The sequence below is a fragment of the Simochromis diagramma genome, unplaced genomic scaffold, assembly GCF_900408965.1.
Source record: "Simochromis diagramma unplaced genomic scaffold, fSimDia1.1 OVJJ01000216.1, whole genome shotgun sequence".
Classification (NCBI taxonomy): Eukaryota; Metazoa; Chordata; class Actinopteri; order Cichliformes; family Cichlidae; genus Simochromis; species Simochromis diagramma.
The window spans coordinates 10,843,246-10,962,704 of NW_024386883.1; the positions used below are offsets into that span (position 1 = coordinate 10,843,246).

The window sequence follows — 119,459 nt, forward strand, 5'->3', positions numbered from 1 at the left end:
GTACTGTAGTCATTATCGGGTCAAATACTAGGCTGCATGTAGTATTCAGAAACAATAGGTATATATACTATGCTACCACCAGTACCTTTGGCAAATGCTTTTATTAAAAGCACAGCCTTTTCCTTTTTTTGTATTCTTTTCCATCAAACCAAGAAGAAGAGCTAAAATATTCCAAACTACAGGCAGATTAGAATTAGAAGCTGGAAAACACAAATATCCAGATGGCATAGTAAGATATGGTTGATATGTATATCAAAGATACATACTCTTGTACATGGTTGTATTCTACTGGGCATTCAACATAAAATGTTTGCAGAGTGGCCGATACTAAATGACGCACATAGCCATAAATAGCAAGATTTAACTTTAGATTAAAAAGATAATTTAGTAAACCTGTGCTGTCTTTTGCATTATTTCTTATTATCTCTTCTGTTTTGGATCATTTTAAAATTAAAAGTATAGTAGCTGTTGTGCATTTTTTAAAATCATAAGCGTAGCATTACTCACATGCACCTTCCTCTTAGTGGCAGCAGGATAGTTTGGGCAATCCACTCTATTTGTCTTGTGGTTTTCTTAGAATGTAGGAAGTATGTAGAATCATTGAACTACTCAGAAACTTGGGGCGTTATTTTATTTGTTCTCATTTTAACGACAATACAAGTTGCCAACTAATTATGTCATATATTAGTTGGATAAAGACTGCTGATGTAAGTTAGAATAATTTTTCAAACTGTGTAGATGTTTGAGTTTAAAGTTCTAAGTATAAATTATGTGAGCTGTAATGTCCTTAATTTAATTCTACTATTGACTTTTCAGTTGCACTAACAACTTAAATTATAACAAAGAAAATGATCTGAGATGATTAAACTGAAGTGGAAAAGACTTTTTCTGTCAGGGAACCCATTCTCTTGAATAATTTCCCTGAGGAGATCAGATTGGTGAGCTCACGTTTATCCTTTCAATCACTCTTAAAGGCATGTGTGTGTAGCCTTTTTCTTTGTCTCCATTATAGTTATTTCTCTTTCAAAAGTGTTTCACCACCTTCTCCAATAACTAACATTGTTTCACCTTTATCTCCTCCAAAATGTTTCTTTTGGGGTTTTTTCTATCTTATCTTGAAAGGACTTTTTAACTTCAATAGCCCGTCTTTTAAAAGTGCTACATAAATAAGTATTATTATTGTTAGTGTTGTTGCTGTTTTTGTTAAAGTATTTAGTTGAATCATAATTGCATTTATTGGCCAAGTAAACGATAGTGTCTCTCAAGCACAACGATGTAAAACACGCAATATATAAGTGAGACAATGAACAATATACATAAACCACAATAAAAACAAACAATCGAAATCCTTATATAGAAAAAATACAGGATTACAAATATGAATACCACAGAATGTACATAAAGTGCAGTTGCAGTTTGGCAGTGTGAAGCAATGTGACAGTTCAACTATTCAGGTGGGAAATAGCAAGGTGTTTAGTATTTAAATTATTTAGTAGTATGCTCCACAGAATATGAAAGATTATTCATATTAAACTATTCATCCTTCATTTATGGAAAGTGTCCCAGGCGATCACTGTGTGAATGTGGAGAAGAGGAAGACAGGACCCAAATGCAGGACTCGCAGGCTGGTGAAGGATGTGGACAGGCAGGGTGACCAGAATATAAAAGATAGACTAATGCTGACTGAAACACTAAATTGCTGGCTAACTGAACTGAAAAACACAAACGCGGATTAGGCGATGACAAGACAAGGAACTGAGGGAAACTGAGGGCTTAAATACAATGGATAACAATGATGATTAGACACAGGTAAGAACACAGCTGAACTGAATCCAACTAAAGACACACAGGAAATAGAACGGAACATAAGGCACGGAGACAGATGACAAACACAATAAAACTGGAAACATGAACATGTGGAACAATTCAATTCAATTCAATTTTATTTATATAGCGCCAAATCACAACAAAAGTCGCCTCAAGGCGCTTCATAGATACAGAGAAAAACCCAAAAATCATACGACCCCCTGTGAGCAAGCACTTTGGCGACAGTGGGAAGGAAAAACTCCCTTTTAACAGGAAGAAACCTCCGGCAGAACCAGGCTCAGGGAGGGGCGGCCATCTGCTGCGACCGGTTGGGGTGAGAGAAGGAACATAAACAGAGAATGTGAACAAACTGAAAACATTGGGTCAACGACCCAGGAGCCCTGCCACCCAGCGCTGGATAATTCAGCTCTCTAGAGTGAGATAGTACCTGACACAGCAAGCAAGGGTTAAGATCACCAGTGGTGTACAGCGGTCATATAAAGATTTTGTCTTTTTTTTTTTTTACATACAGAACCTGTAGTATGCACATGGTGAGGGATTACTAAATATAAACATAAAGTTATAGTGCCATTTAAAGTTTTATTTTACAGGCTTTTAAAACAACAGTAATTCAGACAATAAGTCTGATTTCTACAGTGCCAAATGGGACAGTCATAATATTAATAATAATAATAATAATAATAATAATAATAATAAATACATTTATTATAAATAAAAAAAGCTTGAAAAAGACTTTCATTAATTAAAGGCAATCTGTAATGTCATCAAGTGTGGACTGTATTTTTAAAACCTACATTAATGGTACAATCATGTATTTACTATTCAGACCAAAGTAGCAGTATAAATAACAGAATCTCAAAATATTGCAATGAAGTATCTGCCCTCTGCCATGCAATCAGACCTCTTTTCATGGTATTGATTTTTTTTTTCATGCCCTGCATAGGACACTCAGCAACATAGTGTGAATTATCAAAGCTTGTTCGATGAAGCTAACAGGAAGTCTCACATTAGATATGAAAACCAAATGAACAATAGAGTGTATTTACACCACAAGTTGTTCCATTCTCACTGTCTCACTGTCACACTAGGTTGATTATTTTTATCTACAAAGATAAAATACAACACAGAGATACACTGATAAAATGGAAGAAAAACAAATGTAGTTACGGTACCTTCAGTTTGATTGAATTATTCCCCCAAAAAGTTTCAATACATATGTAGTGTTACACTATATTTTTGAACACTTACATATAGGACCGAAAACAGTGCTGTATGTATAACTGAAAACTAATTTAGTTTACTATATATGTATATTCCCTGAAATAAAATATGCAGTTATATGTCAGAAAACATTATTAATCTAGTAAACAAAATCTTGTAAAAACGTTACCTCTGCAGCCAGGTGCCAAAATTAGTACATAAAATTTGAAGTTAGCTTATGTTTATGGGAACATTTGAAACACTGGATTTCTCCACTGTCCAGTTGCTCGATGATTGGTTGTGATCTTTGCTTTGTATGAGAATTGAAACAAAATTAAATGATCTTTTACAGAATAAAATGCTATCATTTTGATTTTTGTATCATTATTATTGAGTTTTGATTTCATCATGGGTGACACCCAATTAAAGTAAAAGATGCAGTTCCTAACCCTACTCAAGTAAATTTAAATAAAGTAAGTATTTTTTTTAAATTTACTTCTAAAAGTACTTTTATTGCACCATGTTCATTCACTCATGAGCTGCTGTAACATGGAGCAACTGGCTGAATTGCCACCTCAACATGCAGTCAAGTTCTATTGAGTCTAGCTAATGGCCTACTAATTTTATTCAGGTGTGTTGCAGCACGGACACATTTAAAAGTTTCAGTAAACCAGCCCTTGAGGACTGTAGTTTGACATCCCTGATGTAGAATCACCTTATTGCATGTGATCAGGTGGTTAAGACATTTAGACCTTCCAATAACCACTTTATTTCCCATTCCTGACATTTTCTTGCCAGTTATGATCCCACTGACAGTAGTTAAACACATGTTGGTGGTGAGGCTCATCTCTCAGGCCCTTGGTTATATAACGTGTGCGAGTAGCACCTGCAGTATGTCCATGGTGAGGAATTCCTAAATTAAACGAAACCATATACTTATCGGGTCTTTACAGACCTTTACACTGACAGTCATCTCATTAACTGTGAATTATATTTTTAAAGCATATGTTCATGCACTGTGATACATTTATTGGTGATAGCAAAATCATGAAATTATAGTAACAGAACATGAGATACAGTTGGGCAAAAAAGTATTTAGTCAGCCACCGATTGTGCAAGTTCCCCCACCTAAAATGATGACAGAGGTCAGTAATTTGCACCAGAGGTACACTTCAACTGTGAGAGACAGAATGTGAAAAAAAAATCCATGAATCCACATGGTAGGATTTGTAAAGAATTTATTCGTAAATTAGGGTGGAAAATAAGTATTTGGTCAATAACAAAAATACAACTCAATACTTTGTAACATAACCTTTGTTGGCAATAACAGAGGTCAAACGTTTACTATAGGTCTTTACCAGGTTTGCACACACAGTAGCTGGTATTTTGGCCCATTCCTCCATGCAGATCTTCTCGAGAGCAGTGATGTTTTGGGGCTGTTGCCGAGCAACACGGACTTTCAACTCCCGCCACAGATTTTCTATGGGGTTGAGGTCTGGAGACTGGCTAGGCCACTCCAGGACTTTCAAATGCTTCTTACGGAGCCACTCCTTTGTTGCCCGGGCGGTGTATTTTGGATCATTGTCATGTTGGAAGACCCAGCCTCGTCTCATCTTCAAAGTTCTCACTGATGGAAGGAGGTTTTGGCTCAAAATCTCACGATACATGGCCCCATTCATTCTGTCCTTAACACGGATCAGTCGTCCTGTCCCCTTGGCAGAAAAACAGCCCCATAGCATGATGTTTCCACCCCCATGCTTCACAGTAGGTATGGTGTTCTTGGGATGCAACTCAGTATTCTTCTTCCTCCAAACACGACGAGTTGAGTTTATACCAAAAAGTTCTACTTTGGTTTCATCTGACCACATGACATTCTCCCAATCCTCTGCTGTATCATCCATGTGCTCTCTGGCAAACTTCAGACGGGCCTGGACATGCACTGGCTTCAGCAGCGGTACACGTCTGGCACTGCGGGATTTGATTCCCTGCCGTTGTAGTGTGTTACTGATGGTGACCTTTGTTACTTTGGTCCCAGCTCTCTGCAGGTCATTCACCAGGTCCCCCCGTGTGGTTCTGGGATCTTTGCTCACCGTTCTCATGATCATTTTGACCCCACGGGATGAGATCTTGCGTGGAGCCCCAGATCGAGGGAGATTATCAGTGGTCTTGTATGTCTTCCATTTTCTGATGATTGCTCCCACAGTTGATTTTTTCACACCAAGCTGCTTGCCTATTGTAGATTCACTCTTCCCAGTCTGGTGCAGGTCTACAATACTTTTCCTGGTGTCCTTCGAAAGCTCTTTGGTCTTGGCCATGGCGGAGTTTGGAGTCTGACTGTTTGAGGCTGTGGACAGGTGTCTTTTATACAGATGATGAGTTCAAACAGGTGCCATTCAGACAGGTAACGAGTGGGGGACAGAAAAGCTTCTTACAGAAGACGTTACAGGTCTGTGAGAGCCAGAGATTTTCCTTGTTTGAGGTGACCAAATACTTATTTTCCACCCTGATTTACGAATAAATTCTTTACAAATCCTACCATGTGAATTCATGGATTTTTTTTCACATTCTGTCTCTCACAGTTGAAGTGTACCTCTGGTGCAAATTACTGACCTCTGTCATCATTTTAAGTGGGGGAACTTGCACAATCGGTGGCTGACTAAATACTTTTTTGCCCCACTGTATGTAGGGTGCAGTAAGAGCTCATTTCCTGTTATTGAACTGTGCTTCTCAGAATTGTGGTGGACATACGACTGAAGCACTTTTTTTTCCATGACTTGTATGGTATACCAAACTTTGTTAAGACGCTAACAGGAAGTTTCAAATAAGACATAAGAATCAAACATGCGCTAGTGTGTTTAGACCACAACTTTTTCCATTCTAACAGTCTCTGCTTCAGACAAGTAACGACTAGGGTGTTTATTTTTATCTACAAAGATACAATAAAACAGTGAGACAGTAATCTAATGAAAGAGAAAGAGATGTGGTTACAGTACACGAAATTAGACTAATTAAAAAAAAAAGTAGAGTTTACTTTTGAATATTACTTCCTTATGTGATGGACAGAAGCATTTTTTGAATGTATTTTTGAAGCATTTTTTGAATATATATACATATATACACACACACACACACACACACATACAACCCTTGTGCGTGTTTTTTATTTTGACAGCGAATGCGCACCTGCGGACCACTTATGTGCAGCCCTGGTTATTTAGCTCATCATATTGCAGCCACAGAAATTCTTTTGTCCATGAAACCATAAAGCTGCACTTTCTTTTTGCCTTATAGTCTGATTTGTCATAATTTCTCCGTTTGTGGTAAGCTTTTCTTTGGCTGTCACTTCTTCACCCTGACCTGTCTTATTTGGCTCAGCAGAACTGAAATGCTTTTACACGCTCACTCACATAAGCTCAGCGATTCTCTGCGCGATCAACCTCTCACATGTTTAAGCTTGCTGCGGGAGATTTCACTTGTCATGTTTGCATAGTAAGCTAACGATTAATAAGACGATGTCAGAGGAATTGGTGCACAAATTATCATCACTCACAGATCAGTGCTGTTGCTCTCTATACACAGTTCGCACGATTGCAAAGTGAAAGCAAAAAAACAAGCGCAAATTCAAACGCGACTTCAATATGTCACATATTGACAGTGGCTCACCGATGCCAATGACATAATTACCCAGCTACATTTCTGAAAGAATGCAAAAGCATTGACATATATTTTTCCTACAATAGCCCGACGGGCAGGGAAGAGATAGATTTTGGTAGCCCGACTGAAAAAATCGCTAGCTCCGGGACGTCGGGCTAGCGATATTGCAAGCCCTGTATCTGATTGAGGAATCACTCATCTTTGGAAAAGAGAGTTTATTACAGAGAAATGGCTCTTTCCAAAATAAAAGCTATACTATCCGCTTCTTCTGGGCTATATTCTCAGCAGCATAAGGAGAATCATGTGCTAACAGCTGTCTAAATGACTCGGCTAAAGTTAGTAGCATGCTTGCTTTTTTTTGTCTGCTTCCACTTGTCTTTGCACTAGGATGATGTCGGCGTAAATGTGCAGTCATATTCGTTGTGTTCCCACTAGTGCTTTCAGGTTAATCTCGTTGAAATGACCTTAACGCCACAACACGGCAAATCTCCGTTAACGAGCTACCGGCGATCGCTCCGTGCATGGGGCTAGACGGCAAACACGTTAACGAGCTAACTGCGCTAACACACTAGTTCACACCAATGTAATTGAGCATTGCATGGCACATCCAACATACTGTTTTACTTTAGTCCATGACTCGCTTACCTTCAGGGTCATACATCACATGAAAACCAAAATAATTCCAAACGCCAGATCTGAATGTTGCAAGTAGAGCTTAACTTCTGTCTCGCTAGCTTGCCCTGCGCTCTTCCTTCTGACTATGCTGTCTGTGTTGAGCGCTCAGTGGATCTGCGCTCGACAGTGCAGCCTAGGCGGAGTAGTCGAACACAGATTCACTGAGCGCTCAACACAGACAGCATCGTCAGAAGGAAAATTGATAAAATAAATTACAAATGTTGTATTGTTCGATACATATGCGTACCGAACCGAAAGCACTGTATCGAACGGTTCAATATCGATACGAATATCGTTGCACCCCTAATATATATGTATATATATATATAAGGGGTGCAACGATACTCGTATCGATATTGAACCGTTCGATACAGTGCTTTCGGTTCGGTACGCATATGTATCGAACAATACAAAATTTTTAATTTATTTTATCAACTTTTCTTCTGACGATGCTTTCTGTGTTGAGCACTCAGTGGATCTGCGCTCGACAGTGCAGCCTAGGCGGAGTAGTCGAACGCAGATTTACTGAGTGCAGGGCAAGCTAGAGAGACAGAAGTTAAGCTCTCCTTGCAACATGGCAAATTGAACCTCCCCACCCTAATTCAGATGTGGCGTTTGGAACTATTTTGGTTTTCATGTGAAGTATGACACTGAAGGTAAGCGCGTCATGGACAAAAGTAAAACAGTATGTCAGATGTGCCACGCAATGCTCAATTGCATTGGTGGGAACTAGTGTGTTAGCGCAGTTTGCTCGTTAGCGTGTTGGCCGGCACTAGTGGGAACACAACGAATATGACTGCACATTCACTCTGACATCATCCTAGTGCAAAGACAAGTGGAAGCAGACAAAAACAACAAGCACGCATGCTACAAACTTTACCCGAGTCATTTAGACAGCCGTTAGCACATGATTCTCCTTATGGGGACCTGATATGTTTAATATGCTGCTGAGAATATAGCCCAGAAGAAGCGTATAGTATAGCTTTTATTTTGGAAAGAGCCATTTCTCTGTAATAAACTCTCTTTTACAAAGATGAGTGATTCCTCAATCAGATACAGGGCTTGCAAAATTTTTCCAGTCGGCTACCAAAATCTATCTCTGCCCTGCCCGTCGGCCTATCGTAGGAAGGAAAAATATATGTCAATGCTTTTGCATTCTTTTGGAAATGTAGCTGGGTAATTATGTCATTGGCATCAGTGAGCCACTGTCAATATGTGACATATTGAAATCGCGTTTGAATTTGCGCTTGTTTTTTGCTTTCACTTTGCAATCGCACGAACTGTGTATAGAGAGCGACAGTACTGATTGGTGAGTGATGATAATTTGCGCACCAATTCCTCTGACATCATCTTATCAATCGTTAGCTTACTATGCAAGCATGACAAGTGAAATCTCCCGCAGCAAGCTTAAACATATGAGAGGTTGATCGCGCAGAGAATCGCTGAGCGTTATGTGAGTGCGTGTGTAAAAGCAGCAGGATATATATTTTAGTTCTGCTGAGCCAAATAAGACAGGTCAGGGTGAAGAAGTGACAGCCAAAGAAAAGCTTACCACAAAACGGAAAAGTTATGACAAATCAGACTATAAGGCAAAAAGAAAGTGCAGCTTTATGGTTTCATGGACAAAAGAATTTCTGTGGCTGCAATATGACGAGCTATATAACCACGGCTGCACATAAGTGGTCCGCAGGTGCGCATTCGCTGTCAAAATACAAAAAGCGCACAAGATAAGAAGTTGAAACGTACGGAGCCCCCCAGGGGACATGGGAGAAAAAAAAATTAGGGAGGAAAAAAAAAAAATTAGGGAGGAAAAAAAAAATTAGGGAGAAAAAAAAAAATTAAGATGGACTTTTGCGAGATCTCGCAAAAGTATTGCGAGCGCTCGCAAAAGTATTGCGAGATCTCGCAAAAGTATTGCGAGATCTCGCAAAAGTATTGCGAGCGCTCGCAAAAGTATTGCGAGATCTCGCAAAACTCCAACAATGGTGGCAGCTACTTAGTTGTAATATTACTCTTTCTGGGTCACAAAATACACTTTTAAGATATTTTGAGGCGTGAATGTAGTTGTGTAACGTCAGATACCTGCTCGGTTTACAAGACATCACATATTTGCAAAAGAGCTCCGACGTTTTTGGAGATCTGACACCCACTAGCTCGAAGCTAACGGGCGGTCGAGACCTACTACAGCCGGGAGGAACACCGCTTTCCCGGCACATCGTGCCTCGACCTCCCGGTCGGCTTCGAGCTGGCGGCCACTAGCTCGAAGCTAACGGCGGTCGAGACCTACTACAGCCGGGAGGACACCGCTTTCCCGGCACATCGTGCCTCGACCTCCCGGTCGGCTTCGAGCTGGCGGCCACTAGCTCGAAGCTAACGGGCGGTCGAGACCTACTACAGCCGGGAGGAACACCGCTTTCCCGGCACATCGTGCCTCGACCTCCCGGTCGGCTTCGAGCTGGCGGCCTCCGAAGAATGCGGCTAAAACTTTTGCGAGATCTCGCAATACTTTTGCGAGCGCTCGCAATACTTATTGCGAGATCTCGCAATACTTTTGCGAGCACTCGCAAAAGTCCGTCTTAATTTTTTTTTTCCTCCCTAATTTTTTTTTTTTCCTCCCTAATTTTTTTTTTCTCCCATGTCCCCTGGGGGGCTCCGTATTTTTCCTCCCTAATTTTTTTTTTTCCTCCCTAATTTTTTTTTCTCCCATGTCCCCTGGGGGGCTCCGTACCGTAGAAACGCGTGTTTGTGTACATAAGATTTTCTGGAGGAGGACAGACATTTGTTTAGAACTCTTAAAGATGTCGAAGAAGCTCCTTTAAGCAATTACTGTGATGTTCCTCCACCTCCAAAGAAATGTCAGGAGTCCGAACCACAAAAGAAGCACGTATTCTCGGAAAAGTAGTTGCAGGAGGTGAGCTGGCTTCAAACAAATGATGAACGCACAGAGATGTGGTGCAGAATGTGCCGTGAAAATTTAATAAATGACAAATTAAAAAGGCATGAACATTTTTTTTGTATCGAAAAAATATCGAACCGTGACACCAAAGTATCGAACCGAACCGTGAAGTTTGTGTATCGTTGCACCCCTAATATATATATACATGTATATTAGGGGTGCAACGATATTCGTATCGATATTGAACCATTCGATACAGTGCTTTCGGTTCGGTACGCATATGTATCGAACAATACAACATTTGTAATTTATTTGATCAATTTTCCTTCTGACGATGCTGTCTGTGTTGAGCGCTCAGTGAATCTGTGTTCGACTACTCCGCCTAGGCTGCACTGTCGAGCGCAGATCCACTGAGCGCTCAACACAGACAGCATAGTCAAAAGGAAGAGCGCAGGGCACCTCCCCCACCCTCATTCAGATCTGGCGTTTGGAATTATTTTGGTTTTCATGTGACGTATGACCCTGAAGGTAAGCGCGTCATGGACTAAAGTAAAACAGTATGTTGGATGTGCCATGCAATGCTCAATTACATGGGCGTGAACTAGTGTGTTAGCGCAGTTAGCTCGTTAAAGTGTTTGCCGTCTAGCCCCATGCACGGAGCGATCGGCGGTAGCTCGTTAACGGAGATTTGCCGTGTTGTGGCGTTAAGGTCATTTCAACGAGATTAACCTGAAAGCACTAGTGGGAACACAACGAATATGACTGCACATTTACGCCGACATCATCCTAGTGCAAAGACAAGTGGAAGCAGACAAAAAAAAGCAAGCATGCTACTAACTTTAGCCGAGTCATTTAGACAGCTGTTAGCACATGATTCTCCTTATGCTGCTGAGAATATAGCCCAGAAGAAGCGGATAGTATAGCTTTTATTTTGGAAAGAGCCATTTCTCTGTAATAAACTCTCTTTTCCAAAGATGAGTGATTCCTCAATCAGATACAGGGCTTGCAATATCGCTAGCCCGACGTCCCGGAGCTAGCGATTTTTTCAGTCGGGCTACCAAAATCTATCTCTTCCCTGCCCGTCGGGCTATTGTAGGAAAAATATATGTCAGTGCTTTTGCATTCTTTCAGAAATGTAGCTGGGTAATTATGTCATTGGCATCGGTGAGCCACTGTCAATATGTGACATATTGAAGTCACGTTTGAATTTGCGCTTGTTTTTTGCTTTCACTTTGCAATCGTGCGAACTGTGTATAGAGAGCGACAGCACTGATCTGTGAGTGATGATAATTTGTGCACCAATTCCTCTGACATCGTCTTATTAATCGTTAGCTTACTATGCAAACATGACAAGTGAAATCTCCCGCAGCAAGCTTAAACATGTGAGAGGTTGATCGCGCAGAGAATCGCTGAGCTTATGTGAGTGAGCGTGTAAAAGCATTTCAGTTCTGCTGAGCCAAATAAGACAGGTCAGGGTGAAGAAGTGACAGCCAAAGAAAAGCTTACCACAAAACGGAGAAGTTATGACAAATCAGACTATAAGGCAAAAAGAAAGTGCAGCTTTATGGTTTCATGGACAAAAGAATTTCTGTGGCTGCAATATGATGAGCTAAATAACCAGGGCTACACATAAGTGGTCCGCAGGTGCGCATTCGCTGTCAAAATAAAAAACACGCACAAGGGTTAGGGTTAAATTTAAAAACTGTACTTTTGAGTTAAAATATATATTTATAATTTTAATAAATGACAAATTAAAAATGCATGAACATTTTTTTGTATCGAAAAAATATCGAACCGTGACACCAAAGTATCGAACCGAACCGTGAATTTTGTGTATCGTTGCACCCCTAATATATATATATATGTATATATATACAGTATATATATATACACACACACATATATATATATATATCAGAGATGTGCAAAGCAGCCAGTATTTGTATGTGTATTTGTTGATGGGGGGAAAGTATTTGTATTTGTGTTCGAGTAAAATTCAAAATAGGCGTAAAAATCCAGTTTTTTGCATTACACTCCTAATTAATGTTATAGTGTAAGTATTCTTTAATTATATCCATTATATTAATTATGGATATGCTATATTAGCTGATGTTTTTGCATAAATCCAGCAATGAACATGTAACAAGGAACGTCATTGAAAAGAAAATAACACCAGCCATTGACTCATCCATGGTTAAACCAACAACTAATAAAAAACCATTGTGAACATCATGAACCCCAACCACCGACTGTCCTTGTTGGAGGATGCTGAACAGACAGTGAAACTGACTCGCAGGGGCAGAACATGGCTGTGATGATGAATTGGTGCTGGTGGGGGTTGTTGGCAGACAGTACCAGGAATAAAATGCTTTAAGTGCATATGATTATGCATAACAGATGTTGACAGATGTTTGATATCTCTGCCTCTGCTGATCTGACTTTTGCACACATTACATATCAGTTTGGTTTCTTCTGCAGCGCTGAGTGTAAAATGCTTTCACACAGAACTTGATCAAGTTGTTTTGGCTGGGGGAGGACCAAGAGGTTGCAGCAGGAGCACTCTTTTCCATTTGGTTGGCCAAATCCATGTGGGGAGTTTCAGCTAAGCTAATGATTAAATGGACAACGGGAAGCTCTGCTAAGGTTAACTAGCCTATAGCCTATATCTTGCTGTCTGCAAAAGACAGAGCAACCTATATGTACCGTATAACTCCCACAAAGGCATACAATTCGACACAACTACACAAGCATTGTTTTATCCTTTTGAACCGAACTTTAACGTTAGTCTGTCAACAGCCTATTGTCTAAATCCGGTCCCCAATCTTTTTTGCGCCACGGACCGGTTTATGTCAGACAATATTTTTACAGACCGGCCTTTAAGCTGTCGCGGATAAATACAACAAAATAAAACCAGTACCAGTACCAAAAAAAATAAAATAAAATTTATTCATAACACACAGGAAAAGACACAGGGAAACTGAGGTAACGATAAAAACAATAAATATTAACAATAAAAACGAATAAAAACCCTGAAAACCATAAATTTCACACCCGAACCTCAACACTCGCGGCCCGGTACCAAACAACTCACAGACCAGTACCGGTCCATGGCCCCGGGGGTTGGGAACCGCTGGTCTAAATTACAGAGCTAACAGAGCTACGTAAACAGAGCGAACATGAGAGCACCCGACTGCAGACGTCAAAAATGCAGCGTAATTGATTAATCTCCCTATCCTCGCGAAAATTATAAACTGCCTTCGGAACCCAGTTACAAAAAAATCTATTCAACAAAAATAGTGATGCAGATAGGTCTCCATCTTGTGTTTAAAAATGATCAGGGGCTTTCAGTTTGTCCTCTGTTAACATGTTACTCACAGCAATAACAAAATAGTTTTGCTTGTCATTCATGTTAGTCCTTTTGATTGCTGAATCATTGAGTAATTAGGATAACTCGACAGTGAAAAACATAATAACAAATAATCAATAACAAACATTTTTGGAATACAAGCAAAAAAATTCATCAATCCATCTTCTTCATGGCTGATCCACTTCATAGACAACATTAGTGCTGTAACCTATCCCAGCTGATTCTCTTGAGTTAATTATGTTTAATTTGTTATCATTTGTCACTTTAACATCTGTGTAGATAATGTCACTGTCGACATCATCTGAGGGGGAAAATTAAACAAAAAAGTGTATTGCGTTTTAGAGGAAGGTATATTGTTTTAAAAGTCTTTTTTCCCAAGTAATGTTTAAGTATTTCACTTACCCTCATCAACAGTTGTTGGTGTTGTTTTTTTACAAAACTGTTTTACAGCCAAACTCAAAGCCACAACGATAAAGAGCGTGATGACAGTTGCTATCACTGTCAAGGTTTTAACAGAATCTGAAATTGAAAAGCAAATGTTAGACAATATTGAATATCTTGACAAAATGAAAGATACCAAAATGCTTCTCAGATATTTATTTATATTTTGTTCCATTGTTCCATCCACCTGATGTTGAACATACAGTAAGATCATAGGGTATGTATAATAACTTGTACCCACAAGAATTCACAAGTGACATCCAATACCGCAATTTGAAGACACTGAGGCTGAAACTGTTTTTGTCATAACCGTCTGCGTGGCAGGGAGAGGTTGGGACACCAATTGCAGGAATCAAATACTTAAGGATGAACTAAAGGGGGCGGCTTTTTTGCTGTAACACCAAAAACTCAGGAACACTAAATACAAGAAAACGAAACCGAAGCAGGAAACTAAGAACTTGGAACTGGGAGCTAACCAGGAATAACGAAGTACCTCAGGGAAACACACAGCAACCAGGACGACGCAACAATGAGCAGAGGAAGACAGTGGGCCTAAATACTCACCGGATGATGATGCCATGGGAAACACTAGGGAACACAGCTGGAACTAATACAGAAAAGCGAGACTAAAAAGGAAAACTGAATGCGATTTACGCACAAACAGAGACTGTCAGAATCCAACAGGAAGCGCACACTGACACGTACACTGACTTAATATCGGGAAGAGAATGACCGAGGGACACGACTTGGAAACAGATGAATAAACATGGAGACAGAACTATACATGATAGAAGACACAGAGAAGCAAAAATCAGTAACACAGGAGATACAAAGTCAAGACCAGGCAACTGGGTGTGAAAGGGAACTTACTAAAAGAACAAGTGACTAAGAACCAGAAATTATAGTGATTAAACGAGGAAATTAAACAATAACAGAAAAAGACTAAGAAACAATTACTACCATCATAAGAACACAAAGTCAAAAAGCCCAAAAACATAAACGCTGGGTTACAGACCCAGCACAATGACAATTTTATCACATATATACTTAAATTCCTTTAAAGTAAAATATGTAATGATATACAGTACTGCACGGCTATTCAATTAAAAAGTTAGTTGGGCCAGATTTTCAAACTGAGGAATTTATCTGGGCCAGGTATGTTTTTGCAGCCAGCAAGCAGCAGATCATGATATATTCTTTTTTCCCTGTAAATCTGGTGACTTCTCACAAATGCACACCAAATGGTCCATTTTAAAAAAGGTAGCTATAACTAAACTTTTTAGCACATTTAAAATAATAAACGTTTTCATAATTCCTTTTCAAAACGAAATAAATATTTTGCTCACCCAGACACATTTTAAAGGACAATGGTCACATCTGCTGTTTCTGGAGGTTTTTTGCCTGCTGTTGCAGAGGAAAATTGTGATCTCCTCTTTGAGATCACAGAAATGCTCCAGTGTCCTGCCTTTGGACAGCCACCTGACACTGTGCAATAGCAGGTCATGGTGCTCAGCAGACTTTTCTGAGAGCAGCATGCAGAATAAGCGGTGCTGGAGGCTTGATGTGGAGCGAATAAAATTAATTGTAGTCATGACGCTGTCCATTGTCGTTTTGAGCTCTGTACTTAGTTTTGCGCACAACACCGTCTGATGCACAATGAAGTGTAAGGTTCTCAACTGAGGTGCAACAGCCAACCACCGCGCTGCCAAACCATTCACTTTACCTGCCATGGATGGAGCCCCATCCGTCACATGCATACAGACACGCTTCATATGCAGACCACTTTCCTCAAAAAAGCTGAAATCTTCTCTAACATTATTTCGCCAGCTGTGTGTCGGTAGTAAGCCGAACAATTTGCCATCGAAAAACGATATTTGCACAATTTAATTTTTTTCTTTTTTAAAATTTATTTATTTATTTATGTATTGCGTTTTCTCTGCGTTTCTACCATGACCACAGGCAGGGCCACTCGCAGGTTACTTCTGGGAACATGTGGCCCGCGGGCCACCATTTGAATAGGTTTACAGTACTGTATCAGATAATGTTATTGAACTGTTAAACAATAGTTTTTAAATACTCTACCTTTGCAGGCTGCCAGGTGAATAACTGTTTCATTTCTGCTAATATTATTCCAAACTTGGCAACTAAGGTTTCCATTCAGCTTCCCATGTAAGTCGACAGTAAGATATGAAAACTGGGATGTACTGATGTTTAGAGACTGGTTGTGATTGTTGCTTTGTGTAAGTATCTGACCATCCAAAGTCAAAATAAATTGTACTCCATCTCCTTCAGAGAAGCAGCTGACCTCCATCTGTTCTGATGACAAGCATTTCTGAGACAGTCCTGGCTTTGACACTCGAGCTAGAAGAGACAATGAAAAGGACAAAGAAAAAAAAAGAAAAGAAACATAGACGTGACAAATTTCAGAGCAATGAGAAAACACATTTTGTTAGCTTGACTAAAAAATAAACCTGTTTTAATTTTCTTGACTGAGATAAAATACCATTAGTGTTTATGCATGTACATGTTTTCCTTATCAGAAAGTAATTCAAAGTTCGTGTCAATTAAATTACTGAAAGAAAAATAAGATTTCAAAGATGAACCTTCCGTGCTTGCATGAATTGAATGAATCAAGGCTTTATTGGCCACATGCAGGATGCCCCGCAGTGGAATAGAACCCCCCCCCCCGACTTACACACACAACATAGACATCACATGGGAATACAGGTCGGAGATCGGCAGCGTTACAGAAAAACACTGAAAAAGTACACAACAATGGGAAAGTAGAAGAGGAAAAAGAGATCTCTACTCATGCTGGGCTCCTATGGCAGGACAGCATGAGAACAGGAAACAAAAAAACTCCTCTGCACGGAGAGCACAACACAACATTATGGAGCACGTGACAAGCCACAGGGTTGGGTAGGGGGTGAGGAGTAATCTGAAGGAAGCACAGCAGTCATCCTGCCCTGCGCTATTATTCCATCGTGGGCCCAGACCCGCCGTGGTCTCCAGGAGGGGACAAGCATCGAAGGCGTTTGGAGAGGGAGGGGGGATGAGTGAGTGCGTATCAGTGTATGTGTATGTGTGTGCGTATCCTTAGTTCAGCTAAGACAGTGTCCTCTGCCCTATCAGGCTAAGTAAACAGTCTGCCAGCCAACCCAGGTGGCCTTGCATGGAATGGGAAGAACTGTAAACACACAGTCTTTATCAGGGAGTTTTCGTTCGGCTCCAGCCTTGAGCCCACAGCTGGCGCCGAGGAGGTATCCGCATTATGATGTTGATGATATTCAGTGTAACTGACAATTCTCAAACTTCAATTCAGTTTTTAGCTTTTCCCTTAAATATCTGTTTAACTGTACACTGCATATGTGCATAATTTTAAATCTGCAAAGCAAACATACTAAAAGTATACTTGCATTTGCAGATTTGAAGGTTAAAAATTAAAATCAATTATTAGCCCATCAAGCCTAACACTCAATGAGCTTATGGTACGGCTAGGTGCCCATCATCCTTCTACAATATTAGTGAGAATTGAATCAAACTTGCACATAATGGTTTGCATTTATATAGCGCTTTTCGAGACCCTCAAAGCGCTTTACATTACAATTCCACTATTCATTCACTCTCACATTCACACACTGGTGGAGGCAAGCTACAGTTGTAGCCACAGCTGCCCTGGGGCAGACTGACAGAAGCGAGGCTGCCATATCTCGCCATCGGCCCCTCTGGCCAACACCAGTAGGCGGTAGGTGAAGTGTCTTGCCCAAGGACACAAGGACCAGGACAGACAGAGCTGGGGATCGAACCGGCAACCTTCCGATTACAAGATGAGCTTCCCAACCCCCTGAACCACGATCGCCACATAGTGATTACCTAATCAGCCTTTAAGTGAAATTTGCAAAAAAAAAAAAAAATAAAATAAAAAATCATCTAAGTTGACACCAAATTGTGCTCTATGTCAAGATCAGATTTGTCATTTTACAGATAATAACATGAATTGTGATGGACTGTGAGCTACTCCATCACTGGTGTTCTGGTTCTAAATTGTTATTCAGTGTTAACTTTCCAATTTACAGTCCACTAGCATACACAAGCACGTTGCTGCAGTTCCTGATATTAACAAAAATTCATACAACTTATGATAGATTTATTGTTAAGTCTGAAATATTGTCTATTACATGTCTAACATTTATTGACTTTTTAACATTTATTAGGTTTTCAACGTGTGCATTTATTAATCTTTTAATAAAACATAAAAGTTTGTATATCTTAACAAAAACAACAAAATTTGAGTTTAAAACAAAACAAACAAACAAACGAACAAACTTACCTTGTATTTTTAGATATACATTCATTTTTTTCAGTAACTTTCCATCATGATCATGTTCTTCCACCTGGTAATGTCCAGAATGTTTCTTCGAGGCTTCACCTACTTTGAGTATTACAGTGTCTATGCTGTCTGACTGATTTACATATTCCTTATCTAATGTAACTTTCCCTTGATTGCTTATTTTCAAAATCCTGTGTTTGTCATCTTTCGTGGTTACAATCGAAGTACCACGTTTATATGACAGATGAAAAATTACCGGCTGTCCTGTAGCGCCAAAACAAGTTGCAGATGATTCAGAGAAAATGCATTCACCTGAACCTAAAAGAAAAAACAAACAAACATATCATGTAAAATATATATTGAAATGAAACCAAATATATAAATAAAATAAAACTGACAAATTATATATTTAAATTTTAGGCTAATCCAGTATAATTGCTACCTGCACTGTAAGTACTATAAGTAATCCTCAAATGTAAATCTTTAACTATAATAAATAATTTTTTAATTATAGGTCATTCAATCAGTATTTTTGTATTGAAAGCTGAGTACAACATACTATTAAAATGAGTACCTTTTGCCAGGGCTGTTGTTGCCAGAACTGCAATGCTAATGTAGATGATAATCATTGTTTCTGTAACACAGACGTCAACATTTTGAAACATGTCACACTATATTTAAAGTTGTGCTCGCCCTAGTTTATTCAAACATTTACAAGGTTACATACAAAGTTGTTTCCGTATAAATGAAAAAAAGGTTAAATAATATCTAAAGAATAGCATACATGTGTGATTATTAATACTTTTGTGAAATAAAACTTTAAAGGCTCTATCTTGTTTTAATCAGTATCAACCTGCATAAATTCAAATTAAAAGCTTTCACTCACCATTTAAGGAGGGCATGTGTTCTATGTGGTAGCGTGAGACTGCACTGTGAATTTTTAATAGACTGAAGGTTGTCTTATGGTCATCCTCTTTGCTTCTAAAGAAAGCAGCTATTGACCCACAGATGTACAAATTGGTCTAGCTAGCAAGCTAGCAATTTATTTATATAGCACTTTCAGACAACTCACAGCTGAAAACAAAGTGCTGTACACTTGACATGAGAAAAAACCAATACATTAAATTACATTTTAAAAATAAACTAATAATTGAAATTAAATTAAAACAATAAAATCAGTTAATTAAAACCTAAGTTAGTAACAACAAGTTTGAAATACTCTGCTGGGTTCCTAAATCAATAGAGGCAGAATCACAAGGTCTGCTTGGACTAAACACGATCACCTTTGTTTTGCTTGAATTACATTTTAAAAGGTTTTGGGCACATCCAAGTTTCAATATTTTCTAGACATGACAGAAGCGATTTAATACAGAAGGCATCTTTCTGCTTCAGAGGCAGATAAATCTGGCAGTTGTCGGCATAACAGTGGAAGGATATTCCATGCCTTCTAAGGATGGTTCCCAAGGGCCATAAATATAATAAAAAAAGAATCCTACAATCGAGGCCTGAGCAGGTCCTGAGGGCGGCCGTGTGGAAGACTCCTCCAGTGGAGGCAGAAGGCTGAACGGGCCCCTCGGACCATCCAGCAGATTTAGACAAAGGCTGGCACGGTTCTCCAGAACCCCCAGCAGGAACAGACGAAGGCTGATGCGGTTCTCCAGAACACCCAGCGGGAACAAACGAAGGCTGGACGGGCCCCTCGGACCCTCCAGCAGAAGTAGACACAGGGTCAGCACATATGGAGACCCTTGACTGAACAGATAAGTGAGCTGCGGGCAGAGCTAATGGCTGAGCTGGTGAGTGGGCTACAGGCTGAGCCAGTGAGTGGGCTAACGGTTGAGCTGCAGGCTGCGCCACGAGCTGAGCTGAGCTGAGCTGCTGACAGGGTAGGTGACCAAACTGCAGGCTGAGCAGATAACTGAACAGATAACAAAATGGATGACTGAGTCAGAGGAGCCGGTGACTCAGCAACAATAACGATAACACTGAACCAAAGGCAACACAGCAGGTAACTGAACTGCAGACTGTGCAGAAAACTGGGCCGGTGACTGAGCCACTTTTTTAATGTTCACAAAACTCACTAAACAGGGAGTGCAGGACAGGAAGCTGTCAAAGAGCACCACCTGTATGTGCTGCTTGCAATTGTCTGCGGCATGGATTATGCTCCTGCAGTAGTCCCATAGCTGCGCAACCTATTCCTCCTCCGAGGCAAACCGTGAGTCTGCTGGGTCCATGTTGTGGTCATGTCGTTCTGTCCTGGTCTGTGTGCAGGCGGGCAGGAAATGGACCCAATGTGCAGATTCACAGAGGCACAGATATTTAAAGGGATATTGTTAGGGTGTATGTTTTCTTCTATTTAAGGTTTGGTATTTGTATATGATAACCATGTTATTCTTGGTGAATAGCTTGCCTCTTGATGCCACTGTTCTGACCATTATTTTATTAAAACTCCCCATGGAATTCCTAATGGTTGATAAAAATTTATGGCTTGTAGGCATGACATTTTTCACCTTCTACTATAAAGGGGCAGTAAGAATGTTTGGGGCATCATACAGTTGCTTGCCTTTCTTACAAACAACTAATATAATAACGAATTAAGCCAAGAGTGAGATTGACAGTTAAAAACCAAAGTTTCTTTCTTTTTCTGCCACTGTCTCATCTGCAGCATTAATGTGAAACTAACAGGCCCATAAGAAACTTGTCTAACCTCTGGCTTAAAATCAGTTAGACAGACCTTTGAAGACTTTAACCAAGTACTTCAAAGTTCTTACAGGTAAGAGGAAGACAGCTTCAACCGTCTGTGTGTTGAAAAATAGTAACACACCCGCACCATATTTTCTTGTTAGTAATGTTAACAGCATTGTAACAATAGAAATAGTAATTAGTTAGATTACTCGATACTAAAAAAAAGTAAAGCCTTTAGTAACATTGTTACTCTTAATCACCATTACTTTTAACTGTTACTTTTTGTCACCTCATATCCTGAATGTGGGTTAGTCCTGTATATTAATGCTCAGTAAAATCTTGATCCTGAATAGAGGATAAAAGGTGCAGCTGTGGGAGCAGCAGGCAGTCAGACAAAAGTAAATGGAGTCATTCTCCAAATCAAGGCCAACTCATTGGTCTGCTGCAGTTGTAACCCAATTATTCCCAGGCCACATGTTTGCAAAGAAGGGGTGTAAGGCAGAGGGGAAAGCCCTCCTTTTTTCTCCTGCAGTCACCCCATAAAACACAGAGGGTAGAGAAGCAAGGAGAGAAAGTTGGGACATCTTAAACATTATTCCGCATGACCTAAGGAAAAAGTCGGTATCCGATATTGTCTGTGGGTAAATGCTGGCATGTAGTCATTTTTTCCCATCTGTGCACTCCACTAATGCTTGCTTTATTTAAGTGGTTCATGTTGAGGTAACTTGTTAATGAGTATCTGGTGGAAATTAATTTATTCCTTGTTCAGATGTAGCTATATACTCTACTGAGAATAAGCATATTTAATAATAATGTGAGTGGATCTTCAAAATAGACATCTAAATAGCTCATGGGGAAAATGAGTAGAAAAAGTTTATCAGCAATAATGCTGTTTGAATAATTATAACCATCATAAGTAACCAAATCATCTCAACATGTATTTGCTCAAAAATTATTTTATTACAACAAACACATCTTTAATCATCCAGACAAAGGAAAGCAACAGTAGATAAGTTGAGGCATCTCTTCTCTGAAAGGTCTGGAAATTCATAAAGTGGACGTGGTGAAACATCAAGAGCGGTTACACCAGGAGGCTTTTCTGTGGGACACATGAAAAAGGCCACTTCATCATCCAGGGAAGAACGGTCATATTTTAGATCTGGATGAAGGACCTTATGAGTATCCTTGGACTGAGGCCAGGCATCAGCAGGTGGAGGACTTGGTGGCAGTGGAATCTCATGAGGCAGTGGGCTGATACACCTTGAATCAGTGTATTCAGCAAACACAGGGAACGGTGGAGGACTTGGTGGCAGTGGAACCTCATGAGGCAGTGGGCTGATACACCTTGAATCAGTGTATTCAGCAAACACAGGGGACGGTGGAGGACTTGGAGGCAGTGGAATATTAGCCAGGAGGCTGAGAGGCATCAAATCAGACCTCTTGTGTTTTAGAGAATGAGGTGAAGTGTATTTCTTTTCAAACGGTGGAGGACATGGAGGCAGTGGAACATCATGAAGCGTCAGCCTAATGAGCTTAAGCATTAACTCTTCCTCTTCATCACCTACAGACCACACTGTTGAACTTGGATTCTTTCCACAGGGACCAAATGCTTCAACAGGTGGAGGACTTGGAGGGAGTGGAACCTCATGAGGCAGAGGGCTGACACACTTTGGATTCGTGTATTCAGCACACACAGGGGATGGTGGAGGACTTGGAGGCAGTGGAATATTAGCCAGGACACTGAGAGGCATCAAGTAAGACATCTCATGTTCAAGGAAACGAAGGGAAGCATACTTCTTTTCAGAAGGTGGAGGACGTGGAGGGAGTGGAACATCATAAGGCAGCCCGCTGATACACTTTTGATCAGTATCGTCATCATTCACAGGGGATGATGGAGGACTTGGAGGCAGGGGAAGATCCCACGTCATCAGCCTCATACGTTTAGGAGGCGGTAAGATCCCCACATCCTGGAAGCAGTACTTGCTGCACACATAACAAGAAAAATCAGCAGCTGATTATTTTTGCAACATATGATGGAAACAGATGTTTTAATGTCCTTTTTTTTTTTTTTTAAATTGAAAAGCAAACATACCTGTCACTGCTGACATCTGAGCTGCTTTGTGAGTTAAACCTCTTAAGATGTGGATTTTCCTTTAAAAAGTTACATATTATTATTGTTGTTGTATTTTTCATTAAGAATTCACATGATTTAATGTTTAGAAACAGACACAGTGAAGAGTAACTTACCACAGCTCGAGCCATTTTAGGCGTCTGTCAGGAGAAAGATCCACGCAGGATTTGGTTTCTCTGTGTAACATTACAGGACAGTTGTCATACACTTTCAAGTCAGTTTCAACAATGTATATCCAATCAAACTGTATCATTACAGCATTGTTTAGGTGATTAAATACGAAAGAAATGAAGATAAAAACAGTAACAGCTGGCAATCAAGGTAAAACAACCTTATGAGAAAGGTCTTAATCATTATTGTTTAAAAGTAAATCTTTCAATCCTTACTTCAGTGACTTGTTTGTCTGTGCTTGCTGTCAGTCGTGGTTTTGTGTCAAATAGTTGTAGTTTTTGAGCAAAGTTTGCAAAGACTCCAATGTTGTGTCTGTTCAGAACCAGTGTAATGAGGAGACTGAGTGCAGGTTTGGAATTGTCAGTAACAGAAGAATGCAGCAATGTTTGAATTTGAATTTGTTATTCTTATTGTTTTAACAACAATAACTACCAGGATCATGCCATAGCAACACAGTGATGCCCAATCAAATGTCAGATACAAGGGATCTGACATTACACATCCAACAGGACAGTAAAGCAATGGGCATCAATGCAACAAGTCAGGCCTTAAAAAATACCTGAGTTATATAACAGCACACTGACAGTGTCTCATATAAATGATACTCTGATTAGGAAGTGATTTTTTTTTTCTTTTTTAAATGAAATAATCTTTCATTTAAAAACATAATAATTTTTGAGTAGTGTATTTAAATTTCTAATGATAATGTAATTTTTAAAATTACATTATTATTTTAATTTTTGCATTTTTGATTATTTTTTCTCCTTCAGTAGTTTTTTCATATTTCACTTTGCTCTCACTCATGCTTGGTTATATTAATGTGCATGTCATCTGTATATGGTAAAGTGCTTTGTTACGTCCTACAGAGCAGGAGCTTTTCTGGGGGCCTGTCTTCTCCTGTTTTTTTGCTTATTTGTTGGCTTGTTTTGTTTTTTCCTATAAGCTACAGTCCAATTAGCCCGTCTTGAATCAGTGGAAGCTTGAGAAGTGACAAAAAACCCATCCTTCACCTCTGTCTCAGCCGGTGGAAGCTGGTAGAAATCATGCTGGACGTTAGAGAGAACGAGAAACCCCCCAATGCATTGCAATGTTTTGCTTATCCTCAGAAAATGTCTTTGGAAAAATTTAATAAAAATTATTTTAATTATATCTTCTAATCCTTTTCCATGGCAGATAGGTTGAATTCTCAGTCAACAGGTACAAAGAATTTAAGGGAGATGCGGATTTTTTGCAGACTAGGTCACTTCATGGAATGTACAGATGAGTGTGAATGAAATATAATAGTTTTATAAATTGTTGCCGGCGGAGCTCACGGGCGCGTCACTGCAACTCCCCCTGGCTTCTGCTCCGCGGCTGCTGGGTGAGCCCTCATCTGGGACTCTCCTCAGCTCTTTCTGGGACAGTTGCGCGGCTGCCCCTCTGTTGGTCTTCCTTGGTCTCTTGTGTTCTGGGGGCCTCTGGATGTCTGGAGTTTTGATCTCCTCCATACCTGCTTCATGCCCTGGAGGACGGGGCTGTGGCCCCCCCACACCCTCTAGCAGATCATTACATGAAGGAACCTTTTAAAAAAACAAGCGTGTCCATGCTCACAGGTGTACACACGGGTGCTCACACACACAAACTACACCCTTTTTGGCTCCTACCTCAAAGCACACTGTGTTCTGTTGATCTTATGTGCTGCACAATAATGTTTAATATTTAGTATTTACTGTCATATTCCCATTTATCATTGTGATGTTGTTTATTCTATTACTCTTGTTTTCTTCTGCTTGTTTTCTTTTTTCTTTCTCAACAGGTGATCCAGGTGATCGATATATGCATTTTTTTTTCTGCCCATTCTGTTGGTTTTTGTTTTTTGCCCTTCTCCCCCGTCCCTCTTCTCAGCTGTTTCTCTTTCCCTCTTTCTTTCTCCCCTTCTTTCCCCCAGTCAAGTCTGTCCCGTATTCAACAAGTGAAAATAAAATAAACAATAAAAGGTGAATCAAATGGACCATTATGGCAAGGCTGGGATGGTCAATTTGGTAAAGTAAATCCGTTGGGCATCTTTCTTTGCCTTTAGACAATAATTCTGATGGCAAAAGAGCCAAACGGGACAGGCAAAAAAAAAAAAAAAAAAAAGAAAACCTGGACAAAACAAAGAAATGAACAACTAAAAAGAAGAGTGCAGGCTCAATATAGATGAGATTACATAACTTCTGGGGAATAAAAGGATGTGGTTTCAACTACAGTGTTCTGTGGTCTAAGTAATGTTGTGAGAGTGAGTTTGAAGAAATTATGTGCAAGTAAAATCTTCACCCATTAAACTCTGCTGTTCTATTTATTTTCTTTCTCAGTTACTTCCTTCAACCCAACAAGTGACAGATGACAGTTTTCCTTCATGAACTTGAAAGAAAAAAAATGTGGTAATTTTTTTATTCCACTGATAAACAAAAACTAACATGAAGAGCTGTCACTGATGGTTGATGCCATTTAAGTCTTTAAAGAATTAGTTATCAACTGGAATATATATTTTTATACAGGAAAAGCACACTTTACCAAAATGTACTTAAGGCCATGTTGCACTAAAGATGGAAAAAACAGGCAAATGTAAAACACACTGTCAGTTGATCATTACTGTTTGTATCTAATATGAAACCTTCACACTGTTAGTTAATAGAAATGCCTTTGGCCCCATCATGTGGCCAGTGCTGATCACTGCATTAAATGCAAATCAAGCTTCATTCTTGTCTCAAATTGTTCTTTCCCTGTACTAGCCAACATTATAGATGTCGACATATTGACACAGAGAAATTGATAATAATAAAGTAATACAAATAAAGAAAATGTTTAAAAAAAAAGAAGAAGAAGACGAAAAAATCAACTTGTGTATTAAGGAAAAGGCAGCATTATTCTGTTTATCTCTTGCGCTTGCTTTTGTTGTAATGTTTTTTATGGTAAAACACACAAACGCAGCATGAGGAAAACAAAATCTTTATTGTACTTCAAAAATGGGACATAATGACAAATGTCACTTTTCAAATGTCTTTTTTATACATATCAACAAATATTCTTATTACTGCTGCATTTGTGTCACATAAAATATTTTAAAATGTCACCTGGTTAATTAGAGCTGTTTCCACAATGAAACAGGCTAATGTGTAAAGTCATTACAAGCTGCCTCATGTGCCCTTCATGTTTTTTGTATTGTTGCTTGATAAGAATATGTGAGCATTTACTATTATCGATCATCTACTATGATTCGTAATAGTGAACAAACAAGCCATTGTTATGCATGGTACCGATACTGTAGTTGCACGCTGACCTCTGTGCAACGGCAGCAGTTGTTTAGCAGTTTAGCAGCTCAGTGACCACACGACCTTGTGGTTTCTAAGGTTGTGACAATCAACGCAGTGAAGACCAGCTATGATGCTTGAGGCACAGCTCACATCTTCTCAACAAAACACAATGTAAGCAAAGCACCAACACTATTGAAAAAAGGCTTTGTTTAATCCCCGGGGGTAAAATTTTGATTGGGGCTTTTACAATATTGTCAATATTGTTGTTGTTATTTATTTGATATATGTCAGTATGCTTAAAAAAGGTGAATGAAGATGAGCCCAGAGAAAAGAAGGAAATACCTTTCTTATTACATGAAGAATACCTCTTCATGTAATAAGAAAGTAACATCAATTGCAGATGTCTTACTTTCATAGGAATCATCATTGTAGAGTTTCAGCTAAGTTGAGGTCAGATATAATATAATCTGTATATAATATAATGTTTTGCGCAAAAGTTAAAGTTTTCCTGTGACTTGAGTGATGTTTTCTTTGTATAGAAGTTTAGAGTTAAAAATGTTATCTGCAGCAACCCCTGAGAGAAGTAACACAAGGAATGTAAATGTGGTGTAGTCACATACTGTTACTATTGCATTTATCTGGGACTCTCCACCATTTGTCCTTAGAAATGAAGAAGCTTCTCGAATGCGAGGTGAAACGTCTTCAAGCAACTTACAGAAGTCCAGAAGCTTTTCTTTCCAAGCTCCTTAGACTATCTATCACTATAGCTGACTGCTAGATACTGAATCCAGACGCTCCTGTTCCAGTTGTGTTAAGAATGTTATTTTGAGGACTTTTTATTTGTTTGTTTGTTTTTTTAAACAAAGATATACCACTGGATACTTATGAACACACCTAAAAATTGAATACCATATGATTTATCCCATGTAGCATGTCTGTCTGTGTCTGCCTGACACCAACTGCACTGGGTAGTGGATGTCTTAAAATAGGCTTAAGTAGGGATGGGTATCGTTTAGGTTTTATCCGATACCGGTGCCAAATAGGTACTTTTGAAACGGTGCCGGTGCTTAAACGGTGCTCGAACCGGTGCTTAAAGAATGGAGAACACAAAATTGGTCCATAAACCTCTCATGTTCAGCTGGTTTTTGTAAAAAGATAACAATGTTAGCCTTTTCTGCAGCTATGGGGCATATATGGTATCACTCTTGGCTGGAAGCAGTGCTTAAACAATGGAAAAAACACAAACTTTGTCCAAAAACCTCTCATGTTTAACTGTTTTCCACTTTTTCTTTGGTCATTTTAGCCTTTTTGGCCAGGGTGAAGGGAGTATCTGCCATCAAACAAGAAGACAGCCGCATGTAGCTATGATGATGTTTGCTAGTTCACCTTACCTGCATTAATGTAATAACGTGTTTAGCCTACTCAACCTAAATTACACACGAACATTAAGCTACTCACGCAGAGAAGAACGGCTGCTGCTGCATCATCATCCTCATCATTTCTGCTACACTGGCAGGGCTAGGGGCCAGGACTCTATTCTTCGGGTTTGGGGGGATGTTGCTCCGGGTCCGATAACTGGCAACCCACCCGACGTGCACGGTGTGAGGTCTCGCAGCAAGCTATCAAATACGGCGCATTTCTCGGCTTTTAAAAAAAACGCTATGCGTCGCCAGCTGTTTAATCGGATTTGAGGTGTTACCTCCTTTGACAGTATCACAGTATCAGCTTAAAGCACTTGTTGCAGGCTGCTGAGTTTGCATATTTTGCTGTGAAGTACAGCCAGACTTTTGACCGCTTTGCCTTGGACATTTTTAATCTGTAGCTCTGCTCTAACAGAACGTACGTACCTGGCCCCGCCTACTATCCTCGGAAACGTAAAATGATTGGCTAGAAGTGTATCACAGCTCAGGAAAAAAAAGCACCGAAATAAAGCACCGAAATGTGCGCTGCTTTTCGGTCTGGTTACTACCGTTTATGTCAGAACCGGTGCCATCATGGCACCGGACACCGGTACCCATCCCTAGGCTTAAGTTACTGTTACTCGACCTGGTGATATATACTGAAGAACAGCGTGGCAGACAGCCTGAACCTGTGCTCTTCATCACAGGATTAAATTCAACTGTTTATTTTGCTTTTTTATGTCCTGCAATGTACATTTGTCAATATAATCTGCATCACAAAAGTTTGTGAAAAGAAGCAAAAGGAAGTATCAGTTAACAGCCTGGTGTGAAAACCACATTAGATTAAAGTCACAACTCTTTCTTTTTTTAGTGTGTCTGCTAAAGACACACTGACATGTATGTTCTGAAGTACTGCGTGGGAGACAGCACGAACCTGTGATCTTCATCTCAGGATTTAGGTCAAAAGATAGAGAAAAGTCTGTTCACACACATTTATGTATAAACATTTGCTACCACAGGAGTGAAACAAAAATCACATGTAAAATGTGACAGCTGCAACTGATGGCTTGTCTTTTTTCTCAGCAGCTTCAGAAAATCAGCCATTTCTGTGCACATAGTTACAGATTTGTCTCCACATTTACAAATCATTTACTTTTAAATCTGAGTGAATTTCACAAGATCTTGCAGATCACTTGCTCTGCATTTTACTGCTTTTAGTTAACTGTAAAAACGTTGGCTCCACCATGTGATGAGTGCTGATACTATGCGTTTTTACATTTACTACTAAAGGTTACAGCTTTTACTAGATCATCACAGAATTATCACTAATCACCAACTAATACACGTAAAGGAAAACACCAATTCTTTTTTAATGTAAGGGTTATTATAGTGTTGTCCCTTTCTACATTATGCTTGACTTAAATGTAATGGTTTGTATGACTGAGATACATACAGAGAATAAATGTAACACTTTGAGACAGATTCATGTAAAACATGAGAAGAGCACAGATTTTATTGTAGTTAAAAATTGGCATGGGATCACAAAACCTGACAAATATTATTGGAAATCTAAATGTTGGTCAACAAGCTTCAAAGCATTTATTATCATTGCATTTGAAAATACAACGAAATTTTAATTGCATCACCAGGTTGCCGACCAAACGCACACAGTTATACGTGTCTCACAAAGTCCACTTACTGACTTTTTCACACATGTCAAGCATATAACATAAATTATTGATGGATTTATGTCACCTTACACAAGATATTCATATCAATCACACTTTTCATTAAAATACTGCTTAGAAGAACTGCCCGCAGGGGAGTTTGTGCCCTTCATGTTTTTGTATTGTTGCTTGATGTCTCTGTTGGTTCTCAGTCATCCAAAACACAAGCCGAGCAACAAAGCATATGCTGTGCAGTGCAGAGAGCTCTACACTGGAGAAACCGCATAGCCACTCGACAAATACGTGACACAACATAGAAGAGCCTCCTCGACAGGACAAGACTCAGCTGTACCTCTGCACCTAAAGGACAAAGTCACTCTTTCAGGGATGCCAATGTTCACATTTTGGACTGAAAAGACAGATGGTTGGTTTGAAAGAGGAGCAAAAGAGACCATCTATGTCCACTGTGAACAGCCACCTTTGAACAGAGCGAGCAGCTTATGACACCAACTGTCAGCTACCCACAATGCAGTCCTGAGATCCCTCAATAGGTCACATGATAGGGTAAAGGTCTTACAGTGGTTTCATCCAAAACCTCTGATGGTAATGGCCCACGCCTTTTTACACACTATGGCTAATGTCATGTCGCAGATGATTAATAGTGGGTCAATGATCACCTCCTAGGGGTTAGATAATTGGGAATTTCCACCTGATGAGAGGTAAAACGTCTTCAAAAAAATTTAAAGCTTCTTTTCATGATCTTAGATCTCTTAAGTCTCTACTATGATTAACAGCTGTGAACAAACAAGCCAGTGTTTTATGCATTATACAGTTTTCCTTTCTCGATGACGTCTGTGCAGCTTAGGTAATGTCACATGGTTTAGAGGTTTAGCAGCTCAGTGAATACAGGATGTAGTTTGTGGTTTTAATGTCATGACAACACAGAAAAAAGTAACCATGATGCTTCACTGTGTTTTTATCTCAAACAAAAGGCACAGCCCACGTCTGCTAAACACAACACAAGGAAAGCACCATCACTGACCAAAGCCTTTTATTCAATCTCCAAGGTTAAATGTTAAATGTTGGTTGGAACTTTTACAGGGTTGTTGTAGTTTATTTAAATTATGTGAAATAAAATGTAGTTCGAATATTAAGTATTAAGTATTTAATTTAATTTAATTTAATTTAATATCTCATTATATTAAATGCCTTCTAAATACCTTTTTTATCCCTTTATGTTTTCTTCAAAATTAAAGTAATCCAGTGAGTACTTGTAAAATATGTTTACCTTTACATTAACTGCACAGCTGGAACTGCTAAACTGGCATAGTTTTATTAGCTACTTGACCAAAAGTCAACGTTAACTTTCATCTTGATTTGAAATAGGTGGTGTTTCTCTTGTTTCTCTTCCATCCTGGTTCAGTCTAACCTCTGAGTAGACAACATCCTCTTCAGCATCATCTGAAAGAAGTAGAAAGAGAAATCTGTGTCTTGTGTAATCAAAGGAGATTAATATTGTACATCAAAAACTTGTAGCAAGAAAGTTTTCACAAACATTCACCATGACACAATATTTGTAGCTTTGGCTCTGTACATTACCACAGTGGATTTTAAATCAAATAAAAAACTGTGATTGAAATAAAGCATTTAGTTTTAATTACCTTTAATTTAAGGCATTAGGCCCAAAATTGGATAATTATTAGGGGTGGCAATTTAACGCGATAATTGTGATTAATTAATTAGAAAAAAAAAGGGGGAAAACGTATTTATTCACACTTTGCATTTCAAGCAAAGAGGAACTTTTGTCAATGTTGGATTTCCTGGTATACCAATTACACTGATGCACACATCAGAGCTACGAGGAATCAGAAGAAAGCATGTTGCTAGGACTGATCGGAGGCAAATTTCATTTCAAAAGACTACCTGACAGAAGCCTTGAAAAAAGCGTGGTTTTGTGCAAACTGTGCAAAAACCTTATGGTACCATCTAGATGCAAAATATGTTGAAGCGAGCACAGAAACTGTGGGAGCTGCTAGCTCCAGCAGTGTCAGTTTGAGTATCAACAATTTAACCTTAACTTGATGAAATGACTGGCTTCAGGACCAAAATTAGCAAGTCAACATCAGACAAACTTACAAGTTCTTTCGCAAAATGGATTGCTCTGGACTGTAGACCAATATCAGTGGTAGAAGATAGGGGGTTAGAAAATTTGCTACAGTTAGCATCAGGTGATCTAACTTTCCAGCTACTTTTACTTGAAGACTATTTCAAGTAAAATTCAACAGCTTCATGACACTGAAAATCAAACAAAATTAGATGCATTACAGACAGCCCTGCTAATGTGGAAGAACTACACCAGGAGCAAACAAGACTGGGGCAACAGAAAGAGCCACTTATACAGGATGTTTCCACACGGTGGAATTCAACAGTGGATATGGTTTCTTGTCTACTAAAAAATCAAGAGGCTGTTTTTGCTGCTTTGGACAAACAAAAGCACAAGCTAGTGATTTTAACTCCATCAGAGCTGGTAAACCACAGTCCTTGAGCCATGCAGGTAAATAAAACTATTTTTTAACTTATTGTTACTGTTTCTTCAAAAAGATCCATAGTTAACAGTTATTGTGTAGATTAATAATTACTTTCTTGAGCTGTCTACTACAGATTTGTGACTGAGCTTCTTGGAGGTGAGACATATGTCTCATGTTCAGTGGTTTTACCTGCTTTCTGCCACCTGCATCACACCATGGAGGTCTCCAATTATGACTCAAACTACATGGTACAAGACTGACTTCACAAAGGACCTATCCCAACGTGTAGCTACACTCAACCATCAGTGGCTCAAGATAGCTACTGTGCTTGACCCACGCTTTAAGGATTTCAAGTGTGTTGCGAGGGGAGAGTGAGAAGAGGTTTGAACCAGCCTTGAGGCCCTGCTGCAGGAATAGTGTAAAGATGCCACCACAAAGGAGCCAACAAAGACAAAGTGCCTCCTCCTCTCTTCATTGTCTTTAGACTCTGATTCAGATGAAGAAGCCCTGAGTAACAGGGCCCTGAGTCTGTACAGAGCAGAATCCACCATCAGCGACAGAAAGACTGCCTGCTGCAGTGGTGGTCAGTCAAGCAGGGACCCACCCACAGCTGTCTGTCCTGGCCCACAAGGATCCTGCCACTTCTGTCCCATGTGAGAGACTGTTCTCACTTGCAGGTCACATGTTTCTACCTTATTTTTTTAAGAAGAAAAACTGCACTTTATGTTGAAATTTTTATTATTATTATTATTTAAAGACAATACCACTTTGAAAATGTACGTAAAGGACTTAAAATAGCACTTTCTTTTTAAGTCTGCCCAATTTTGGCCAGGGATATTATTTTTTGTTTCTCTGTTTTGAATTTAAATGCAGTTTAAACCCTATTTTTTCTTTCCAGAAATTAAAAGAGGTGGAGTTTACAATATTAATGTCCATGTCTATTATTTGATTCGGTCACCTAATAAAACCCCTTTAAATGAAAAAGAATGGCGCCTTGGGGCAAATTTTCTTGTGCGATTAAATGCGATTAATCAAGATTAATCACAAAGCCTCTAATCAATGAATTACACAATAGATGGAAAAGTAGCATCATGACCAAGTTCTGTTTCTATTTTATTTCTGGAAAAATGAAGCAGACATCATATCTAAAGTCATAACAAAGCTCTAAATTTGTATTTTATAGCTTTTTGATGTCATTTTAAATATAATGCTCAAGTAGATGTCAGTATAAGTAAAGGAGGCCATCATTCTGTGGAAAAAGCACAGAAATAAACCAGAGAGATGGCAAAACATTTAGGAGTGGCCAAACAACTTTGTACATTCTTAAAAATGTACAAGGTTGAGCTGCAGTGCCATCTCAAATACACCATTCTTCTTCTATCCAAGAGATATTCTCTGACACCCACCTTGATCCCATCTGTGATGTGTCACTCCAAAGAACACGTCCCTGCTCTAGAGTTCAATGGTGGTGTGCTTTACACAACTGCTTGCAACACTTTGCATCAACACTTTGCACTGGGGCTTGGAAACCCATTCCATGAAGCTCTCTATGCACTTTTCCTGAGCTAAGCTAAAGGCCATGGGTTGAAGGCAGTCTTACTGCAAGACTGAAGTATAAAACTGATCCTTACACTTTAAATCATTTTAGTTTTCTAGTAAATTTTGGTTCTCTGAAAACGAGAGACTGGAAAAAAAAAAAAAAACCTCCACTGGCCAGTGGTACCCTCAGCGTCAAGGTAGATAGACCTATGTTCTAACTTTCGAAATCCCACATCACTTTGTTCTCAAAAGTTATGATTTTTTTTGTAGATACACGAAAGATATCAATTTGAAACTCCTACATTGCTTTATTCTCGAGTTATCACAATGATAAACCCACCTGCCCACTGCTTGTCAGGATGACAACAATAACCCATCAGCCTTTTACAGCTGAGGAGAAAATGACTGTAATTACTAAACATTTAATAAAAAGTTTTGTAAAACTCATTGAATTAAAGGTGAAAATCAGCATTTCAATCACATATTGATTATTTTACAAAAATTTTACTAAAATCCCTTGTGGTCCTGTACAGAAGCAATACAAATAATGGCGCTTACTGTAAAGGTTTTATAACAATTTGACATACATTCATGTGTGGTACTCACTGAGATAAAATTGATAGCAGCAATATAGTTAATTTAAAATATTACCTTCATTAACAGTCATAGTGCCAGTCTTTTGGAATTTCCGGACACCAAGAAACACAGCCAGAATGAGTAGAATGGCAATGCTTCCTACCACAGCCACAGTCACGACACAGTGGTCAGAAACATTACCTAGAAATTGAATACATTAAGAAGAATGTACTGAGATAATGGGGATATAATGGCCTCAAGTCACTTGCAATTTATGCTTCAGTATCTATAAGGTAATTGGTCTATAGACCTATAAGATTGATTTTTTTTAACTCAAATAAATAACTTAATTAGAACAATGCCTATGAATACATAAACTAAACAAAATAATTAAAAATATAGAAAAAATGAATATCTAACTAGAACATTTTTTTATATTACCTGTACATCTTATAAGGTGGATGATGGTTTGTTGTCTGCTTATATTGTTTTTGACAATACACATTAGCTTTCCCAGCAGTTGATCATCTAAGCTGATGGTAACATTTGAAATGTTGTGGTTTTCTGAAATGTTGGGTTGGGTTTTTATCAACAAGTTATCATCTAATAAGAAGATGAACTCTACGTCATCTCCTTCAGAGGAGCAGCTGACTTTCCTTTGTTCTGGTGACAAACACACCTGAGATACAGCTGGTTTTGACACAGGAGCTGAAAGACAAACATGTGGTCACATATGTATGCAGTACGAATTGCAATTTAACATCCACTGCCAGCTCTGCAAACTATCATATATGTCTTCAGAAACTCTGTTTTTAGTGGTACCTGGTAAGTTATTCTAGTTTTTACAAAACAGAATTTTGCAAAAAAAAAAATTATCTTTGGGAGACTTTGTCAGCATAGATAACTTTTAAAAACAGATCTATGCTACTTTTGAAAAATGTTACAGGTTATTAATGTCTTTGATTATCCAAAGATATATTTTAGCTTTACAACACATTTAACATGTTCATTTCTATTACATATATTTTACATTACCTGTACAGCTTGTAAGGTGGGTGATATTTTGTTTTCTGCTGACATTGTTTTGAGCAACACATGTCAGGTTTTCCATCAGTTGACCAGGTAAGTTAATGGTAACATTTGAAACGCTGTTGTTTTCTGTACCGTTGGCTGTAGTCTGTATCAACAACTTATCATCCAAAGACAAAATGAACTCTACTTCATCTCCTTCAGAGAAACAGCTGACTGTCATCTGGTTTGGTGATAAACACATCTGCGTAACAGCTGGTTCTGACACAGGAGCTGGAAAAACAAACGCATAGTCACATATAGACACAGTATCAACTGCAATATGACATTCACTGCTACTCTAAGGAGTGTAAATACATATCAATACAGGCTTTATGTAAGTGCTTACTCATAGCTTATTTATATAAAATGTGTGCATAAAATGAATGATAATTTTATAACTCACTTACTAATATATAACCAGCAATAAGAACAACGATAAATGCAATCTATAAACTGTTCATGTAACTACCTGCTTTTTAAATTTCTGGTTTTAGCTCTAAACCGTATTTTGACAGGTACATTGTTATTACACAGATGTTATTCAATAAGTCAATAAGTTGTTGGTCTTACCGAGTATATGTAGATGGATGTTAACTGTGTGCAATAACACACCGTCAGTAGAACTGTGTGTTTCCATGTTGTACTCTCCAGAGTCATGTTTTGTTGCTTTGTTGAGCTTCAATGTTCCATTTGTGGAGACTGTAGTACGATTCTTGTATTTTTCATTGAGACTAATTAATGTATCATTTATTAAGGTTAAAATGTTATCTGTACCCTTTTTCAAGCTTGTCTTCATATGTGGATTAGTAGGTATGTAAAAAACGAGTGGTTCTCCTAAAACTCCAAAACACGTCTGGGGTCCAGGTTCAGTTAGATTGCATTCTGAAGACCCTGGTAAGAAAATAAATAAACAAATGTATACAAAGAGGGAAATGAATAACTATCATGTAATTGTACTAAACAGAAATCCATAAACTTTGTATCTATGTAACCGATTAATAGTTACTGACAAAATCCATGTGTATGGAATTTGAGCAATAGTATTAATGACACTGTTGTCTGATGTACTGTTGTACAGCACTATATCAAAGAGAAATGTTCTCTCATCAGACAAAACATTTAAATGCTTTAACCTCGTAGGACCTGGTCCACATATGTGGACATCATTCAACATTTGGGTTGTCTAGACCAAAATGCTGAATTTTACTCTACAAGGCCTGATATCCACTTACGAGGACATTAGACTGCCACTGAACTTTTAAAATTTAAAACGAATGTCCTCATCTGTGGATCTCATTTTTGTCAAAAAAAAAAAAATCAGGTAAAAAATAAAAATCTGGTAATTCTTTGTTTTTACATTCATCAGGTCCCAATCAGCCCAAATAGCAAAGAGAAATTAAAAATGCATGCCATGAAAGAGTTCTTAGGAGGTTAATAATGACTTAACATTGTAGATTTGTTTTGTTCTTCTATGTACTGTTTAATAGTTGAAGCGTACCTTGTGCCACAGCGGTCATTGCTGGAGTTGCGATGATGATGTAGATCAAAATCATCTTCTGTTTGGACAGAATCAGATTATTTTGCATGTGTAGTGTACTATCAAACGTGTGGATTATCTACATAATGGATAAATAGAAACTATTCTTACTTTGGAAAATAATGCAACAACTATTGACATACTAGACATTTGCATGCTTTTTAACTAATGTCGCCATAACAACAGTCACTCACCACATTTAAAAGAAGATCACTTCTTACTCTTTGGCATGTGAATTCACCACTGGCACCTGGATGGTATATTTCTGGTCTTTTTTCCCTTTCATGAAGAAAATCGAGGAAGACATTATTTGCCTTAAGCACAACCAGAGCACTAGACTCAACGTAAATATTAAATAAACTTGTTTTTATATAGCACTTTTCCACTTGAGCACTCAAAGAACTTTACAACATGTTTCATACACACACAATTTTTTGATCTTACTATCTTACAGTTGCACACACATTCCAACTCTGACAAACACACTGGGAGAAACTTGGGGTTCGGTATCTTGTCCAAGGATACTCTGCAGACTGGAGCATTCACCAATGTTCCAATTAGGAGATGACCTGTGCTACAGCTAATCCCGTGAGAGCAGTTACCAAGCTTTATGTCACATTCAATGGGTGTTCATGTTAGCCCACAATGAATTAACAGGAGTCACTCTCTGACATTAATCAACAATGCTGCTTCTTGCTTTTGTTTGTGCACTTTTTATTTGCATGTACCAAGACAAGAATGCACATGAACATGATGATGAGAACTGGATGATTAAAAATGCAAATATCCAAATTAGATTATAAGATATAGTTGACATGTTCATCAAAGATCTTCCTGAAACATTTCCACAACATAAAGTAATTTAGCAAATATGTAGTTACAAAACAGAAGGATAAGAACAACATGACATGTTTAGAATCAAGTGCTAACTGTAAATACCCAGCGGTACAACAGTACAATGTTTAGTTAAAGTTCTGTGTGCATATGTGTGGGTTGTACCTGTATGTCAGACACCCACAGTATAAAACTTCCTGTTATTTTAATAAGTCAACAACTATAATTGTTATATTAATTGTTATATGGCTGATAATTATAAATATCTAGCTTAGAAAAACATTTTTATTCTTTACTTTGGTTTTTTTCTGTGCTCGCTGGTAGAGGCCACATTTCTTTTTTTGAACACCATATTAGGGCTATCCTATCAAACAAAATATTACTATTTTTAAAATTTTAGTCTGTTTTCAAATCGCTACTTTAAGCTTAAATTTTGTAGTTCTGGTCAACAGATTTATGACATATTGTTTGAACTGTGGACACCAAAGCTATGGTGACCAATCAAAAGGGTTTCGTAACATTTCTTCTTCTATTATCTAGTATTTTTTACAATCATAATCAATGGATCTTTGAAATCTTTTTAAAATTGTTTTTATAGTACAGTAATTTCACCGATGAGAATTAAGTTTAGCATTACTTACCAGCACCTGGAGTTCTTCTCTGTGGCGGCAGGCATGACGGGCTTTGGGCTGCTGTTTTTGTCTTGTGGTTTGGACAGAAATGAGTAAGCATGTATTTAAAGTCATGTTAGTCTTACTCAAGCATTTAGTGTCTCAACATACTTGTCTTTACTTATGCAAACATGTCAATATAGTAATTAGACAAATTAGAGTATTACTTTTGATGATATTCAGACATTTTATTTCTCATGTTCTTAATATCAAGCATTTTTGAGCTGCTATATGGATGGAATTTAAAAAGAGTAACTTTAAGTGTAGCCCAGAAAATCATCTCAAGGTTAAACTGTTGGTAACAGAAGAGAATGCTTTAAGGTGTGCTTTAAAATATATGCAAAAAGACAGCATTGAGGGTTCATTTAAATCATGGAAAATCATGGAATATGTCCCAGATAATCCCATATTATATTCTCACTAGACAGACTGTGATACCGCATGCTTCTCTGAATCTCTGTAAACATACCAATAAAGCACTATATGCCTTTAAAGGGATTTTATTCTCACGTCCTGCAATTTGAACTCATCAACATGGTCTACAGCAAGTATCGGTTGACACCCTAATGTGGGATGCTAAAACTATGTTAGGTTAAAACCACAGCTCTTTCCATTTTATATTTGTTGCAGATTCACTGACTGATTGAAGTTTATGTTTAAAAATACAAAGAAAATCTACTAGTACACCCACACAGAGTGAGAAAGAGAGGGGTACAATATCATATAAACTACAAGGAGAGAGATCTGATTATAATATATTAAGGTTAGTTAAATGAGCGGGTATAAAAGTAATAGAATAATGTTAGTGTAGTTAGAGTTGTTTATACTTTTTGGGAAATTACTTCACAAAGACACAGTGAAGCTCCTTCCGATCGTCTCTATACTTTTACATCAACTCCCTGAATGCAAACTGTATCTGTAGTGCTCTTTCTTGGCATTACGCTTAACTGTTGCTCACTCGTCATTTTCTCTCTTATTAACCTAGCTGCAAAACTTTCCTTTATCATCATGGTATGGCTCATCCACTTCATCCTTCTGTACGTTACTAGATTTATTAAAAAACGGTACCAGTGCAATTCTCCATTCCTCAGCCATCCTCTCACTCTACAAGATTGAGTTAAAAAAAAAAAAAAAAAACTAGTTAAAAAGTCTATTTTTTTCTATCTGTCTTACACGGATAGAATCAAATTATCTGCAACACACTGCTGTAATGTTTTACTATCAGTTTCAGGTGCATCACTCTGGTGCTGAACCTACCAGTTAGCTCATTTCTGTCACTTTGTATATGTGTTTGATAGCTGAAGCATAAACTGAGCTAGCAGTTGTTGCATTAACAATAAGAGTCCAGTTTTTACAAAGCTACACTATACTTAGACTAAAAAATGACATAAACATGTACTTACAGCATACATGTGTAGTCTCTCCATGTAAGTCTGCTTTGTATGTATGCAACTAGCACTTGCAGTATACTAGGCAGCTGGTGGCTAAAGTCACTGGTACTGGCGCCACCTGGTGGTGAGCCTGTAATGCTTCATCCCAGGGTTAATATTAACAGACAGTCTGTTGAAAGAAGCTGTAACTCAGGAGTTTTCATGTGTTTTCAGTGCTTTGATGTCATGTCAGCTAGTAAATTATTAATTTCCATTTTATTTTATTGCTTCCAGTTATTTGTACATAACACTGGATTCATGAGGTGAGTGCTGATCTCTGCATTTCTTGCAGCTCAAACTTCTCAAACTGTTTTTACATTTACTACTAAAGTTTACAGATTGTTCCAGAATATGACAGAACTACTAATCAGAAACTAATATAAGTAAAGGAAAACAATCATTCTTATTCACAAGTTGCAGGTTGATACATACAATACTGAGACTCTAAGCTGCAGGCAAAAAGCTGTATGCACTGAAAATACATGACTTAAATAACAAACTGTAATAGAAGCACAATTACAGCTATTTCTAGAGTAAATCTTTCATGTTTTTTGTATTGTTAGATATAATAAGTGGGCATTTTGTCATCTGCTGTGATTCTTAATAGTAAAAAAAAAACAAGCCAGTGTTATGCAAGACACATGTATAGTATGCACTTTCTCACCGTGTGCAACTAAGTTAGTATCACATGGTTTCATTGTTTTACGGTCATGACAGACACAGTGAATATTAGCTAAAATGCTCAAGCTATGAGATGATGGTTGATGCTTGACTCAGCTGTTGTCTTAGAGAGGCACAGCTCACCTTTGCTGTTATTTGCTATATATACAAAGAAGAGCACAAGAAACGCACAAACACTAATGACCACAGCTTTTTAAATCTCCAGTGTTATATGTAAGATGTTGGTGAGAGCTTCTAACTGAAACTTCTAACTTGGCATGAACAGGTTTAAGACTGGTGCTAGGTCAGAATGTATTAGGGGCAAGCTAACTTGCATCTTGATTTGAACGTGGTGTTGCTTTTCTTGTACGCTGTTTCACTTTAACATCTGAGTAGATGATGTCATCTTCAGCATCATCTGAAAGACATAGAAACAGAAATTGATTTTTTAGGTAGTCAAAAGATTTTACAATTATATATGAAAGACTTAACAATAATGTTAAGATACTGTCAGATTCAAAATCTTTTGGACAAACAGTTTGTGCTATGTGCACCACCACAATGGATTCTAACAAAACAATCAAAATATGACTGAAGTCTAGATTTAAACTCAAGGAATTTAACAAAAGTGTTGCATCAACTTTTTTATGAGTTGGATCTATTTAACCCTGATGTTAGATGGCATCCCAAAGACCCTGATGACAGTATAAGTGATGCATACCTCCACCTCAGAGGCTCAGAGAGATCCCTCATGTAATCCCACCCCCACTTTGACCTCCTTCCTCACACTGCACTACTGTCTCACTGTCTTCGTCTTCGTACATGTCCTGCACCACCATCATATAGTTCTTGGGCACTCTTCTTCCTCATACAGGGCCCTGTTTTCTCTTGATCCACCAAGGTGCAGTGAACCACCTTCTGGCCATCTCTATACTTCTCCATCAATATTGTCTCATTGGCTGTATCCCAATTCAGGGTCTGCAGCCTGAAGTACGCAGCCTCAACGGTCCTCAAGGGCCGTGTACTCAAGGACCTCTAACGCCGGAAGTGTGAGGCTTGTGAAATGGGACGGTCTAGCCTCCGTCTCGCTGCCCAGGTTGCCTAGCAACCATGATAGCGGGAAACGTGTGGTTGACAGAAATGAAGGAGAACATATTTTGTTCGTTTGTTTCTACATGAGCTTTGTGTGATTCAATAAGTATCTGAGGCTGAGACCACAGGACTGTAAAACATGATTGTTGGGCTTCATTTCTGTACTAGTAAATAACAAATAGTTAATGTTTTTCATGAGACTAAAGTCAGTGTAAATATGATATGGCCAATATTATAGTTATTATATTAATCATTATTAGTTATTACAGCAGTGAGTTTGAACTCTCAAATCAAATCACTTCTATTGTCACATCACATGTGCAGGTACACTGGTACAGCACATGTGAGTGAAATTCATGTGAGTGAACTCTGTGTCAAATACTGAGCTTCAGTAAAGATTCAAGTTGCAGCTATTCATATGTCCTATCACCTTAAATCTTCACTCAAAGACACTCAAGCATCTTTGACAGTGTATATATAGATGTATTATATATGAGACAAATGTTCCTTCAATATGTTGGCATTACTAAATTTGGCTCAATGCTTACATATATGTGTAAAAAGCAAATGTACAAGCTGTGATAACTGTGTCTGATAGAATGAAGAGTAGACTGATATATGAAATATTCCTTTATTGGGTGAGAAAATCAGACCATGTCATAACTGCTTTAAGTCACACAGAATAGATATCAGAGCCTTAAACAGGCTGGCTTCTGCTAAATGGGTCAAACTGGGCAGAAAGTATACAAACACATAACATCCTTATAGAATATGATGTAACACTATAGATCAACTTACCTCAGAATATATAAAGCAAATAAACAATTACAGCAATATGATGCAACAAACACAGCAGTGCTACTAATCCAAAATACTCAAAGCTTCATAGAACTGAAACAAACATTTATTTTTAGCTCCATTCTGCTGCTGATACATACTTTAGGTTTCTGAATATTAAACTTGTTGCTGCCTTTCATAGTGTGTAACTTGAAGGCCCTGAGTACTTTCTCCCACACTGAAAACACTGGGAGGATAAAATTATTTGAACATTACCTAATAAGACTAATTCAGGACAGACAGTTAGTTATGTTAAACTTTTCTAGCAGTCCTTCACAAACAGGGAACAGTCTGTCTATTCTCTCCATCTGTCAGCTGCTGCTGGCTCTTCCTCCTCCTCTTCCTCACACACTGCTGAGTTTGTCCTGGTGGATCATCAGGGGTGCAAAGCCTCACAGATGATGTGCAGCAGTGGGTCCCTCAGTCTGTCCTCACTCTGGACACTTGCAGTTGTCACACATGGAAATCAAATGTGTGATAAGCTGCAGGATTCAAACACAAGTGTGACTTATAAATACATGTTCATACTTTTATTTTACAATCAGAGAGAAAGAAACAGAGAGATTTTACCTTTTAACTTTTTCTTCTTCCTTTTTTTTTTTTTTTTTTTTTTTTACAAAGTTCAAGCTCTCATTACAGATGCAATAAAAATATTGCATAAACATGTGAGGAACTAAAGGGCCTCAAAAGCAACTGCAAAAATTAAGTAACTGAAAAAAAAAGTTAATTTCTAATACTTGCTGAAAACCCTTTGCTGGCAATGACTGCCTGAAGTCTTGAACTCGTGGACGTCACCAGATGCTCGGTTCCCTCGTTTTTAACGCTCTGCCTGGTCTTTCAGCAGCTGCTTTCAGTTGCTGTTTGTTTGTGGGCCTTTCTTTCTGAAGTTTCATCATCAACAAGTGACATGTATGCTCAACTGAGTTAAGGTCAGGTGACTGACTTGGCTATACAAGAATATTCTACTTCGTTGCTTTAATAAGGGCCTGGGTTGCATTGACTATATGTTTTGAGTCATTGTTCATCTGTATTATGAAACGCTGCCGAATCGATTTGATTGCATTTATCTGGATTTGAGCAGACAGGACATATATGGGTGTTGCAGTCATGGTGCTCTCTGTCTGACTTGCCCTTTTGTATCTCGTTTTAAATACACTGTTCTCTGACAGGAACAACCGATAATCATTTTGTGTTTAAATTTCAATTTTGAATTTAAAAAAACACATTGCAGTGCCATCCTTTCATGTTCAGAAACACATTCTGCAGTAACCACAGAATTCAAGTGTCACTTGTTTCCTGCCGTATCTTGCTTGTGCAGTGTGCGCAACCTCTGTTATATTTATAGAAACCCTGGTTAATGCAAAAACATGCATGGATATATGTGTAGAAAGGTGTAAGTGAATGAACTTCCATTAGCACTGCGTCCCCTGTGTATATATATATAAATATAAAGCAGAAAGTTTTTGTTACAAAAAACAGAAAAAATGTCCTGTGTTATTTATTTATTTATTCACTTTACTGTGGACGCATTGGGGTTTTGTTTTTTTTTTTTGGGGGGGGGGGGTTATTTTTTTTTTAAAAGACATTTCTATTGTAGATAAGGTAAAATAGTAAAAAAAAAACAATAAACAAAAACAAGGTAAATGTGCTGGTTCTTATATAGCACTTTTCTACTCTATCACATCACTTTATACAAGTTGCCTCATTCACACACAGCCCTTTTCATTCACAAGATTCACACTACGATGCATCACAGAGCAACTTGGGGTTAGTATTTCACCCAGCGATATTTTGCATGGAAAAGAGAGAAGCCAGGGTTTAACCTTAAGCATTTGCTATGTACAGAGAAAATATATGTAATTTAATTTTCTCATGTTTCATTAGAAAATTAATTTGCATTTTGATGTGAAGTGGTTGTTGTTTTCTTTGTCTGTTGCTTAACTCTGACATCTGAGTAGACTACCTCCTCTTCTGCATCAACTGAAAGAAGTAAAAAAAAAAATAAGACATTTTAACTGTGCATAGTTAAAGAATAATAATATTGTTTTGTTGTTTTTTACATTATACAGAATGGTAAAATAAGGTACATATTCCCAATACATAAATGCACACTTTCCAATTTCTATTTTTTTTTTTCAAATATTTGTATTAATTATTATTGTTTTCAGAAGTGTCCAGGTTTTTATACTAGTTTATAAAGACAAGAACGTTAAGTGAACATGTATATTTTACCTTCATTAACGGTGATGGGGTTAGTTGTCTTATTGAAACATTTCATACCAAGAAATAGGGCCAAAACCAGAAGTAGAATGGAAATGCTTGTCACCACAACCACATTCACAATAGAGAGGTGAGAAACTGTATCTAGAAGATATAAAAAACAACATTAATACGGAACTGAGATAATGCACTCTCATTTAGAGGGCTACACGACTTCAAGCCCAAGATGCATACTTGAATTTGGTGCATAATACTGTAAACATCTATAAACTAAAAATGCAAGCTATCCATGGAGTTGCAAGATCATTTTCTTTCTTTTTTTCTGTAAAATGAATCAAAGCACACACTTATACCAAATAGCTACAACAAAATACACAAACCAAAAAAATATATATTTTAAAAGATATTCAGATCAATAAAATGTCATGACTCTACCTGTACAGCTTCTAAGGCGGATGACTCTTTGTTCTCTGCTGACATTGTTTTGAACAATACATGTCAAGTTTCCCATCAGCTGACCATGTAAGCTGATGGCAATGTTTAAAACGTTGTGTTTGTCTGTTTTCTTGGGTCTGGTCTGTATCAATGAGTTATCATGCAACGACAACGTGAACTCTACTTCATCTCCTTCAGAGAAGCAGCTCACTGTCTTCTGTTCTGGTGACAAACATGTCTGTGATATAACTGGTTCTGACACAGGGGCTGAAAAACAGATATATAGTCACTTAAAAATGTGATGCCAACTGGAAACTGTTGCCCATATATTCATTTCAGTTTTTATTTAAATTCCAGTAAAAGAAACTATTAAACAAATTACTTCTTTAGAGACATTAGCTGATAAATGTCCCGCATAACTGCGGTTCACAAAGTATGTTTAAGAGCTGTCTACAGTAAAAGATGCAAAAAAGCAGTTGTATATGTCATCTATGCAACTAGTTATTAAGTGTATAAAAAAAAATAAAGAGTAGTATTACATCAAAATAATTAATATAAAAATACAATAGAAACTCTGCTTCCAGGGACTCACTAAAGAAAATGCAGCTGGCAAATTTTGACTCTTAGACAAACTGCTTGAAAACAAACATTTTTAATCTAGGCACGAAACATTTAAAACGATTTGTTATGTACCCCAAAGGGTTGATTCTGTTCATCTGGACGGAGCGTTTTCGAATGTTTCTCCCATTGAAAACGGTGAGCATGCATAAAGACATTTGTAATGTAATTTATTTGTTTTCTCCTTTACAGTAAATCCATATCATATGCATTATTGCTGTTACACATATATTATATGAAGAAAATAGGAATTGTTGTCTTACCTAGTATGTCCAATTCTATGATTATTGTGTGCAGTAACACACCGTCGGATGAGTGTATTTCCATCTTGTACTCTCCAGAATCATTTTTAGTTGCACTGCTGAGCATAAATGTTCCATTTGTGAAGAATGTAGAACGACTCCTGTATTTTTCATTTATATTTAGTAAGGAGTAATTTTTTAAGTTTAAAATAATATTTGTATTCTTCTCCAATTTGGTCTTTGTGTTTAGACTAGTAGGTAAGTAAAAAATGAGTGGTTGTCCCAATATTCCAAAACACTTATGGGATCTAGGTTGAGTTAGATTACACTCCGAAAACCCTATAGAGAGAAAAAAGAAAAATACAAAATTAAAAACTTTAAAAATAATTCAAAAAAATAAATTTAAAAAAGGGAAAATTCTTATTTTTAGTTACTTGTGATATGCCTTATGAATACCAGCAACTATTCACTAAATTGAAAACCAGATACTTTGGATAAATTTAAAAAACGAATAAAAGCAACTGCAAATGAAATTTATTTATTTATTGATGTATACATTTTTGCAGATTCATAGTTCGTTCAGTCATTTATATTTTAAATGCCTGAGGCAATGCTGTGTGAGTATCAGTATTAAAGACATAGTTATCTGGCATTACATAATACAGCACTGTATTAAATATTGGTCTAATTAATAAATAATATGGTAAAATATGTTTTAGAATGAATTGAAACTTGAATATCTTTTTTTTATGTTTATAGTAATTTTGATGAATCACAAAGTAGTTTGTAATTGTTGAAGCATACCTTTTGCCAGAGGAGCGGCTGTCAGAGCTGCAATGATCATGCTGGTCAATATCATTTTCTGTCGTGGCAGAATCAAACTCTTAACAATAGTGACATGTATATCGGACAACCTACGAGCGTTAGGGCCACATAAAAAAAATATTACTGATAATTTTGAGAATAAGTTGCAATTCTATTTCGATTAAAGAGTCGAAATACTATTGCAAGAAAAAAAATCAAAATGTGGAGAAAACTTGTTTTTCAAGACAAATTGCCACAGCTGCCATACCTCTACAAAACATCTTGTGTAGATGAGTTTGAGTTTGTAACAAACTGATCAGCCGCTGTATCGTGTCTTGTGATATAACATACATCCTTGGTCATTTTCCAGCCAACTCTTCCACATGTGTATGTTTTTTTTCCCCTTCTTAGTATTTCAACTTTTTTTCTCAGTATACTGCTTTGACTTTTTTCTTGACATTTCAACGTTATTGTCAAAATGATCAATACATTTTTTTTTTCTTAATGTGGCCCTAATACTCAGTCAACCAGATTCAGGTTTACTTTTGTATAAAAAGACACTTTCATATTTGCAATAATAATATAGTAATATGGATAATGTTGTTGATAATTTGTGGATTATCTTCATAATTAGCAGACAGTTTCAGAGACAGGATTTTATATAATTTAGACTTTAAAATATACAACATTTTTGAAATACCAAAATTTTGTTTGTTTGTTAATTGATGTTGCAATTGGAACAGCCAAAACTGTAAAAGGTACTTACCATATTTAAAGTACGAGGTCCTTTTTGTTGCTAGAACGGACAGTGAATTTCCCACTGACAGCTGGGTGGTATATATGTCTTCTCACTGTCTTGTGTAGAGAGAATTGAGGAAGTAGCTATTTTCGTGCAGTTCTACTAAAGTCCTGAATGTGTTACTGTCATTATGGTGACAGTGGGCTGTTGTAATATTCATGTAGTATTCAGATACAGTGGGTAATCATTTTATAGTATCACAATTTTACAAAAGCCTTGTGAAATGGTTCTCTCTCTAATTTTATTATCAGTTTTGCAAATTTATTATTAAAAAAGTTATTTTCCAACAGCATCTTTACATTTAGAAATATATAGATTATGAAAATGAGCTAGTTGTTTGTTTAATTGAGACTGTGTTGAAAGTGTGTTAAGTAAGCTTTTATAACTACTTATTTGTAATAAGTATTTGTAATTCTTTTTTTGAATTTTGAATTCAATTCTGGATTTAACAGGAAGCCAATGAAGGGAAGCCAAAACAGGAGAAATATGCTCTCTCTTTCTAGTCCCTGTCAGTACTCTTGCTGCAGCATTTTGGATTAGCTGAAGGCTTTTCAGTGAGTTTTTTGGACATCCTGATAATAATGAATTACAGTAGTTCAGCCTGGAAGTAATAAATGCATGAACTAGTTTTTCAGCGTCACTCTGAGACAGGATATTTCTAATTTTAGAGATGTTGCGCAAATGGAAGAAAGCAGTCTTACATATTTGTTTAATATGTGCATTGAAGGACATGTCCTGGTCAAAAATGACTTCAAGGTTCCTCACAGCGTTACTGGAGGCCAAGGTAATGCCATCCAGAGTAAGAATCTGGTTAGATACCATATTTCTAAGCTTTTCAGGGCCGAGTACAATAACCTCAGTTTTATCTGAATTAAGAAGCAGAAAGTTAGCGGCCATCCAGGTCTTTATGTCTTTAAGACATTCTGGCAGTTTAACTAATTGGTGTGTGTTATCTGGCTTCATGGACAGATAGAGCTGGGTGTCATCAGCATAGCAGTGAAAATGTATGCTATGTCTTCTAATGATGCTGCCTAAGGGAAGCATGTATAATGTAAACAGAATTGGTCCTAGAACTGAACCCTGTGGAACTCCATAATTAACCTCAGTGTGTGAAGAGGACTCTCCATTTACATGCACAAACTGGAGTCTATTAGATAGATATGATACAAACCACTGCAGTGCAGTACCTGTAATACCTACAGCATGTTCTAATCGCTCTAATAGGATATTATGGTCGACAGTATCGAATGCTGCACTAAGGTCTAGCAGGACAAGCACAGAGATGAGTCCACTGTCAGAGGCCATAAGAAGATCATTTGTAACCTTCACTAAAGCTGTTTCTGTGCTGTGCTGAGCTCTGAAACCTGACTGAAACTCTTCAAATAAACCATTCCTCTGCAGATGATCTGTTAGCTGTTTGACAACTACTCTTTCAAGGATTTTTGATATGAAAGGAAGGTTGGAGATTGGCCTATAATTAGCTAAGACTGCTGGGTCTAGAGATGGCTTTTTGAGTAAAGGTTTAACTACAGCTAGCTTGAAGGCCTGTGGTACATAGCCGATCATTAGAGATAGGTTGATCATATTTAAGATCGAAGAATTAATTAATGGCAGGACTTCTTTGAGCTTCTTCTCGTTTTTCACTTTGATCTCCTTTTTTTTTTATTAGCCACAGCAAGTTTCCTTAAAAGCTTTGTTTTAGTACATTAGCACTATGATTAATGATAAAATCGATGCAGACACTAAAAATCACTCATTACTCATTAACAGCATCAGCGACAACAACAATAAACTGCATTTTGGCTATTAGTAGAGGTGTTAGCTAAGTACACTGATCAATATGAAGTCAAGTCTTACTCAGTCAACATGGGTAAAGCAACATTTAGATACTATGCTAAGAGAAAATTATATCAACTACATGTTATGCATGTAGTTGATATAAATTGGTTTGATAGTTAATGGATAATCCATTAACAATCCGGGAGAAAGGCATGCTTGGTGGAACAAGACAGACTGGGGAGACAAAGGGAGGAGACACATAGAATTGGCAATAGGAATTTATAAAGGTTATTTTTAGAAAAAAAAAATTAAATAAACACAATTTCCTCATCATGTAAAAATGTAAAAGTCATTTACCACGTTTAACAAGGTTACTAGCTGGCTTTTGAATTTAGCATTTAGATGTGGGTGTTTCTGGTCTCTTTCGTTTTGTGTTAAGAGTATTGTCAGGACAAATAATACGTTTTATGTAGTGTTTAGCAACAATGAGTAAAATGAGAAAAATCCCTCTACTCTGCTGAGAGTGCCTGTTGCCTGGCCTTAGGTCTTTGGGCCAGGCTGGGCCCAACATGAAAATTGCAAGCTCTCCTGTAAGCTTCAGTCACAGAAGAGAATGTAGGTCTTCAGTGCTTTGTAGGTCTGTCAGGGTCCATGTGGTCCAAATCGCAAATATTTTTATAGGGACATGGAATGTCGCAATGATTGCTATACAAAAAACGCGTTGCACTGCAGCATGTGACAATGGTTAAAAGCTACAATTTGGGGGCATGGTTATGGCGCTGAACTGAACATCCATATGTTCCGTATGTGTTCCGTATATTCACTTTTTGTGAGCTCCTGAAAATCTCTACTCTAACTCCAGAAACAGTAGAAATTTAACACCTGTGGAAATTTATTATTGTAACCTGCGAGAATATGCCGGCGAAGAAGGCACATAACAAAGTTAAACTAACTTTTCTCCAAATGAGGAAGACGGCGTCTTGTATGCTAGCAGCCAAGCTAACTCAGCAGATGATGCTAGTCCCAATGTTACTCAGCCACTCGACTAGATCAGAAATTACTTTTCCAATTGATGTGGTCTTGAAAGCAATTCAAGATGTTAAGAGGGATGTGCAGGACTTCCCGGCACGCATGGATGAAGCCGAAGTGCAAATTAGCAATGCAGTAGACACATTTAACTCAGAGAAAAACAAGTCTGATGCGCTAGTTAAACAAGTTACTCTCCTCACAAATAAACTTGACAAGCTCGAAAACCACTCTCGCTGATCCAAAGTGCCGGAGAAAATGCAAGGAAATGATGCGGTGGCTTTCCTGGAGAAATGGCTCCCGGAGGTGCTGGGACCTGAAACATTTCCGACACCACTCTACATTGAAAGAGCACATAGGTTGCCCGACTGGACACATTCTAATCGACCCAACACTGGGATAAAGTCCGAGTGATGCGAGCAGCCAGGCCCAACGGCAAAGTTACGCATGACAGGCGGGAGATTTTGTTTTTCTGTGATCTATCGGCAGAGCTACACCACAGAAGGAGGTTTTTCGACAGGGTAAAACAACAGCTGAGTTCGATGAACATACGCTACAGAATAACTTATCCAGCTAAACTCAGAGTGCTGTCTGATGGACAAATACGTGAGTTTGAAACCACAGCAGAGGCTGAGAAGTTTGTCCAAGGATTAAAGAGTGTAGCGGTATCACAAGGTGAACTGATGACTTCTTGAATGTCCGTCAGTATCCGCTAGAATTGGTTATCATGGGGATTATGAGCCAATGACATATTTGCTGAGGGGTTATAATATGTTGTCAGTTCAGAGGGACATTTCAATGATCAGGCAGTTGTATGACCTTCTCCATTTGATTTGAAAGACACTGATTTTGGGCTAAAACGATACGAGAGAGCTCAGGGTCATTGGGGTTGACTTGGGAGTAAATGTGCTGATGCCCAGTGGGGTGAAGGGGATGAGGTGGCTCCCACATGTTTCAAGGGCCGTGGAGACCGTTCTGAAACCAGGGTAGTGTGAGATTATTCTGTTATCATATGCTATCTTATATCTGTAGTTAAAGTAGTTGAATTATGTTCTGACTTAAAAGAGTGTGAAAATCATTAGATCTATTGGATTGACCTGTATTATTTGACACTGTTGAATGTGTTACACTGTTTCTTGACATTTCATACTGCTGAATCATGAAGAGAATGTTGTGTGCAGAGGACCTTGTGCCGATAATAGAAGAGATAGACCACATTCCATACCCCCACCTTTACAGAGAGCAGAAAGACAGGGAGCCGAGGTCATAACTTAGGCGCCGTAACAGAGAAAGAATGTGAATGTTTAGGCTTTTACGACTAGGTGGGGGCCACTAGAGGGTATAAGAAGCTGTGAAATCTGCCACCATGTTGAGAAATGCGGCTAACCCTCTGTCAGCATCTCTCCCGTCCGGACGTTTTAATGCTTTTTGTGTTGAATTGTATGGAAATAAATGATTGTTGATTGAGCATTTATACACCGAGTATTGTCCTTCCTTCAGCCCAAAGATTAAAAGAATTGGGAGATTTCAACAACTTGGTGCCTGGTGACCCGGATCTTTGGTGTGCTGAGGAGGGGCAGATTTGGCCTGCGGTGAGATCGTGAGGCGAGGCGAACAGAGGACCGGTCCAAATATAAAAAGGTAAGCACAGCCTGTTGTATTATAAATACCAAATGTGCATATTGGGCTTTCCAAATTAATCTGTTTGCTGAGTTACACGTATTTTCACATTAAATTTGTCGGTGTCTGGTTTTTGGCGCAAGATACTAACAACATAAGTTGAGGCTGAATTCCAGTGTGTTAAGATAAACTGCTTCTACCAAGAATACTAAGAATACACTACATTGAGCTAGTTGCAGTTGAACTGCTTCTACCAAGAATACTAATAATATACTACGTTGAGCTAGTTGCAGCCCACTTTACCTTCCACTTTTAACTTTGTCTAAGACTGGCTTCTGTAGCAATAATACATTAGAATCTCTTTTGGAGATGCGGTCATAAGTCCAGTACATTGAATAGAGGTTTTGAAGTTGGTTTATGGTGTCGGTTGAGTCTTCGTTGATGCGGTCATAAAATAAGTATAGAATTAAGGGAAAGCAGATGCTGGCTTACGGTGCGGTTAAGCGCTGGCAACGCGTAAAGCGAAACACGTCCGTAGGTTTTGGTTTATGATACGGCCGTGTTCTGGTGATGCGGCCGTAAGTGCAGCAGTGAGGGGTTGCTGAGTTCAGCACATTGAATAGAGGTTTGACGGTGATTTATGGTGTCGGTTTGTGCATCGAGGGCTGCGGTCATGAAATTAATAAGTAAACATTTTTACTTGGTATGAAATAAAAGTAAAGCAGACGCTGGCTTATGGTGTCGGTTTTGAGCATCGGGGACGTGCATCACTTTTACGATGCGACTTTGCCCCGTTGTGGCGGTCATAAGCGCAGTGAAAAGGGTACCTGGTGTATGGTTGTGCTTCGGAAGAGTTCTAACAGTTGAGCTCAGAGGTTTCTGTGTAACTTTCCGCCGATGAAAAGCGCTCTCTGTGGGTCTCACTGTTGGTGAAACGCGCTGTGTGTGGGAGGCGCGCTTTGGGTGTGTTTCTGTGTGTGAAGCGTGAACACAGTCACAGTGACGGTTGATGTGTGAATAGGAGGACATTAGTGCGAAGAAAATGCTTTAAGATCAAAGGTTGACGCCTAGTGTACCTGTGGAAATTAAGTTTGTTCATGGTGTGGCAACCCCCCTGGGTGCCGAGGTGGTGACTTGGGGATGTGAGAACCCCCGCATAGCTACAGAATAAATCACTGGAACGGCCGTGTAATCACAGGTTCACATTTATTCTGGAATAGAACAAGAAAATGCTTTCACATCTAAGGTTGAGTTCTATCATAGGTGAAATATAAAAAGGTTGAATTCCTCGCTTCAGTGGTTGAAATTGCTGTTTGCCTGTCCCCTGACGAGTGTGAAATTAAATAAAGAGGGAATTTGGAGCCACATAGAGATAGACGGGCAGAATTGGGTGTATTACTCTGTGGTGTAATAAAAAAGAAAAAGAAAAAGAGGAGTCAAAGCAGTAAGAGGTGAGTAGTGGTGTGAAATATGTTGGGTTTTAAATCTGACGTAGAGAAAGGTGAAATGGAGGGAGAGTGGAGAATTATTGAGAAGCAGAGAGAGGAGTGTGTTGGGAGACTGGCATGCAGTCTGCACTGAAAAGCTGGGCGTGTTGCCTGCTGGTCTATTTAACAGTGATGAAAATGATATTAAATAAATCTCTTAGTGTGTTAATACAGGTGGCTACGGGCCTGGACCAACTGCCCCCACAAGCACAGCGGCTGAAGCAAAAGTATAGTAGTGGTAACCACACCCAGCAAGAATCAGCAGCTGTGGAAAAGACAGCAGCGAGGAGAGAATTAGAGGAGAAATTAAGAGAAGTTTTAACACATAAAATTGGGGCCAACAGACTTGTGGAGGTTGGGAAGGCATCCGGAGCATCACAACAAAAGGTGAAACAAAAACACACACAAGCAGAGAAATGTAAGAGAAAGGCTCCTTGTAAGGTAATGCCTTGTTTGGAAAAAAAAAAAAAAGTTAAAAATAACCCGCTTACAAATGCACACACACGCAATGAAGAAACACCTTACGCTCATGAACACGTAAAGATTTTCCGGCAGGATTGAAGCAGGGAAATTTAACATACACATATTGTTTTTAATGATGAAGTTTATCTATTATTAACAAATAAACCCTCTGGGTTGCAGGACAGCAATTTAACCTCAAAGAAAAAAGAGACTGGTCTGACCAACCAGTGATGGAACAACAAATTTAGTGGTTAAGAGTCAAATTGTGACATGTTTTCTGCTGATTGAACAACACAAGTGATTACTGACGGAAAGAAATTTCTCTTATGTGAGTTTAAACATGATCTTAAGAATTTGAACATGTGCATGTTGTCCTGTCAACTTGGTGGGTTATGAGTTGATTATATCGTGAGAAAGGAAAAAAAAGGGGGGGGGAGAAGGCTGACACAGGGCCTGTCCCGGTGTTTCTCCCCTCTCTTTGTAACACAGCCAACACAACATCATTTTCCTGTTCGTTTGTTTTTGTTTTGTTTTGTTTTTTGTTCTTTCTCTTTATGTTTAATTACAGGCTGCTTTGCCAGCCCTGGAAGCCGAGGATGACCTGGACTCCTGCTCTCCCCTCTACCATCTTCGACGTGACCCTGACCAAATGCCGCAGCAGCTAGACACACCACAACAACCTGAAAATGTCAACAATGCTGCAGGAAAGCAATCTCATGCAGCAGAGACGGAGAGCGTTAAAAAACCAAGGCCCGTTTCACTACACGGGGGAAAATTCTCAGACAGCTTCAGCTGACAGAGCTGTGACGAGACGCCCGCCAAGCCCGAATGAAAAGTAAGGCCGAGCAAAGGAATGCTGACCTTAACAACTCTACCTTAACACGGTGCAGGACAGTGATGGACCAACACGGATGATCGGGCAGCAAAAAGGGCGTGACCGAGACAGGAGGAGCAACTGAGGTCAGAAGGCACCTCAGAATGAACAAAAACACAGAAGAAGATGCAGGTTTCACCTGCGGTGAGCATGGACACTGGAGAAAGGACTGCCCCAATTGGGGTCAGAACCAGGATGGACAGAACTTTGAGCAGCAGCAGCAGCAATGGTCGCAAACAGACTGAAAAGGAGGAGGGCAGGACCCCAGGGCACGCTTCAGGCCGTGGTTTACCCAAGACACCAGAACAAGGAAGTGATGAACACACACACACACGTCTACACACACACGTCTACACACACACCGATTCAGAATGAAGTGAAATACACACATGAACACATGTGCACTTGTTGATTGAGTGAGAAATGACACACACACACACACACACCTAAATTGAAATGCTGAGTCACTGAGAAGTGATGCACACACATATACATGCACACGCTTGTGCAATGAAGAGTGATGCACACGCACACACACACACACACACGCTGATGCAATGAAGAATACTTTGCTAACAAATTCTTATGCTGATATGCAAAATGCTGCACACAAACATCCCAATACATAATTTTTATGAGGAGCCATTGATTACTTAGAATGTGTTTTATGACACCCAGAGGACATTTATGTAGATTTAAGGAATAAGGTCTAAAACAGTTTGGTTATGAAAACAGTGTCTGTGCGTGGTGTCTGTTTATGGCTCAAGGCCTTGATTGAATTGTTTATTGTGCTTCACATAGCCCTGGGGAGGAACAGTGGCACAGAGTGAAAATGATGAATTAATAGAGTAAGTTTTAGGTCGGAGTACCGCATTTTCTGTGATTGAGATTTAATTCAAGGAGGAACGAAAGGTGTTGTGGCACCTGAGGTTCTTGTTCCCACACAATATTGTCCCAGGAGAAGCAAAACATTTTCTGTGAATTTCTGGTTGATTTTTGGGTTTTTGCTTAGCGCTAGCTTGATTTTATCAGTGAGCTTTGGGTTGTGTTCTTTCTCTAAGAGAGAGACATGTCCCGTTCTCTAAGAATATCAGAATAATATTAAGAATATCATTCCTACTTCAGAGGAATGATATTATCCTACCACAGGTAAGGGAGATGAAGTAGGATGTGTAAATTTGAATTGTGTTTGTGGTCATCTTCAACTGTTTTAATAATACTGCACTGTTATACCTAAACAGGCTGTTTGCAACCTGGAACAACTGCTGGTGACCACAGAGGAGATGGTTGCAAGAACAAGACTGTCTGTCGGGAACTGTTTTTATCATTTAATATTTCAAAACTCAGACTAATGGTGTCAAAGTCTGAACTTATTCATGCTTTTATTTCTTCCCGTTTAGACTACTGTAATAGTCTTTTTACTTGTTTTAACAAATCATCCTTAAATCATCTTCAGACTGTGCAGAATGCTGCAGCACGTCTCTTAATCAAGCACCAAGAGAAGGTCTCATATTACTCCAGTTTTAGCCTCATTTCACTGGTTGCCTGTAAGTTTTAGGTTTAATTTTAAAATTTTAGTTCTAACCTTTAGGGCCGTACATGGTCAAGCTCCCCAATATTTATCTGACCTGCTGAAATCGCATTCATCTTCCCGAGCTTTAAGGTCATTAGATCAGAGACTGCTGGTGGTACCGCGCACTCGTTTTAAAACTCGTGGTGATTGGGCCTTTCAGACAAGGCAAGGCAAGGCAAGTTTATTTGTATAGCACAATTCAACAACAAGGTGATTCAAAGTGCTTATAGACAGTGGTACTACGGTTGTGGAATTCTCTTCCACTGTCTCTACGCTGTACAAACTCCATTGGTTCTTTTAAAAACAGCTGAAGACATTTTTATATAGAAAAGCTTTTGATTAATTTGTTCTTACGTTGTTGATTTTTTTATAGAGGAGGCAGCAGCATGAAGAGGGTGAAATGGCAATCTACAAATTCCAGGTAGGCCTACATGTGGCTGTGTCTTTTATATAAACAGAGAACACTATTTATTACTTTATTATTATTTTTGTCTATTTGTACAAATATTTCTAATATCAAACTCACAATCCCTATTCATGGTTTATGCATTGCACAGACAATAACACTCAAAGGTGGCAAAAGATGGTGTTACTTCCACTAAACTTAAAAAAGTAATGGATGCAACAATCTAATCCACTGTGAAAAATCTCAAAGCAAGATTCAGTAGTCTCCTAGGCAAGTGTATTAAATACATGTAGATAAGAAATGTTGTTATTATTGTTAACAGGATTGTTATGTTGTTATTTTCATTTACTAAAATGTATTCGTTCTGACAACAGAGAGTGCTTCTGAGTCAGCCACAACCAAAGCTGTCACTTGCTTCAACATTTTCAATCATGATAGCTGCCCAGAGAACCAAGAGATTTAGTGGACCATGGTGCTGATGACCTTGCATTTCTCTTGGATCACTTCTCCACAGTCAAGAAAAGGTAGCTGGTGGATTACTACAATATCATGTGTGCTGGTTGTAGATATTTTGTTCATGTGAACACTGATTAGCTGTGTAATCCACATCATTTTCAGAAATGGTGTAAACACAGAGCTTGCAAAAGAAGAGTTTATAAGTTTGAAGCTGTTAATTGCCAGGATCTTTTGGGAGCGCATGTTGAGCAGAGAGCCGTACTGCTCAGAGTACAAGGTCAGTTTTTGTTGGTGTTCTTTCCTAAGATTGTGTGAGTTTTGCTGTGTAACACACTGCTTAAATAAATCTCTTGAATTTATTTTTCTCTCTGATCCTGCATCTTGTAAACATTATGCTGGCCCTACCTGTCTCAGCTTTGGTATGTGAAAGAGGGTTCTCTGCACAGAAGAATTAAATCAGACACAAGAATATCCCTTCATTCAGAGACAGTGGATGACCTGATAAGAATAAGTGTGGAGGGGCCAAGTCTGAAAGATTTTGAAGCTAGAGAGAGTGTGGCAAGCTGGTTCACCCAAGGCGAAAGATCAAGAAGGCCAAATTACAGGAGTTGGCCATCTGAGGGGCATGTGACTGCAATGGAAGACAGTCCATAAGATATCAAGCTGTTCAGATATTGACATGTTCAGTGTGAAGCCTTTGACACTTTGAGGGACTTTTGATTTTTTTTTTTTTTTTCAATTGAATATATCTTGAGATGTTTTAAGTTTAAATTTCAGCTCAGTGAAGCACTTTAAGCACAAGCACATTTAAAGTTATCTTTCTTGTAGAACTTTGCTACAAATAAAGAGCTTTGTGTTGAAAGGTTGTTAGTTAATCATTTACAAATCAATATTGTCTGTATGGACAGCAAATTTTCTCATCTCGACCTCCTTCTCCGGTGCCAGCTGTGCAAGTCAAGGACACGATGGTTGCTCCGCGGCCCTCCCCCAGGGAGCCGGAATGGGTGTGGGCTACTGCTGGGCACCAGGCACTTCCACCCTGTCATGGTCTCCGTGGCAGGCCATGGCAATGTGGGGAATGTTAACACAATAAATCCCAGTGCGTTCCCTCAACTCCTGTGTCGTGTCTTCTGCCAAAAGTCCGTGTTTTGTGCTCTCCACTTCTTTGTTTCCACACGCCAGTGAGAGTGGTGGCGGTGTCGGCCAGGACCGGATCTGAGCTGCCAGACTCGCAATCCACTACATCCAGCGTCATAACATAACAAAAATAACCCCAAAAACAGTCCTATTGAGCTCAATATTTCAGTTGTCCTTTTTTGGTCATTATTCAGGTCAGGATTCCTTATTAGTCCAGTTCTTTTTTTCCCTTGGTTTTGTGATTTGTGTGTTACCACTTTGATGCCTCTCTTAAGGGAGAAGAATGAGTTCTTCAGCAACAGTTCAGTCTGGGCACAGGTGATTAGGAAAAGACCTTCAGAATTTTTTGACATTTGGAAGATGTTTTTTGGAACTATTAACAATGGGGAAGTTGACGAAGTGGAGATAGAGTGAGGTAATGAAAACTATGTAACTAAATTTGGGAATGTACGCAGTAACCTGTACTGTTTTTGGTTTTTTTGTTTGTTTGTTTTTTGAGTGTCTTGTGTTTTTATTGCTTTTATCCTGCCATATGTGCCATAGAATGTATATGAATACAAAATCCAATGAAAAAGGTTTTTGTTTTTTTTAAAGCTACACTTTAGCTGTTTGACGTGGCTCATGGACCAAGTAGCCATCCATTTTACCAGAATCCTTGAATCTCTCCCTTCCTAATTATGTGACTCCCTCTATTCAGTGGCCAGGGTTCCTATGGGTCATTCAGTGGGTTGTTCAGCAGGTTGTAAAAGTGGGCCCATTAATTTCTTATGGCGGTCATGCTGAACCGGAAACACCACAGATGTAACAAAGTTGAGTGAAACACTCAAAATTCAACGAAAGAGGTGCTCATCACTTTTATATGTTCAAGTGCACAGTGTGGAGGATGTCGTAAGGCTTTGAGGCAATCGGATATAAAACACAATAATTATGAGTTTTGTTAATTTGTAAATCAGTCAGATTTGACCCTAAAATTGTTTCTTTACAGACCTTTACAGTAATGTCATTACTTGTGAATCAAAAAATTGCAAAATCCTGAAAACATAACAAAGCTATGTGGCATGCTGTACCAGCTAGTGTACCAAAGTTTGGTAGAAGATGCTAACAGGAAGTTTCACATTAGACATGAAAACCAAAGACGTGTTTGTGTGCGATGTGTGCTTAAACCACAACTTGTTCCATTCACACTATCTCTGCTTCAGGTGTTTATTTTGATCTACGATGAAACAATACAACACAGATCTACTGATAGAATGTAAGAGAAAGAGATGTGGTTAAAGTACACAGCAAAATCTCCAGTGTTAAATTAACACTAGAGAGTGTCTATATGGGTACACACCTCTGAGTGTTAAATACAACGCTGTTGAGTGTTAAATTAACACTTTTGACAGTGTTATATGTTTAAAAGTAACCTAGTCAGTTTTGAAGATTAACAATGGCTAACACTGAGCAGTGCTGATTTTCTAACACTGGAATATTTCTAACATTTCGAGTTATTTTCAAATAACACCACAGTAAAATGAGGCAAAATGCTGTAAATTCACAAAAATGCCTTTTAGTAATACAAGATCAGCCTGTCATCTAGCAACATGTAGGATCCCCTGTTTTTCATGTATAAAAACTCTTTCATCTTTTTGTTTCAAAGATAAAAAATAAAGGTTTAGTAATATTATAGAAGATACATACATGTATATGTGTATATATGGGGAAGAAAAGCATGCATTTGTAGATACATCTGTAGAGACAATAGTAGAATAGTGATACTGAAGATCTGTATCCCATTCTGCAACAATAAAACTTATAACAAAAAACAAATTTCTTAAAAGTTATTAATTTTCAGTTTACAAGTTAGATTCAACCAAATAAGTATTTGGGATAAAGTTTAAGAGGTTTTTTTTTTAGTTCTTTTTACAAATTATTTAGATTATTTTATTAGAGCTAGTGAAAGAAAATATACTTTAGAGCCTACTAATAAACAAAGGGTGTAACAAATAACACAATATCTAATATCTTAATCATTTATTAATGAAGGAGAACATTATGGAAAATTTTTAAATAAAATTTGGATAAAGTGTGGTGTTACTTGTTAAAATGAATTAAAATTTTAAAAAAAACATATGTTTGAAAAAAATAAGCACTCATTCTGTCACTGTAACCGGAAGGTCGCCGGTTCGATCCCTGGGCTCTCTGTCCTGGTCGTTGTATCCCTGGGGAAGACACTTTACCCTACTTGCCTACTGGTGTTGGCCAGAGGAGCCGATGGCGCGATATGGCAGCCTCGCTTCTGTCAGTCTGCCCCAGGGCAGCTGTGGCTACAACTGTAGCTTGCCTCCACCAGTGTGTGAATGTGAGAGTGAATGAATAGTGGTATTGTAAAGCGCTTTGGGTGCCTTGAAAAGCGCTATATAAATCCAATCCATTACTGTATGCATTTTGAAATGGACCACACAGCTGTCCAAAACAAGATAAGAAATGCCACTGCACTGCTCCAGAGCTTACCATTTATTTGCTTGGAATAGTTCGGCACAGTCTGGACTGTCTGCTCAAATCAGTTACAGTGCTACTCTGCACAGCCAGCAACCAGCAGCTAGCCAGTTTTCCATGTATTAGAACCAGCTGAGCATGCTGTGGCAGAGCATAATCTGCTCTGGACATAGCATAATCTGCACTGTCATTGCTCAATATTCTTTCCATGACCTCTAGTCCATAACATTTGGCCCATGTGGCTATCTGATAACTGCTAATAGCTAATGTTAATGTTGCCGCCAGGTTGACATTCATGTTAACTGTTTAATACTTCAGTGTTGTTGAAACAGAAGCTTTACAGGAACATTAACTGTTATGAACATTAACTATTTCAGCTGTTAGTGAGGAGAGGAGCTGTGTGTCTCTCTACAACGGTGACAAACGGTGGAGGTGGCAAAAGATTACACTGTTTGTTGCAAATGAATATTGTACATTGATAGTATTGATTAATACACGAGCACTGATTTTCGTGAAAACTCTAATGTCACAGTATGACAACACTTTCAGACCATGTCCACAGCAAATTTTGTGAGTAATTACCAATAACAAAACAAAATTTGAAAAAACCCACCCATACATCTTAACTACATAACCACCTCAAGGTCAGGGCTGGATCCTCTCCCAGCTGATTTTCCTGAGTTGGGTTTATTTCATTTGATATTTCCTATCGTGCTAACATTTGTGTTTGTTGCAAATGAATATTGTAAATTGATGGTAATATCCTAATACATGTCCACAACAATAAACATTATTCATCCTTGTTACCCATTTTAGTTGTTTAAATTGCTAAATTTTAGAGTAATTACCAATAACAAAACAAAATTTAGAAAAAAAACCAAACCCATCCATACAACTACTTAACCACTTCAGGGTCAGAGCTGGATCATTTCCCAGCTGATTTTCCTCAGTTGGTTTTATTTCATTTGTTATTTGCAATCACTCTAGATAACATCAGTGCCAAAGTTACCTGCGGAGGAAAATAAACAAAAAGTGTATTGTGCTTTGGATGAAGCTATGTTGTTTAAAAAAACACATTTTTCAAAGCAAAGTTTTAGATACTTCACTTACCTTCATTAACAGTTGTCGGTCTTGCTTTCTTACAAAAATGTTCTATAACCAGAATCAGAACCACAAACAGCATGATGACATTGGTTACCAAAGGTACTGTCAAGGTTGTAACAGAACCTAGAATGCAAAAGCAAATGTCAAACAATATTGAATATCATGACAAATTCCAAAATACTAAAATGCTTTCAAATAGTTCCATTTGCCATCCATTTCTTCAACATACAGTAACATCTGAAGTCACAGGAGATGTGTACTAACTTTTTCCCACAAGAATTCACAGGCGACAACCAAAACCATATGGTAAATTATTTATTTTACTGCATATAAATTCAAATCCAATTTCCCTTTGAAAGAAAATATGTAGTGTTGTCTCAGAAAATCTTATGTTTAAATACTCTACCACTGCAGGCTGCCAGGGGAATAACAGTTTCATCTCTGCTGACATTATTCCAAACTTGGCACATAAGGTTTCCAGTCAGCTTTCCATCTAAGATGATGGTAACATTTGGAAACTCGGCTGTCCATATGGTTAGGGACTGGTTGTGGTCATTGCTTTGTATAAATATCTGACCATCCAAACTCAAAATTAATTGTACTCCATCTCCCTCAGAGAAGCAGCTGATCTTCATCTGTTCTGGTGACAAACACATCTGAGACAGTGTTGGCTTTGACACTGGAGCTGGAAGACATGTAATCATATCATGTAAGCAGTGTAGAAGACAAATAAAATATAGTATAAGTTAATTTGCACTGTATTTTTTAAGTCACAAAAAAGGTTTCTAGGGAAATATCACCAAGTATTAAGAGAAATATACATTTAATTTGTCCCACATTTGGGGCAATATTTTTTTAAACAGCAATTTGACTAATAATAATAATAATAATAATAATAATAATAGATGAATAACATTCAAGGGTTACAATTTTGGATTTCCAGGTTTAATTTAGTTATATGTATACAGCATCAAATCACAACAGCAGTTGCCTCAAGGTGCTTTATATTGTAAGGTAAAGACTTTAATATAATAATGCAAAGAGATGTTTCAGTTTCAGATATTTCAGTGCCATAAGGGTTTTGTCATGCTCCTGGGGCCTTGACCCCCTGAGCAGGGGTTGGGACGTGCATCTGTAACCGGAAGGTCGCCGGCTCGATCCCCGGGCTCTCTGTCCTGGTCGTTGTGTCCTTGGGCAAGACACTTTACCCTACTTGCCTACTGGTGTTGGCCAGAGGGGCCGATAGCGCGATATGGCAGCCTCGCTTCTGTCAGTCTGCCCCAGGGCAGCTGTGGCTACAACTGTAGCTTGCCTCCACCAGTGTGTGAATGTGAGAGTGAAAGAACTGTAAAGCGCTTTGGGTGCTTTGAAAAGTGCTATATAAATCCAATCCATTATTATTATTCAAATTTTGATTTAGTATTCAGATTTTCTCTCAAATATTTGTTTTACTGTACATTGCATGTACATTTACATTACTTTTTAAATTTGCACAGTAAAGTATAAAGCAGTAAAATATTTTTTGCTTTTGCAGATTTGAAGATTAAAGCAATGAGGTTTTTTATGGAATTAACATTTAATTTAGTCTCATTTATATGTATATATGTAATATCCAATAAAAAAACAACTATACAATTAATGTACTTGGTTTACAACATCTGGTTTTTTAAAACTCCTTTTAATAAAACACAGCCATTCATATAAATCAATAATAACGATTAGCTTGAGTTTGAAGCAAACAACCGAATAAAATAAAAACTTACCATATATTTTTAGACATACATTCGCTTTTTTCAGTAACTTTCCTTTAGAGTCATGTTCTTCCAACTGGTAATATCCAGAGTGTTTCTTCATGGCTTTACCCAGTTTCAGTGTTCCATTATTTATGCCATTTGGTTGATTTACATATTCATGATTTAAAATCATAGCCCCATTATTGTGAGTTTTTACAACCCAGTTTTTGTTATCCTTCATAACTCCCATTGTAGTATCAATTTTATGTGACAGATGAAAAATTAGCGACTGACCTACGGCTCCAAAACAATAATGGGTTCCAGGAAATTCTGAGAAAATGCATTCAACTGACCCTAAAAGAAACAAGAAATAAACACAAAACATTTTTATGTAAAATATGGAATAAAATGAAACAGATTCTATAAACAAAACTGAAATTTACAAATTCAATCAACATTTTCTGTATTGAAAACAGTACAATATACTATAAAATCAAATACCTTTTGCCAGGGCTGTTGTTGCCAGAATTGTGATGCTGATGTAAATGAAAATCATTGTTTCTGTAACACAGAGGTGAACATTTGGAATCATGTCACATTTTTTTTGGAAGGTATGCCTGCCCTAGTTTATTCTACGGATTCTACTTCTACTTATTCTATTGATCACTTTGAGAATAAAGTCAAAATTTCTAGATAAAAGAAATTTTGAGAAAAAAAACATTTAATGTGGAGATTAAGACAAACCTATACCCCCTATACCCTCTATAAAATGCCTTGTGTAGATGAGTTAGTAAAATCATACTTCATAATCTGTTTTCTGCACACTAAAAATTTATCACATAAACACAGTGTGGTGATAAGTATAAAGGATGTAAAAAGATGACAGAAAAAGGAAAAAACACATAAATGTTGAAGAGTTGAACGAATGTATACAAAATGAATACATTGTATGGACAGATGCAGGAATATCAATGACTGCAACCTCGTGCAATGAAGAGGATGTACGTTGTATCACAATACACTATAAGACGGCTGATCAATTTGTTTCACTAATTCATCTGCACAAGGCATTTTGTAGAATGTTTATAGCAGTCATGGCATTTTGTCCTGAAACACCTGTAATCACCAAATTTGACTTTTTTTCTCAAAATAGAATTTCAACTTTGATCTTGAAATTCAACTTTATTCTCAAAATGATCAATAATATTAGTTTATTCTTAACACAGCCCTAATTGTTCTTTGTATTATTTAAACATTTTCCACACTGCATAAAAGGTTGATTTCACAAATTAAAAGTTATACAGTCTCTATGAAATAGTATACATGGATTATTATTTATAATTTAATTAAATAAATTTTTACAGATTTTTAGTTGGTTTTAATCAATATCAGCCTGCATGGATTAAAATTATAAGCTTTCACTCACCGCATTCAAAAGGGGATGTTTTCTATATGGCAGTGTAAGACTGCACTGTGAATGTTTTACAAGCAGAAGGCTGGTTTATGGTCATTACAGATGGGCGGATCAATCTAAATATCAATAGTATTGATACCAATGCTGGTATTGGTATTGGATTGATAGTAGCATGATAGAATCAATACTTTGTTTCTATCCTCTAAGTTCAGTATGTTGCCAACCTAACTGCGTAAATTATTTATGGGGAAATACAAAGAAATATACCTAAAAGATCCACTATGAAAAATGTGTAAACCTCGTTGTACTGAATGTGACCTCAATTTGATTTATAGCCTACAGCACATTTAAACAGCAGAAGAGTTGTTTAGAAATAGGCACATTTATATTTTAGGTTTCCACAAAACCCAGTTTCAAAAGTATAACCAATTATTGTGAATAGTAAAAGTCACTGTGATTTAGTGATCATTAAAATGTGTTCAGAATTTGCTAATCGATCAAGAATCAAGTCATAGGTCATAACACACTGCTCTCCTCTACATTAACTTTCTTTATAAGTTAAAAGTGTTGTTTTTTGCATTGTGTGGGGAATACTGGCCCCACATTTAGTTGGTATCTGATCGATACCAAAATTTAAAATATTGCACAGCACTGATGGTTATCCTCCTTTCTTCTTCTCTGATAAGACTTAAGGAAGGAGCTTTTGCACTGGTTCCCACAACTGTACAGTACAAATTGGTCATACATGCTTTAGTTTTTAGCCCCTTTTGATCATGTTTGTGGTGCTGGTGTTTTCTGTCTTTATCAGACCAAAAATATGGCTTCACATTTGGTTAATTATACTAACAGGGTTTTCAAAAGTTTTATGTTCCTTTTGTTTTGTTTATTTGTTCTGTTTTTGTTGTTGGAGTTTGTTTGTTTTTTATCTATTCGTTTTTTTGTCTGCGGTCAGGGGCCCCGATATTGTTCTAAGCCAGGTAGCTTTAACTAGTAGTTCAACAATTCAGGTCCTTAAGAGAAACAAGATATAGACGGTTATTGTGACAATCTTGATCTAAGAACAACACAAACATATAAATTATTTGACTTTTTGTGAATGCTGTATTTTTATGCGTGAAATTATTTTTAGCTTTCACACAATATAAAAGGATCCAGAAAGCTACAGTTTTATTTTATTTTATAGATATTTCTTTCATTTATTTATTTATTTTCACAAATTGTGATACTAGATTAGTGAAGTTATACAATGTTATGTATTTTCTTTGGTGACACTGGTGTATTTTTGTTTTACCTTTTAATTTTCATAAGGGCTGGCATTTCTGATGACCATATTGTCTCTAAAGAACAGCTTGCTTATTAATGCTATTATTGTGACCTTTATTTTATTAAAATCCCCTCTGGATTCAAAATGTTTGATAAAAATTGTGGAGTGTGGGCATTATAGTTTTCCTCTTCTACTCTAAAGGGCAGTGTGAGGGTTTGGGGCTTGCCAGCAAAAGACAAAAAAAACATCACTCACACAATTGTTCGTTTCTCACCGACAACAAAGGCAATAACAAATTAAGCCAAGCGTGAGACTGACAGTTAAAAACCACAGCTCTTTTTCTGTTTCCGTCACTGTCTCATCTGTAGCTTTTAATGTGAAACTCTCAGGGGAAACTTCTCTAACCTCTGGTGTAAAACCAGATAGACAGGACTTTTAAGAAGTACTTTGCATTTGACCTCACAAGAAAGCAAACATTTTTATTTAGTATTACTTTTAAATATATATCTTTTGGTCTTTTAACTGGCTTTATTGGATGGATACAGTGAAGATTGACAGGAAAGAGAGTGGGGAAGCCATGCGGCATAGGGCCGTGGGTTGGACTCGAACCCAGGCCGAGTCCAACCCACAGGCTGTGTGTGTCTCTGTCTATCTGTTACTCTGCTGTGACGGATACGTGTATGCTGCCTCTTTCCCAAAGTCAGATATAGGTTACACCTCCTGCAACACTTCATTGGATAAGCAGCTGAAAAAAATGGATGTCCTTTAGAACTCTTTATCAAAGAAAAAAAACAAGTTGTTAATGCAATCCCACAACTGTCAATGATTTCAGCCATTTATTCTCAATCTTTTTCATAAGATCTAATGTTGGCATTCCTTATACCTCACTGCATATAACATACTGATTACCACATTTAGCAATCAGAGTCCTTTCTATTTCAGCTTGATTAAACAAAAGCTAACTTGTTTTACATGTGTCAAACAGGTGAAAATGCTCTGGTTGCTTAAATTTGTGTTTTTGTTTATGGGCCACTTTGCAACCAACTTATCCACATTATTCAGAGATTGACATGTTGCTTATTATTTAGTTTCTATCATTTTCCTCATTACATTCTAAGTCAGAACACTCAAAATTGCTCAGTCCTCTTTGTTTTGTACAGCTTTCATCAGTCTATGGGTTCTTGCAGTTCTGCTTCAGTTCATCTCGTCTCTCAGGGTTTTCCATAATTCTCTCCAGCGATGTAACTGGACTATCATTTCTTTTTAAAATGCAGCCTAGAAGCAAAAATAAGAACAGAAAACAATGTTCACATAAACAATGAAGGACTGGCTGAAACTGAGAGTAATAGAGTTAAGATGATAGTAAGATGATAGTAGTTGCAGTTATTATTGTAGGGTCTACCTTACAATATAGAGCCTTGAGGCAACTGTTGTTGTGATTTGGCAATGTATAAATTACACTGAATTGAATTGAAATTAAATTGAATTGAATTGGTGATGAGGTCATCCAGTCATGTTTGGTATTCTAACTGGCAAACTGTCAGGTCTGCGTAACCAAAAAATGTTAAATTTTGCAACGAATATAATCATTGTAATGACTGGTTCCCCAATCCCTGTAATCGCCTTCCAGTTAGCAATAGAGAGAGCAAACAAGAGGGAGTGCAGTAGCAGAAAGCAGAAGAGGAGGTACAAGACAGCAAACCAGCGATACCTGAGTAGGAGCGTGTTATTTATTTTTGTCTTAGTGACTGTATGGAATACCACAGCAGGATACCAGTGAGGTTAAACAAAAACAAATATATGCGTAACAATAAAAGAGACCACTGAGAGAATGTGCACAAGGAGACAAATTAGAGCATTGCTAACAAATATTAGCAAACAAGTAAAACCTGTGCAACTGAAACAACATAAGGTATTTTCTCAGGGAAATGTAACACGAGCAGTTTTCTTTCAGACATGTCTTCACACAACCTGCCTGAGGGTTTACACTTAATTCTTTACATTTTTCAAATGTAAGGATCAGACATTTAATTTTAACTGTCAGACTGAACTATAATTAGTATTTTTCTATAGTCTGTGTTACAGAGTATAGCATGGTGGAAAAGGATGGAGAGAATCCCCCACTAAACTTTTGGGTTGGCATTACTTTAGATTTTGTTTTGTATTGATTGCATGCTTTGGTGTTTCTTTGTGTTTGATGTGAGGTGTGGGCCACACCCATGTGGGAGTGGAGATTCTACTCTAGTCCAGCTGCCAGATATTTGGAGTTGAATACAGGGAGCAGCTGATTGGGGAGGATTGGAGCCCTTCTCTATAAAGGGGAGAGGAAACAGGAAGTAGGTGTTGTCGTTTTTTTTTTTTTTTAGTAGGACACTGGTGTAGCAGGGAAGCCTCGAAGTTCCAGGATGAAGTGTGCACGTTTTAACGGAAAAGATTTTTAACCTGGCCTGGTTTTGCTTTTAAAATAAACTGAGGATGTTGGAGGGAGGACTCATTCTTATTGGGATGTGAGTGGATGTGCTGGAAGGCAGGAAAACAAACACTGGACTGGAGACTCTCTGTGCCCCTGGCAAGGAAACTGGACCAGTTTTGGGGAAGTTCCAGCTCCCAGGATGTGATGTGGAGACCCAGCCTCGAATGAAGTCAGGCCTGAAAAGGTGGGTGGCAAGCCTTTTTGAGGAAGATGCAGGATTGATACGTTTTGGCTGCTTGTTCTTCCAAGTGACCACCTTTCCCCTGTTTGTAACCAGGCTAACAACCCTGACCGCGGTGGCTTTGGGCCTTGGATTCCTGGCCAGAGTTGTGTCTTCAGCCAGTAGTTTTACCCGGAGAAAGAACAAATAAATCTTGTGTAACCCATTACAGTGTGCGTGTGGTGGTTCGTTACTGGTCAATATTAGAGCTACTACTTTCTTGTACGGAGGCCATTTTGGGCCTTACGTAACATTGCACAATTTTAAAATATAAAGGGCCTTAGTCCCTATACTGAGTAACTAAGATTAAACAGGCAGGACAGGTTCAGTATTATAATTGATATTGTAGCTGCACCTTCATGACTGACATGACACCAGTGCTTCACCAGACTCTTGCTTCTCACACTTAGCATATTATAAAGTTATAACTGACATTGTTAAATCATTTCAAAACGTTAAATTTGTTTAATAATGTTAATGATTATTATTAATCGTATTTTCTTAGTTTAAGCTAGGGCATTATGTCCCTACTATATTTCAGAGTATTTGCGTCACTTAATTATGAACATGCAGTGTAATGCACACTGTGAAAAGCTAGAGGGGGCAGTTTTCAAATTGACTTCACTACGTTAGAGCAAATTCTGTTTTTGTTTTCTTTTATTTTTGGTCTTTTTCTCAGTCTCATTGGCATGACAGCATTTTCATTCTTTCCAACCTGCTGTGGAATAATAATGCAGCATTAGTTTATATTAACTGTAATGGAGCTACAACATTATGATTTACAAATAGCAGAGAGAACATTTATATTTTACACCTCAGTGAATTTTAGATTAGTAAAATAAAAGATTTGGACATATTTAGGATCTTTCAGGGATGCCTGCCTGAATTATATTTAAGTCAGTGGCTCAGTCACAATTTTAAGACATTCCAGGGCTTCTTCAGCACTGCTGAGCTGTAGTGTGTCAACCATAGCGCTTGAGGCTGACTGATTAGCCTTATCTCACCAATCCAATTGCAGGTTAAAAAAGTCATGAACTCTAGCTCTATCAAATGCTCGAGAAAACCATTGTAGCATTTATGACATTATATTTTAGATAAACATGCATATAAACATATGGCACATAGGATATAACTGTACCTTTCAAAGTGTTTTCACTACCCAGCCTACATTCGAGCAACAATGCTATTAGTCACTGGTGTTCCAATATTAGAGCCCATGATGATAGGAATGGCTGATTGCACATCTAGATGCAGATTAACTTTTAGTAACAGCCATCTTGTTTTGCTTCCTAAATTTAGCCTCCCTTATATTGCTCTGCATACTGGAAACTCAACCCTGCTTGATGTGCCTGGCTCCAGGGTGCACTCTCGCAGCAACAGCTCGGGTTTCTTACCCAGAGCTGTGCAGCTGACACGGCCACGCCTATATGTGTGCGTTTGTCCTATAGGTATGAAACGCACACAAGGTTCCCCTTATTATCCTATAGAATAAAGACCGGTTTGTTAGGCAATCCACACCCTGTGTGGCAATAACTCCACTAGGCGCTGATTTCTGCACTGCACCCACTCCTCCTACTGCAGCTAAGGCAAAACTATACCCTAGCCACAATGATACAGTTACTTATGTATACTCCTTGTCCAAATCTCAGTTTAATTCTATACAAGTATGTTATTAAATGTGTATGTTCACGTATACAGTGAAAAGTTAACTAAAAAAAAAAATACAAAAAAATACACAGATGTGTCATTATGATAACATTAGTCACTCCTGGAAACACAGCAGCTTGTGAAAGTCACAGTTTAAAAATATATAAATAAAAGTTTAGAAGGTTATTTTGAACAGTACAAAAGAGGTAATAGGAGCCAGGATCTGTGTGTGTTTGGGTGGAGTACATGTAAGCACAGCCAACAGGTGTGGCTGGACACAATGCCGTTTCAGGAAGACAGAAGAGTCAGCAGCTTAGAAAAAGGGTTATAATTATTTGACTATGAGAGATTATGCTGAAACCATTGGTTTTCTGGGGCAGTGGGGACGTTTCCAGCAAATTGTCTTCTTCTCGCTCGTTGCCACCATTATGCCAAATGGATTTGGTGCTTTCACTCTCGTTTTTCTGACTGATACACCGAGTCATCACTGCCTGGTATCTGGTATCAACCTCACTGAAGACTGGCGTAAAAGTGTCATCCCAATCAGAGTAAGTGACTGCGAGAGCCCCAACTCTGTGATACAGCACATCAAAGAAAACATTTAAACTACTGATGCAGTTTTTCAGTGATAATTGAGTTTGCTTCAAATATTATTCCAATAATGTAACTCAAAACATTTGTATTTATTCGAACACATTTATGCTTATTTCAAAACAAAACAAAACATGCTTGGGAGAAGTAGAAAACTACTTTTGGGAACTAAATGAGTTTTTATGTTGCTGGTAGTTGAAAGTTTAAAAAAAAAAAGCAGTGTAAACAATACATTTAAACTAAAAACCATTAAATCTTTATGAAATGCAATAAAATATTGCAAAACAGAAATAGGAAAAAGCACAAAGTTCAAGTTCCCTGGTCGTCAGAAGATCCACATTTCCAAGAAATAGAAACTGGTAATTGTGTATTTTGTGAAACAGAAGAGGAGGATTTGGACCATCTATTCTTTTTGTGCAATTTTATACAAATATTTTGGTTGGAAAAAGCACAAGGGAAGTGTTTCTGGGGAGACAATAACCTGATGTACCAGATGTACCAGTCCTATTACTGTTTTAGTTATTCCTATTTCTGTTTTCGTTTGTACTATTTCCGTTGTATTTTGTGTGTTTTCGCAGCATTTTTGTTATTGCTGGTGTTTTCTTAAGTTGCAGTCCATTTGGCCTCTCAGGGCCACCGTATAGGCCCATTGTTGCCTCAATATTACATATTTTTGTAAACACTATGACATCCTACTGAGATTTTCTTAAATGTCTCAATACTAATAACCCTAAAACTGTTTGTATCCTTGTGACTATGAGGAGGTGGCTGGGAAACAGGAGCTGAGCAGATGCAGCAGATACAGGTTGGATGTGGTCAGAAATCTCTCTGCTCAGGGATACATTCCTGGCAGGGATGTCAACCTTACAGACCTGGAGGAGGAGGGCTGTGTAGATGGGTGGAGCTATAGCAAAGACATCTATGAATCCACTATAGTTTCTGAGGTATGGTCAATCCTTCTTCTACATCTACTTATTTTTCATGTAGTATTTTTTAGCAGCATCAGCTGTTTTTTCTTGATGTTGCAGATATATCATTAACTCCTTAGTCTATGTGGCTCCTTTCCTCCTACCTTATCCAAGGCAGGGGATTTCAGCCCATCCATTTGTTCAACAGTTAGGACAGAACACACCTGTGAACATACAGTAGGTGCAGTCAGTCAACGTAGGAACATGATATAAATTCCTCTAGAAAACTCTTTCTCTACTGTTATCAACATGGCTTATTTCTCATTATCTTGTTGTAATCTTGTTGACCTTTGAGTCTTCAGCTTGTCATTATTTTGTCAGTGCTTAAAGTTCAAGGTGCTCTTTGGGGATTAGTTTCTGCACACCAGGAAAGACGCACCCTTTTTCTTTCTACTTAGAGTGAAAAGACATTTGAATACAGCCAGCAACAGTCAGCACAAATCACACTGACTTTAACATTGTTATTTCCTGCATGCACATATTCAGTCATTCAACTGTTAATATCTCATTTTCCAGTTTGACTTGGTGTGCAGTAACCAATGGAAGCAGCCGTTCACATCTACTGTTTTCTTCGTGGGAGGACTCCTTGGATCGTTCTTGTCAGGCCAGCTATCAGACAGGTACTGACATGAGATTCATGTGAAAGAAACCAAACACCACACCATTCTTTAAAGGTTCAGGAAAGGCTTCAGTGTTTCGATATTAAGATTGTCTTTATTGTAAAAAGAAATAAAAATAAAAATCATTTAAAAAGATCATGTTACAGTATACACTTATAATAGTCAGTAATATAAAAGACATGTATTATGCCGCTGAAAATGCTACATCCAGACGAACTTTTCTGTGATTTTAATTGATGATGGAGTTGTATTTTTACCAGTATAATAAGAAATAGAGTACAGTGGTAGAACACAGTTATTATTTTGAGATATGTACATATTTATTTTCGGCAGGGGATTTCAGCCCATCCATTTGTTCAACAGTTAGGACAGAACACACCTGTGAACATACAGTAGGTGCAGTCAGTCAACGTAGGAACATGATATAAATTCCTCTAGAAAACTCTTTCTCTACTGTTCTCAACATGGCTTATTTCTCTTATCTTGTTGTAATCTTGTTGACCTTTGAGTCTTCAGCTTGTCATTATTTTGTCAGTGCTTAAAGTTCAAGGTGCTCTTTGGGGATTCGTTTCTGCACACCAGGAAAGACGCACCCTTTTTCTTTCTACTTAGAGTGAAAAGACATTTGAATACAGCCAGCAACAGTCAGCACAAATCACACTGACTTTAACATTGTTATTTCCTGCATGCACATATTCAGTCATTCAACTGTTAATATCTCATTTTCCAGTTTGACTTGGTGTGCAGTAACCAATGGAAGCAGCCGTTCACATCTACTGTTTCTTCGTGGGAGGACTCCTTGGATCGTTCTTGTCAGGCCAGCTATCAGACAGGTACTGACATGAGATTCATGTGAAAGAGACCAAACACCACACCATTCTTTAAAGGTTCAGGAAAGGCTTCAGTGTTTCGATATTAAGATTGTCTTTATTGTAAAAGAAATAAAAATAAAAATCATTTAAAAAGATCATGTTACAGTATACACTTATAATAGTCAGTAATATAAAAGACATGTATTATGCCGCTGAAAATGCTACATCCAGACGAACTTTTCTGTGATTTTAATTGATGATGGAGTTGTATTTTTACCAGTATAATAAGAAATAGAGTACAGTGGTAGAACACAGTTATTATTTTGAGATATGTACATATTTATTTTCAATTTTGTGCTCCTTCCATCCAGATTTTTAGATGCAATTCACACAACTGTATAGGAAGTACAACACTTTTTATGCATGTATATGTTTACTAATATATTTATCTTCTCTGTCTAGATATGGCAGAAAACCTGTTCTTTTTGCAGCTTTGGCACTACAGACAATTTTCACCTTTGCTCAAGTCTTTTCTGGTTCATGGATTATGTTCCTCATCATCCTCTTCATCAACGGTTTGGGACAGATGTCCAACTTTGTGGCTGCTCTTGTGTTGGGTAGGATGGAACATTTATTTAGCTATGATGCAAAACTAAGGGCCAGATTTATAAGAGGGTGTCATGGTCCTGTGTCAGTGACCCAGTGTTTTTGAGTTTTGTGCTTTTAGTTTTTGATTTCTTGCTCACTTTAGCTCCTCAGCCCTTTAGTATTTCTTGAGTTCTAGTTTCAGGTTTTGTTATGTGGCTTCCCTGTGTTCTGCGTTTCCTGTTTTACTTTTAAGGTCTGTGTCTCTTGTCTCGTCATGTTAATTAGGATCAGCTGTGCCTCCCTCCTGTTTGCCGTCCCTTATTCCCTTTGTGTGTGTATTTATAGTGTGGGGTTGTCTTTGCTCACTGTCGGACCGTCTATGTTACTCGGTGTATCTCTGTGTCATCCCTGCTCATCATCCCGTGTAGTTATGGTTTCAGGTTAGTTTTGGTAGCTCCCCCATTCTGCATTCCTGTTTTTTGCCACTCCTGTAAATAAAGCTCACTCGCATCTCAGCCTGTACCTGCATCTTGGGTCCTTACTCTCACACACCACATGACTGCTGCCGCAGCCGTGACAGTGGGACAAATTGTAATGACACCACAAATCCTAAAAGTGCCAATGGGAGCGTTAGGTTCTACTGCTGATCTACTAACATCATGCCAATTAATAAATGATGCAGTTTGAAAGATGCATTTTCGATGCAATCTAACACAAGGAGCATAAACTAGGGAGCCAAGAATAGAAAACACCAGAGGAATGTCTAAGTGCAGGTTTTACACGTGTGCTTTGTACAGCAAAAAGAGCAGCAGATGTTTTGATATAAGTGCAAAATTAGTCAGAAACTGAAGTCAGGTGACAGCTCAAATGGAGTGAAGGAGTCATTCAGAAGATAAGCTGCTTTATTGCAGATCATTCTGCTGTAACTCTCACAGCTAACCTGTCAGGTGTCACATCACTCACATATTTCTGAGTAGTTTCTGCAGCCTCTATGCTTTTATTCAGTTTCTTAATGCACACTGTGTGCGTTTAGTCTGTGTGCGTTTAGTCTGTGTGCCATATATACCCAATGGCAAGGTGCATTTAATCCTCACAAAAATCACTCTGAAACACGTTTTGACAAGTCTTTACTGGCAAGCCCCTGCTGCCTCCGGCACTTTCAGTCTTTCCAGGGGTCTCAGCACACTTTTACATAAAATAACAGGCAGTGATTGGCAAATTTGCTGCAGATGCGTGAACCCTCTCAGCGGACAGCGCTTCTAGAAGCACTCTGTCCCACTGTCCCTTTGCAGCTGAGCCACAAACCACACCTCACTGCCATAAACAAATTCAGATGTTAAAAAAATATACATGAAAGCTTATTTATTGTGAGGTGGCACTCTGCATGGTGTTGATAACATACAAACAGAGTTTTTGTGCAATCTTCAGTTTGTTTCCTTTTTTTGTTTTGTTTTTTGGAACACATAAGTTTTATTCATCATTACCCCCTCTTTTTTTGCAGGTTCTGAGGTCTTAACTGGCAAAGTGCGTGTCCTTTACTCATCTTTGGGCACATGTCTAGGCTTGCTATTGGATACATGATACTTCCACTCTTAGCATACTTTTTAAGGGACTGAAATCACTGTCATTGGCTTTATCTTTGCCTTGTGTGGCCTACGTCCCCTTTTGGTGGTAGGTGGCACTCGCTCTAGCATATCTATCTGTCTACATATATCTGTATATAGCATTCCCTGTAGGAACTGAATCAAATGTAATGACTTGCTTGAAACTGTGGTGGACATTAGTCAGGGGAGAGTTTCCAGACTGTGACATACACAGATGTTATTGTTATCTAAAGAAAGAGTACGGTGTAGGTACAAGAGAGGCAAGCCAGGTGGAAATATGGACTGCAGGAATGATAGCCAGTAGAAGAATATGTATGTGAATGAGAGGGATGCAGTTGGAATGGTGAAGATGCAAAAAGAGGGTAGTGAGGCCTGCTGTAATGTAAGGTTTTGACACAGTAGTGTTTACAGAAAGACATGAGGCCAAAATGAAGATGGCAGATTTTTCAGTTACTAGAAGCAGACAAGATTAGATATAAATATTTCCTAGGGACAGCTCAATATTTGGAGAGAAAAAGAGGCAAGGTTCAGGTTGATATGGTTTGAAGATGGACAGAGGAGGGATAGCTGATACACTGGGAAAAGGATGTTAAATATGGAGATGGCAGACAGGAGAAGAAGAAAATCACAGATAAGGTTTATGGATGTAGTGAACGAGGACATGCACGGGTTAGAAGAGGATCTTAAGGATAAGGTGAGACAGATGAAGATGATCCTCTGTCACAACCCCTAAAGGGAGCAGATGAAACAAAAAGAAGAAACTGTTCCCACTAACAAGTTTATTGACCTTATTTCACTGTCTTTTTTGCTTTGTCTCCAAAATCCATTTGATCAAGTCTGCATCCTTCTGTTTGTGTTAAATATTAAGCCAGGCTTATGCCAGAGTCTCCCCGGTGGTTGCTTTCTCGAGGCAGAGTTGAGGAAGCCGAGGCCATTATAAGAACTGCTGCTAAGTGGAACAAAGTTCAAGCTCCGAGGATCATCTTTGAAGACTGTGGTGTAAGTGAACTTTCACTTAAACATTACTGGATTAACCCAAGATGCAGAACACAGTTGTTATTTGAAAACAAGTTCAAGTTTTACAAATAAATAAATATATTAATATATATATATATAGTTAAAAACACCCAGCACGCCCCTGCGGGCGGTTTATCCTTCAAGCTCGGGTCCTCTACCAGAGGCCTGGGAGCTTGAGGGTCCTGCGCAGTATCTTAGCTGTTCCCAGGACTGCGCTCTTCTGGACAGAGATCTCCGATGTTATTCCCGGGATCTGCTGGAGCCACTCGCCTAGCTTGGGAGTCACCGCACCTAGTGCTCCGATTACCACGGGGACCACCGTTACCTTCACCCTCCACATCCTCTCGAGCTCTTCTCTGAGCCCTTGGTATTTCTCCAGCTTCTCGTGTTCCTTCTTCCTGATATTGCTGTCATTCGGAACCGCTACATCGATCACTACGGCCGTCTTCTTCTGTTTGTCTACCACCACTATGTCCGGTTGGTTAGCCACCACCATTTTGTCCGTCTGTATCTGGAAGTCCCACAGGATCTTAGCTCTGTCATTCTCCACCACCCTTGGGGGCGTCTCCCATTTTGACCTCGGGACTTCCAGGTTATACTCGGCACAGATGTTCCTGTACACTATGCCGGCCACTTGGTTATGGCGTTCCATGTATGCCTTGCCTGCTAGCATCTTGCACCCTGCTGTTATGTGTTGGATTGTCTCTGGGGCATCTTTACACAGCCTGCACCTGGGGTCTTGCCTGGTGTGATAGACCCCAGCCTCTATGGATCTTGTACTCAGAGCTTGTTCTTGTGCTGCCATGATTAGTGCCTCTGTGCTGTCTTTCAGTCCAGCTTTGTCCAGCCACTGGTAGGATTTCTGGATATCAGCCACCTCCTCTATCTGCCGGTGGTACATACCGTGCAGGGGCCTGTCCTTCCATGATGGTTCCTCGTCTCCCTCCTCTTTATTGGGTTTCTGCTGCCTGAGGTATTCACTGAGCACTCGGTCAGTTGGGGCCATCTTCCCAATGTATTCTTGGATGTTCATTGTCTCATCCTGGACTGTGGTGCTGACACTCACCAGTCCCCGGCCCCCTTCCTTCCGCTTAGCGTACAGCCTCAGGGTGCTGGACTTGGGGTGAAACCCTCCATGCATGGTAAGGAGCTTTCTTGTCTTTATGTCAGTGGCTTCTATCTCCTCCTTTGGCCAGCCTATTACCCCAGCAGGGTACCTGATCACGGGCAGGGCGTACGTGTTGATGGCCCGGATCTTGTTCTTACCATTCAGCTGACTCCTCAGGACTTGCCTGACCCTCTGCAGGTACTTGGTGGTTGCAGCCTTTCTAGCGGCCTCTTCATGATTCCCATTTGCCTGCGGGATCCCCAGGTACTTGTAACTGTCCTCTATGTCTGCAATGTTGCCTTCTGGTAGTTCAATCCCCTCAGTTCTGACTACCTTCCCTCTCTTTGTTACCATCCGACTACACTTCTCCAGTCCGAACGACATTCCAATGTCATTGCTGTATAGCCTGGTAGTGTGGATCAGTGAATCGATGTCTCGTTCACTCTTGGCATACAGCTTGATGTCATCCATGTACAGGAGGTGGCTGACAACTGCTCCGTTCCGTAGTCGGTATCCGTAGCCAGTCTTGTTAATGATCTCACTGAGGGGGTTCAGGCCTATGCAGAACAGCAGTGGGGACAGAGCATCTCCTTGGTAGATCCCGCACTTGATGGTGACTTGTGCTATGGGCTTGGAGTTGGCCTCTAGTGTTGTACGCCACATCCCCATTGAGTTCCTGATGAAGGCTCTTAGGGTCCCATTGATCTTGTACAATTCTAGGCATTCCAGTATCCAGCTGTGGGGCATTGAGTCATAGGCCTTCTTGTAATCAATCCAGGCAGTGCACAGGTTGGTCAGTCTGGTCTTGCAGTCTCGGCTGACTGTTCTGTCTACCAGTAGCTGGTGTTTTGCGCCTCTGGTATTCTTGCCAATTCCTTTCTGTGTCCCACTCATGTATTGACCCATGTGCCTGTTCATCTTAGCCGATATGATGCCTGACAGGAGCTTCCATGTAGTACTGAGGCAGGTTATTGGTCGGTAGTTGGAGGGGACCGGTCCCTTCTTGGGGTCCTTGGGGATCAGGACCGTCCGACCTTCGGTTAGCCATTCCGGGTGTCTCTCGTTAACTAGCAGCTGGTTCATTTGTGCTGCCAAACGCTCGTGGAGTGCAGTCAGCTTCTTTAGCCAGTAGGCGTGAACCATGTCGGGCCCTGGTGCTGTCCAACTCTTCATACTGGAGACCCTTTCTTGGATATCTGCCACTGTGATGGTTACTGGACCCTGTTCAGGGAGGTCGCTGTGGTCTGCCCTCAGATCCTCTAGCCACTGAGCATTGCCGTTATGGGTTGCATCCTTCTCCCATATGCTCTTCCAGTATTGCTCCGTCTCCAGCCTTGGTGGTGCTGTTCTCTTATTATTGTTCCCTTGCCACTGAGAGTACACCTTTGCTGGTTCTGTGGAGAACAGCTGGTTTATTCTCCTGCCTTCTATCTCTCTCGTGTACCTCCTCAAGCGGCTGGCCAAGGCTGTGAGTCTTTGCTTGGCAGTTTCCAAGGCCTCAGGTATGGACAGCTTGCTGTATTTCTTATGCACCTTCTTTGTCGCACCTTTCTGCAACTCCGTTAGTTGGCTAACCTCCCTCCGTGCTACTTTGATCTTGCCCTCTAGCCTCCTTCTCCATGGAGGGTACTGCCCCTTGTGGCTGTTCAACTTGTAGCCAAGCATCTCACTGATCACTGCTGCCGTATTGTAGATCAGCTTGTTAGTGTCGGTAATCGTGGTTGTAGGTATTGTCCGTAGTGCTGCATTAACATCATCTAGCAGACCTTCTGAGGGTACTTCACGTAATCTTGGTAACCGGCTACGGGGGATCCAGGTTTCAAGCTTGGCCATTATCCTATTTTTCAGGTCAGTTCCTCTCACACTCAACGATCCTTCTCCTATCGCACTTGGGGCTATGTACCCAATCTCGGGTGGGGGTGATGATATCTCCCCCCTGACCTGGCGTCCTGACTCCTCCTTGCCGTAGCATTTGTGTTGTATCTCGTCAATCTCTAGCTGTGAGAGCAGTCCCTTCTTTCGAATGTTGGAACACTGAGCTACTAGTTGTTTCGCCGTCATTGTGGATGTTGGGTATCGAAGAATCCATAGGTCCCTCATCCTATTCATGTAGCCCCTTCCGCCGGGGTTACTTGCGTAGTAGCATTCCAACAATGCCCTGTTTTCGTCTCTTGCCCACCGATGCCTTCTTCTTTTTGCCTTATAGTCTGATTTGTCATAACTTTTCCGTTTTGTGGTAAGCTTTTCTTTGGCTGTCACTTCTTCACCCTGACCTGTCTTATTTGGCTCAGCAGAACTAAAATATATATCCTGCTGCTTTTACACACGCACTCACATAACGCTCAGCGATTCTCTGCGCGATCAACCTCTCACATGTTTAAGCCTGCTGCGGGAGATTTCACTTGTCATGTTTGCATAGTAAGCTAACGATTGATAAGACGATGTCAGAGGAATTGGTGCACAAATTATCATCACTCACAGATCAGTGCTGTCGCTCTCTATACACAGTTCGAGCGATTGCAAAGTGAAAGCAAAAAAACAAGCGCAAATTCAAACGCGATTTCAATATGTCACATATTGACAGTGGCTCACCGATGCCAATGACATAATTACCCAGCTACATTTCTGAAAGAATGCAAAAGCATTGACATATATTTTTCCTACAATAGCCCGACGGGCAGGGCAGAGATAGATTTTGGTAGCCCGACTGAAAAAATCGCTAGCCCCGGGACGTCGGGCTAGCGATATTGCAAGCCCTGTATCTGATTGAGGAATCACTCATCTTTGGAAAAGAGAGTTTATTACAGAGAAATGGCTCTTTCCAAAATAAAAGCTATACTATCCGCTTCTTCTGGGCTATATTCTCAGCAGCATAAGGAGAATCATGTGCTAACAGCTGTCTAAATGACTCGGCTAAAGTTAGTAGCATGCTTGCTTGTTTTTTTTCTGCTTCCACTTGTCTTTGCACTAGGATGATGTCGGCGTAAATGTGCAGTCATATTCGTTGTGTTCCCACTAGTGCTTTCAGGTTAATCTCGTTGAAATGACCTTAATGCCACAACACGGCAAATCTCCGTTAACGAGCTACCGCCGATCGCCCCGTGTGTGGGGCTAGACGGCCAACACGTTAACGAGCTAACTGCGCTAACACACTAGTTTCCACCCATGTAATTGAGCATTGCATGGCACATCCAACATACTGTTTTACTTTAGTCCATGACGCGCTTACCTTCAGGGTCATACGTCACATGAAAACCAAAATAATTCCAAACGCCAGATCTGAATGAGGGTGGGGGAGGTCCATGTTGCAAGGAGAGCTTAACTTCTGTCTCGCTAGCCTGCCCTGCGCTCTTCCTTCTGACGATGCTGTCTGTGTTGAGCGCTCAGTGAATCTGCGTTCGACTACTCCGCCTAGGCTGCATTGTCAAGCCTAGGCGGAGTAGTCAAACGCAGATCCACTGAGCGCTCAACACAGACAGCATCGTCAGAAGGAAAGTTGATAAAATAAATTACAAATTTTGTATTGTTCGATACATATGCGTACCGAACCGAAAGCACTGTATCGAACGGTTCAATATCGATACGAATATCGTTGCACCCCTAATATATATATATATATATATTTTTTTTTTTTTAATATATTTGACATTTGACTGATATTATTAGTATAAAAATGCATGAAAAAAGAAACCTTAAACATTTTTGTGTTTTAATATTTTTTGAAAAAGCCCTGCTCACACAGTCAAACTAATTTTATGTGTCTTCCAGACAGAAAAGATGCAGACACACTCCAAGGAGCATTACAATGTCTTTGACCTGCTGAGGCAGAGCAGCATCAGAGCCACAACACTCATCCTCTGCTTTGTGTTGTGAGTAAACAGTGAAGACAGTGTGGCACATAGCGACTTAATGAGACATCCTCAGATTGAGAAAATAATGAAACAACGAGAAAATTAACAAACAAGGAATTTGCCGGATTCCTCATGGAAATCAAAAGGAGATTTAGCAGATAAACAGCTAAAATGACCTGTCTCTTAACTAAAAATGATTTTTTACTAAAAGAAAATTCATTTTTCTTTTGGTTTTTCATGTATTTGTGTTTCCATAATATAAGATCTGCGATAGACAAAACGATTACGATTTGCATTTGAAAAAAATGCATGCATGCAGAAAAATCTTTGGAAAGTTCACTTAGATGAAAAAAACGCTTTCATTTCCCTTTGATTTTCCCAGGTTCACTATGATTGTTGGCTACTATAGCCTGTCTTTCAATACAGCACAACTCCATGAAAACCCCTACATCAGTTGCTTCATCTCAGCAGTTGTAGAGATTCCAGCATACATTTCCAGCTGGATGGCTCTGCAATACCTTCCACGACGCCTGTCTGTGATCCTTACGTTGGTCTTCGGAGCCGTGCCACTCTACCTGATTCAACTTGTTCGAGATGGTAAAATTTCTTAAAAGCAAGCTGCAAGAATTCACATTAGAACAATTGATGAGTCATATATAAGTTACTTATTGCTTAAAGTGCCCATACTATAATTATTAGGTTCTTCCTTTTCCTTTGATGAGTGATACACACTACTGTGATTTTTTTTTAAATTTATTTATTATGTGCTTTCAAGGACCCAGACTTTCTTGTTGGTTTTTTGTATTTTGTCTTGGTCTTCTAAATTTCAGTCATTGTAATTGTCCATTTTAGGGAAAAAATGTTGTTAAGCCACTGTTAAGCACTGGTTTATGAATCATTCAAGGATAACAGGGCACCTAGCTCAAAGCATGAAACGCTGTCGTGTCTACCTACAACTCATGACAAAGAACCTAAAGTATTGCTTTAGGCATTCGTTACTAGCAGCCTGCCATTGAAACGTGTAATTTGTTCTCATTTCTTCAGTGGAATCTATAAAAATGTCAAAGATAACAGTTTGACAAGGATGAAATTATATTTTTACAACAACAAGGTGCAAAGAGTGATGTTTGCTGAAAATGCAGCATAAACTGGGATGGCGTGCAATGTATGGCTGTCAAAAAAAACCATTCCTAAGGAGGGTAAACAAAAAGGCTGAGATATACCAAAAGCCTCAAGAACTGGAACAAAAATCATTTTTAAAACTTTTGGTTTAAAAGTACCTATTATCTGAATGACAACAGCTTCAACTTTTAGCATGCCAATATAGTAAAAACATACCTATATAGAAAAACACGCATTGGCTTCCTTACAGCCTGGACCCCAACATTATTGAAACAGTCTGGGATCGTCTTGACAGAGAACTGAACAAAAGGCAGGAAACAGACAAAGATGTGCTTTTGAATATCTGGAACCAAATATTGACTTTAACCTCCTTTGTACTACACAAAGAAACCTATATTCCCATATGGGTTTGCACATGTTCTAATAAATCACTGCACCTTCCCATCTTCCAGGCAACATCTAAAGAAAAAGGGGACCAAAAGTCCCAAAAAATTATTTTTGGAAAGCACTGTAGCTATTTTGCACATAAAAGTTCTTCCAGTTACAAATTATAAAGCCTCTGGCAAAGATAGTTATTCTTTCATACATATAAAACACTGAACCTTTCTTTGCCTGACATAATTGATCTATCATCAGTTATCTGCATGCAGTGACGTGTCTGCAGAGCAGCTGTTTGGCAACATTTTCTTCAAAGAACAAGAAATTTACTCAATCCAGATGCAACAGCTGCCTTAGAGCCTGCTAATACTTTCGCATTAGAGCCCCTTCTGCTAACTCTAAAATGTCTCAAAGCATTACAAAAGTTTAGGATTACTTTTTTTTTTTTAATGTAATGTATCCTGGGAAAAGGTAGCTTCCTGTATCTTTAGTTCTAGCCTTGTCCATGGCTATTGTTGTTTACATTAGCATTAGTACTGACTGGGGGATGATTATTACAGTATCTATCGGCCCAGAGAATGCATGAATGCATTTCTTTCTGACTTTCTGCTGGAATCCACAGTCTCTTCTGGTTCATTGTGTATCAGGAAACTACAGGTGTATGTTAAGGGCAGATAGCTTTCAGGAGACTATGCCAAAGTTGCCTTTGATGAGCTGACAAATCACGAATCAGGCTTTTCTGGAGGTGGGGCCCTTAAAGGGACAGAGGTTGAAAAGAGGATGGAAAAAAAAACAAAGCATCAGTGTGCATTGTGCGAAATGTGATACATTATTTAACATTATAGGATGTGAACCAACAAAAATATGAACATGTAAATAATCATAATAGAAGAATAGAATTTGTTTTTGTGATCTTTTCGTGTTACTAGGCAGGAAGTGACTATATGATAGGTATATGCAGAATTACCATCTTATATAAAACAAGTTTCACAGACTTGATTAGAGTTTTGTCTCTTACTGTTTACTTATATCTACAAACTAAACAAATGTATTATTCTTTAGATCTATCAAATCTGGCTCTTGCGCTGGAAATGCTGGGTAAGTATTCAGTCACGACTGGTTCCTCCCTGATGTTCGCCTACACCACAGAGCTTTACCCAACAGTGCTCAGAAACACAGCAACGGGGATAAGCAATACTGTTTCCAGAATTGGAAGTTGCATTGCCCCTTTATTGTTAAGTCTGGGTGAGTGCATTGATTAATATTCATTTAGCATTAGTACTAACTGTTTCTGACTGTCTGTTTTACCTCATTTGATTAAATTTCTATATTTTATAAATGCACACTCATAAAGGAGTTTTCTCTCATCCTAACTTCCCCCTCTGTGTCTTCAGGTATGTATTATAAGTATCTACCTTATATTATATTGGGGAGTCTGGCTGTTGTGGCTGCCTTTGCGGCTCTTTTCCTTCCAGAGAGTTTTAAGAAACCTCTTCCTGAAACTATTAAACAAATGCAAAGACGAGAAAGGTAAGCTACTTTCATTCACAGTTTATTTTACTTTCTATGAAGTAATAAAGGCAATTGTAATTTTACATTCTTATACAGCAAGTTCTTTAAACATGGTACACAGTATGCAGAAAAGTATGTTGTCAGGCGAGTATCTGTCATTTAGGGAGTTAGTGAAAGTGACTGAGTAGAAGTGAAGTAGAAGTTTCAGGGTGACTCTAAATGTATCATCATGTTCAATTTAACTTTAAATGTTGGGTATGTAAATTTAAAAAATCATTGACTATCACTGACTATCATTGACCTGAACACGACAGGAAGGTTAAGAAGTGAGATTGCTATTTATTTCCAAGTGAACTTTACTGCCACCAAGTGGCCAAATGTTTTGTTTTGGGGTTTTTTTTGCAGATTGAATGAAAGCCCTTAGCCAATAGTACAAAAAATAAGTGTTCACATCTTATAAGTAATAATGATAATGAAGTTTATCGCTGAAAATAAAACTCGTGTTTGTCTTTCCTCTTTAAAACAGGATGAAGTGCCCATGTCTTACTAGAAATATGACGCCTGTACCTGTGGTCTAGACAGATGTTGTTGTTGTTTACAGTCTTTTATATTTACATTTTGTTTGGCTTTGTTGTCTGTTAAATGACTGAAAGCTGTATTATATATAAATAGTCTCATAACAAAGATAAACCTATAATTTTCTTTTTTTTTGTCTTATTTTGATTTTTTATTAAAACAATTTACAGTATTCTTTTACATTAACTTGCAAATGTTCATTTGATACTTAAAGTTACAAAAGCTTCATTAAACTACATGATCACATTCATCTTGTCTGCGCATTTATTTAAGGCATCAGCTAGATATGATAATCTTCATGTAAACAAACCAATAAATCCTCAATAGATGGTTAATAATAAATGCTGTCTTGCACAAGTTGGAAGTTTTCCCATATTTCTTGGAAACCTATTATGCAAGTGATGGTCAAAGATTATCTTTCAACATCTGAGCATTTTCTTATTGCCTTTGTAATCTATAACCCAGTGGTGACTATAAAAAGTCAAATTTGGAGTTGACACCTTTAAGAATGCACACTACATAAAAGCTCTGCAGAGTTTCTGGAGTCCTCACTTTCAGAGTAGCACTTGTTTATTTATGCAACTTTTTCTTTAAAGAGTATTTTTTACTTTCACAATAGATCAAGAAGTGATTTAAAAGACAGAATTCCAAGAGTATGCAGGATTATGATGAAGTCACAGCATTTCTTGGTCATTGGGGACATTTCCAGCAAAGTGTTTTCTTCCTACTTTGTGCCAGCGTGTTGCCAAATGGATTTGGTTCTTTTTCCCTCATCTTCCTGACTGACATTCCCAGACACCACTGCCTGGTTCCTGATATTAACTTGACAGAAGACTGGCATCAAGCTATCATTCCAATGGAGGTAAAGAAGTATATTAATTAAAAGAAACAAGAAGAGCTGCATGTAATCTTTACAACACCAATACAGATAAGTTGTGTCAGTGTTGCAATCAAATCGTCTAAATCTAATATTTTCTTCAAAGGTATTTAATGTATTTAGTCTGAAATGTCAGTATGAAATTTGAGTTGGGAATTACATAACCACAAGACCAAGAAAAACTTCACATAAAGCAAAAATTTAGGTGAAAAAGAAATAGTATTTTCACTCTGCAGCTTTGATACACAAACTGGAACATCATTATAAAAGTCTGGCTTGTGCAAGATAACTTCTCGACAATGCGTTCTGTAACTAAGTCGTTATGACAGATGAGTCATGATAACAAAATTTGAATCATTTAAGGTGGGGTGAAATCTGCTTTGGATTTGTATGACAGTCAGTGGCAAAGGAAATGCTGCATGGCTGGAAGGAATGATAGTTCCCACTAAAAGTCTGTGAATGTCACTCAGTCATTCAGCCAGCACAGCATAAACGAAAGCTACATTTGAAATAGCTTCCTTCTTTAGAAACAGAGTTAGTCAAATGCAATACCAGCCCAATACCAACACTTTAAAAGGCATATACAGTAACACACAATTATATATTATTTATAATCACACTCAGACCCATTTAATGGGCAGGACAGTTAAAGCGAATTCACAATTACCTACTTTTTTTCTAAGACAACATGTTGTATGTTTGAATTAAATGTTAATGTTGGAGGATGTGCAAATGTTTAAATGTGTGTGTCTGATATTTACTTTAATGATCATATTTGCAGCTTTGTAGATGTATTTTCTTTGCATTCTGCAAAGCCAGCTTTAGCTTTAAGCTCAATAAAGTAGAATGGCCATATTTTATGATAGGGTATATATTTATATGTGTGAAGGGGTATTATGAGCACTAAGTGGTCAAAATAATGTCATGGTTTGGGGTTTTATGGTTTTGGACTTTGCATTCTTGTTTATTTTTAACCATTCTTTATTTTAGCTTTAGTTTTGAGTTGTGTTTTTTAGAGTTCTTACAGGTTTTAAGATTATCTTTACAAGAGTAATGCCTCTGTGTCTAATCTTTAGTTGTTGAAACTTTGTGATCTTGTTTCTGTTGGTTTTTTGAATTTGTATTGTGATCGCTTGTGTTTTACTTTGATCTGGCCTTTCCAGTGTACCCCTGTCTCTTTTAGGTAATTCCCCCCTAGGTTACTTCCTGTTTTATTTGAAAGTATTTTGTTTCTTGTTTAGTTTCGTTTTTTTCCTCTTTAGTCAATAACCTAATTCTTCTGTTATCCAGTTCTACATTTGTTTGTTTGTTTCTGTTTGCTTGCTTTTTTGTTTGTTTTGTTGTTGTTGCAGTTACTTTAGATTTGTTTTTCTTTATCTTTCTAGAGCATGCTATTTCCTTTATAGTATGGTATTCAACACAATTTCACAGAAAAGTAAATAAATTAATGCATTTATTTACCTGCAAGATGGTGAATGGGAAGCTGGAGCTGAGCAGATGTCGGAGATACAGGCTGGATGTGGTCAAAAATCTTTCAGCTCAGGGATATATTCCAGGCCAGGATGTTAATCTTACTAACCTGGAGCAAGAGGGGTGTGTTGATGGGTGGAGCTATAGCAAAGACATCTATAAATCCACTATAGTCTCTGAGGTAACTGTGTAATACAGACGATATTTGAACAATGATTGACAATTGAAAATTAAGATCTGACCAGGCATAAACAGCACCTGAAGTCTTTGTATTGTTCTATTCAATTTTTTATGCCTGGACGTTTCAGTTTGACCTGGTGTGCAGTGAAGAGTGGAAGCAGCCATTTACTTCCACAGTTTACTTCATGGGAGTTTTAGTTGGATCCTTTTTTTCAGGACAGCTGTCAGACAGGTAAAGTTAAAATAATACTTGTTTCCCCCTTTTAAACAGCACAAACTGTATATTGATCTTTTAAATTCTTTCTAGCTATCATTACATATTAATACTTTATAATATGGCTTCCTGTAATTAGAATTAATTTCAATTTATTTTATTTGAAATTAAAATGTACTTATATTTACCTACAAATACTTAAAGTTAGGTACACTAGAATAAGTACAATTCTTACAAACAGTAATAACTAATGTAATTTTACAAAATACAATTTAATTTTGTGGAAAAACAAACAATATTTATTCATTGTTTATTTCTTTTTTTTTTTCCTGAAAAACCACAACTTGTTATCGCCTTATTCTAGTGTACATACATTTAAGACTGTAAGTCAATGTAATTCTTAAAAATATATATATTTTTTAAATATTTTAATTAGTATAATTTCAAATAAAATGTGTTTAAATTCCATTTAATTACAGGCGAATTAGACTCTTATATAGTTAATAGTTTCAGGCCGTATTATAAAGTGTTTTTAATTTCTACAATTGCTCTCTTTAGCATGTAATAAAAGTCCTCATTACATTTTTACTTTATTGCAGAGTATTATATTGCTATTACCAATAAACACACAAGTATACTTTTTAATAAATACTTTATAATAAATACTTTATGATACGCAGTATGTCTTATTTGTTTTTTTACACTTATTTCATCTTTTGACTTTTCGCTGTAGATTTGGAAGAAAGCCAGTTCTGTTTCTGACCATGGCACTTCAGACTCTTTTCACTTTTGTTCAGATCTTCTCATCATCTTGGACAGTGTTCTGCATCCTCCTGTTCATCAGTGGTTTGGGACAAATCTCTAACTATGTTTCTGCTTTTGTGCTCGGTAAAGGCATATTTTTGGTTCTTTGGTTACTGCAACCATGTGTCCAATAACCTCCATTACCTCAAAACTTCTGTTGGCTTTCTCTGTGTGTGCAGGCACTGAAATCTTCACTGGCAATGTGCGGGTCCTTTTCTCATCCATGGGTGTATGTCTTGCCTTTGCCTTTGGCTTTATGATGCTTCCTCTCTTTGCCTACTTTTTAAGGGACTGGATATATCTCCTGTTAGGTATATCTCTCCCTGGCCTTCTCTACCTTCCTCTTTGGTGGTAGGTTGTTCTTGAAAAAAATAAAGCTGCGTTTGTGTTAAGTTTATCTTCTCATGAATTCATTAGACAGGGTGGGCCATTTATATGGATACACTGTAATAACATGGGAATGGTTGGTGATATTAAAGTCCTGTTTGTGGCATATTAGTATATGTGAGGGGACAAACTCCTCAAGATGGGTGGTGACCATGGTGGCCATTTAGAAGTTGGCCATCCTGGATACAACTTTTGTTTTTTCAATAGGAAGAGGGCCATGTGACACATCAAACTTATTGGTAATGTCACAAGAAAAACAATGATGTGCTTGGTTTCAACGTAACTTTATTCTTTCATGAGTTATTTACAAGTTTCTCTTTGTTCACAGCCATTGACATGTCAATGGCTGTGGGTCCATTCTTCATTATGGTAACCTCAAGGCCACTGGATATTTGAAATTGCTACATGATGATGTGTTTCCCTCTTTATGCACTGAAGCTGGCACGTTCCCTGAGTTTTTCCAGCAAGATGGTGCACCACCACATTATGGGTGCCAGGGCCGAGCATTCCTAGATGAACAGTTTCCTGGAAAGTGGATTGGTCATCGTGGGCCAGTTGAATGGCCCCCAAGGTCTCCCGATCTGACCCCCTTAGACTTTTATCTTTGGGGTCATCTGAAGGCAATTGTCTATGGTGTGAAGATACGAGATGTGCAGCACCTGAAACTACGGATACTGGATGCCTGTGCTGGCATTTCTCCTGCGGTGTTGCTATCAGTGTGTGAAGAGTGGGAGAAGAGGGTTGCATTGACAATCCAACACAATGGGCAGCACATTGAACACATTTTATAAGTGGTCAGAAACTTGTAAATAACTCATGAAAGAATAAAGTTACGTTGAAACCAAACACACCATTGTTTTTCTTGTGACATTACCAATAAGGTTGATGTGTCACATGGCCCTCTTCATATTGAAAAAACAAAATTTGTATCCAAGATGGCCGACTTCTAAATGGCCACCGTGGTCACCACCCATCTTGAGGAGTTTGCCCCCTCACATATACTAATGTGCCACAAACAGGACTTTAATATCACCAACCATTCCCATGTTATTACTGTGTATCCATATAAATGGCCCACCCTGTACAGTATATAACTTCTGGCCAAGCATCAAAGAGAGTAATAAGCAATACTATAACTTCTGTTCCACCGGATCCAGGCTAAATCTTTTTGTTTCTTTGTGTTGAATACTGATGCAGGTTAATCCCAGAGTCTCCTCGGTGGCTGCTTTCACAGGGAAGAGTGGAGGAAGCAGAGAACATAGTGAAATATGCTGCCAAGAAGAACAAAGTAGAGGCTCCACAGGTCATCTTTGATGATTACGATTCACCAGTAAGTTGGCTTTGAATTAAATCATTCAGGCACGTAAAGAGAATCTGAGGAAGACACATAAATATCTCTCGCACTATGCACGACAATACCCAAATGATCAGAAATATTACTTTTACCAAAAAAGGGATAGAACCCTGGAGCAACAGATATTGCCATATGTACAGCTGCTGAGACTGGGATTTTGTGTCTTTTAGGCAAATAAGACTCAGGCTAATGAACGTCACAGTATCTTCAGCCTGCTAAGGACTGCAAACATCAGAAACACATCGATCATTCTCTGCCTTGTGTGGTGAGTAGTAATTCAAAGCACTTATATTTTGGGGATGAATAGAATATCCTATGTGTATCGCTGAATTCCCATAAATGATGAGAGAACAGGAAAAAAGACAGTTTTGTTTAGAAGAGCAATTTTTTGCTCTAAGCCATATTTATTCACATTATATTTTTACAAGCACTTGCAGCACCATCACCCACTGCAGGCCCATAATCACCAGAGAGCTGGCTGCACTGGCCTTGCAGACACGTAATTCCTGCTGGTTTGGCACTCAGTGAACACAACTAGCAGTATTCACTGGTGACAAGCGTTTGAAGGTCCTTTTCAATGCAATCCCAATAGTCTCCCAGAAAAGCTCCTTACTGGTAAGTCACTGGGAAGAGTTGGAGTGTAATGCATTGTAATGTAACTGATAGGTTTGTAGCTTGAACCTATTCGCTGGAACGTTGAAGACAATATAATTACACAGCAAAAGCATTGAACACCAAGTAGGCAAAGTTCTTCGTGTTACTCATGCATGAGGGAGACCTGCCTGGAGTCAAGTGTCGTTCCACCACTTGACCCCCGTCAGACTCTCGGCCGCTCCCCCGTAACACTGCTCTTTTATTGAGGTTACATGAATATGTATAGGTTCATTAACATATGACGTCTACATACAAACAAAGAGTACCGTGTGTGTGTGTGGGGGGGGGGTCTGACCCCATAAATAACTTCCCTAACCTAACAACACATTACAGAGATGTGATTATTGATTTTGGTAGTGAGAAGTGCAGTAGTAATATGATTAATAACAAAAACATCATCTTTCAATTGCATGAATAGATAATATAAACCCACTACTGCTAATTCCAAGCAGATTCCTTTTCAGATTGCTACCATGTTTTATTTGACATATGTTTACAGGTTCACTCTAAGTACTGGCTACTTTGGCTTATCCCTAAATACATCTCGACTCCATGCCGATCCATTTATCAGCTGTTTCATCTCAGCAGCCGTGGAGGTTCCAGCATACATTACCAGCTGGCTGGCTTTGCAATACTTTCCACGACGACTCGCTGTCATAAGCATCTTGCTCCTTGGAGGAGTATCACTGTATTTCATTCAAGTTGTGCCTCATGGTAAGCAGAAAAAATGCACCATATTGTGTCCATAGGAGTGTCAGAGGTTTTATTTATTTATTTATATGTCTGAGGTTTTTTTCAGACAAATCTTATCTCAAATACCGACATTAGAAGTAGGTACTGAAGCAAATTAGTATATAGCCTTATACAAATCTTTAATTTTTTTTTCCCTTCAGGTCTATCATATCTGTCTATTACTCTAGAGATGGTGGGAAAATTTGGTATTACCACCGGTACTGCCCTGATGTTTGTATATACAGCAGAACTGTTCCCAACAGTACTCAGGAATACTGCAACAGGAATGTGTACTACTGTATCCAGAGTGGGAAGCTGTATTGCACCATTTTTGTTAAAGCTGAGTGAGTGAAGGAATGTTTCTCAAATCTTCATAAATAAGCATTTTATCAAGTATATCTAGTGGTCTGTATAGACTACAAATTCCCACACTACATTGCGTTGCATAAACACAAGGCCAAGGCCTTTCTCCAATCCTAATTGCTCCCTGTCTTTGTGCAGGTCAGTACTTTAAATATCTGCCTTATATTACACTGGGGACTCTTGCTGTTGTGTCTGCCTTCACTACTGTGTTCCTACCAGAGAGTTTCGGACGGCCTTTGCCTCAAACTATTGAACAGATGCATAAAAGAGAAAGGTGAGATCAGCTGGAAGAACATATGTAATATTTATTGAATGTGAAACTTGTCATAAAAACTTGACCTCAGACCTCAGACTTGTGATAACGTAGTAACTCTGCAACTACAAAAATTGACTCTTAGTTTAAGTGTCTTAAAAGCACCAAAATAGCAATAACTAATTTGGCAGTAAACACAAAGATGGTGACACTTTTACAGACGTCCTTTCTGCAAAAACTAAACTGTGTTTTCTTCATCTTTTGTCCCGCACAGAATGAAATGTCCCTTCATTACTAGAAAAGGACACTCAAAACACGTGAAGATTTTTGAAAGTCGACTATGATTGTTTCCAACACTGATGACTCACGAATATATTGTTTTTACTTCCTGTGTCTCACTGCTATGTTTTTGCTGTTCTTTGCATTGGAGTCAGTAATAACATGGTAATAAAGTTGAAGAAAACGAAGTAATTACACAATTTGAATCCAGACGATGTTGTTTTAACAGTGTGTATGACTGAAGGTAAACTTAATGTAACCAATATTTTTGGAGCAGCAGCTTGAATGTCCTTGTTGGTTAGCAGAACAGGCTGTCAGCAATTTTGCTATGTAATTTGGTTAATCTTGAAACATAAAGCATTATTTTATTACATGTTTGCATTTGTTTAATATGCAATATTTTCAATAGGGCACGTTTGAAAAACTCATAATTACTTTATGAACAATTTTCTGTAACTGAAGTCATAATTTGTGAAGAATTAGTGAATTGGTTGTTGTGTGTAAAGAGTGAGTACTGAAATAATGATTTAGTAATGACAGAAAATCTATCTCTTCTACCTACCCTTTCTTCATTTATTATGCTACAGCCACAGAAAGCACAACTGTGATTGGAAACTGCAGCATGAACAAAGTTACTGCAACCATGTGCAATAAACTTCATTTCACTTCATTTAAATGGTTGATTTAACCCTTTCATGCATGAATTATAACAACCTCAATCAGGTTTTTTTCTTAAATATTTATATTCATCATCATGAATGAATGAATAATGAAACACGTCATACATCTATAGTAACATTAAACATCCAGTGGGTGCCAGGGTATGGAGTGACACATCAGTGTCCAATGTAGTGGTTTATGTGCAAGTATACCATCAACACTGACACAAATACAAGAAAACAGCCTTTGAATAGCTGTCCACTGTAGTGACAACTATGCATGAAAGGGTTAAAGACCAGGAACCATTCACATTCAATTGCCTTCAAAGCCACCTTGGTGCATCAGGATGGTGAAATAACAAAAATAAAACAGAGCCAGTCTATTACTTTGTTATTATTTGGTGAATGAATGGGGTTCCTAAATTAGACAGCAATTATTTTCAAACCTTCACCAGTTCGCCTCTGTCAGTGCGCCCCAGGGCAGCTGTGGCTACAGTGTAGCTTGCCATCGCCAGTGTGTGAATGTGTGTGTGAATGGGTGAATGACTGAATGTAGTGTGAAGCACTTTGGGGTCCTTAGGGACTAGAAAAGCGCTATACAAATTCAGGCCATTTAGTTCATCTGAGAAGGACTGCAGTCAGTCTGAGTCAGATGGTGATTGTTCATGACAGGTTGGCTTGTAGGCCAGCTGTGCATTCACCTTACTCTTGAAAGTGGCCCCCCAAAGGCTAAAGGCTGGCTGACACAGCTACTTGTAGTCAGTTCCCAAATATTAAAAAAAAAAAAAAAAAGAAATCAGTGCAATCACCAGAAAACCAAACATGTTTCCTAGTCACAATCAAATTGCTGCCCTATTTTTACTCTAGTGCACAGGTGTCAAACTCCAGGCCTCAAGGGCCAGTGTCCTGCAGGTTTTAGATGTGTCCTTGATCCAACACAGCTGATTTAAATGGCTAAATTAACTCCTCAACATGTCTTGCAGTTCTCCAGAGGCCTGGTAATGAACTAATCTTTTGATTCAGGTTTGTTGACCCAGGGTGATATCTAAAACCTGCAGGACACCAGCCCTTGAGGCCTGAAGTTCGACACCCCAGCTCTAGTGTGACTGAGTAATTAGTTAGCCTATAGAACACAGATGTCGAACTCCAGGCCTCGAGGGCCGGTGTCCTGCAGGTTTTAGATGTGTCCTTGATCCAAGACAGCTGATTTAAATGGCTAAATTACCTCCTCAACATGTCTTGAAGTTCTCCAGAAGCCTGTTAATGAACTAATCATTTGATTCAGGTGTGTTGACCCTGGGTGAGATCTAAAACCTCCAGGACACCGGCCCTCGAGGCCTGGAGTTTGACACCCCTGCTATAGAACTTCTTCTGACATGCAGCACCATGTAATTGGTTGCATCTGATTAACAGCTGAATCCAAAGAAAACATTATTTTTATTACATTAGATTATAATGGTTACTTGTTTGTGTGTTTGTTTTTACAAGTCCCCCTTAAGTTGTAGCCTTGAGCTGATCTACTATTTTCTACTATCAATCTACTACTAGCCGATCTGCTTCCTGGTGTCTTATCATCACAATCAGAATTACTTTGTGGTATCTGGGTATTTTATGGCATACTCATGTATGATGTCATTCAGAGTGGCAGATCATGGTCAGATCATGGTTCATGGTAAGCAATTAATGAATAAACCTTCCATTAAAAATGCATTAAATGCATTATGTATTCCCACTATATTCTAAGCAAATTACTGAATTTCTACGAACTTTCTGCAAGTTACTCTTTCAAGTTTCCTACTGTACATCCTAATGTTGTCAAATTGGTGGTAAGTATAAGCTTCCTTTTATAATATTTTTTTTGCTATAATGTAAAAAAAAAATTTCCAGTTTTGTAAGGAAATTACCTCTCTGGTCCCCTTGAACTGATATAATTTTATACATCCAGTGACAACACAGCAATAATTTTACCTACGTCCTTAAAGAGGTCACTTAGTGGAAACGAGTACACAATCTCTGCTCATCCAGTGATTCGAATCAAGTCAGATTTTCACTTTTCTCCTTGTTTATGTAGTCTTTCATTCAGGAGCATTTTCCTCTTCTCTCATGTGTGTGAGAGTATAAGGCTTTCTCTGACAGCATCTACAGAGAAGGAAGCAAAAATAAAGTCATAATCAAGCATTTTCTGTTGATTTTCTGTCCTGGACTAAAGAGGAAGTAGAAACACTTGTCAAACAATTATCTGATTCCCACTATATGTTTTAATATCTGTTATATGGGATTGGCTGACCATACTGGGCGAATCTGGGTAAATTTCCGAGTTACTAAATGATAGCGACACCAATAAAATATTGTAAACTATGGTACAATTGTTTTGGTTATCAGTTCAGTATATTGCATACACTCACTGTCCACTTCAATAGGTTCAACTGCTCATGAACACATATATCTAAGCAACTCAGTGCATTTAGACATATAGACATGGTCAAGATGACAGCAAAGCACAGTCAGTCTTTTATGCAGTGAGCTTTTTATCATAGTTTTTTTTTTTTTACCTTTATCTGATTAAACACAATTGTAGCTATGACAAATATATTGAGAAATATATATTACATGACGATAATCCCTGATACTAACTGCATGTAGGCAAGATGCAGGGCAGATGAGGGTGTTTTCAATATATGCAAATAGACATTACTTATTAAACAAGCAAGAATCTAATCTTTGCACATTCAGTTTAGCTGTTGAGAAAAATAATCAAAGGGCAAATGTATTTGAGCTTGTGAACTAAATAACACACCAAAAATTAACAGAGTTGGGTAAAAGAGTAATCTTTCAAATTTAAGCAAACACATTTTTTGAAAAAAAAAATATATAATGATATAAAATTGTGATACAAGAAAAAAGAAATTTAAACTTTATGTTTAAAACTATTAAAAATCGAAAGATTGGCCCCTCTTTATAACACCGGAAAGTAAAACTACCAAACTACAACAATTGTGAATTTAAACTACACTGAAAAAAATAGCAAAATAATCTTTTTACCTAATCTCACTCTATAATGAAACTCTTTCTTTACCCGGGAAAGTGCTGCATGTGATCAATGGTCTCAGGCAAAGGCATTCCAAAGCTCTCAGGCAGCAGGAGACTCAGCAACCCTGCTAAGGCTGTAAGGCTTCCCATAAGGATGTAAGGCAGTGAAACGGAATAGCTTCCTGTGGCAACATATCAAAGGAAGTTAAGAAAGTGAAAAGCAACCTTGCCTACAATGGTTACAAAAAAAAAATCCCTTAAATGCTAAGAAACTTGTAAATTTTAACTGAAGGCTGTTGTTTCCTTTCTGATTGCTAATCAAGTCTTCTATTATAGTTCAGCTGGTGGTATTTCTTGTTGTTTAGTTCTAGTTGGGACATTTCTAAGTTGCTATGTTCTCCTTGGACGTGTGTGGTCTGGTTTCCTTGAGGAGTTAGTTTAACTCCAAACTTCAAAATGCCAAGTTATCTGACTCTGAACGTCTAAATGTTCAAGCCCTGTGACAGAGTATTCACTAAAATAGATGAAAAGAAATGCATAAACACATCTTCATTTAACGAGAAACTAAGAATAAGCTAGATGTAATAGCAGGATGCTTAGCATATGTTCTCCTCACTTTAAATGTGTTTCTTTTTCATCCTTATGACCAGTGATTAACACAACTTTAAAGAGAGGACAGAAGATCCTTACTTAAGTAAATGAAGAACGGAGCAGTAATGCTTCCTATTCTGGAGGCCATAGAACAGGCACCGAGAGCTGTATTTCTCAGCACAGTTGGGTAGATCTCAGCTGTGAAGGCGTAGACCAAAGAATACGCTGTCGTCACTGCAAACTTCCCTATCATCTCCAGTGCTATTGCCAAAGAGAACAGATCTACAGGGAAAAACAATTGCTCGAGGTTTGATGTAAGTTATTTGTTCAAACAGCGGTATAGTTTTGCAAAAGATTGAAAATGACTGTACTTAATCAATAAATATGAGAACAACACTCAAAATAGAACATGTGAACATAATATATAATGATATAAAAAAAAACTAGTTAAAGATTGCCAGAAATTACAGCTATAATAAATCAGTTTTGAACAAAACATTTAAGTGCCATACGTGTTGGAATAAGCTGAATGAGTAGCAGAAACAGCCCTCCCATGGACAATGATGAGGACAAAGTCAGCCGTCTGGAACACCAGCGAAACATAGTCCATGACAAAATGTAGGCTGGTATCTCCACCAGAGCTGACAGGAAACAGTTGAAGTGCACATTCCCATGAAGGTTTGCCGTGTTCAGGGAAACAGCAAAGTAGGCAATGGTCAAGGTGTTCCTGTGAGGATATAAAGTGTCCTTTTTGTATCCTTATTCTGTACATCTCAATAGTATGGCACTACAAAGTAGTCAGAAAGATAACGAAACATTGTATCAACAACAGACTTTAGTTTTTTGGTGGTTTGACACTGTAGATGTTGTGATGGCAACATCTACAAAACCTCCACTAAAAGTGAGAAGTGGTATAGATGAAAGGCTAAATCTAGTATTTTAGGTGGTGTAACATAAGTTTGTCATAGCTTTGTAGAGCTTCATAATGTTTTAAGAACATCCATTTTAGAATTTTGTTTTAACTTTTAAAAGTGCAGATAAACACAGTTAGTGAGTGTCCAAGTGGTTCCTTCAAGTGCTGAAAAACAAAGCCAAGATGAAATTTTCTAGGGTCAGTTGATAATGGCATCAAAAGCCCTGAAGTACTTTACTACTGAAGCGTAGAGCTGCCAGCCAGGCAAAAAATAAAATAAAATAAATAGAGCTATATCACGTTATAATGTGAAAAGTTTATTTTTCTAACGATATACTTTTCATGTTTGTACAATATCCTATAAAGTATTACAATATACATAATTATCACGTTATAACAAAAACCTTTCACGTTCGTACAATATAAATATTATATTGTGCAAACATGATAATTATGTATATTATGTTGTTCAAACGTGAAAAGTATTTTGTACTAACGTGATAGTATATTGTACAAACATGAAAAGTATATTGTTAGAACAATAAACTTCTCACGTTATAACATGATATAGCTCTATTTTTCTTTTGCCTGGGTGGCTGCTCTACGCTTCCGTACTTTACAGTTTTTATGCCTAGAAAGAAACAAAATAAACCTAGAGCTATTTTTTTCCTTTTATATTGATAGGGGACTTAGTTTTATTTTTGTCTTTTTTCAAAAGTTGCCTTAAGCCTCAAAGTTATGGCAGATAAGGAACATGGTTACACTGAGTGAGCGGCATAGACAGTTTTAAGATGGCTGCAGCTACTGCAACTTCATCCATTGATTTCTGAAGAATGTAGGTGTAGCTCTCTTCACGACAACACAGACACAGGTCGGTTCTTTGAAACGGGCGTTTATTACTTGGGCCTTCTCTCCTCAGCTTCACCATCACCAGTACGCCGATACGCCATTACGCCAATACGCCGTGAGAACTGGTCACGAGCAAACAGTACAAACCAATTAGCAACTTTACAGTACACATATTAAGTCCAAACACAAATAAAAAACATTTCTCAAATGACAAATACCTCGTTGGCTGCTTGTCCTGAAAAGAGGTCCTTAAGTCCTTGTATTGCCCTTTCTTTTAGTAAACTTTTAGCTTAAATCACTTCATGAGAGACATCTGCTCCCTCGCAGTCCATGAAAAGTCTCGTGTACTCTCGTTAAGCGTATTCTCACGAGACACTAGCTCTCACACCTTACACATGTACATTTCAAATAAAGACATTTCAACGCAAACTATATATATTCATGAAATTATGTAACTTATTATAAATCAGTCATCTACATCATGAAATCCACACAGAACATTTTAACAGCATTTACACTCCCACCAAAATCACTCATTGACTTAAAATGAGAGATTTTCCTCAATGAAAATTATAAGGAAGTGATGTGTGAGTGTACATTTAAGTGTAGGTCATTTAGCTTTACGTGTGTTTTAGGTGGCCTCAAGTAATGTAACTACTTTGTGAACAGGCCTCTCAAGGTAAACTGATTTAGTGATTGGTTTTCCCTTATCAAAGGTAGTGTCACTGAGCAGAAGCTTTAGCTTTCGCACCTTGCCATCTGCGCTGGGCAGGGCTTCCACAACCCTTGCAAGCTTCCACTGGTTTCTTGGTGCACTGTCATCCTTTAATATTACAATGTCATCTGGTTGCAAGTTTCGTGACAGCTTCTGCCATTTCTGTCGTTGTTGGAGGTTTAGCAGGTATTCTCGTTTCCATCGTTGCCAAAATTCATTGGCCAAAAACTGCACTCTTCTCCACCTTTTGTGCAGATAGAGGTCTTCTTTGCAGAATTGTCCAGGGGGTGGCAGAATTACAGATGATTTCATGGTTAGAATGTGGTTGGGAGTGAGGGGTTCCGGACCAGTAGGATCGTGAAGATGCTCGACACTTAGTGGCCTGCTGTTGATTATGGTCATTGTTTCATACAGAAACGTTCTTAGAGTTGTGGTGTCAAGTCTGCTGGCGGACTTGTCGAGCATAGCTATCAGGATGCTTCAGATTGTTCGAATCTGGCGTTCCCAAACTCCTCCTATATGACTAGCTGATGGGACATTCAGCACAAATTCACAACCAAGCGCCCTTGTACGGTCTTGATCCATTCCTTCAAGCAATTCAGAAAGCTCCTTTCTAGCACCAACAAAGTTTGTGCCTCTATCACATCTTAGCTGGCGCACGGGTCCTCGAATAGCTATGAATGATCGAAGTGCATTCATGAATGCGTCTGTTGTCATATCGTCAAGGGTTTCTATGTGAACTGCTCTAGAACATAGGCAGGTGAATAACAATCCGTATCGTTTCAACTCTCTCCTTCCTTCCTTCATGTTACGGCCCTAGCAGGGCCTCTCTCTCCTGAGGGTGCCTGTGTGGGCGTGTCCCACTACCTCCTCTGCCTGAGGTGCCACCTTTCCCTCCTGTACAGCTGACTGACGTCAATAATTAAGGAGATTTAAGCCCAGGGAAAGGTGAGCTCTGGGCCAGAGTGCCATTTGTGTGGGTACAGCTAGTGAGCTGAGTGTTTTGCGGTGTTTCCAGCTGGTGAGTTGTGTGTTTTGTGGTTTTCAGTTAGTGAGCTGTGCTTTCCTTTTGACTTTTTGCTTTATTTGACCAACGCCTGAGTTTTGTTTGTGTTTCTTTTATGGTGATAACGGCTTGTCCGTCTCTTTTAGTTGAATAACTTCAATAAACCTGTTTTATTTAACCGTTTTGCCTCCCTGACTCCTTTTTCTGACCCGGTCACTTTTGTTGCTTCCCCCTTAATGCCTAGACCCCCCCAGGGGAACGTAACAAGTGGGGGCTCGTCCGGGATAATTGAAAAGGGAGGTCTGTGTTGGATTTGGGATTTTTTTTGATTATCTCGCTTTGCCACCTTTTAGAGATTCATAACTTCCCAGTTAAGGTAGGTGAGTGTCCAGCTGAGCTTTCCAAGTTCCTCCTTCGGGCACTCTTTTGTTATTTTGCCTTTTTTATTTTTGGAGTAATCCTGGGTGGGGATTAATTCTCTGTTGGGGGTAGGCAATTCAGGGCTCCGGTCACTGAAGTTCTGCCTTTAAAGTTGCCTCGAGCCCAGCACGCTCCGGAAGATAGGCAGGGCAAGGTTTTGGAACTGGGTAAGTTGTTTTTGTTAACGTGTGTATGGCAAGAGGTAAGTTGGTCAGTTAAAGTAAGTGGTGTAGTTGCCTGTTAATTGTCTTAATTAGGTTGTGTTTTTCTAACCCTTCACCATCCCCAAAATGGTTGACACAGCTGTTAGTGTACAGGTGTCTAGAGGCTCATTTGTGAGCAATAACATTCACCTGGTTCCAGACTTCTGTGAATCCAGTGTTCACAGCTTTTTCAGTGTTTTCGAACGCCTAGCAACTGCACTGCAGTGGCCTCAAGATGTGTGGGGGGTGATGTTGCTGTGTCGGTTGACAGGTAAGGCTCAAGAAGCGTGTTCTGGTCTGTCTAGGCAGGACGGCCTGGTTTATGGAAAGATCAAAAGTGCCGTCCTCCAAGCCTATGAACTGGTACCTGAGGCCTATAGGCAACATTTTCGAGGGTTGGAGTTGGCGCAGGGACAGTCCTATCTTGACTTCGCCAGGGAGAAGGCGAGGCTCTTTGATAGGTGGTGTGCGGCAAGCCAGGTTAATGATGTGGGGTCCATACGTGAGCTTATGCTGGTGGAGGATTTTAAAAACTCTGTTCCTAAGTCTGTTGCCCTTTATTTAAGTGAACAGAGGGTTACAACTCTACAGCAAGCTGCCACCCTGGCAGATGAGTTTAAGCTGACTCATACAGCAAGTGCGGTAGGACAGGATATCCCTCTGCACTATAGCGCAGCCTGGACAGGTAAAAGTGGGCCAGCTAATAAGGAAAATGCAGTTATGGTTTTAAGACCTAGGCCCAAACTGTGTTTTTTCTGTCACAAGCCTGGCCATGTGGTTGCCAATTGTGTCAAACTGGCACTCAAACAGAAAGCCCACTCAACACAAAAGGGGCCTGTTTTGAGAAAAGTCAGTCGTGGCTCTCAAACTGACAAGCTTGCCAGGCCTACTAAAAGGCTAAACCTGGAGCACAGTTGCTCGGTAGCACCCCGTAATCAGTGTACGAGGCCAACTAACCCTGAGCTGCCGCTGGTTGATCCTTTCTCCGGTTCATGTTCAAAACCACCCTTCAGATCTGCACCCCTTGCTAACAAGTATGTCTGTGTTTCAGTGAAGCCCGCTAGCTGCCTGCTGGGTTCTCCACACGTGATGGTTCGAAGCCCTGGCTATCCCATGGGACACTGTTTCGAGGGTCTGGGGCCACTCTCTGGTAATGTGGTGAACCCACTGAGATGGGATTGGCAGCTCCCGCAGGCAATGCCTAACCGTTGCTACGCGGTTTGGTAGGTGGAAAGCCTGCATTTCGTCCTGACATGGCTATGGACTCACTTTTGGTGTATTTATGGGAGGGGGTGTTACGGCCCTAGCAGGGTCTCTCTCTCCTGAGGGTGCCTGTGTGGGCGTGTCCCACTACCTCCTCTGCCTGAGGTGCCACCTTTCCCTCCTGTACAGCTGACTCCCATCAGCAATTAAAGGTATTTAAGCCCAGAGCAGGGTGAGCTCTGGGCCAGAGTGCCATTTGTGTGGGTACAGCTAGTGAGCTGAGTGTTTTGCGGTGTTTCCGGCTAGTGAGCTGTGTGTTTTGTGGTTTTCAGCTAGTGAGCTGTGTTTTCCTTTTGACTTTTTGCATTACTGACCAACGCCTGAGTTTTGTTTGTGTTTCCTTTATGGTGATAACGGCTTGTCCGTCTCTTTTAGTTGAATAACTTCAATAAAACTGTTTTATTTAACTGTTTTGCCTCCCTGACTCCTTTTTCTGACCCGGTCACTTTTGTTACTTTCCCCTTAACGCCTAGACCCCCCCGGGGGGAACGTAACACTTCACAATAAAGGGGCCAAAACAATCAAGCCCACAATAAGTAAAGGGGGGAGATGTCTCAATTCTCTCTCCTGGTAGATTTGCCATTTGTTGAACCTCAGTTGTTCTTCTGTATCGTCTACATTTTACACACTTGTAAATGTGTGAGGAGACCACACTTCCACATCCTAGGACCCATATTCCGCTTGCGCGCAACTCGTTCATGGTCATGCCCCTTCCTTGATGGTGTATACGCTCATGATGATGTTTGACCAGCAGAGCTGACACATGAGATTTTTTCGGAAGAATCGCAGGATGCTTTACATCATGGTGTAAGGCTGACTGAGACAGCCGTCCTCCCACCCTAAGAACATTGGTTTCGTCCAGGAAAGCATTCAGCTGGCGTAGCCTGTTGTGCCTGCTCAAAGTGTGTTCCTTCTTGCCTCTTATTTTCTTTATGTCTTCAGCAAAAGCGTCTTCTTGTACGAGTTTGATGATGAAGATCTCTGCTTCTCTTCGTTCTTCAAGATTAGTCGACTCATTAGTTCTCGACTGAAATCCCTTAAACTCTCTGACAAATCTCTTGAGCCTGGCAATGGCTCTCACCACTCTGGACCAGTCAGAAAATTTAGTTAAACGGTTTACCATTGGATTCTGTTCTCTTGCTTTAACTGCATGAACATGTGCTCTCCGAAGTTCAGGATCAGTAGCCTCAACTTCTCCCACCATTCCCATTTCATGTGGGAGATTTTGCTGCCAAAGGAAGTTGGGTCCTTTCAGCCAGCTAGATTCTTTAATTTGAACTGCAGTCAATCCTCTTGAGGCTCGATCAGCTGGGTTGTCTTCAGAGTTGACATGTCGCCATTGTTCAGGTTTTGTGCTAGATCTTATTCGCTGGATGCGGTTGGCCACGAATGTTTCGAACCTTTTAGCATCCTTGTTCACATAGCCAAGGACCACCTTTGAGTTAGTCCAGTAATACTCTTGCACATTTTCAATCTCCAGCTCGCCTCTAATGATATCACCAATGCGGACTGAGGTCACAGCTGAAGATAACTCAAGCCTTGGGATGGTTGTTAGTTTGGTAGGGGCTACTCTTGCTTTCCCCAAGACAAGTGAACAACTTATCTGTCCTGTTTCACTCACCGCTCTAAGGTATGAGCATGCACCATACCCTTTGAAGCTTGCATCAGAAAAGTTGTGAAGCTCATATAGTGAGACTTCACCAAAGTTTGATGGAAGGTAGCTTCTTGGAATCTTTAGAACTGCCAAATGAGGCAGATCTTTGAGCCATGACTCCCATTGTGGCTGGATGTGCTCGGGGAGAGGTTCGTCCCAGCTTACCTTGTCTCTACACAGTGTTTGAAGAATCTGTTTGCTGACAAGTAGGAATGGAGCCACGAAACCTAGTGGATCATAGACTGAGGCAACAGTTGAGAGAACGCCTCTCCTTGTCAGTGGGTTTTCTTTTACCACCACCCTGAACTGAAATTCATCCGCCTCAACACACCACTGAACTCCAAGTGCTCGCTCGATATGAAGTTCTCCTAGAGCCATGTTTAGATCTTTGGTCTGAACACATTCTTGTGGTGGAATTGTTGCAATCACACTCTCATCGTTGGATATAAACTTATGTAGCCGTAGATTTCCTGTTTTGCACAGAGCTCTTGATTCCTTTACCAGGCGTATAGCTTCAGCAGTCGACCTTACACTTGTCAGGCCATCATCTACATAGAAGCTTCTTTGGATGAACTTAATGGCTTCTTTGCTGAACTTGCCTTGGCCTTGTGAAGCTAGGTATTTCAGTCCAAAGTTGGAGCAACCGGGGGATGAAGCTGCCCCAAAGAGGTGTACCTTCATCCTGTACACCGAGGGTTCAGAATCCAAATCACCTCCATCCCACCAGAGGAACCTGAGATAATCTTGATGTTCCCTTGCAACGTGGAACTGGTGAAACATTTTTTCGATGTCACACATTATGGCTATAGGACCCTTTCTAAATCGACACAACACACCAACTAATGTGTTAGTCAGGTCTGGACCTGTCAAGAGATGGTCATTTAGAGAGGTTTCTTGGTAGCGTGCCGAACAATCGAAAACCACACGGATCTTCCCGGGCTTGTGGTAGACACCATGGTGTGGTATGTACCATGCTGGCTGGTTGTCTAATTCAGACTGTGGCACCTTCTCAGCATCTCTTCTACTTATGATTTCATTCATGAAATTGACATAGTCCGTGTAATATTGTTCATTTCTCCACAGTCGACGCTCTAATGAGCTGAGCCTGTGAACTGCACACTGTTTATTGTCTGGAAGATTAGGTTTGTCTGTCTTGAAAGGAAGCGGAAGTTCATAGTGGCCATCTTCCTTCTGTCTTATTCCAGCTTTCACTTTAGACCGAAAGAGGAGGTCCTCCTGAGAAACTGGATTATCATCTGTTGAGTGATCTGTGAAATCTGATTCAAAAGTCTTAATTATGTCAAGTGGGTTGATCTCTTTGACTTGAGTCCTGCACGCAAAGTGCACTTCCTTCTTTAGCTGAACTGATGGATGCACAGTTGGTGTCACTTGTCGTACTATGATTCTATGACTGAATCCTATTGGATCGCTGTTGTCGCTTGCTGAATGTGAGCAACCAACAATGCTCCAGCCCAGATCAGTCCGCTGCGCATATGGATGATTTTCGTCACCAGACAGGATCTCTCTTGGGAGGAGGGCTCGTTGACAGTTGTAGCCTACAAGAAGGCCTACTTCGCAATCCAACTGTGGTGGAATCTTTTCTGACAGTTGCTCTAGATGTGGCCATTTTAGAGCTGTTTCAGAGGTAGGAATGTGCAGCCTGTTTACTGGGATAAATTCTCTTGTGAAAACAGGTGGTAGTGGAATCCTTTTCTCTGAGTTGTATCCTCTCACTTGTAGACCTGTCAGTTTCTGACATGGAATAACTGTCGACTTGGCAGACATTGTGGACAGTCGCAGACTGACATTCTCTCTGTTTGTGTTCAGGCCTTGAGCTACTTCATCTAGTATGAAGGTGGTATCACTCTGTGTGTCTAAGAGTGCATAAACTAGCAGTTCTTGATCTGGCTGCTTAATAGATGACACCCAGACTGGCAAGATAGAAGATGTTCGTGTGCTTAGACCCTTTTGAATAACTCTGTTGGAAGTGGCTGTTGCGGTCCTTTCTGTGGTGTCTGCCTTGTCCTTTGAAATTTGACTTGCATTTAGGTGGATTGGCCTTTGACGTTCCTTGAACTTATCGTCATGCAAACATGTTGGGTGTCTCTTTTGGCATTTCTCACACGTGCTTTTGTTATCACATTTTCTTGAGTGATGACCGGTCTTCAAACATCCAAAGCAAAGCTTCTCTGTGTGTACAAACTTAACACGATCCTGAACTGTCTTTTCTGTGAAACTTTGGCATTTGTCTAGGATGTGTCCTGTCCTTTTGCAGAAAACACATGATGTAATACTGCTCTGTGTTGTACTTGTGGTCAGAGTCTTTGCTTGAACTATTTGGCTTCGTAGATGCCTTGGTTTCTCACTTTCAACACTCTTAAGTGCTTGTATTGAGGAAATTGGATCGCAAGCAAGATCTGCTTCCTTTGATAGGAAGTCAACAAACACCTTGAATGGTGGGTACTCAGCTTTCACTTGTCTGACTTCCATCACTTTGCGATTCCAGCTGGAAACCAACCAATCTGGCAATTTCAGCAGAATCCTCTGACTCTCAACGCAGTCATTCAAGACCTCCAGCATCTTGACATGAGACATGGCAGCCTCACAGCTCTTGAGAAAGTCTGCAAATTCTCTTAGCTCGCAAGCATCCTTAGAACCTATCTTTGGCCATGCATGCAGCTTGTCTCTGAGTGACTTCCCAATTAGGAATGGGTCTCCGAAACGTTTCTCTAAAAGCTTCCAGGCTGAGTCATATGCTGCTTCTGTGCCCAATAGAAGAAATCCTTCCACGGCCTTCTTTGCTGTGCCACCTAAGTACTTTCTTAGGTAATACAGTTTTTCATTCTTTGGGATGTTCTTCCTTTCTATTAATGTTTCAAAGGACAGTTGCCAGTCTTTGAACTTCAAGGGATCTCCTGTAAACACCGCAGGCTCTGGTGTTGGGAGCCGGTTTGCACTCATAGCTTCTACTAGTACATTGACCAGATCTAAGCTATTCTGCTCTTGAGGCCTCAACACTGAGGCTGGAGGAGACTGAGGTAGCTGTTGTGGACAAGGAGCTTGACTTGTGACTGCTAGGGATTGAGGAATGAATGGGGGACTTGATGCATTGAGAGAATGGGTTGTGACTGGAAGTACTGTGGAGTCAGCGACTCTAAGCTCTGGCAGTACTTCACTACCATACAACAAATCAGTTGCTTCTATGTTTTCTTCAGCTTCATCATAGACCCTCACTCGAGCTCTAGCAGCATTTAGCTTCTTTACTTCTTCTAGGCATGCAAGTTTTCTACGTTTATCTTGGATTGCTTGCTGTCTGGCTAGGTTCTCAGCCTCTAACATTTGAAGTTCTGTTTCTTGCTTTTCTTGCTCCTCCAACACTGCCAAGACTTCCTGAGTTGCAGCAGCTTCAGCTACAGCCTCTATTCTTTTGACAGAGTGGCTGCTAGAGTGGGTAGAACTACATCCTTGACGAGACAGTGGTCTAGAAACAGAACCTGTTGAGCCTAGAACAGATCCAGCATCAGTCCAAGACTCTTCATCTTTATCTGCTTCATGACCTTTAAGCTGTCTCTCTGCTCTTTGAATAATAAATTCTGAGAATGACATGCATGTATCAACCCTGCGCTGCAGGTCTGGTTCAGGGGTTTGCGCTTGACGCAGCTCCTCATAAACTACCTTTACATCAGAACAGGTGCTTTTGATGTTCTCAATAAGCTCAGTTAACTCATCCTTAGAAGCATCACCACTTAATAACTCTTTGCCTATTCGTGCATGACACCTCCACTTCTCATAGATGATTTTGTATTTGCGTTGAATGTGCTTCAGTCTCTCATCTTGGTATGCTCTTCCCCTTTCTGTTAGGGTACGCGCCCTCTCACTTCTTCGAAGCCCCTCTAGTTCTGCTGCAGATTCAGTGACAGTAGCTTCAGCTTGAGCGGATTGTTCAGCATCTTTATGGCAGGTCTCTCTGCTTATGTTAGACATGTTGAGATTATAGCAGTGTGATTGTGCAGCTATTAAACTTCAACTAGATTTCTTCTGGACTATGTGTAAGTGAAAGTTGCAATAAACTTAATTTGAATAGCCAGTAAGGTTCATAAATGTATGTATGAGTCTTCCAACACACTGTTGACTTCAATACTGAACTTAAGTTTCAAACAGGCAAGAACAACAAAAATTACCTTATCACAAATATACAATAACAGTGTAAATGTACTTAGAAATACCTTAAATCCTTATCATTTACATTACTAAAGGTTTTCAAGTTTTCACATCAGTATAGTACCCCTTTAAAATTCACATAAGGTGCCCTTTAAAACTCAGCAAATTTTGTATAACTCAAAATTACTCATAACCTGTGAGCTTGTTAAATATTTACTTGTTTGTTCTATAAACCTTGTGATGTACAACAACTATAAATGCAAACACATTGGATTAATCTCTACATTAAGCAAGCAAGAATAACAGATGAGTCCCTTAGTTGCAATTTCCACATTTAACCACTTCTCACACCACCTTAACTTCACTTTTGTGGTAGAGCTTCTCCTGATCTTAAACGTAAAAATTAGCACTTTAACTCAGTCTAACCACCGTTGCTTGTTAATGCTGTGCCGATATGCGTTATGCACTCTGCTTATCTGACGTGATGCACCGGATCCGCGTCGTTTCGTCATCCGCGGCGATCCTGTCCTCTCCTACCCGTGTTGAGCAGGCGAGTTCTCACTGTAGCTCTCTTCACGACAACACAGACACAGGTCGGTTCTTTGAAACGGGCGTTTATTACTTGGGCCTTCTCTCCTCAGCTTCACCATCACCAGTACGCCGATACGCCATTACGCCAATACGCCGTGAGAACTGGTCACGAGCGAACAGTACAAACCAATTAGCAACTTTACAGTACACATATTAAGTCCAAACACAAATAAAAAACATTTCTCAAATGACAAATACCTCGTTGGCTGCTTGTCCTGAAAAGAGGTCCTTAAGTCCTTGTATTGCCCTTTCTTTTAGTAAACTTTTAGCTTAAATCGCTTCATGAGAGACATCTGCTCCCTCGCAGTCCATGAAAAGTCTCGTGTACTCTCGTTAAGCGTATTCTCACGAGACACTAGCTCTCACACCTTACACATGTACATTTCAAATAAAGACATTTCAACGCAAACTATATATATTCATGAAATTATGTAACTTATTATAAATCAGTCATCTACATCATGAAATCCACACAGAACATTTTAACAGCATTTACAGTAGGCTTCAGTCACTTTTGTATTGGCAACATTTTTTCAAGCTACATCTATGTTTTAAACTCACTGTGGTGACAGGTAGGTGCTGACTAGGTTCCCAGCTCTGTGCCACATTTCATTTAAGCTAATTAAAGTCACTGAACTGAAATTCAATTTTTTTTAGTATGTTAACACTAACTAACAGGTATCTTTGTGTGTGCAATGCATCTATAATGTGTATAGATATGCCTTGCTAACCAAGCTAGCTAGCATTGCTAGCTTGTTTAGCACATCAACGTCCAAAAATTGACAATTTTGGCTAAAATAATAAGACTGCAACACATAAAACCACAACTTCAAAGCAGATAGAAACCATTGGGTGATGTCATGCAGTCTTTGTCCATTTTTTAGTTTATGGTAAATGGTAAATGGCCTGTATTTGTATAGCACTTCACCAGTCCCTAAGGACCCCAAAGCGCTTTACACATTCAGTCATCCACCCATTCACACACACATTCACACACTGGTGATGGCAAGCTACACTGTAGCCACAGCCGCCCGTTTATATACAAGGTGACTAGCTAAATATTACAACAGCAAGCCAAACGAGAACCACAACTCAACCTTATCTTGGGTTTCCCCTACAGGAACCCTAAAGCACTCAAAGCATGTTTTTAATAGAAAGAGAAATGAAAATTTTGAGTTTTATAAGTCAGTTAATTGTAATATGCAGTGTGTGAATACATATTTATTCCAATTGATATTTTCAGGATATACATCCTAAAAATATTTTCATATTAATATTTTTAACTTCAAAGGTTAAGAAAAATATAATCTTATCCACTAGCAAAGACTTAACTGTGTAAAGCTAGATTGAATTGTTTCCTGATCAAACAGAAATGCAGCTGCATCTGTTTTCGGACTCAGCAAGGAAGCGTGCACAGGACGAATACAGGCATACTGTGCAGTTACGCAAAACCTGATTTTGATCTTAGTTGCAGGCTTCACAGCACCCGACAGGTCATTATTTGTTGTTAGTGAAACAGGCTGACATGTGGTTAAAGTGATGCATGAACAGGTTAAAACTTTGTATGTGAATGTGAGCAGTTGTGTGTGTTTATGCCTACATGTGAGTGCTTGAATGTGTGTAGCTGTGTGTGTAGGGTCACGGTACCAAATGTGAGGGTCAGGTGGGACAGCAGGGACTCACCAGATCAGCCACAGCGTGACAGAGATCCAGCGGATGTTTCGAGAACGAAGCAGGTCACAGATGTTGTGGGCCCTTCTCTTCTCAGGCTTAAGTTGTTCCTGCAGGGCATCGATGCATGTGGAATAACAAACACTTAACAAGCAGAGCCATCAGTCTGGAAGTAATGTAACGAGAGAGAAGCTTGTGGGTTCAGGGTCAGATTTTCCATACATATGTATATGTGTGTGTGTGTGTGTGTGTGTGTGTGTGTGTGTGTGTGTGTGTGTGTGTGTGTGGTGTGTGTGTGTGTGTACAGTATATTCAAATGTGAGGATTTTAATTTAAATGAGCCAATATTTCTGTGTATAATAATAAAGTTGGGGGAGGGAATGCATTTATATCCCCTAAACCGCATATTATACTGCCATTTGCAGTAATACCACATTTGTAAGCTAATCATATCCCCATGGATTGCTTGAGACAGATGTTTATAATTTGAAACAGACAGCAGTCAAGTATTCAGCTTTTTATTCCCCCCCAAAAAAACAATCCCTCAAAAACCACCATAATCCACTCCCAGTTTCCAGAAATGACACCAAATAAATGCTAACTCTACACATTTTTTAGCAGATCTGTTCACAAAAATTTAAAAAAAAATGTGCTTCCATAAAGACATTGGACGTCTATATTGTTCTAGACCTAGTTACAATAAACAGATAGAGAAAAAAAAACAACATTTTGTAACCCATGCTAAGGGTACATTATCTCTAAGGGGGAGAGATTGCTGCGCAGGATAAAGTTCATGAATGTGGCAATTTGGTTTCTTGAATAGAGTTCAAGAAACCAAAATTGAAAAAAATAACACAGAGGTCATCTGAATGGAGGAATGCATTGTGGAAAAAAACAGACCCACTTTTTAAAGTTCTTTTGTAGAGTTCAACTGGTAATTTTCCATTATTAAGCATGTGATCTTTTTTTTTTTAACAATGAACACTATTACTGCAATTAACAGTTTGATTTATTTCATGTTTCAATCTCGGAAATCTACCGTTTTTTTGGATCTAAGGGTTCTTTTCAGTTTCTTGGTAATGGTGTCTTTCATTTTTAATAGACAGTTGTCTATGAAGTGAATTCAGGTAGACAAAAACCAAGGTAATATTAAGAAACATGTTGTCTTCACAGCTTCTTTCATAAACTTACCTTTATTTGCAGTTACAGGTTTAATCAGTTCTTACACAATAGACACTGCTGTTAAAGTTTAGGCCTTACAGGTTTAACCATATACTCAACCATTTACCAGCTAACCTATCTAACCTATGCACATTTAGGCTCATAACACATGTATAGCTGTACTCAAGCACAATATAACAGTGCTTGGTGTTCTTTTCAGCACGTTGAAAACTCCTTGTCGATTAAAGTCGACTTCCTTCAATAGTTAAAAGGCACATTATCCAGTGCAAGAGTGCAAGAAGGAAAGGTGTTAAATGAACCTTGACAACATGTCTGTCTGTTAGCCGCCAGATTAACGTTCATTCATGCAGAAAACAGGAAAACAGTAAATGATTACCTCTCAATGCACACTGAGCAGTGAACCTGAAAAGGTTCATGCTTCTTGCCCTTTCACCTAGAAATACTGAAAATTCAGTTGGAACATTAAAAAACATAGTGACATGGTTTAATTGTAGGTGTATGCATTGTAATTTTCCTGGAAAAGAAGAAATATTTACTGTCTTACTATCTTGTTCAGTCATTAATATTATAGTGTCTAAGTGATTTCTGAAAACAAATGAAAAACAGCAATCCTGTCTCCAGTAAAACAGCCTTCTTTCTAAATTATTTGTGTAGTGACAGTAACAGATTTTCACAGTTACAGAGAAAACACTGACAGATAAGGCATTTTTGTCTTCCCTAAATATTTTAAAAGAACTGCCGCTTCTCTAGCACTGCACCCAAAAAAAGGTCTCACCTGCAAGGGACTAAAGATGACTGATGGAGGCTCCACCTTGTTCTTCTTAGCAGCGTCTCTGATTATGGCCTCAGCTTCTTCTATCCTTCCCTGAGAGAGTAGCCACCGAGGAGACTCTGGGATAAACCTTTTTCATTAAACAAAAGAGGGGGCAGAAACAGAGGCTCAGTCTTTTCAAACCAAAGAAAGTGCAGTCAGGACATCATGTAAATGTTTTGTCAATATTTTGTACTGGCTTCATTAAAAAGGATCCAAGGGAAAATAATTTGATTACCCTAAAAAAAAAATCCTAACACTCCCCAGATGTACAGCTGTGCATTATCAGTTACCGTAACATGTACAGTCACACACAAACACACACCTACCTACCACCAGAGAGGCACAAAGAAGAAGCCAGGCAGTGAAATGCCTAAGAGGAGCATCCTCCAGTCCCTGATGAAGAAACCAAAGAACGGCAAAAGCATGTAGCCCCCAGCAAAGAACAGATTCACACCCGCCGTGGTATAAACAGTCCGCACATATGGGCTTAATATCTCCGCTCCTTGGAAAATTATAAATAAATAAAAAACATTCAAATTACAAGTTACATTACATAAAAGTTTTGTATTATAAAAAACATATCTGAAAACTTTTGAATAGAGTACCTAACACAAACGCAGCCACATAGTTGGAAATGTGGCCCACACCAACAACAAAGAACAGGGCGCAGAACGCCGTCCAAGATGGAGAGAAGACCTGGATCAATGTGAATACCGTCTGAATTGCCTGAGTAGCAAACAGAACTATTTTTCTCCCATACCTGAAATTGAAATACAGCAGGACTGAACAAATCAGCATGTTTTATAAAGTGGGAGAGTCAGTCAAATTCACAACAACAATAAGGTCTCATATATTCTTTTTTTCTACGTGTACTTCATTGAGACGACATGTGCACTTAATGACTACCAATACCATATAGACTGACCAATCCCCTGACACTGCATCTCTTTGCTTCTTTTTAATTACAATTTTGTTTTACAGCAACTTTACTGGATAGTTCATCCTCGCCCCAGCCATTAGCTTCCGTCCAGTACAAATGAAATAGTCTGAAATTGTGTGGTTTTCTGAGACATAAGCAAACAATTAATTATTTAAGTTTGCCCCCCCAAAATCTTACTCTAATGAGTAACAATGGATTTCCCCTTTAACCCAACTTGGCTTCTGAGTTGTGCTGGAAATGTGTTTAGACTTTGTGAGGGATTATGCAAGAGCTGCTTTCAATAAAAACAAAATGCAATGAGTTATGAATCATCTAAATTTGTTCTAAGGCCTGTTTTTCATCTTTCTTTTTTTTTGCAATAGTTGCAATAGTTTGAAAAGAGAGATATCTTGCCTTGCATAGGGTCCTTTCTTGTTTTATTTTTTTGTTTCATAGTACAGCAGAGCTATAGATAGCTGGTCTCGACTGGAAGCTGACCAGTTTAGTATCAGGACACGTGGTAAAACATTTGTAGCATGTGGTTTGACACTGTTTTGCTAATAAATATAAATTTATGTGTTTTTAAAAAATTAATCTGGATGATTAACATGCGGCTCAAAATTTTATCATTTTGTGCTTCACTGATGCTGTGACACAGAGTTGTTAAATGAAAAGTGTATAATTAACTTGAGCATCCTGATTAGCCTACTGTATGCAGTGACTTTTGTTCAACAGCTTAGTTCTGTAGCAATAGATATGAGCTTAAGGGCATTTATTTCTATATCATATCTAACACATATTGTGGTAGGATTAGCTATATTAATATACAGCTGGGCATAACAGTTTTTTTAAAAAACTATTCCTCAGTAAATACTAGATTAAATGTGCTAGGTCACATTACTCCACATGTGTTCATTCAGTAGATCAATAGTACTCTAGCTCAACTTTGAAGCATAGGACTAGAATTTAACAATTGATAATAATAAGTAGAATTTAACTGAATTTAAGCTATCTTGTCCATAACCTGTCAGAGAGCTGTCCTGAAATGAAGGAACCGGTGAGAACTCCACAGAAGAAGAAAGAAGAAGTCAGTGGTTTCTTCCAGCTTTCATCACAAACCAGGTCCCACTGAAAAAACACATAGAAGATATATACAGTGCAGATCACACTCTATATACAGTGCAGACAAAAACAACACACTGTTGTTGTTGTTGTTGTTGTTTTCTCTTCAAGAAAAAACAAACAGCCCCGTGTGTTCCAGATGTTAAACAACAATCTAAAAGCATAAAACAGCATTGTTCCTGTAAACCACACAACCTAGGGCCAGTTTTCCACGAATTAGAGATTTTGTGTTATTTGAGAAATTGTTGCCACATCTTGTTTGACTTTGTGATGAATTCCCATAATAACACGAGTTTAGCTAACACACTTCCTGTATATCACAACATTTAACCTATACGGCTATACACAGTCGCCTAGCTCTACCTCAGCATAAAAGCAGAAGCAGCCTTTTCCGCATTTAGAAAAAAGGTGTGTATATATACCTCCGATATGATTGTAGAAATGTAGATGCTCTGGTCATACTCCCATCCGTCCAAGCAGCTTTCTTTCGGCACAGTAGACAGATTCACATCAACGTCGGGCAGCAAGCCTTTTTCAGAGAAACTCAGGATATCAACAAGTTTGTATCTGGAACACCTGCTGCGCACCAACGCGCCACCTTGGCTGCTCTCCTGCTCCAGCGGGATGCTGCTGTTCCTCCACGCGGGGGTGAGGTTGAGATGCGCGGGTATGAGGCAGTGGTGGGACGGCGTGTCGGCTAGGAACACCGTGGAAAGGCCAGTCAAACCGTTAGGGATGACGGTCAAAGAAAGGAGGAAAAACACCTGCTGCTGGAAACATCCCCACTCTCCGAGGAAAGCCGTTGAAGTTTCATAGTCCGTCATCTTACTGGTTTCTGTCGGCTCAGGGTTCACACAGTGGGCCAGAGTTAAGAAAAATGAAATGGTGACTGGAGTGGGCATTTCTTAAGCAGAGCTTTTGTTTCAACTACTAAACCATCCCTCCCACCTCGCGCCGTTTTAATTATTGTCCAAGTTCCCCAAATTAACTTGTCTTTAAAGGGGCAATCCGTGATTTAAACTGCATGACGCAATAATACATTGTTAAGCCCCCAAAGGTCTGCTTTTATCTGTACTGAACTAAAAGAGGCATACGTTGTTATTCCTAATATATGTATAGAAACTGTAGCCATGCAAGTGTTAAAATATCGATTTTTATTGCATTTTAGTCCACGTGCATTATGACAGCTACAGCATCTCTCATTTCTATTTCCTAATACTCAAAAGCACAAATAAAACATTACTGATTTTAAAATAATTTCAAAGTAATATAAAGTATATGTTTTAATTAGCTGCCATGATCTATGCTGATTTACATCAGCCAAAGCTTTTTTCCTGAGGTACAACAATAAAATGTGCATTGGATTTCGCTGCTAAGACAGCTGTTTCAAAGAGCAAGCAAATCACTGTGACGGAAAAGTCCATCATTAGGGACAGTCCAGAAAGGACAACGTCTTACCCCTGCACTGGAAGTTGTGTTTCCAAATTCCTTACTTTAGTCTTGCCATACAGAATGCACTCTGGACTCTTTAATTATCGTAATGACACCTATGAGAAATTATCTTTGGTCCAAGGCCAGATAACGATGCGCGGTATTCTCTTTGGTTATAGTTCCCTAAAGTCTTCCCTCCCCAAAGACCAGACACCTTTTTTGTTGTACTGTGTCTTTCTCCTGAATCGAACTGCCACAAAAAGACCATGAAGTCGAACACTCTCATAATTTCCTAAACATGATTGATTAGGTAAGCATTATGACCCTTGTTCAACATTTTAGGTAACAGACTTATAGAAGGTTGATACCACTAGATCAGTAAATACGGCTCCAGCCACCACTCACTTACATTCCAGCTTAAATTGTACACATTGTTCTACATTAGTACCAAAAACCAATGAAGAATGAACACCGTGTATCAGAATGTCTGTCAATTATTAAAATTAAATGAAAAAAAATTACAGCTAGATAGAGGGTAAATGAGAGGGGGGGGGAGAGAGCGCATTGCTCTTGTAATTTTCCCTCTGCTCAAAGAGTAGGATAGTCTTACCGCCATATCTAATCTTTATACAAACCATTATCATGAAAGAACTGTCACGTGCATGTAATCCCAGCCTCTGCATTTACTGATTGTGTAAAACATGATCTCCTCAATGAAAACCTGCTTGCCGGTAAAGCTTGGGTTAATGATTGTGTACACTGCTTTACGCATTTGTTGTAAAAAAAAAAAAAAAAAAAGACAAGGAATATGCTGTTTTTCACCCAAGCATTAACAAGGAAATCATGCAGGCTGACACTGGAGACACATGCTCTTCATTAACATCAGTGACATTAATTGTTTATGAATTAGATTAGAAAAAGCCAGCAGTATATTTACCATTATACATGATACATGTTTTAAAAGCCTTATTTGATGTTGCATAAGTGTTTGTGTTTTCCAGGCTTTATTAAGTAGAAACATAACTGTTCATTGCAATGTTTCAAATGCATGTTGCTGTATAATCTATGTGGTCTTTTCAACATGTGTCACCTGAGGAGCTGTAAATCCCTTTGTTAGAGCTGTTAAGCAAGACTCTTTATTCCACCTGCTGCTGGACTCTCACGTGATTGTTACAACTTGATATGTTTTTAAATGTTGTTATGCACTTAGAAGGAAACTTGTCTGTAGACAGTAAATAACTTCAGCTTTAAATTTTCATCTATAGATGAGTATTTTCACTTTGGGAAACGATTTATCTGTATACTTTTGATCTTTTTTTATGTATACAGTGGAACCCCGACTTACGAATACCCCATGTCACGAAAAATTCAAGTTACGAAGGCGCTGAACGGCAATATTTCTGCCCGTGTAATAAAATCTGCTGGCTCTGATTGGCTAAGCCTACAATGCCCACAATGCCTTCCGAATCATGTGACAACCCCTTGGCTTTCGTAATTGCGCTTCGCTGTTCCACTTGAACGACGTATTGTTGTTCTAGTTAGCAATTAGCCTATAGCCTATCGTTCAGCATCGCCTTACTCAAAAGGCGCGATGGGTGCTTCGACTTACGAAAATCTTCGACTTACGAAAGACCCTCGGGAACGAATTAATTTTTTAAGTCGGGGTTCCACTGTATAATGAATAAAGACCACAAACAACCTTTCTTATGTGGCCTGAAGTGAGTAAGTGGTTAAGAAATTGAAGACTGGCCCAGCTGGAATATTCATTATTATTTTCTTGTACTTTATTTACTGTCTTCACAATATATTGTTTCACATCTTAGTTTAGTTTCTATGCATGTCAAATATACAGCATTTGGTTCAGAGACAGCCAATCAAAAGATCCAGTTCAACCCACTGGGGGACTAAACAAAGTGTTTTTCAATGAACTTCACAGTCAGTAATGATTTGTCCAATAGGATCGTGCAGTCCTACTAAGACTGGCAAGCTGTCTGATGGATGCACATATTATATTGGCTATATTTTCATCCAAACTCAAAGTCTATATCACTGTTAATATTCAGACTCGCTGCTGAAAAATAATAAGGATGTTGGTTCCGTGCCACGGCAAGGATATTGCCGTTCAGCGCTTTCGTAACTTGAATTTATCGTGACATAGGGTATTCGCAAGTTTGAGACGAGGTGCCGACTTGTATTCATACAGGTTATACAGCAGTTTTAACAGTCTGACCCGTTAAGGATCAAACTGGGTTGTGTGTGGCCTATGAACAAAGATAGGTTTAAGATCTCTTATCTAAAGCAATATAAGAGCCTCTGAAGGGTACATAGACACTCACTAACAACTTTGTCATATACACCTTGCAAATACTCGTCTGGACCACGTTTTGTGCCCATTACTGACCTAATTTCTGAATGCATTGACTCAACAACATGCTGAAAACATTTCTCAGAGTTTTTGTTGCATATTAAAATGCTGTCATGCCTTGGCTGCAGAATCGTTGGCTGCACAACCATAATACACGTCCTATTCAACAACATCTCAAAGGTGCTCTATTGGATTGTGATCTGGTGACACTGGAGGCCACTTGAGTACGGTGAAGCCAGTTTGAAATGATTTGAGCTTTGAGCGTGTTATCCTGCTGGAAGCAGCCACCAGATGATGGATACATCGTCATAAAGACAGCAATTCTCTGTAAACCCTGGAGATGTTTGCATGGGAAAATCCCAATAGATCAACGGTTTCTGAAATACTCAGATCAGCCTCTTTGGCACCACCAACCATGCCATGTTCACAGTAAAAGAAAACACTTAGAGTTTGATCATCAGCGGTTTGTCAGTAGTGAGTGTACATTAGATGGATATCAGCAGCTTTAGCTCTAAAATTAATTACGATAATGCAGGTGGTGCAATTCTTAGATGAGCTAAAAACATACAAAATTCATCACTAAAAATTGTTTAAAAAGAAAAAGCACTCTCTGCACGATCTGGGTTTTTGTTCTTAGAGTATAAAGATTTTGCCTGTAGGTTTTGTAATTTTTTACTTTAATCATTCCTCTTTATTTATTTATAAAGAGGAATTTATTTATTTATTTATTTATTTATATATTTTATGTCTTATTAAAAATGCAATTGAACTTAAGCTGCAATACAGGACCCCAATCAGTCTCCAAACCATGTACATGA

General features: G+C 38.9%; 4 protein-coding genes, 3 long non-coding RNA genes and 1 pseudogene across 9 annotated transcripts; 3 read left to right on the top strand and 5 right to left on the bottom strand.

Moving 5' to 3' along the window:
* Positions 1-21,965: 21,965 nt before the first annotated feature.
* On the bottom strand, positions 21,966-23,863 carry LOC120733807 (leucine-rich repeat extensin-like protein 3). Its single transcript, XM_040032241.1, has 4 exons — positions 23,593-23,863; positions 23,323-23,382; positions 23,168-23,226; positions 21,966-23,058 (listed from the first exon to the last, which is right to left on the bottom strand). Exons 2-4 carry the CDS (start codon positions 23,335-23,337, stop codon positions 22,053-22,055), a joined length of 1,080 nt encoding a protein of 359 aa, XP_039888175.1. The 5' UTR covers positions 23,338-23,382; positions 23,593-23,863; the 3' UTR covers positions 21,966-22,052.
* Positions 23,864-29,030: 5,167 nt separating this feature from the next.
* Positions 29,031-39,947, bottom strand: LOC120733806. Its single transcript, XM_040032240.1, has 9 exons — positions 39,879-39,947; positions 38,446-38,506; positions 37,165-37,249; positions 36,932-36,989; positions 36,004-36,324; positions 35,398-35,664; positions 34,804-35,070; positions 34,438-34,563; positions 29,031-31,180 (listed from the first exon to the last, which is right to left on the bottom strand). The coding sequence occupies exons 2-9, from the start codon at positions 38,478-38,480 to the stop codon at positions 31,080-31,082; spliced, it is 1,260 nt and encodes a 419-aa protein (XP_039888174.1). The 5' UTR covers positions 38,481-38,506; positions 39,879-39,947; the 3' UTR covers positions 29,031-31,079.
* Positions 39,948-55,980: 16,033 nt separating this feature from the next.
* LOC120734114 lies at positions 55,981-59,704 on the top strand. Its single transcript, XR_005695972.1, has 4 exons — positions 55,981-56,854; positions 57,214-57,363; positions 57,458-57,572; positions 57,710-59,704. It is a non-coding gene; the product is annotated as an uncharacterized LOC120734114 (long non-coding RNA).
* Positions 59,705-60,777: 1,073 nt separating this feature from the next.
* On the bottom strand, positions 60,778-64,960 carry LOC120734117. The gene is made up of 3 exons (XR_005695973.1): positions 64,252-64,960; positions 63,781-64,104; positions 60,778-62,702 (listed from the first exon to the last, which is right to left on the bottom strand). It is a non-coding gene; the product is annotated as an uncharacterized LOC120734117 (long non-coding RNA).
* A 2,289-nt stretch (positions 64,961-67,249) lies between these two features.
* Positions 67,250-87,903, bottom strand: LOC120733813. The gene is made up of 3 exons (XR_005695908.1): positions 87,854-87,903; positions 72,432-72,491; positions 67,250-67,703 (listed from the first exon to the last, which is right to left on the bottom strand). It is a non-coding gene; the product is annotated as an uncharacterized LOC120733813 (long non-coding RNA).
* LOC120733811 lies at positions 68,758-85,761 on the top strand (annotated as a pseudogene).
* On the top strand, positions 85,816-94,564 carry LOC120733810 (solute carrier family 22 member 5-like). 3 transcript variants are annotated; one of them, XM_040032242.1, is made up of 11 exons: positions 85,816-86,377; positions 87,861-88,043; positions 88,171-88,274; positions 88,990-89,144; positions 89,240-89,411; positions 90,645-90,777; positions 90,972-91,066; positions 91,955-92,169; positions 92,349-92,531; positions 92,689-92,824; positions 93,078-94,558. In XM_040032242.1, the coding sequence occupies exons 1-11, from the start codon at positions 86,171-86,173 to the stop codon at positions 93,145-93,147; spliced, it is 1,653 nt and encodes a 550-aa protein (XP_039888176.1). In that variant the 5' UTR covers positions 85,816-86,170; the 3' UTR covers positions 93,148-94,558. The 3 variants fall into 3 exon arrangements, with proteins under 3 accessions (XP_039888176.1, XP_039888178.1, XP_039888177.1); XM_040032243.1 differs by having other exon boundaries at positions 86,260-87,575; positions 93,078-94,564; XM_040032244.1 differs by lacking the exons at positions 88,990-89,144; positions 89,240-89,411 and having other exon boundaries at positions 85,836-86,377.
* Positions 94,565-95,807: 1,243 nt separating this feature from the next.
* Positions 95,808-115,780, bottom strand: LOC120733814 (solute carrier family 22 member 5-like). Its single transcript, XM_040032245.1, has 10 exons — positions 115,268-115,780; positions 114,748-114,851; positions 113,410-113,564; positions 113,135-113,306; positions 112,766-112,892; positions 110,821-110,918; positions 97,875-98,089; positions 97,462-97,644; positions 96,818-96,953; positions 95,808-95,880 (listed from the first exon to the last, which is right to left on the bottom strand). The coding sequence occupies exons 1-10, from the start codon at positions 115,745-115,747 to the stop codon at positions 95,817-95,819; spliced, it is 1,734 nt and encodes a 577-aa protein (XP_039888179.1). The 5' UTR covers positions 115,748-115,780; the 3' UTR covers positions 95,808-95,816.
* Positions 115,781-119,459: the final 3,679 nt, after the last annotated feature.

Bases quoted from the DNA above. Each gene is read 5' to 3' on its own strand.
- LOC120733806 (XM_040032240.1), bottom strand. From the start codon at position 38,480: ATGCCTGCCGCCACAGAGAAGAACTCCAGGTGCTG. The intron at 35,071-35,397 runs GTAATGTAAAAT...TTTGTCTTTCAG, and splicing joins CCACCTTACAAGCTGTACAG to CTCCTGTGTCAAAACCAGCT. The intron at 31,181-34,437 runs GTAATATTTTAA...TACTTCTTTCAG, and splicing joins CACTATGACTGTTAATGAAG to ATGATGCTGAAGAGGATGTT.
- LOC120733807 (XM_040032241.1), bottom strand. The intron at 23,059-23,167 runs GTATGTTTGCTT...TTATGTGTGCAG, and splicing joins TCAGATGTCAGCAGTGACAG to CAAGTACTGCTTCCAGGATG.
- LOC120733810 (XM_040032242.1), top strand. From the start codon at position 86,171: ATGCAGGATTATGATGAAGTCACAGCATTTCTTGGTCATTGGGGACAT. The intron at 89,412-90,644 runs GTAGGTTGTTCT...ATACTGATGCAG, and splicing joins CTCTACCTTCCTCTTTGGTG to GTTAATCCCAGAGTCTCCTC. The intron at 92,170-92,348 runs GTAAGCAGAAAA...TTTTCCCTTCAG, and splicing joins CATTCAAGTTGTGCCTCATG to GTCTATCATATCTGTCTATT.
- LOC120733814 (XM_040032245.1), bottom strand. From the start codon at position 115,747: ATGCCCACTCCAGTCACCATTTCATTTTTCTTAACTCTGGCCCACTGT. The intron at 110,919-112,765 runs GTGAGACCTTTT...GATGCCCTGCAG, and splicing joins TCATCTTTAGTCCCTTGCAG to GAACAACTTAAGCCTGAGAA. The intron at 95,881-96,817 runs GTAAAGAAAGAG...CCTTCTCTGTAG, and splicing joins CACATGCAGCACTTTCCCGG to ATGCTGTCAGAGAAAGCCTT.